The 144,179-nt window shown below is 39.1% G+C and overlaps 1 protein-coding gene across 6 annotated transcripts; it reads left to right on the forward strand.

The window, feature by feature from the left end:
- Nucleotides 1-50,103: 50,103 nt before the first annotated feature.
- Nucleotides 50,104-119,364, forward strand: LOC124545068 (DNA-binding protein Ets97D-like). 6 transcript variants are annotated; one of them, XM_047123866.1, is made up of 11 exons: nt 50,104-50,209; nt 50,390-50,514; nt 50,753-50,895; nt 56,598-56,697; nt 79,487-79,616; nt 82,051-82,204; nt 83,672-83,785; nt 86,793-87,005; nt 94,587-94,766; nt 94,924-95,147; nt 118,123-119,364. In XM_047123866.1, exons 2-11 carry the CDS (start codon nt 50,426-50,428, stop codon nt 118,264-118,266), a joined length of 1,491 nt encoding a protein of 496 aa, XP_046979822.1. In that variant the 5' UTR covers nt 50,104-50,209; nt 50,390-50,425; the 3' UTR covers nt 118,267-119,364. The 6 variants fall into 6 exon arrangements, with proteins under 6 accessions (XP_046979822.1, XP_046979823.1, XP_046979825.1 ...); XM_047123867.1 differs by having other exon boundaries at nt 83,675-83,785; XM_047123869.1 differs by having other exon boundaries at nt 56,607-56,697.
- Nucleotides 119,365-144,179: the final 24,815 nt, after the last annotated feature.

The raw sequence follows: 144,179 nt of genomic DNA on the forward strand, positions 1-144,179 counted from the left end.
CAGTGTGGCGCAACTGCGTTACGATAGAAAAATGACTCGCAGAGAAGGGGATTTCGTGGTCTGTTGGACGGATGGTAGGTTGTTATACCTATGGTCTGGGTTCGATTCCCACTTCTGTCAATGATTTTAGATAGGGAGAGACAGATTCCATTCTCTCCTGGCTACACCAAGTGAAGGAGATATAATGGCTGCGTGGTCTGAAAATTCACATTAAAGATGATATTCCTTCTTTACCAAGTAGACGGTAGGTTGAACCACAATAAAGTCTGGAGTGGCGACATGTAGAAACTCTATCACCAGTAACCTTTCTTATACTAGTTATTTATTTCAAGTGACGACACAAACGCTATGTATGGTCACAGGACACTTATTCCATCTTTTATTTGAGCTTCTGTATGTCGATAAAATTGGTTCTGAACTGGGAATGCAACTCAGACCGCCCTTAACGCGGAATTTGATCCCTTCGTGGCAATACAGCTCGGCTACAATTTGTTGTTTGTCCAAAACTGCAGATTCTTCAACACCTTCACATATTACGCGTGAATGGGATCGAATCCTGGCCGGCACTAAAGATTTAATTATGTATTATCAAGCTCTATCATGAGAACACCTATCTGCTGGTGGATAATAATTTTGATTTTTAATGTATTTTCATTCGCTGTCAACACTAACGATATCTGACGTTTTTAACTCCCAGTGAGACACAGAACTATTTGCGAGATGACTGTAAGTTCAAGATGCTATTCTGAGCAGCTGGTGGAGAACAATTGGGTAGCTGACTTATCTTTGTGTGTAGTCAACAACGATATGTGTGGGGCTCTATTCCCAGTGAGCGCTGAACTCTTCGTCATATTATTTCAGTTCAAACATGCTCACATGTCACTGTTGGTGCAACAAACCCATATTTAACGTTCGTTTTCTCTAAAATATAACAGCGATAGGTGCCGGGTTGGAGTCCTGGGAAGGAAAAAATTAATGTTTCGTCTCGTCATTTCAGTTAAAACGTCTAGCTACTGCCGCAAAATTCCGATATGTCACATTTGACTGTGCTTCGATAGCAATCCGAGTCCAACACACAGCTTTACCTCACGGCATTTCAAGTAAGTTACTTGTGAAGAAGCAATATTTAACATCTCTCGTCGTTCGTTAACAGGGAAAATAGATGCTGGGTAGGAATTCGTGTCTGTTAAAAATGTTTGCGTTATGCAATTTAAAGTTGATATTTGCTAAGGAAACGTATGAAGACGCAGACTTCCTCGTTATCAATATGTGCGGCATGTCTTTCGTGTTAACGAAAGTAAATTCCCGCTTTACCTCTTCTTACGTGTCAAATGAAATGTATGCCATGAGGAATAGAATATTTGTTGACTGCGTCCTTTCTTGCTTCCATCCTTACCAACATATTTCTTCATTCTCGTGGTAATCATGACATTCTATGTGTATGCTGCAAAAGATTGCAAGTGGACAAATTCGACATCGAGGTGCAAAGCGTTTGGTATCTTACATTATATTCAATTCGAATAAGCTTCCGGTGTATTTTTACTTCGTTTGTATTTTTAGATGATTATGAACGTTACGGAAATTTATCTCACATGCTTTATGTTGAATGAGAAACATTGAATGATCCGTTTTGCTTTCCCTACGTTGAAATGATATAATGTCGGCGTCAACAGCCTTCTTCCACGCCGGAAGCTGAAACTTGTATCATTCTGGATTAATGATAATTGAGTGTCTCATATGTATCCATAGCCCACAAGGCGATGTCAGAAACCATCAGGCTAGAACGCCGCATAAAAACCAAACGTGCGCGCGCGTCTCCACTCTGAAGAACCTTATCGGAGAATCACGGCAAGCATTTCGCTGAAGAGCTGCCTCGTCAGAGAGCCGAGAAATGGCAGCATCGTAGCAAGTATTTGTCAACACTCTGATAGTGCATTTACTTCCGGGTGTAGGTCGGCGTTACCTCGCTAAATTCACTTGACATTCGTTTCCCACATCGAAGACTCGTACGATATAATCCACTGCAAGATGACACAATTAGAAAGTGTATTTAATTTCTGGACTCCAAGAACGGCGTTCTTCACATAAGTAACACCTGTTTGTGTGTGCATTCGGGAGGACGACGGTGCAATCCCGCACCCGGCCATCCTGATTTAGGTTTTCAATGATTTCCCTAAATCTCTTCAGGCAAATGCCGGGATGGTTCCTTAGGAAGGGCACGGCCGATTTCCTTCCCCATCCTTCCCTAATCCGAGCTTGTGCTCCGTCTCTAATGAAATCGTTGTCGACGGGACGTTAAAACAGTAATCTCCACCTCCTCTGTGTGTTTAAGGTTGCGTTTTGAGGCTCAGGCAACATCGCAGTGACTATAGTCCGCCTCTGGCCGCCAGTGTGTCGTTAGTTCAGAGGTTCCCTTGTGCTTTGCAGTGCTTGTACTATAAGACATAGCAGTTCGAATCACGGTAGAAGCCGCTGACTACAACCTTTTACTTTCCATTTTAATTAATGGAGTTGCAAACTGCTAGTAAAAATTTCTTATGCGAAATCTGAAGAATGCCTTTAAACATGAACCTTCGTCCGATTTTGACTTAGTAAATTAAGTTAATATCATGGACTTCTGCTTTGCAAATTCCAAGGTGCTTCACTGTAAAAAAGGTCCTGAAAAGATTCAAACCGACTTTCAACGATATAAATTTGAGCTTTGTTCGTCATATAGGTCTAACATGTCAGAAGGTTGTTTATGAAGTGCACATGTTCATTAATATAGTTCCCTTCTTCTAAATTTTTGCAATAGCATTTAACTGTAGACGTTTTCTAACACCGGCGTTAGCAATTCCTTTCCGTTCTCTGAAACCTTCAAAACGACAAATTTTTCTGGTTTAAATCTGATGACCTTAACTATCACTTCCGATCAACAATAAATACTTCATGAACCCATACATGGAACTCCAAATGTGCAGTGTTCCTGCACTGCTACAGAGCATGCATTGCAAGGTATTCACACAGTTTATCGCACAGACTTACCATAAGAAATGAAACAAGAACTGTAATACACTTTACACCACAGACGCTCACTCTGGCTTGACGAAAACATCCAAACATTGACCAAAAGTTGCACAAATAATTGAGTTTGAAAGGAAAAGAAACTAGGTATGAAGCATTTATAAATTCATCGAATGTAGTGAGGTGGTTTAATTTCGTCCCAGTCTATAAAATTAATTTCGGGCCATACTCAGCTCTTGCCGATTAATGTAATATAATACCCGCCTACTAATCAGGGCGTCTGTCTCCGTTGCTTTTGAGCGTGAATGGAAATCGTAGAAATTTTCTGTGGAGCAACATTTAATAATAAAGCGTTTTAAATCATCAAAAGCGATGAGCGGTAGCAGGCGCTTTCGATAAAGAACGGGGGAGTGCAGCGCCGCTGCTGTCGCCACGGCCGCTGCCAATAGCCAGCAAATGGATACCGGAGCTTTGCCGATTACGGCGTCCAGAGGAGGACAGTCTGCAGGAAATCTGCCGCAAAATGGTTACTGGACAAAATTTTGATATCGGTGTGTCAGAAAGCGAAATAGATTGAATCTGCGCTACTATTACATTCACGTGTTCAGTATTCAGGCAGAAGAGGCTATAAAAATATTTTATGCCAGCTGCTCTCGATCCACTGACATTATGAACAGAAACAACGCACGCTACCGCTAGACCACAGGTGCAATCAGCCTATAGTTTCTCCATCATGGGACAAGTTTTCCTCCAGGAAGTGCCGCAGTCTGCAGTGTTGCCAGATTGTGCAGATGACCGGACTTAGAGAATTAGCGAGTTGGCCAGTTTTATTGTCCCATGTCGCGATCGGCGCGGACTTAGCCTCTGAAGCGGCCGGCCGCCGGTCAAGTTTTATGTCAAAGAGTGTACATGTTTTGCCCATGTGCATATTAATGTTGTGGAATTGTTCCTCTATCAAAACCTTTTCACAATGATGAAATGTTTTACCAATGGCCAGATGTGGTGCCAATTAATAATATTACCACATAAACGTTAGTCTCTACCTTTGTGTCAGCGTGGTTAGTGATGTTTGGGTGCCTTGAGCGTATCACTACCAACTGTGTACACCAGTTTCGAGTCAGACCTGTTCGCACAGCTTGCCATGTTTGCGGGTACGTCCACCACAAGACCACCAGTTACCATCCCATTAGCAACAGCATGGTTGAATGCTGGCATTGTTCCTTGAAAGCAGCACTCATGTGCCATAAAAATGCATGGACATCAGCTCTTCCTGTGGTTCTACTTGGTCTACGAACAACTTATAAATCCAACACAGATTCTTTGGCTATTGAGTTGTTCTGCGGAGACACATTGCAACCGCCAGGCAAATTCATCAACCAGCCAAATTTCTTACACTGCCTGCAGAACCCACTAGCACTTAGATCCATCCTCCAAAGGCTTCATGTCATGGCGCACCACTTTGTTACTCCATCAGGGCCTGGATCACTGCTCACATGTCATGCTCCACACCAATGGTGTAAAACCATCTTTAGAACCTCCATACACTGGCCTGTATTGCATGTTAAGGAAAAGTACAGAGACGATGGACATACTGGTAAACAGGAAGCCAGCAACCATTTCTCTGAACAGAGTAAAGCCTACATACATTTTTGAAGAGGCAATACCATCTGTTACCCAATGGATACATCGGAACCTGCTTGAACAATATGCCCTGCTGCTAGCACCACCACAACTGCAGCTGCCTGCAGAACATCCACCGATGCGGACGACCCACTCTGGACGCCTCATCTCCTTCCCTGCCTGATTCCGATTCCTCAATACCGACATTCCACTTCCACTGAGGGAGCTGACATGGCATCTGTTATGCGCTAGTGCAGAGAAGTGAAGTGTTAACATAGTGTGTGTATATACAGTGTCACGTGGTGTAACAGCTGAATTGCGGCTGTCAAGATAGTTCCATGGCTGTAAGTCAGAATTGGAGTTTTCAAGATACCAGTCTGATGACTTTTGAACAGTAGAAGAAGAGATACCTGATACTGTTGTGTCCATAGTATAAAGTCCAAGTCTTTGGGCACAGTGAGAGAAGCCACTGACCAGATGCACAATAAAGTTGTAAGCACACAGTGGTCCATGACATTACTGGACTGTGTATCGTTGATAGACATTGGGTCAAGTGCACTCAGCACACACAATGATAGAATAATAGTGAAGACAGCATTTCTGGTTAGACAGAGAAGTGTGAGGCAAGAGGGAGAAAGACAGAGGGTTCTTCGTGGGCACAATGTTACATCATGGGAAGCCAATGAAGGACTTAAGGTGCAATATTTGCCCATATTAAAAGGGCACCTCCACCCAGCCTCTGAAGAACTACTGAAGAATAATGCATAAACAGAGCCAAAAAGTGGCAAGAGACCTTTGACATTGTCATGGCAAGCACTGGTGGGGCCAAACAGAAAAGGTAAAGAAACTCGGGCATAGGATGCTCAGCAGGATAATCAGAGCAGAAAAGGACAGAGAAGTTAGGCAGTCACCAGTAGAAAAAGTTACAGGCAGATTAGCCGTCTTAGTGTGAAGCTGCAGGCTGGCAGTGGGAAGAGTGACTCAGAGGGTTGCAGCAGGACTGTAGCCACAGGATCATACAGGACCTTAGGTTGCTAAACAGGGGACTCTTTGTGTTTATTGTGTGGCTGTTGTTACTGACAAGTTAACTTAGAGCATATGGAATGGTGATAGTCACTGTTTCTGTATTAAGACTTAGCCACTTTGTGGGTAAACCTCAGCCTGGTCAGTTAGCCTAAGATTGTAATACTTCAGAAATAAACTTAGAAGTTGTTAAATACTTCTAACAGGTATAATTTCAAGCCACATCTCAATCCTTTACCTTCATACAAGGGATTTTTAACATCTTAGTCAGATTAGGTCTCCCTCTCTCAATGGTCTACAGCTAAATCCCTTTTATGAACTGTGTCACAATACCCATGTTTGGGATTCAACATAAATTTGGTGTCAGATGTGGGGTTCAGAAAGGCATTTAGTCATTAGGGAGTTAGGATTCACAGAAGTAAAGTCAGTAGAACTGCTACAGCGATTGTGACACGTTGCAGAAAAATGTAGTTGTCTTGCAGATAGCACTGACAGATTGCAGCCACACAGGCAGCTCTTGCACCAAGTGACACAACCAGCACAACTTGTCTTGTCACTATGCACCACAAGAAAGCAGTATGTATAAAACCTTGTAGTAACTAATTGTATGTTTAAATTGTTAAATTTGGTAAAATGCTTCAGGTAGTGAAACATCTTCATCCAATGACACTGCCAGACTTACGATTAAAGAAGCGTTGTGTATAGTTTCTAAGCCGTTTCATGGCAACAAGCAAGACCTTAGGGGCTTTATAGAGAATGTAGATGCCATATGTGGTTTAGTGAAGCCTCAGGAACATGAAATTTTACTGAAGTTTATTAAAGCTAAAATAACTGCTGAAGTGAGAGCCAGGTTGCAAGTATGCGAGATAATGCTTACATGGGAAGAACTAGAGAAGGTTCTTCAAGAGAACTAAGTGAGCAAAAAGGTGACAGATTATTATGCTAGTAAAATATTTCGGGCGCGACGAGGCCAAGGGCAATCCATTTTGTTGCGGTTGAGTAAAATAGGTGCATTGCAGAGAGATTTTTGGGAAGCTGTGAACAGGGTTACAAGTTGAGAGAACCAGAGGGGTATTATAGAACTGTAGACTCTTTGGGAATAGCACGTTTTATGCCAGGACTAAGCAACGATAGGATTCAGACAATAGTGAGAAGCCGAGGACACAAAATTCATTTAGCTACAGGAGTCAATTTAGGATTACAGGAAGGAAGTGCATTATCAAGAAGAGAGTAAGGATTGATACCTAGAAAAAAATTTAATCATGGAAGAAATACTGTGAATGGAACCCAGAGAAAATAAACATTTAAAGTCCAGAATGAGATTTTCACTCTACAGCAGAGTATGTGCTGATATGAAACTTCCTGGCAGATTAAAACTGTGTGCCGGACTGAGACTCGAACTCGGGACCTTTGCCTTTTGCGGGCAAGTGCTTTACCAAGGTCCTGAGTTCGAGTCTTGCTCCAGCACACAGTTTTAATCTGCCAGGAAGTTTCAAACATTTAAAGTGTTTCGCGTGTGAGTTGAGAGGACACACAGCAAGTAATTGTAGAAACAAAGCAGAATGATGGGTGCGCGTTATGATGGCAAAATTACAAATCTCTGTTACAGATGTGGCAAGCAGGGTCACACCAGTGCAGAGAAAGATCAATGAAGTTCATTAAAGGGAACTGTAGGGAGGTTGACAGGTTATTAAAATGGAGATGCCATGAGCGTAATTTGCCAGGTGAATGGTGTATGATGTACAAAAATGGAAAAGTGACTTGTTTTAAATTCAGGTAAAGAGGATACTATGCAAAGGACTGTCATGAAGATCTGTGCCACACACAAAGAAAGTGCAGAGTGCCAATGCCAAGTAAAACTGTGAAAGTTCAACGGAGACTATGGGGTGAGAAAACTGCACAGTCAGGTATTGTCATGTTAAATAGCTCATAGTTAGGATATTAGTATAACAGAAATGGTGTGTTGGTGTTATACTGCGTAGAATTAAGAAAAAACTCGAAGGTATTGATAGGCACAGCAGCACAGTTGTGTCTGTTAAAGAAAATGAGTATTCCTGCTAATTGTACTATTAGAATAAATGAAGCAGAAAGGTTTCGGCTGAAAGGTGCCACGAGTGAAATGGTAAGTACAATGGATGCAGTGGAATTACACCTGACTGTGGAAGGTGCCAGAAAAGTCGGTCACAAGTTTCATGTGTATGGTCAGTGTTAGACATTCCATACATAAGGTTTAGTTAGAGTATCCAGAAAAAGTGCTAACAACACAAGGGCAAGACATACACATAACCACAGAGGAGCAACCAAAGTGTTGTGATTTTGAAGTGGAGTATGAATCTGACAGGGAGATTGGACCAAGAGAAGAGTGGGTGGTAAAGTACTACAAGGCAGTGAAAGGAAGATGTTGTTCCGAAACAGCAGATTGTACGTGGGGTGTACATGACAGAATCATCAGTGAGAGTTCATAATAAGTGCAATGAATTGATCAGAGGGCAAAGTACAGTTGAAGAATGTCAGGTTAGTTATGGAAGACTTAGAGCGAATAGTGAAAGTACACAAATTAGAAGGCAGCAATGAAGCCATAAATAAGATAGAAAGCTTTATGGAAACAAGTGAGAGTTGATTACTTAAATGCAGAAGAGAAGAGTGCATTAGTGGAGGTTTGCATGGAGTATAGAGACATACAGTATTCCGTATATCACGTGACAAAATTTTATATACATCCACAGTAAAGTAGCAAATACTGATAGCACCAGAACATGCAGGAAAGGTAGTGAATTTCAGATTGTACTGGATTCCAGAAGCACAGAAATAAGTTTCAAAGGGACAAATTGAGAAAATGCTTAAAGATGATATTATCATTGAAAGCATGAGCGCCTGGAGTGCAGCATTATTCTTGGGTATGAGAAAGATGGATGCCAGTGGCAAACAGAGGTGGAGAGTCGTAGTGGACTACAGACAATTAAATCATATTGCTGTAGGCAATGCATTTTCGCTGTCAAATATCTTTTACCAACTATGGCAGGCAAAGTATTTCTCGATGCTTAACGTTGCAGGAGGATATCATCAAGTATTGATGGACGAAGAGGATAGAGAAAAAACTGCATTCAGTTCAAATTATCAGCATTACAAGTGTAAGAGAATACCAGTGGTGCTGAAAGGAGACCCAGGATGTTTTCAGCCACTGATTAAAGCAATTTTGGCGGGTCTGCAAGGGATAAAGTATTTTGTTTATCTAGAGTCTATAGTGTGCAAAGGAAGAAACCTGCAAGAGCACAGTAAGAAGCTCAATGAAATTTTTGATAGGTTGTGAGAGCATAAATTAAAGCTGCAACCAGAAAGGTGTTAGTTTCTAAGGAAAGAAGTGAGCTGCTTTGGCCGTTGTATTGTGGGCAAAGGAATCTTACTGGACATGGCAAAGGTGGAGAAGGTAAAGATCTTCCCTCAGCCAAGAATAACAAACAAACTGGAAGGGTTTCTATGTTTAATTGGGTACTGCCGGCAGTGTATTGCAAACTTAAGCAAAATTGCGAAACTACTTCATGAATTGTTAAAGAAAGAAGTGGAATATGAATGAGGTGAAAGACAAAAAAGAATACTTTTGAGAAATTGAAGGAGAAATTGGATAATCCACCATTACCTCAGCAACCAGACTTTGAGAAGTCATCCATAGTGACAACAGACGTGAGCAGTTAAGCACTAGTTGCAGTTTTGTCACAAGGCAAGATGATCAGTGAAGACTTGCCCATTGCATATGCATCCAGGGCATTGAACAATGCGGCATTAAACTACAGTACGACCAAAACAGAATTCTTGGCTGTACTTTATGCACTGAAGCAGTTCCAACCATAAGTATATGTATGAAGTATCATTGTGGTAACAAGTCACAAGCTGTTAACATGGACTTTAGGTGTAAAGGATCTGAGATTGAGACTTCTGAAATTTGAAGAGAGTGACTACGAGAAAATCGACAAATCAGGAAGGTTAAACAGTAATGCAGATGCTCTGAGCAGAATAAGGCCCAGAGAACAGGAACAAATAGACAAGAAAAGATACTAACATAAGAGACAGATAAGAGCTCTTAAGCAAAAGCAGGTGGGAGAAATAATCCTGTGCGTGTGGAACAAGTGCAGCTAACCTAGGCATAAAAAGATAGGGAAACAGACAGTGAAGAGGAAATTGGTCCCCAAGAGAAGGAGAATACATTGGGAGATGTACAATAATCCACTGTGAGGACATCAAGGAATGTAAAGGACTTTCAAGAGAATTAAGTCATACAAGCAGTGGCACAGAATGAAACTTGACATTGAGGACTACACTCCTGGAAATTGAAATAAGAACACCGTGAATTCATTGTCCCAGGAAGGGGAAACTTTATTGACACATTCCTGGGGTCAGATACATCACATGATCACACTGACAGAACCACAGGCACATAGACACAGGCAACAGAGCATGCACAATGTCGGCACTAGTACAGTGTATATCCACCTTTCGCAGCAATGCAGGCTGCTATTCTCCCATGGAGACGATCGTAGAGATGCTGGATGTAGTCCTGTGGAACGGCTTGCCATGCCATTTCCACCTGGCGCCTCAGTTGGACCAGCGTTCGTGCTGGACGTGCAGACCGCGTGAGACGACGCTTCATCCAGTCCCAAACATGCTCAATGGGGGACAGATCTGGAGATCTTGCTGGCCAGGGTAGTTGACTTACACCTTCTAGAGCACGTTGGGTGGCACGGGATACATGCGGACGTGCATTGTCCTGTTGGAACAGCAAGTTCCCTTGCCGGTCTAGGAATGGTAGAACGATGGGTTCGATGACGGTTTGGATGTACCGTGCACTATTCAGTGTCCCCTCGACGATCACCAGTGGTGTACGGCCAGTGTAGGAGATCGCTCCCCACACCATGATGCCGGGTGTTGGCCCTGTGTGCCTCGGTCGTATGCAGTCCTGATTGTGGCGCTCACCTGCACGGCGCCAAACACGCATACGACCATCATTGGCACCAAGGCAGAAGCGACTCTCATCGCTGAAGACGACACGTCTCCATTCGTCCCTCCATTCACACCTGTCGCGACACCACTGGAGGCGGGCTGCACGATGTTGGGGCGTGAGCGGAAGACGGCCTAACGGCGTGCGGGACCGTAGCCCAGCTTCATGGAGACGGTTGCGAATGGTCCTCGCCGATACCCCAGGAGCAACAGTGTCCCTAATTTGCTGGGAAGTGGCGGTGCGGTCCCCTACGGCACTGCGTAGGATCCTACGGTCTTGACGTGCATCCGTGCATCGCTGCGGTCCGGTCCCAGGTCGACGGGCACGTGCACCTTCCGCCGACCACTGGCGACAACATCGATGTACTGTGGAGACCTCACGCCCCACGTGTTGAGCAATTCGGCGGTACGTCCACCCGGCCTCCCGCATGCCCACTATACGCCCTCGCTCAAAGTCCGTCAACTGCACATACGGTTCACGTCCACGCTGTCGCGGCATGCTACCAGTGTTAAAGACTGCGATGGAGCTCCGTATGCCACGGCAAACTGGCTGACACTGACGGCGGCGGTGCACAAATGCTGCGCAGCTAGCGCCATTCGACGGCCAACACCGCGGTTCCTGGTGTGTCCGCTGTGCCGTGCGTGTGATCATTGCTTGTACAGCCCTCTCGCAGTGTCCGGAGCAAGTATGGTGGGTCTGACACACCGGTGTCAATGTGTTCTTTTTTCCATTTCCAGGAGTGTATATAAGGAAGTGTTCATGCTTTCAAAAGAATAAATACCCACAAGCGAAAACTTGAATGCCTTTAGGAATTACTGACACAACTGAGACAGTGTTCAATGGACATCGTCAGTATTGTAAACAAATCCAGTTAGGTGAGACCTATATGGTACTATTTCAGGATGACTTGAGTAAATTTACATTAGTAGTGCCTGCAGAACAACAAGACACAAAACAGTAACTGATGTGTTTGTCGAACATATAATATTAATGTATAACATACACTCAGTTATTTTAACAGACTTAAGGTTCAAATTTCCTGGGTGAAATTTTCAGAAAAGTGTGTAAATTGTTAAGAATTAAGCATATACAGACTACATCTCAACACCAAGAATCTGGGATTGTACACTTGTCTAATATCTAAGGCATTTTGTAATGAAGAATCAAAGTTCTTGAAACAAGAGGATTTCTCTATGCAATTTTTATGTTTAAACACCACACAGCAGTGCAGGGTACACACCATCGAACTCCTGAAGGGAGAAAAGCGAATATACTAGAAATACTGCAATAAGAGTCAACTCAGGAAAGTTACAATTATTAATTGTATATGAACAGATTCCCCCATGAACCATGGGCCTTGTCATTGGTGGGGAGGCTTGCATGCCTCAGCAATACAGATAGCCGTACTGTAGGTGCAACCACAATGGAGGAGTATCTGTTGAGAGGCCAGACAAATGTGTGGTTTCTGAAGAGAGGCAGAAGCCTTTTCAGTAGTTGGAGGGGCAAAGGTCTGGATGATTGACTGATCTAACCTTGTAACATTGACCAAAATGGCTTTATGTGCTGGTACTGTGAAGGAAGGGGGAACTACAGCCATAATTTTTCCCGAGGGCATGTAGCTTTACTATATGGTTAAATGCTGATGGCGGCCTCTTGGGTAAAATATTCCAGAGGTAAAATAGTCCCCCATTCGGATCTCCGGGCGGGGACTGCTCAAGAGGATGTCATTATCAGGAGAAACAAATCTATCATTCTACGGATCGGAGCATGGAATGTCAGATCTGTTAATTGGGCAGGTAGGCTAGAAAATTTAAAAAGGGAAATTGATAGATTAAAGTTAGATACATTGGGAATTAGTGAAATTTGGTGGCAGGAGGTACAAAACTTTGGGTCAGGTGAATACAGGGTTATAAATATAAAATCAAATAGGGGTAATACAGGAATAGGTTTACTAATGAATAAAGAAAAAATAAAAAATAGGTGCTTGAGTAAGCTACTACAAACAGTATATGAAAACTTTATTGTAGCCAAGATTGACACGAAGCCCACGCCTACCACAGTAGTACAAGTTTATATGCCAGTTAGCTGCGCAGATGGTGAAGAGATTGAAGAAATGTGTGATGAAATAAAATACACTATTCAGATAGTGAAGGGAGGTGAAAATTTACTAGTCACGGGGAACTGGAATTCAGTAGTAGGAAAAGGAAGAGAAGCAAAAGTAGTAGGTGAATATAGAATGGGGGTAAGGAATGAAAGAGGAAGCCGCCTGGTAGAATTTTGCGTAGAGCATAACTTAATCATGGCTAACACTTGGTTTAAGAATCATGAAAGAAGGTTGTATATGTGGCAGAACCCTGGAGACACTGGAAGATTTCAGATAGATTATGTAATGATAGCCAGAGATTTTGGATCTGGATTAACTGAAAGAACCAGAGATTGTAGTGAGTTTCAGAGAGAGCATTAGGGAACGATTGACAAGAAAGGGGGAAAGTAGTACAGTAGAAGAAGTAGTACGGGTAGCTTTGAAAGATGAAATAGTGAGGGCAGCAGAGTATCAAGTGGGTAGAAAGATGATGGCTAATAGAATCTTTGGGTAACAGAAAATATATTAAATTTAATTGATGAAAGGAGAAAATATAAAAATGCAGTAAACGAAGCAGGCGCAAAGGAATAGAAATAGCTCAAAAATGAGATTGACAGGAAGTGCAAAATGGCTAAGCAGGGATGGCTAGTGTATAGATGTAAGGATGTAGAGGCATATATCACTAGGGATAAGATAGATACTGCCTACAGGAAGGTTAAAGAGGCCTTTGGAGAAAAGAGAACTACCTGTGTGAATACCAAGAGCTCAGATGCAAAACCAGCTCTAAGCAAAGAAGGGAAAGCATAAAGGTGTAAGGAGTATATAGAGTACCTACACAAGGGCGATGTGCTTGTGAGCAATATTATGGAAATGGAAGAGAACATAGATGAAGATGAAATGGGAGTGAATTTGACAGAGCACCAAAATATCTAAGTCGAAACAAGGCCCCGGGAGTAGACAACATTCCATTATAATTATTGATAGCTTTGGGAGAGCCAACCCTGGCAAAAGTCTACCCTCTGGTGAGCAAGATGTATCAGACAGGCGAAATACCCTCAGGATTCAAGAAGAATATAATAATTCCAATCCTAAAGAAATGAGATGTTGACAGGTGTGAAAATTACCTAACTATCAGTTCAATAAATCACGGCTGCGAAATACTAACACAAATTCTGTAAAGACGAATGGAAAAACTGGTAGAAGTCAACCACGGGGAAGATCAGTTTGGATCTGTAGAAATGTTGGAACACGCAAGGCGATACTGACCCCACGACTTATCTTAGAAGATAGGTTAAGGAAAGGCAAACCTACTTCTCTACAATTTGTAGACTTATAGAAAACTGTTGACAATGTTGAGTGGAATATTCTCTTTCAAATTCTGAAGGTGATAGGGGTCAAATACAGGTAGTGGAAGGCTATTTACAATTTGTACAGAAACCAGATGGCAGTTATAAGAGTAGAGGGGCATGAAAGGGAAGTAGTGGTTGGGATCAGAGTGAGACAGGGTTGTAGCCTATCCCCAATGTTATTCAATCTGTATATTGAGCGAGCAGTAAAGGAAACAAAACAAAAATTTGGAGTAGGGATTAAAATCCATGGAGAATAAATAAAAACTTTGAGGTTTGCCGATGACATTGTAATTCTGTCAGAGACAGGGAAGATATAAGATAAACATCAACAAAAACAAAATGAGGATAATGGAATGTTGTAGCATTACATCAGGTGATTCTGAGGAAATTAGAGTAGCAAACAACACACTCAAAGTAGTAGATGACTTCTGCTATGTGGGGAGCAAAATAACTGATAATGGTCGAAGTAGAGACACTATAAAATGTAAACTGGTAATGGCAAAGAAAGCATTTCTGAAGAGGAGAAATTTGTTAACGCCGAGTATAGATTTAAGTGTCCAGAAGTCATTTCTGAAAATATTTGTGTGGAGTGTAGCCATGTATGGAAGTGAAACATGGACAATATAAATAGTTTAGATAAGAAGATAATAGAAGTTTTCAAAATGGGGTGCTACAGAAGAATGTTGAAGATTAGATGGGTCAATCATGTAACTAATGAGGAAGCACTGAATAGAATTGGGGAGAAGGGGAATTTGTGGCAAAACTTGACTAGAAGAAGGGATTGGTTGGTAGGATGTGTACTTATGCATCAAGGATCACCAGTTTAGTATTGGAGGGCAGCGTGGAGGATAAAAATCATAGAGGGAGACCAAGAGATGAATACACTGATCCATACTGTACTCAAAGTCCAAGAACTTGGTAATTACTGGTGACTTTACTGTTGATTTCCTAAATGAGAGCAATAGTAAAGCTGATTTAGTACATTTAATGGAGTCTTATAATCTGATGGCAATAGTAGATTTCCCAACTAGGGTTACTGTTAACAGTAAAAGTCTGATAGATAATATATTTATAGATAAGTCTAAATGCAATGAGATCACTGTACATCCAATCCTTGGCCTTTCTGATCGTGGTGGTCAATTGCTTAGGCTCAATTACATCAGTGTGTGCAACAGTTCCGAGCATTCTTGGAAATCTTTTAGGATAATAAATGAACAGGGCCTTAAAAAATTCAACGACAGCCTAAAAGAGAAAGATTGGAGCCCAGTTTATAGGGAAACAGATGTAAACAAAAAGTACAATTCATTTTTAAATGAATTCATGTCTGTATTTGAGTCCATCTTTCCCAAAAATAGTAGTTAGAAATAGTCATATAGGCAATGCCAAGAAGTCTTGGATCACTGCAGGGATAATAACATCTTGTAGAACAAAGAGGATGTTATACAGTTCTCTCAGGACTTGTAATGATCCAAAGAAACGCCAACACTACAAACTTTACTGTAGCATTCTCAAGAAGGTTATAAATAAATCTAAAAGTATGTGCATAAAATCAGAAATTGAAAACTCAGAAAATAAAATTAAAACTATATGGAATGTAATAAAGAGGGAAACTGGCAGGACAACAGGGAACATGTCTCAGGTAGAGATTAAAACAGGGGACAGTATCGTAAAGAAACCTGAGTTGGTTGCAAAAATATTTAATAACCGTTTTTTGAGAGCAGCAGAGAAGACAGGCTGTAATGGTTCTATGTAAGAATCATTGTCCCTCCTACAGAAAGCTATTAGCAACAGATCCCACAGTTATCTTTACCTCCAGTTACTGTAAGCGAAGTCATAAGAGTAATTAGATCATTAAAAAATAAAAATTCTACATCTACATCTACATTTATACTCCGCAAGCCACCCAACGGTGTGTGGCGGAGGGCACTTTACGTGCCACTGTCATTACCTCCCTTTCCTGTTCCAGTCGCGTATGGTTCGCGGGAAGAACGACTGTCTGAAAGCCTCCGTGCGCGCTCTAATCTCTCTAATTTTACATTCGTGATCTCCTTGGGAGGTATAAATAGGGGGAAGCAATATATTCGATACCTCATCCAGAAACGCACCCTCTCGAAACCTGGCGAGCAATCTACACCGCGATGCAGAGCGCCTCTCTTGCTGAGTCTGCCACTTGAGTTTATTAAACATCTCTGTAACGCTATCAGGTTACCAAATAACCCTGTGACGAAACGCGCCACTCTTCTTTGGATCTTCTCTATCTGCTCCGTCAAACCGATCTGGTACGGATCCCACACTGATGAGCAATACTCAAGTATAGGTCGAACGAGTGTTTTGTAAGCCACCTCCTTTGTTGATGGACCACATTTTCCAAGCACTCTCCCAATGAACCTCAACCTGGTACCTGCCTTACCAACAATTAATTTTATATGATTTTATATGGTGTGGACAATATTTCTAGTAAAATACTGAAACACTGTTATAAATTTGTTAGTCCCGTCTTATGCAACATATACAATACATTCCTACAAGAAGGGATTGTCCCTGACAGACTGAAGTTGGCTGTAGTGATTCCTCTCTTTAAGAAAGGTGATAAAAGCATTGTTACAAACTATCGCCCAATATCCCTATTAACTACCTTTTCGAAAATTCTAGAAAAACTCATGCACAAGAGGATTGTAGACCATCTCAACTTCCACAGTATCTTAAGCAAAAATCAGTTGGTTTCCGTGCCAGTCTTTGTACTGAACAGGCAATATTCTCTTTCAGCAACCAAGTTTTGGAAGCCATTAACAAAAAAATGTCTCCAGTGGGTATTTTTTGTAATCTTACGAAAGCCTTTGACTGTGTAAACCACCACATTCTTTTGAAAAAGGCAGAATACTATGGTTTAGGTGGTCCTGTTGGCTTGTAGCTACAATCATATCTACAGGATCGGAAGCAGACTGTAATGCTAAATGGCTCTTCTGGAGAACCTGCCTCATCTGAATGGGGCACGATAACGTGTTGTGTGCCTTAAGGCTCCGTTTTGGGCCCACTGTTTTTCCTCGTCTGTATTAATGATCTTCCTCTTTGTTCTGAGACAAACAGCAAATTTACCCTGTTTGCTGATCATACCACAATTCTAATTGACAATTTGATTGATCATGATCTTGAACGAACTACAAATACTGTTTTTAATGACATCTTAAATTGGTTCTCCTCAAATGGTCTCACACTCAATGCAGATAAAACTCGTTATATGAGGTTCCATACATCACAAAGTAATCTAGATGAAATTAACATAAAATGTAGAGATCAACCAATACAGAAAGTTGAAGATACAAAATTCCTGGGTGCTTACATAGACAGTAAATGTAATTGGTCAGTTCACATTCTTCATCTATGTAAAAAACTTAGCTCGGCAACATTTGCATTACGGGTAATTTCTTCAGTGGCTCAAGTTGACACCATTAAGGTTGCGTACTTTGGCTACTTCCTCTCATTGATGTCATATGCTATCATATTCTGGGGGAACCAACCACTTGCAAAAAAAGTTTTCACCATCCAAAAAAAAAGCAATCAGAATAATGTGTGGGGTCCATCAAAGACACTCTTGCAGGCACTTGTTTCGGAAGATAGGTATCCTAACAACTGCCTCACAGTATATTTTTTCCTTGCTGACCTTTGTGTGCAAAAATTATTCTATCTACCAAGACAACAGTAAATTCCATGGCTATAACACCAGAAACAAAAACAATCTACATTTCAAAATGAAACGTCTCACTCTGGTACAAAAAGGAGTTTACTACTCCAGCATTGAGCTGTTCAATGCTCTACCACTACATATCAAATTTTTTCATACATAACTGCCAAAATTTAAACAAGTTCTCAAAGATTACCTGACAGAGAAATCTTTTTATACTGTGGATGATTATCTGAAAGAAAATGTATACCATCACTAAACTTATTGTGTCTAGAAGTACTTCAATTGATTTTATTGTGCATTTGAGCATTAGCACACTTTTTGTAACAACAAATTGGCTGTACCTGTATTTACTCTTGTAGGCCTAATATCTGCTTTAACTTTGTGCTCTTATCTTTAACCTTTATTTGAAACTCCTTTTTCTGTTAAGTGGTTGTTATGTTATCTAGCTGACATTGTATCTGTTACTGTATTTATAGTATGTCTTACTTAAACTATGTACAATTTAGCATTGAATTGTTGTTGTATTTATTGTAAGTTTAAATTGAAACCTGTACAATTTGACACTTTCCATATCCTTGTGATTGACTCACTAACTGGATCTACGGAACAAGATGGATGGATATGTGTGTGTGTGCGAGTGTATACCCGTCCTTTTTTCCCCCTAAGGTAAGTCTTTCCGCTCCCGGGATTGGAATGACTCCTTACCCTCTCCCTTAAAACCCACTTCCTTTCGTCTTTCCCTCTCCTTACCTCTTTCCTGATGAGGCAACAGTTTGTTGCGAAAGCTTGAATTTTGTGTGTATGTGTGTGTCTGTTTGTGTTTCTATCGACCTGCCAGCGCTTTCGTATGGTAAGTCACATCATCTTTGTTTTTAAATATAATAAAAATAAATAGATTCAGAAGGATGTAGGTTGCAGTAGGACTCACAGATGATGAAGCTTGAACAGGATAGTCACTGTTTGTGTATTAAGACTTGGCCATTTCATGGACACATCAAGTAGGACAGTCAGCTGGAGATTGTAACATTGCAGAAATAAACTTTAAAAAAGTTAAACACTTGTAACAAGTTTGGAGAACTGCATCAAACCTATCTCTGGACTGAAGACCACAACAACAACATGAGCATATTAAGGGCAGGAATCACATAGATTAGTGAGAGAGTTACCAGAAAAAAAAAGAAAAACAGTAAGAAACAATACATTAAGAAACACAACCCAAAAGGGTTTAGAGTAGATAATAATGTGTTGCTTTATGACAGGTCAGTATGGCAGATCTAGAAAGTTAGATTCACAGTGGAGAAGTCCACCTAAAGTATTAAAAGTTGAAAAACATAATGTATTAATTACAATTTAAAAGAAACAAAAGTACACGACAATAGGTTGAAACAGTTCTTTTTAAGTTCATGCATGACACTCAAATAGAGAATATTCCAGCTCATCTGATGGTAGCAAAATACACACATTCAGCTACAGCATATTCACAGAATAATTTTGAAGTTACAAAGTTCCCTGTCTTCATGATTGTATTGTGACAATATAGAGCAAGTAGAAATTTACAGTACTATATGGAGAATTGTTACTTACGTAAATGTGAATGCCATAACATAGCGGTTTCCTAAAGCAGAAGGATATGGCATGGCAGTGGTGCAGTGATGTAGACGCACACTGGATAAACAAAATGTAGGGATAATAGAGTGTTGTCTGTTAGGCCACCAAGTAACATACCACACAGAAAAAATTACAGGTCCTGAATAACTTGTACAGCAGCTGACAAAGCACAAGACCCAAAGGTGGGGGGTCTTCAGGTTTGTAGGATAATTGAGTGAAATACATTTTGGCACATTAGAGGAAGATATATTACACAGAGCACGTAGATAAAATGAAAAGAAATTCAGAAGGGTTACTGAGGTTAACTAAGAAACATGCGGCAGTGGTGAGGGCCACACTGTCAGGAGTAAACCAGACTGTCTACACCCTGGAATTGAATGAGAGGTTCTTAAATCAAGGTTGGAAGGACAAGCATTTCATGAAAACATGTTAAAGAAATGGGCATGGAATTTAGATGATTAACTTCATATGTGACTTCAGCAAGCATATATTGCAACGATTAGCAGTATTTCAGCACACTGAGGAGGAATATGAAGCAAAACCCATTATTACTGGTAAGAGAAATTCCAGAAGATTTTGTAAAAAGAACTGTCACATTGAATCAAAGCATTTGGATGAATCTAAACAGTGGTGAGTAGTTATATGTAATCCCAAAGAGAAAAAGGTTTAGCTGTTTTACATGGGAAGGAAACACCTAAAAACTTAACAATGAAAGATTCTGGTAAAATAAATTTCTATAATAAATGTAAAGATTATGGAACAAGTGTGTACAGACAGAGTGACTCTCAGTAATACCAGGGAGAAAGATGAGACACCACAAATAAGTTTAGAATTTGGCTGCTGCATAGTAGATGATGAAAAGAGAAATATTTATAGTTTAAGATCAGACTTATAACATTCCATATTCTAACGCATTATTCCATTACTACATACATGACCATAACATTGATTGATATATTAACATGTAGGCAATGTAAATTTTGCAGTTGTGTGTTTTATAGAAGTATGTAGAAGTACTGTGATGGCAGCTCTTGTTTGGGAAAAATGTAAGAACTACTATTGTAAGCCAATATCCAGAAGCCTCTGAATCTAGAAGATCCCTTCAGGATACTGAAGAGACAGTAATTTCTGAGAGAAGCACAAAAGATCAGGATGCCTCAGAATTACTTAGAAATAGATGCTAAGATAAGCTGTATAGTGCAGCAGTATAATCTGTCTTTCCTTCCAGAAAAAATTTTATGACAAAAATGTACATATCTATAAAAGAAAAAATGCGAATGTATAAAACATGTTCAATATCTATAAAAAGATTATTTTATGCAAAGAACCACACAAACTCTAATTAAACAGTTTCACTCATGAGTAAAATGTCAAATGTTGATGCTACTTTAGAGTAATACCAATTTACTTGGTGGAAGAAGTGTTGTGTCAGCAGGAAAAAGCCAAGTTTCATGTTAGAATTAATACACTGAGAATGAAGTCAAATCTTAGGGTGTGGCAAGTGAAGCCACAGGGCAGCGAGCTGACCAGCCAGGTGCCAAGCTGATAGGTAGGTTTGCATGATAAAGTTAGTAGCCTATTGATAGGCATTAAGTCAAGCACTTTCAGCACATATAATAATATAGATGTCAGCATTTCTGGTTAGACAGAGAAGAGTGGGGTGAGAGGCAGAAAGAGAGAAGGCCTTCGATGGGGACATTACTGTTTCATGAGAAGCCAATGAAGGGCTTAGGACAAGTGTACACCCTTATTAAGAGAGGCATCCCCACCATTCCACCCAGCCTCTGAAGAACAGTGCATAACAGAGGCCAACAAGGTGGCAAGAGCCCTTCAGTATTACATCATGGCAATGCTGGCAGGGTCAAAGGGGAAAGCCAAACAAAACTCAAGTGCAGGATGATCCGAGCAGAGTTGGACAGAGAAGTTGAAGGCAGGTTAGCTGCTTTAGTGTGAAGTGGCAGCAAGGCAGTGCGAAGAGTTAGTCAGTGGTTGCTACAGGAAGAATCTGACAGGATCTTAGATTGCTAGCCATGGGACTCTGTGTGTTTGTCATATGGATATTGTTACTGACAGGTTCCCTTAGAGCAGACAGAATGGTGATAGTCACCATTTGTGTATTAAGACTTGGCCATTTCGTGGACACATCAACTAGAACAATTAGCTTGAGATTGTAACATTTCCAAAATAAACTTAAAAGAAGTTAAACACTTCTAACAAGTTTAATTTTGAGCCATCTCCCAGGGCTTTACCTTCACACCAGGGATTTTTAACATCTTAGCCATATCAGGTCTCCCTCTCACAACAGTCAACCCTCTAAATCCCTGTTACAAATCGCGTACCCACGTCGCATCGAGTACCCATGTTTGAGCCGCAACAATATTGCTTGGTGCAATTTATATGCTATATGTAATGCATCGGGCATTTAAAAGTATCTTTCACTAAGCAAATTTATTCTGCTTGTTCCTCACAGTAATGCTGGCAGCGAGAAAATTTTTATTATTGTTAGAAAAAACAATAGTGAATATCGATTTAGTGTGGTTACAGCAATGTTGAGTGCTTTGATGATCAATAGAATGAACCATTTGTCATCAGGAAGAGCATGCTACCAAAGTAATGTCACAAAGGATCAGATTTGGAGTGCAAAGAGTGGAAAAAGATTTTTACTGAAGAGAAAATGATATTCAATCACCAGATTCTGTATTGTATAAGTATAGGTAGGTCCAAAAAGAAGAGCAGGCAGTGAATGAGGAAGGGCTGGGAATATTTTTGTACAAAATGCTGAAGATAGGCCTCTCATTTAACAATGTAAGTGGATTTTGTTTCCATGTATTCATTAATTATTTATGATATCAATATAATGGAAGGAAACATTCCACATGGGAAAAATTATATATAAAAACAAAGATGAGGTGACTTACCGAACAAAAGCGCTGGCAGGTCGATAGACACACAAACAAACACAAACATACACACAAAATTCAAGCTTTCGCAACAAACTGTTGCCTCATCAGGAAAGAGGGAAGGAGAGGGGAAGACGAAAGGAAGTGGGTTTTAAAGGAGAGGGTAAGGAGTCATTCCAATCCCGGGAGCGGAAAGACTTACCTTAGGGGGAAAGAAGGACAGGTATACACTCGCACACACACACATATCCATCCACACATACAGACACAAGCAGACATTTATGGTGGAAAGCATACCTAACAACCATTCCAAAGCCGGGAAAACACAACAGGCATCCTTATAACTATAGATGTCTGCTTGTGTCTGTATGTGTGGATGGATATGTGTGTGTGTGCGAGTGTATACCTGTCCTTCTTTCCCCCTAAGGTAAGTCTTTCCGCTCCCGGGATTGGAATGACTCCTTACCCTCTCCTTTAAAACCCACTTCCTTTCGTCTTCCCCTCTCCTTCCCTCTTTCCTGATGAGGCAACAGTTTGTTGCGAAAGCTTGAATTTTGTGTGTATGTTTGTGTTTGTTTGTGTGTCTATCGACCTGCCAGCGCTTTTGTTCGGTAAGTCACCTCATCTTTGTTTTTATATTTAATTATTTATGAGATGTATGTATATTGATTTTGGAGTATTTGAAATTTACAGAAATGTTTCTAAAGCATCTATGGTGCTTACCAAACTAATTTTTAGGCTTTTCCACTCAACATGATTTTTTCTTCATTTACAACTGTTTTTAGTTCTGGAAGATCTTTTTAGGGTTGGAAACTGTCTGAAATACAGTGTTTAAAGGCCTATATCAGGCCTCTAATTTATAAAATTTTACTGGGTAGAGCCCCCTCCATATTTGTGATGTGGTTACTGAGAGCTTCTCCTCAAGGTTGGCAGCTATGCTATTATACAGAGCATCAAGCCAGTTCTTGAAGAATATGATTAGTTCATGAATACTATTAAGAAGAGTTCTTGTAAATCTATTTCTTGTTGATATCACATCATTTACAATGAAGATCTGAAACCATGAGTAATATCACATCTAGAATAGTAAGGTTCAAACAGAACCCAATGGGTGAAGAAATCGTCACAAGTAGCATGCACCTTAACTACTCTGACAACCTCTTCATAAACAGAAAGCTGGGAAAACTAATGGGAGAATTGTGTAATCATCTGAACAAAGATCAAATATAACTAACACTCACTCAAATGTAATAGCTAATCAGATTGCTCACCAGATTCTGATGAATGGTGAAACGAAACACAAATATAAACCTAAGCTACCTACATGAAGGCTGTCTCCATAAAGGAATGAAGAAACAGAACATATGCAAGATTTTAGCATCAGTGAACTGGAAAATTCTAATAAACCAGTGTATATCAGAGAAAGCAGAAATTTGGATGATATTAGAGCATAATAACTAAAGAACTTTGGTATGGTCACTAAGGAATGGCCGACAACTATTTAATAGCTGCTTACAGATGTCCAACATTCCAAAATTATGGTGGAAAGCATACCTAACAACCATTCCAAAGCCGGGAAAACACAACAGGCATCCTTATAACTATAGACTGGTATCTCTCCTGTCAGTTATACAAGATATTTTGCAGAATGCAACTCAACCAACTCATTGAAGGTTTAACCTTCAGTGACCTTAACGCTGCATACAATACTGTTAACCAAGTATCACACTATGTACAAAAAGTATCTGCTATCATCAAGGCTACAAAAACTAATCAGGCTGATATCAATACTGTTGCAGAATTGAAAGTTTTGTATTGATTTTCAAGGACAACAATGTAGAGTATCCAGAAAAATGATCTGGCTCAAGGAAGCTTGCTGGCTCCATTGCTGTTTAATATTTATACAAATCACCAGCCACTTCCTTACAACACAAGAAGTTTTATCTACCCTGATGATCCTCCCTGGCTTCCCAATGTGAAAATTTAAAGAGAGAAAACTCATTCTTGATGGTGCTCTGAAAGAATATGACAAAAGAATATGAAAAATTCTGTGCTCTCCATCTCAGGAACAGGGAGGTCTCAAGAAAATTCAAAGTGTCTTGGAGCACCATCCTCTTGGAACACTAGAGTGAAGCAAAGAACCTATGAATAACACTGGACCACTCCCTTGCCTTCTCACGGCGCTGTTCTAATGTTAAATAAAAAACCACTACTCCGAATAACATCTTGAGAAAGTTAACCGGCACAAACTGGGGACTTAAGACACAATTTTTAGAAGCACTGCTTTTGGCCCTGTGATATTCTGCAGCATGATTTACGAGACATTCGTAAACAATGCAGGAATAGAACTAAAGTACAGGTTCGATGGAGGATTATTCAACCAGTCCAGACTCCATTCAAAAAGGTTCACCAGTACCACTCGTGTGACAGAGCTGCAGTATGCTGATGACAATGATTCTCCAGCTCATTCACCTGCAGAGTTGCAGCTATCAGTTGATTCCTTCAATAGGGCATACGAACGATTTGGTCTCTCCATCAATATTCCAAAGACAAAGGTGATGGCGCAGCCAACTCCTGTCTCCTCCATTCCTGATTTCAGCATATCCATTTATGATACACACTTGGAACAAGTGGACCATTTCCTCTACCTAAGAAGCAATATTGCTGTGATATGAAGAAACTAGAATGCTTCAACCAACAGAAGCTAAGATATATCATGAACCTGAAATGGGATGACTTCATCTCCAACACGGCTGTTCTTGAGAAAGCAAAAATGTATAGAATGGAAGCTCTTATCATTGGGCATCAACTCAGATGGGTTGGACATGTCCAGCAGATGAAAAATGACAGACTTCCACGCCAAATGGGGTACAGCGAAGTGAGCACAGGTAAAAGGCCACGAGGTGCCCCTCTCAAACGTTATAAGGATCAGTACAAGAAAAATCTGAAAAACTTGAACATCTATCCGAGTAACTGGTCCACAATAGCAGAATATCGAAGTTTCTGGCGCTCAGTTACCTCAAATGCTCTTCAAAACTTTGAGCTGGAACGTCGAAGAATGGAGAATGACAAACGCCGGAGACGTAAACTCCTCCAGGCTCAGCCACGCCCTCCACCTTCCATCAGCTGTAATGTCTGTGGCTGCCTGTTCCACACTAGGATTGGATTGCTAAGCCATCAATGACACTTCCACACCTGAACCGTGACAAAGGAAATCTCAGGAGAGAAATGAAAACTCGGATACGAGTATCAGCCGACGATGATTCTGCAGCAGAGTAAGCTTCCTCTACTTGGTATAAATCATCTCATGCCAAAACTGTGGATTCTGCACTGAGTGAGGCTCGGAGGCTGAGTACAAGGTGTCTAAACCCTATCCCCATTGAAAAGATTTAATGTTTTTCTGGTATCACATCTTCAAATATTCATCTTGAAGATGCTGCCAATCAGGAATGACTGAAGGCTGAGAATGTTGAAGCTGATCTATTGTTTGGCTATGAAGTACATCAGTTTAGACAAAAACTAAGATAAAAGTTTCCTTTGAAAAGTTGAGCCTTTGATGAAATTCCCTCCAGATAAGGCAGCTCTCTTTCGATGGAAATCCATACAAGATAGGATGGAACTGTGAGAACATCTTCCAGCTCGCCACAATGAGAGGTGACACGTTTGGAGGTTCCTTAACTGCTTAAGAACTGGTGTTGGTAGCGCAAAGGATAACCATCAAGTTTCACATCAAAGAATAAGTGCGAATGTGGAGAAAAGAAAACTATGGAACACCTGTGCCAATGCCCTCTTTGTCCATTTATCTGTTCACCACAGGACCTTGAGTTTGCAAATGATAGTGCCCTAGTTGTGGTTCAATTTTTGCAAATTTGGTCAGTGATACTTTTGAATGTAGTTTTTTTTTCTATGTATTACTTGTCACAGTGTATTGGTAATCTCCTTATGGTGATAGTGCCATTATGTTTACATCAAAGAAACAGGGAGGGGGAAGTAATAGTGGCACACACTCCTGCTGTATTCTTACAAGCGGAGCACTGTAACCCACACTGCCCCCCCCCCTCCCCTCCCCTCCCCAATCAGTTAGTTATCAGTTAGGATGAATGGGCATAGGCATAGAACTGGCAACAGACAATATCGTTGTTGTGGAGTATGTTCTAAAACATGACAGTTGTGACTTTGGTACCTGTTTCACTACACTGCCCCCCCCCCCCCAACTGGATTCTTCCTGCAGACACCAGTTTCTCAAAACTCCACAGGTGGGAACTGGTGCTACAACATGCCCTTGATCAGCTTTTTGCTCTTATTAACTCGTGCACGATGTTTTAGCAGTAATCTCTGTTGTGGGTAATACCCGTCTTCCATGGGTTCTCAGCTTTTCAAATATCATCCAATGCAGTCCCCAACAATGTCTTTCCTTCTCATCCCATCTGGTAAGTCTCCCCCAATCTGGGGTTCTCGGCAACTTTTCCAAACTCTACACCTTTCTCTAAACCTCACCAGTCCTTATCCTTCACCCCTCTTCCTTGCCATTCAGCCCTTCTGCCGGAAGGAGACAGTGGCTTTGAAAGCTTGCAAACTTTAATACCTTTTATATGTGTTTTCTCCTGTTGCTGCTTGGTGAGTAGATATTTAACTATCCAATTACATTATATTTTCAACAGTTATTTCGTTGATATTTGCTGACCATTTTGCTTTAACTGAGCTGTATTTAAACATATTTTGGATGTTTTATATTTACTTGTGTTAGAAGCCTACCTTTACAGTACTCAATGTTGCACATATTTATTACCTGGCAAGACAAAGTGGTGATGCAGCAGTAGCAGGAACTAACTTGGTCACGTGACTCAGATTAGCATGCATTGTTATGTCACAGTACAAGCATGGAAGATGAGCACAGAAAATGCCATCACGGGAAGGTCAGACTGCTTGCGCTTAACACGATTAAATTTGTTGTTGATGGGAAAGAATAGCAGTTTATCGCTCCAGCAGAGAAAGTGATGGAATGTGCAGAGAAAGTGTTAAAGTGGAACAACAAGATGGTTTGCAAATTAGGAGGAAGATGAAGGCGAGCAGAGATGGAATTCAAGTTCCTGTGCAAAAGGAGGAGAAGCAAGGTGCTCACAATAAGTATGCCATTGATGATAAGGATAAATATATTTATCAGGCAGCAATTTCTATGGTATTATGAACAATATAAAGAAATATTACACTGTGGGCCCTGAAGAAACAGTGAAAATCGCGTACATAATACCAAAGTGAATCGCAATGAATGTTCTCGAAGAAATGGAAATACATAAGCACACATTTACGCAACCACAGAACATCCTAAATGAACAAACAGATTTTAAACATAAAAACTATATAGAAAATTTTATTGAGATATTAAATTAGCATTACGGACAAACATATATACCGAGTGAGATGGTGAAATGGTCAGCACACTGGAGTCGCATTCGGGAGGAAGATGGTCCAAATCGCTTCCAGCCATCCTGATTTAAGTTTTCCGGATTTCCCCAAATCACTTCAGGCAAATGCCACGATGGTTCCTTTGAAAGGGCACAGACTATTTCCTTCTGTATCCTTCCCTCTTCTGAGGAGACTGATGACCTCACTGTTTGGTCCCCTCCCCCAAATCAACCAACAAACATATACATAATGAAAACATTTCATATTAAAGATCAAATAAGCAGCAAAGACTACACGATTTATCAACTAACTTCATAAACTATGTAAAGCAACTTTGTAATCATATAGCATCATTGGTGCAGCTATTAAACATGCTGTTAGAAATTCATTAACATATAAAAATAAACTAAAATACCTGCAAATTTCTCACAGATGTAACTAGTTACCTACATAAATTTTTAATTAAAACACCTTGGATAGCATACACTGATGTGAAGAAAGTGCAACTTGCTGTCAAAAATTTCCTATAAATCACAAAATCATAACAAGCATTTAATAAGTGACAGTACCCACTGATGTGATATGTAAGTTGGGAATAACTAGGCATAAGTATCAAAATAAACACACCATACAGCCAATCATCTAAAAAGGGCAAATAATGCTAAAATCCTATTTATTGTTTACAGATAACTTGACAATGGCAATTGCAGCCAAAATAGAAATTCAATTGAAGCAGAGGGCTTGATTTGTAAAATGAAAGTCTGGGTACTGTAACCTTACAGAGGGGCTATTTTTAGAAATTCAGACTTCTTTAACTGTTGAAACTTCCTGGCAGATTAAAACTGTGTGCCGGACCGAGACACAAACTTGGGGCCTTTGTCTTTCACGGGCAAGTGCGCTTTGTTATTTTAACACTTTTCCAAGCATTTAAAAAGGGTGAATACATTTATATTGCTGAAAAATAAAGTCCTCTCGTACCACATCTCAAAATCTGTGTTCTGATTTTTTTTCCATCAGAAGTACCAATGAGTACAGTAACAAATCAAGCACTTGCATCACACAGCTTTTCTCACACCGAACTGAACTTCACGGCTAGCAAGGAAGCTCTTAGAAAAATTGTTCTGTCTGTGGAATTTACTTTTAAAGGGACCAAAATAAAGGTTTTATGTGCAAATGAAAGGACATACTTGCAAGAAAGGCATAATAATTAGATTTTTACAGAACAGCAAGGCATCAGAATCAAAGAGCCATGGATTTACTTAGATGAAACATAGATTCACACATATTACAGCACAAATAAATGTTGGCAAAGTGACAGTGTGCAAGGAGTATCATCAACATTTAATGTTTGTGTACGCAGGAGGTGACATGGGTTTCATTCTGGGTGCACTTTTCATATGTGACTCAAAAAACCAAAACATCGGACTATCATTCAGAAATGGACAGTAAAAAAGGATTTGTTCCCCTTTGACTCCTTACATACCATCCAGACCTATATCACATTGATTCGGTGCAAAGACATTTCAAGGTAACAAGATGGGCGGAGGACAGGTGCCCTTAAGATGTTGCAAGGCACGATGATGGATGGTGGTTGCAATGGCCTCATACCACCGCAGAACTGTCCGGCAGTGATTGGGACCTGTCGAGTGTGGAACAGCAATGCTGGCCACATGAATTATCTTATCGGACAGATCAAGAGTGACTTCATCATAAAACCTGAAAAGTAGGTGTGAACATGACCTGGGAGGTGTATAGAGGCCAATCAGTGTAATGGAAAGCCCAGTGAGGTAACCTGGCCATCAGGAGTCGGGAAGGGAATGAGAGAATCAACAGGAAGTGGCCACTACTATCGCAGAGGTCGTTTTGTGGCGACCATATAAGGAAGGAAGAAGGGGTGGGGATCTGTGCAAAAGGTCAGTGGTAGAAAAAGTAGAAGAAGCACTATCCCACAAAGGGCGATGGGCATTAAAATCTCACAGGAGGAGGAAGAGAGGGGAGAGAGCCGGAGGAGGGCAGTTATGGCAGCGAGTGTAGGTGGCCTGTCAGGATGGAGATAAGGATTACAAACTGTGACCACACAGTCCAAATGGACCCAGACAGTAATGGCTTATAATGTGGAACAAAGGGGGATCCATGTACTAACAATTTCGGTAGGGACCAATGAGCAAACACTACTGGATCAGTCACAGGGTCGACCTGGTTCCGACAGAAAGCATGTAACCCACTGAGGGTCAGTGAGTGACCATCAGTAAAATGAGATTCCTGGAGAATGACACAAGCTGCCGAATAAAAGGAAATAAGGGATTGCTACTCCAGGAGCTGGCGGCAGTATCCATTACAGTTCCATTGAATAAACACGGAACGAAGATTCAAATGGGAGAACATATTGGAGCCAATCACGCCACTGGGTCACCATCCTTCACTAACGAGGATGGGGTGACATCCATAAATAAGAGGTCAGACGCGGGTTGCAATGGTGGTTATGTGTGTGTGTGTGTGTGTGTGTGTGTGTGTGTGTGTGTGTGTGTGTGTGTGGGAAGTGCTTGCTTGTGTGAATGAATGGTCTGTTTTTCTCTTCGTTTTCCTGCTGAAGGCTGTGGCCGAAAGCTTAGATGTAAGTGTCTTAATTGTGCCTGTCTGCAACTTGATGTGTCATCTTTAAGGTAAGTCCTCAAAGGATGAAATACCATCAACTGAGGCTACATTGAGGCTACTTTGGCCCATAGGGCAAAAAAAAAAAAAAAAAAGAAGAAGAAGAAGAAGAAGGTTATTGACATTCCGTGCATCAATGCTGCACATAGTGCATGCACGTGGTTTCGTGTGTGTGTGTGTTTGTGTGTGTGTGTGTGTGTGTGTGTGTGTGTGTGTGTGCGTGTGTGTGTAAAAATGATTTCTGTGTATAAAAGAAAGAATGGGGTGAGAAATTGCGTCAGTTATACAGAAGAAGATCTCAGAAAGTGTTTAGGAGAAATTAGGGCAGGTCAAAGAATTGCTTAAGATCTCTATGGGATTCCTAGAAGCAGCTTAAGGAATAAACTGAAAGTGAAATTTGTGAAACAGCATGGTCTTCCCACAATATCTAGCGCTGAAGAAGACAAAATCTTTGCAAAATCATCTCAGTAAAATGGATGAATTTGCCTTCCACTTTTTCAAAGAGCTCTTAAATTTTTCATCAGAGGTATTTAGACAAAAAATGTGTTATCGTGTGATTCAATGATAACTGCCCGGCTACTTATTTATTAAATAATTTATTAGAAGGCAAAATAAAAGACACAATTCTGTAGCAATACCCTATAACACCTAATCCAGAGAAGAACTGAGTAAGATGCCAGATGTGGAGAGGAGACACAGGAAATTAAATGTCCTGCCAGGGAAGAGGATATGTACAATAGAATTGAAAGATTCACCTGCATTTTCAAGAGGTGATAGGTCTGTTTCCAAATAAGAGTAGGAGACCCAGGAAAAGACAGATGAGGTTCTCTGAAGATGAACTCAGTAAGCAGCAAGAGCCTGCAGCTGTGTGACTACTTCAGAATCAGGATCTATCTGTGAACCTGAATGTAGGCATTTTGTATCTGTTATATACAATGAACAAGACTACCCTTGAGTAATCGTAGCAATGGATCCAGTGGAATGCCTTACAGTAGACCTTATGGAGAAATGAAGAAAGATGCTGAAAGTGGCCTCAGAAAGAAGATGTAATGACATACCCCTGGCTACATGTTCTAAGCAAAATATTTCCAGTGAAACTACTTGCCAGAAGGGGATATTTTCAAGTGCCAGAGTTAGACACTTTTGTGTAATGCAGAGACCAGAGTATTGATGTTCTTTTGTTTGAGTATTTTAATTAATCTGTGTGAATCGTATCTGTCTTATATGTAACAAACTTTGTCTGAATTTATAAGAATTTGTTCAGTTTACCTGAAAGTATTGTGACTTCGTATGCTTTCCTGATGTAACAATTCTTGTCAGCCTCCTTGGGTTTGCTGCCAGATCCTAAAACAAACAAGATTCAATATTTAGGTGCTCCATCTGTCTGCCATCATCAAAATGGCCTGGCCCAAAAGTGTTGCTATCTCACCATAATTCCTTATCACATGTATTTTTAGGCCAAGACAATTAAAATAGTCATTATTTGGAGAACAAATTTCCTGGGACAATGTAGCCCCACTCTGGTACATTTGCCCACATTTTGAAAAGGTAAGAATCATGTAACCAAAATCACAACAGCAGCCCTGAGTGTGGTGTAAACATTGAGTAAAGGTCTGTTCATTAGGAAACAGTATTTGTGAATTTATTAGAGCAGACTCAATCAAAAAAATTAAAAGTATATCTGCAAAACATTGGGTTAAAGTAGTCACAGTTGATGGTAAGTTAAAATTTATACCCTAAACCCCACTTTTTTATATAAAAGAAAGATGTAGAAACAAGACTAATTTTCACCTCTGATGATAACTGCTATTGGAAGAGTATAAGATGCTACTGTGAAATACTGTAGGGCACATTCTCATTTCAGATCCTATTGTGAAATACACTGGGTCAGTACAGTGGAAAAGATAATGGTGAAAAAGTGTATGGGTCAATGGAATATTCCATACAAAGTTGCTATTACCACTGTAAAGATGAACACTGTCCTGAGATCAAAGAAAAACCTGTATATTTTGATAAGTAACGCTGTATTTATATTGATGCCGATATTTTATTCAAACTGCCAAAATCAAATACTTGCCAAAAATGTGATGCAAATTAAATGGAAAAGATAGCTGCAAAAAATGACTTGAAAACATTAAGAAAAATAACTACACAGAAATACTCAATTATGCTGGAATACCCAAACAGAAGAGCTCTGCAGTAAGTTGGCAAGAGTTTTATATCTCCTTAAGAAGCTTAAGGATTGTGTTACTAAGGAGTGCATGCTTATGGCATACTATGCCTTTAGCCAGTTTGGAACCGCGCGACCACTACAGTTGCAGGTTTGAATCCTGCCTTGGGCATGGATGTGTGTGATAGGTTAGTTAGGTTTAAGTAGTTCTAAATTCTAGGTGACTGATGACCTCAGATGTTAAGTCCCATAGTGCTTACAGCCACTATGCCTTTTTCCATACACATTTGCATTATGGAATACTTCTTTGGGGAAACTCTGCTGGAGCAAAAGATGTCTTCCTCTGGCAGAAGAAAGCCATTAGATGCATTTGTGGTTTGAGCAAATTAACTTCTTGCAGACCGTGCTTTGTTGAGCACAGAATACTTCCAGTCATACATACTCAAAGCACTTATGCAAGCCAAACAGAATGCCCACATGTATGAAAGTAGGTCAGATGTGCACTCATATGCAGCCAGAAACAGGAACTTATTTGACATTCCTTGGATACGTTTGAGTAAAGTCTAAAATAATTTTGCACATGCTGGCAAAACATTTTTAACACAATTTCACATGGCACAAGGGAGCTGCATGAAAATAAATTTAAAATGGTGGTAGAGACATGGTTGAAAGAGAAAGCATTTTATAGTACAAGTGAAGTCAAACATAACAACAAAATTTGATGCTCTTTTATACAATGAAAAATATGATACTATTTTATACAATGAAAAATATGATGCTCTTTTATATAACAAAAAACGAATGTGATTGTGAACTAACAAAATTGTAACTACAACAAAATTTGTCTGTGCAACCAGTGTAACTAATATGGATGAGTAGAGGATTTGCAATATTTATGTAGTAGTATCTAAATATGTTAACCTTTTGTATAACCATTTGTATAACCATCTGCAGAATTATGTGTCTACCCTTTGTATAATTTGTGTAACCAACTGTATAATTATGTAACAAATGATGATGCCTTATACAACACAACAGCTGTCTACAGGTAAATAAATCCAATTCAATTAAGTTCAATTTAGTTACATCTCAGAACAGTCTAGATATAGGCAAGATAATATAAAAGTACAAAAAGAGCTGCATTTTTTTGTTCAAGAACACCATGTGATAACAGTCAGACAATGGAAAATACAACATGGAATGTAACAATATTATGAGAAGGAAAGTTGCCACTCACCATACAGAGGAGATGCTGAGTTGTGACTTTCAATCTACAACAGGCATTGCCTACTCCTAAACACTCTACAGGGACTATGTTCTATAAGAGGAAATTATGGACATATAACTTCACTATTAACCTCTGTAACTTGTCAGCAGGTCTTTTTCTGTTCCGGTGTTGTACGAAGGAGTAGCATCATAGTGTTCATAGGAAACAGGCAGCTGCTTACTGAAGTATTTTGAAGATACAATATATGAGAGAATAAGTTGATTGCAATTTCAGAAAACAAAAACTGGAACACTGCGTATATTTGGCTGCTGCTGCTTACTGCAAAAGGAAGATTTTCACCTTTGAGCACCATTTCCCTCTTTCTGGGCGTTACACGTTGCCAATTGATCAAGACTTCGGTGTCAGGGAGCAGTGAGTTTACTAACGTACTGTTTGTACATACCCTTAAAGACTAGCTCAACACCTTTAAGAAGTGTGGCCAAAACAGACCATTTTGTGTCCATGTTATGTCACCAGAATGTTTTGTATGCTCCAATGACAGATCTGTGGTCGGTCAGAAAAATACCTCAGGAAAGGCACCATATATTACTGTGAGGATGCTGTACGGCTCATGCTCACTGCAGATGAGCCAGTTATCTTGTTAGAATTAAATACATTTTACGGAGGAGATTGGCAGAAAATCGACTTAAACAAATACAGTTGTCCTCCAGTCTCACAAGATACTAGTCTGAAGTACACCAGTCTCTTTCAATTGACCCTAGAAGAATCAATACCTTAATTCTGCACTGATGTGAATGCCTCCTATTTATCACAAATTCTACAAAGTCATAAAAACTAAGAGGACGTCTACAACTGAGGAGGAGTATGTAGGTGCATTTGCAGATGAGATGTGAGAACTTTCAGCAGTGTTATGTTAGTTGCAGCAAACCAATGGTACATCACAAAATATGTTCACCAATGATGGGAAAATATAATCAATTGCACATTATTAATTCAAAGTTCATAATGTTTCTATTGATTTGTGGGCTTCACTCTTTCAGTAGTGATGACCATTTACATTGATAATAAAATTTCAATAACTTCTATGTGAAATACTTTTTCAGCCATATATCTCCATTCATAGCTAATGTGGGTTACCATTATATATCCCCATACCCATCAATTATGCTTGCTTATATTTCTATGTATTTTATACAGTACAGTAACATTCATGCATAGTTATTTTGCTGTGGTAAACTTCCTTGTGGGCTGAAAAAAAAGATTTGAAAACTTGTTTGCTTCATTTAGAAGCTTCCCACAATATTGTGGAAACAAAATACCAACCAGTGAAGTGCATTGTTTATTCCGTGGTGGAGTAAGTGATCTTGATGGTTTGATGTTTCTTCTTTGTTTTTAGTTTAGAGCTGTACTTCCGACTGTAATCCAAGTAAATAAATGTCTAAGTATATGTGGGTTTGATTTCTGACCTACAATATGTTATGCGGCAACATAAAAATTGACACAGAGCCATCTTTTCTCCATGTGTCTGGGGGTAATCTCTCCTGTTGGTAAATCCTATGACTAAGCTTCCTTGTGTGGTATCTTGTTCCAGCATTTTTGTGTGGTAAATTATGGAGACACTCAACTGAAAAGTGACAGTTTGTGCCTTCTCAGACTGTAACAACATAGATTTTCAGAAGAGACAGAAACTGAAGGCATAATATCAAATCTGTTTTCTAACAATTCTAGCCTAGACAATTAGTACTTACAAATTCTTTGCTTGGACCTTCAACATTCCTTCTTGGGTATGGTTTCATAATGTTCGTCTATAAGGGAAAAGTGTAGCCTGCCATGAAAGCAGATGGTAGGCCTTTTCCCTTCAGGTAAGCTTTCAGCATGTGACAAGTTCAGTTCTGTCTTATGAATTTGATTTTTAGTAAACCGCCATCTGAAATTCTTCCTTGGCAACCAATACATGTCTACAAAAAGTTGAAGCAGGTGTCAATGACAGCAGTCAGCACAAAGCTAAATGCCCTTCTACAATTTTAAAATCAACACCCACTTACAACAGGCCACTGCAAGAATATGCTTCTCATCAATTGTCCCCACACAATGGAGGAAATGAAGTGCCTGTGAGAAAGCACATGCAATTTCACCCTAGTCATTTTCAGTTGTTGGCATGTGAATGAAATTTTCTTTCAGGTTCAGAAAGATTTGCCGTAGTTAATCAATTTGTACCGCAACAGCCAAGCAAACAGCACATACCCAATGGAACAAAATGAGACGAGTTTCAAAAGCACAAGGAAAGATTGCTGACAGCTGTTGCTGTCCTTGGACAAATGATTCTCATGAAAATTAACAGTGATTCTACACATCCAATTTTTATTTGCTTATTGAAATTAGAATGGGATTATGATATGCCAGTTTCAGCAACAGTAAAGTCTCAGATGCATATTCTAGGGCTGGAGGATTGTTGTATATGTATGGACAATGCAGATCTCAGAGCCAATGAGCAGAAGCTTTTGCTTGAGAATCCAAAGGGAATGTCACAGACAGTGAGGACATTGACTGAGTAGGGCCGATTGTAGACGTGAACTCGAGTAAGCTGCTGGGATCAGGCAGCCACGCATAGGTGGTTTCAGTGACACGGCTGCAACATGGTATATAAGATGGAGACATTGGCATCATTGGCAGTTTGTCAGCATGGAACATTCATCCTAGTGGGACACTATGTAGGTCAGGCCTGGGGGCCTGGACTTAATAGAATTTGCTCTGGCTCTGCTGAGGGTTTAACACCTAACTTTGTCTACCTTCCTCGAGGGGAACTTTTGTAGATTATACAGATCAGACTAGCATAATTTCAAGTGTTTGCTCAGATGAACAGCGAAGTTATTGAGTGACTTACATAATACCACAAAATATTCACTTCGATATCACATGGTTAGATAACTAAATGAATGTCCCTCTGATATATAGCCATTCAGCATCTAAACCATTTAGCAAGGTACAAATGTTACTTTTTGTTTGTTATAATTTTGATTTGATATTGTGTTCGAAGGGGGGGGGGGGAGGGGGGGGAGGGAGGTGGAGTTGGGTTCGAGAAATGTTGGCATTTATGAATTTTGTGGTGGGAGAGGGTGGGTTGATTAGCCTAAATCTGTGTTTCAGTTATTTTGGTTTGTAAGTTTGTTTCATAGAGTTATTTTATATTTATTTTAATATGTATGGTATGTGTGTTTATATGTATTTTTTGTGTATCAAAATTTATGGCGAAAATTTCTGGTCTGTATTAGTGATTGTTAATTGCATTGTATTATGATTTGTAGGTATCACAGATATTGGTTTACCAATGTTGGTGAGGTTATGTTTTCAGTATTAGTTATGAGAACAAGTTTTTATTTTGTGGTACTGCAGAATTCGCTTTAACTACATGCCGCAAGCGAAGGGTTAGATATCGGATTTGACAATTTCAGTATGTGGGTTTGTGGTATGTAGGTCAAGTGACATTTCATTAGCTTGATTTGGAGTCGGAGTCATGTGTGGTTTATGGCATTGCAGGACCTCATTCGAGCTATATAGGTAAAGTAAAATTTCAGATGATAATTTGTGTATTTTGTTTTTGTTGACTGCTGAGAACTGTTTGCGTGACTATTGAGTTAGTATTTGTTTTGGTATGTTTTCATTATTTGGACTGTTACTGATTTAGTATGTCCTCTTTCAAAACCCCCAAATTCCCAAAGTTGTCCTATTGGTTTCATGTATCGGGAATTAAGTATTTCTAATATTATTTGTGTCTGTTCATGTGTGTAATGAGTGACATCATAATTGCCTCTTGTATAAGTTCAAAGTAGGGCTATCTACCATCCTGATGGTGTCATGGGCCGCAGCTGACAAGTGGACTGCAATCTTCAGTATTGCCCAGAAAACTATTTGCAGATAACACCAGCATTTTGATTATATAGTTAGACTGAAAAGACTATCAATCATCAGCAAGCACATCATTGTTGGTTTGGGGAGGGGGGGCCTGTAATTAACATTTAAAAAACTGCAGCCATCAAAAGCTTCAAAATGTCCACCCATTGAAAATAAATAGCAAAAGTTTAAAATTTGTTGATATAACATTACTAGGCACATATCTACAGAGCAATCTATACATATTCAAGTTGTTACAGCTAAACTATTGTCAACCTGTCATTTGCTACAGATACTAAACACAACCTGTGACTGAGAAACAGTAGTACAGCCATGTCATACACTTTTCCAGTCAGTAATCATATATGTAGTAATATTCTGGGGGTATGCACATTGTAGTCTATCATATTCAAATCCCAAAAATAAGCTATCACAACCATATGCAACATAAAAGTACACAATTCATGTCATCCTTTTTTCCTACACTAAAGATACTGAACCTTCCATGCCTGTATACATATTTATTTATTCATCCGTGGAACAATATATATTGTATGGATGTCGTCAGTTTATAATACATGAGCACACATTTACATTTACAATGAAACAGATTTCTCATATTTTGTGCAGTTTTTATAACTAGTCATACACACATTTATAATTACATCATATTTTGGTGATAATGTCATATGTTGCTCATAATCTACATCAATGTTCAATATTCTTTTGCAGTACAACAACTTTTACTTACTACGAAGGTTTTAAACTTTTGTCTGAAAGTAAGGGGCTCATTTATTTCTTTAATTTCCTGTGGTAATTTGTTATACAGTTTTATCCCATTATAAAATATATTTTTTGCGTCTTTGCCTTGTTGCTTCTACCTAGATGGATGTGGTGACAAGATATTGTTTCATGGTCATGTATTAGGCTGTTTGTGTTATACATGTTGAGATTTTTCTTAATGAACATTATGTTCTGAAAGATATACTCACAAGAAACAGTTAGAATGCCTAGCTTTCTAAATAATTCTAGACAGTGGACCCTGTTGTTGCTGTTTGTTATTATCCTTATGGCTCTTTTTTGTACTTTGAACAAAGTTTGTATGTTACTGGCACTTGTTCCCCGAAACATGATTCCATAGCTGAGGCCTGAGTGTAGATATCCATAATATTTTATTTTAAGACAGGTATTATTGCATACCAGTGCAAGGATTCTAAGAGCATAGCATGCTGTGGATAATTTCTTTGCTAAAATGTTGACATGGTTTGTCCATTTCAGTTGGCTGTCTACATTCAGCCCTAAGAATTTAGTACTTGTTACACATTCTAATTCATTATTATTAACTTTTATTCTAGTGCCATTGTGTTTTTTGTTCAATTGGAAGTTAATATAGTTACTTTTCTTTACATTTAGGGTTACTTTATTTTTTAAGGACCAGTTGTGGACATCATTGAGAGTCTCGTTTGCTCTTTCTGACAGTTGTGTTGGATTTTCACCTGTTATTACTGTGTTGCTGTCATCAGCAAAAAGTATTTTTTTCTCCATGTCTGATAGTTTGTGGGAAGTCGTTAATGTATATAAGAAACAATATTGGGCCTAATACACTTGTATTTGTATTTGTATTTTTATTGATACAGGCAATCATAGTATTGTACAGCTGTACATATGATATTGGACAGGTCAAGAGAGCTATTTACAAGTAATTTTTACAAAATGATTTTTACATTATTTTATAGCAAGGAAATTATCTATCTTAAAGAAAACAGTTAATGCAAATCATAGAATTGTAAGGTTGTACATACGATATTGGGACAGGTCAGGAGAACATATTTGCAAGTAATTTTTAATAAATTGATTTTACATTATTTTGTAATGAGGAAGTTAGCTATCTCTAACAAAACAGTAAATACAAATGATGTATGGTAAAATACAAACAGCCAATACAAATGTAATAGTAAAGTAGTCCAGTGTATTTCATAGACATGCACACTATATAATTTTCAGACGTAATTGAACATTTATTATAAAATTGTTTACAATTTTAACCCCTTCAAAAAACTGCATAAAAGCAATGGTCCAAGAGATATTTTTTTAACTTATGTATGAAGGCTCTTGGGTTCTTTGTTGCTGTGATTTCATTTGTTAAATTATTACATATTTGTATCCCAACATTTAAAACACTTTTTTGGTAGCAGGTAGTTCTGGACTGAATCATATGTAGGTCAGATTGCTGCCTTGTTGCATAGTTATGAATATCTCCATTGAATTTTAGTGTGCAGTCATTGTTTAACAGGTATGACTTGACAAATGAGACAATCTTATAAATGTAAGCAGAGGGCAGTGTCATAATGCCATTTGTTTTGAAATGTTGTCTGCATGATTCATTATGTCTTAGGTTACATATTATGCGTATTGCCTTTTTTTGCATTTTGAAAATATATCTACCTGCAGGTGAGTTGCCCCAAAATATGATTCCATACTGTAATGTAGAATGGAAGTAAGCATAATATACATGCATGAGACCAGATTTTGTGACTAATTTTTTGAGTATCCTTAAAATGTAACACACAGTTGATAGCTTTTTTGAGATATAATTTGTGTGAGTCTCCCACTTAAGATTTTCTTCAAGCCATATGCCAAGAAACTTGACAGAGTCCACACACGTAAGCTCTTGGTTATTTAGAATCACATGGGGCATTTCTTGTTTTTGGATGAGAGTCTGAAGTTGATGTATGTTGTTTTCTGTATATTTATAATCAGTTTGTTCTCGTTGAACCATTTGCTGAGTGACGATATAAGTGGTTTAATTTTTTGGTTGTGGTCCTCTGTATCAGTACCTGTTATTAGTATACTCGTGTCATTGGCAAATAGTGTGGCATGTCCTGTAGCAAGCTTCGTGCTTATATCATCAATGTGTAGCAGAAATAGTATGGGTCCCAGGATTGAGCCTTGTGGCACACCATATCTAATAGGCATTGTGTCAGAGTAGTGGACAGTAGATTGATGGGTGGTTGTATTCTTTTTTTCAAAATTAATTTCAACATTTTGAAATCTGTTTGACAGGTAAGATTCTAACCATTTGTTTGCAATTCCTCTTATACCTTTATTTGCTAACTTCTTAAGGAGTATGGTATGGTCAATTACATCAAAGGCTTTGGATAAATCTAAAAAGATACCAGTAGTGATTTCCTTATTATCCAGTGCTTTTAAGGTTTTGTTGAGATACTCATAAATAGCTATGGTAGTTGTCTTTTGCTTTCTAAAACCATGCTGGTGTTTTGTTAATAAGGATATTTTATTAGTAAAGTCTTCCAATCTGGAATAAAATAATTTTTTAAATATTTTTGAGAATGTGCTGAGTTGTGCTATGGGCCTGTAATTGGCGACATCATTTTTAGGGCCCTTTTTGTGAAGTGGGGTAATTTTAGAAGACTTTTGTAGGTCAGGGAAAATTCCATTTGTAAAGGATGCATTTATTATGTGGCAGTTGTTCTTTATCAGGTTTTCTGCTATTTTGCTAAAATAGTCATTAAAAGCATTTACTATTTTTTGGGGATCTGATGTGACTTCATCATTTAGGTTTAGTTTTAATGTTTTGTTTATAACATGCTGCTTACTGTTTGTTTTATTTTTTACAGCTGTCCACAAGCCTTTCATTTTATTGTTAGATTCCTTTATAAATTTATTATTGTATAGTTTTTTTGCTTGTTGGATTACTTTTCTGTAGATTGCAAAATAGGTCTTACAGTATGACCTAAACTGATCATCAACTTCATGGTGTTTCATCTGATTTTTTAAGTCACGCTTTTTTTGGCTGGAAATCCTTATCCCTTTTGTTACCCATGAGTTTGTGTGTTTGTTTCCGATTTTCCTGGATTTCAGTGGAAATGCAGTATTGAAATGGTGGAAAAATGTTTCATGGAAGGGATTAAATATGTAGTTTACATCATTTTCTTTATAGACCTCTGCCCAGTTTTCAGCCCTTAACAGATAGTTAAAAAGCCTTATATTATCATCATTAAATTGCCTTTGCATTTTAGTTGGCTCTGAGCTCTATGGGACTCAACTGCTGAGGTCATTAGTCCCCTAGAACTTAGAACTAGTTAAACCTAACTAACCTAAGGACATCACAAACATCCATGCCCGAGGCAGGATTCGAACCTGCGACCGTAGCGGTCTTGCGGTTCCAGACAGCAGCGCCTTTAACAGCACGGCCACTTCTGCCGGCTGCATTTTAGTTATTGTGGGATATTGTCCTATGTAATTTAAATTTGCCGTTAGTATTTGGGCTTCATGGTCACTGTAACCTGTGCTGATGACTTCGATTGAGTGGTATAGTTTGTCTGCATTTATGAAAATCTGATCTAGAGCTGTTTTTGAATGTTTTGTGATCCTGGTTGGTGTGTTTACAGTTGGGGATAGGTTGAATGAATTTGTAATATTCAACAATTCATCTTTGTTTTTTTCCATGTGTGAGGAAGTAAATATTAAAATCTCCACTTATTAATAGATTTTTGTTTAGTGAGTGAATTTTTGTGAGTAGTGCTTCGAGGGAGTGTTTGAAGGTTTGGTTGTTCCCATCAGGGGCCCTATATACATTCAGTATCAATAGGTTATAGTCTGTTAAGATAATTAAGGAGAATTCAAAGTCTGTTTCTATTTGCATATTATTCTACTTTGTGAGTCTTTTGTATCTTAAATTTTTTTGACATAGATTGCTGTACCACCTCCCTTACTTTTGTTCCGACAAGAATAACCAGCTAGAGTAAATTCGCCAACTGGCGTTTTTTTTAAATTTTGTCTTCTATTAACCAGTGTTCAGTAATACAGAGAACATCTAAGTGTGACTTTGTTTTTTGGAAGAGATCTATTTCTAGTAACTTATTAAACATTGACTGCACATTATGGTGTAATATTTTAAAGGATAATAGGGACTGTTTTCCAATGAAATGATTTTTGACACCACTCACCAGGTTTTCTTGTAGTTTTGGTCCATGAAGATTTTGCTCTGCATCTGTTTTGCTTTGGTTTGCTGCTAGCTGGGAGCTACTGGTGTTCTTGCCCATAGAGAATCCTGGCTGTAGGCTGGAGGTCTGCGTTTTCATGTTGAAAATCTTGTCACAGTTTCCAGTGGTACTGATTTGGAGTGTGGCTGCACATTTTTTGCTGTTTCCACTTGGATGTCGTGGGCTGACTGATTTGTGGCACTTGACGAGATATTTGCATAGGATGTTGGTGGTGACTTGGTCCTGACTGTGGATACCTTCTTCTTTTCTAAAACTGTTCCTGATGTTTTCCTTGATGACCCTGACTGCATATTTGCTTTCGTTGTAGTTATTGATGGCTCTTCAGCTCCTGGTGTTGTTGTTGGTTCAGCTGCAGTATTGCTCATTCTTCCCTGTGGGACACCTATATTCACATGTTCTGGGTCAGACAGGTGTTTTACAAGGGAATTGTTTGAAACTCGTGATATCTCAACTCATTGAACTCTGTTTTCCAAGTATGATTTGAACCACTTCTTTGTCACACCTCTTATTCCTATTTGCCCTAATTTATGAAGTAAGATTGTATCAAAGGCCTTTGACAAGTCTAAAATGATACCACTTACATTTTTACCTTTGTCCAGTGCTTCTAAAATTACTTTAGTGAACTGTGCTATCGGGCCTAAGACCAAATTTGTCATTGGAAAGAAGGTTATATTTATTCAGGTAATTTAGCAGTCTCTTTCTGACTAGTATTTCTATTATTTTTGAAATGCTGGACAGTATAGAAATCGGCCTGTAGTTCTCTACATTTTCCACATCTCCGTTTTTAAGGATAGGTACTCTGGAAAGTATCCAGATTCGAAAGATTCATTAATTATCTCTGTTAATGGGTCCTTTATGGAGTCTATACAATACTCTTTGTAATAGAATATCTGGGAACCTGCATATCACCAGAACAGCTCAGAATACAATCGTAGAATAGGAAACTGCTATAACATGCATATCTGTTATGCCATAACATACCAGTCTTATCAGTACAGTGTCCTTCACAGTTGAACGCAATTATGTAATCAACTTTCTAAAATCATCAGGTTGATATTTAAAAAAGTAAAACAGCTGAAATTTCTGATGGACCACTGTTTGTACTCTGGAAATGAGTTCCATGAATGTAGTGGAATTTTATAATGCAAAATTACTTAGCATATTATAGCAATCATATGCATGATGAACTCTATTAATTAATTACATGCATACTGCGTTGACACAGTCCTTTGTATTTATAGTGTAACTTGGCTACAGCAATCACTTGTTGAGAAGTCTTAGTGTTATCATATATATGTAATTTTCATCTCCTCCATATTTTCTACTAATTTACATTGGTACAAGATGTCACAGAACCGAAGCAAATGAAGAATGATGTGCCAACACCAAAAACTCCAAATCAGTATCTTAACGATCCTGGCCAAACCTACTCTTTTTCTTACTCGTCATTTACCCCCTCCCCCATAGATACATCCTTATTCCATAGATCATGAATACGAGATTTCGTATTGATGTGTAATGTGTCACTTGAACATAAGTTTTATTTGCAGTTGCACAATATAATTAATTTTTTTTACAGTTACTACTATATCTAAGAATTCATCTATTGAGTAGAAGGAGATGTCATTCATAAATTCTTTTAATTTGGTTTTAAATGTTGGTTGACTATCTGTCAGACTTTTAATACTATTTGGCAAACGACCAAAGATTTTTATGGCACATAATTCAACCCTTTCTGTGCCAAAGTGAGATTTAAACCAGAATAGTGAATATCAGCCTTTCTTCTAGTGCTGTAGCTATGCACTTCACTGCTATTTTTGAATTGGGATGTGTTATTAATGACAAATTTCGTAAGTGAATGTATGTATTGTGAAGGTGCTGTGAATACCCCAAGTTCCTTAACTAAATATCTGCAAGGTCGTCTTGGGTGGGCTCCAGCTATTATTCTGATTACACGCTTTTCTGCAACGAATACTTTCTCTCATAACGACGAATTGCCCTAAAATATGATGCCATATGAAAGCTGTGAATGAAAATAGGTGTAGTAGGCTGATTTACTGATATGTTTATCATGAAAATTTGCAATAACCCTAATAGCATAAGTAGCTGAACCTAATCGTTTCAGCAGATGATTGGTGTGTTTCTTCCAGTTCAATTTCTCAACTATGCACACACTCAGAAATTTTGAGTATTCTGCCTTAGCAACAGACTTCCGTTCTAGCCTGTATTTATCAATGGTTTTATGCCATTTACTGTACATAATTTTATGAACTGTGTTTTCTGAAAATTTAGTGAGAGTCAATTTGCAGAGAACCACTTAATAATTTTCTGAAAGACATTATTTGCAATTTCCTCAGCTGATTCTTGCATGTCGGATGTGATTACTATACTTGTATCATCAACAAAAAGACTACCTTTGCATCTACATGCATATAAAGTGGCAAGTCGTTAATATATATTAAGAACAATAAGGGACCCAAGACTGAACCCTGTGGGACACCATTCTTGATACCTCCCCAGTTAGAGGACTCTGCTGGTTTTTTGCATGCTATCTCCCAATCCAAACATTAAATACGATAAATTTTGGAAGATACATTTGCCCAGCACGCTTAAGGGAACATTTAAACAGGCTATATGTTTTGGGTAATCTGCACCTCTAAGAACATTCATCTAAATAGTTCTGTAATGTCTAAATGTGTCATTTCCCTGTCCCTACAACAGATTTTATGGCTAACCAATAGCCCCCTAGACTATTGGTACTAGCCCCAGTAACTGAAGTTGTGAATTCAATATTATGATCCACGGCAGGATGCTGGAAACCCCTACTCCCCAAATCCATCCTATGACCCACGACAGGATGCTGGAAACCCTATTCCCCAAATCCTTATACAAAGAAAACCCATCTGAAATAACTACAGAACCCTCAGGCACATGATCCTCAATATTACCAACACTTTCTTGTTCGATTGGGAACCTCTTTAAAACCTATATCACACTGTGGGCATGAAATTACAGCCCCCTCCCTCCACCCCTTAATCCCGCCAAAGGTTGCCCCCTTTTATTCTTGGTTTTGCCGAAAGGAGTCTCATCAATTTCTACAATGACTCCACTCCCCCAAGGGCCCCCTGTACCTTATATCTTCTCCTCAGACTTCACTACAAAAAGAACACCAGCCTAGAACGATATGCTAACTCCCACAACATCCGTGTATACATAACCACGCAGTATACCTCAAACCAACGGTATACAATTTTCATTAAGTCTCTAGCTTCGATTTCTCAAACCATGTTCTTCATCAAATTGAACGCCATACTTGATCTGTGGTACACCTCCATATGAATAAATCACGAGTACGAGGCGCTGACACACGTATCAGGCGCGTATGTTCGCCGCACTCATGACGTCGAACATAATCATGAAGAAGACCACATAATTGCAAAAAGCGAATGGTTGAATATCTACGCCCAAAGCCTGCTTCATGTCTTTTCATATTCATAGGAATAGATAAATCTATATATACAAACGAAAATCAAAAAGAAAAATTGTCCAAAATGAAACAATTCTCAAACTCATTAAGGATGAAAATAGGTATAAATATCATAGCACTGTCTTTTAAAAACACATTCATTTCTTTCATTTTACAATGACGCCGCCTCGCCGCACAAGATAACCGATTTATTATCTATGGCTCGAAAATAAAGACAGTATCTACGAGTTAACTATGATATCATTGGTCAAAGCCGACGTACTGTACCCCATTCTTCTGTTGGCCCTAATACTGCACCCGAATCACAGCGATCGTGGCGTCCGTCTGTTGACAGTTTATCAAACCATATATTTTTACTACATCCAACTTTGAACTTATGTTCCACTTGTAGTCGTAGCCTCTGCCACCTCCGCAGTGCATAATATTTACGCGTTTCTTTCTTTAGAGAATCATACGCCTGGTGTAGTTGTACTGTCTCGCTTTGCTAAGTTGTTTGTAAATTGAAACTGTGGCCTTTTTCTCAATGCTTATTCTGAAATTGAGGAAGATCTCGTAATTGTTAAACAACAAAATCCAAACTTTTAAATAATTTCAAGCTAGCTCTTAGTGTTACACTTAAAAGATTCTTAAAAGCTTACTGTTTCGCGCACTAACCTTATATTTGCATGAATCCACACCAGTTTTCGTTTCTTCTTCGCTCTTGAAGTCTTTAACACCCTCAAAGTATCCTTAAACGATAATTTCGGGACCTGTACGCGTATCAGGAGTAACGACTCCTGTAGATGACCTTTTTGGTATGTTATAGAGTACCGCGTGTTCACCACAGAACAAGCACCAAATCACATGTCGCCTGCACTGATACTAGGAAAGCTCTTCCAGTTAAATATATTCATCTCGATGTACAGAGAGTTTCACCATTGGTATGCACGGGCGGTCGAGCCCCCATACATGGAAACATATCTCGATTGTCACTTCACTGTTGCTGTTCCGAATTCGCCTTATGTTTCCAGGAAACATGTAGAATTCACGAAAATGTCAGTGACACAGTTATCTGGTGTATACCTATGTCTTCTTCTATACTAGTCGGAAAACTGGGTCTGCTATATAGCGCAAAATTGTTTTAATTTTCGATTGGTTTGAAAAGGCGCCCCCCCCCCCCCCATTTCTTTCATGATTCTCAGTAGCTGATTCGCCAGCCAAATATTATTTTCACTGTTGAAGCTGTGTACCTTCCTACAGTATACCTCCCGTTGTCTTTCAAGCACCAAAAGTTCTCACACTTTAAGTAAATACAACCGCCACAACTGATGCAAACGAGAAAGAGAAAATTCTCATGTGAGGTATGTACTCTGTCTCGTTCTCCGAAATTCTGAGTAATCTCCCTAACGATAAAGAAGAAGGTACAGAAGAACAACTCCTAATTAGGCAGGCATTTCAGGGAGAATATGTGAACAGCGCTCTGTTGTGTCCATTCTCCAAGGTAGAAGTAGCGGCATATATAAAATCATTAAAGATAAAGCTAGGCCCCACGACCAAACGGAATTGTAGCGGAAGTAGTGCAATACCTCGCTCCTCAACTGATAACACCTCTGACAAGATTATACAATGAGGCATTGCGCCTCAGGATGTTTCCCTCCATCTGGAAACAGGCCAATATAGTGATCATCAAGAAAGGCCAAGACAAAGACCCAAAAGAAGTAAAGTCCTACAGACCAGTCTGTCTGTTGGACCTGCTGGGCAAGTTGCTAGAGCAGTTGCTACCTGACAGACTGACAGCACACCGAGTGCTGTGTGGGGTGAGCGACAGGCAATTCAGCTTTCAGCTGGGGAGATCTGTGTCCGACACAATTGCCCTGATAGCTGAGGTCTGTGGGTCATCCCTACACAAGTACGTAGTTGGCATCATGGTTGACATCAGTGGCGCTTTTGACAGCCTGTGGTGGCCTTCACTCTTCTCCTGCTTGCAGATGAAAGAGTGTCCATGCCCGCTATATGGCTGTCTCAGGAGCTATTGTATGGAAAGGGAGGTCTGGCTATCGTCCCCTTAGATTATGAAGGAGTGTCCACAGGGCTCTATCCTGGGGCTGCTCTTTTGGGACATAAATTTGGAGCCTCTACTGGACAGCCTGGAGAGCAGTGCGTATATGCGAGATGCGATAGCCTATGCACACGGTCTCCTCCTACTGTTGGGCAGCTGAGAGCTGCGAAGATCTAGAACCTAAGATTGAAAAGGCAATAACCGTACTGACACAATGGCGCCAAACAACAAAAATGAAAATAGCACCCAACAAATCAACATAATTATTATTAAAGTGCCAATTGGCCAGAAATCCAACGGTGCAGATCAGGGGCTCACCAGTTATTCGACGTCACAAGGTACGATACTTGGGTGTCATTATAGCCGAAAGATGGAGCTTCGCCCAACACATTGAAGCAGTGACCCAAACGTCTCTAGAAACACTGAATATCCTCATTATGATTGGGAACAGGAGATTCCACCTATTCCCAGAACTGCGAAAATTATATCATAACACCAGTCTCACCTCCATTGTGGGTTACAGGTCTGGAGTCTGAGCACACAGGCTCACGAGGGTCGTGCTTGTCATGGCCATGAGGAGGGTGCAACACAACATGCTTCTGCGTTCGATTGGAGCTTACCGAACATCTCCTTGAGGGGCACTACTGATTCTCATGGGGCTGTGTCCCTTTGACACAAACATCAGGGAACAGGCAGCTTGGTATTGGGTCAAAGGAGCAGAAATTGAAAAGACTGAACATATTCTAGGGGTGCGGATAGGGGATAAATTTGCAATCAGAAGGAGGGGTGAAAAATTGTGGCAAGAACTTTGGGATGAAGAAAAGAGGGGAAGAAGAACTTACCAGTTGCTGCCTAATATCAAGGAACAGCTCAAACTTACACACTTCAAACCAAGTAAAGGATTGCTGCACTTCCTTATGGGGCATGGACCATACCTGGCATATCTTTGCCGGTTCGGGAACAGGGCTACCCCTTCGTGTGACTGTGGTGCTAAAATAAGCACTCTGGACCACATGATCTACGAGTGTCCTCTTTTCGATGACATAGCCACTGAATTAAGGCGTCAATTACCAAATAGACACACATATCACCGTTTTTATTTAGTAAGTCTATGCTATCACCTAATCAGAAATCCATCCACATTCAAAATCATTGACAGTCTCGCCAGAGGAGTACCAGCAAAAGTCTTGCAAGAATATCGTAGGGAGAATCAGTGACTCGTAGAATATAAAATCGCGTTCCTCGCATCTATCCCATTCCGCCAGGGCGTGGATTGGCCGATCGCCGTGACGGTCGGACTCCACCACGTGCGAAACAAACCTGGACGTGACTCATATCACAATAATGGTGACTAATAGCAGTTAGGTAGCTTTATGTAAAATGTAGTTTTTTGAACAGTCACTAATAGTACCTGCAGCGACTTCCAGTTAAGGCCAGCCCAGTGCCAGGGGCACGTCCACTGTGATTAGCTCGGTGGGCATGACCAAAAAGTAGTAGGTTTATAGATCTACTGGCACGCTTGTAACGCTACAGGAGTTAGCTTGCGAGGATAGGAAGAATAGCATTTCAGTAGACAATAACATTTGCCCATAGCGTAACTTAAATCCTCATATACTGTAGTAAGTAGGAAATCTGGAATATAGTGACAAATGCTGCTAAGAAAACAATTGTTTTGTAGATAACTAAGATCCACTAAAATGTAAGATGGTGGGTTATCCTGTATCAATATTATTTGTTGAATAAAGAATTTAAAAAAAATCCGAGTAATAAAGCATATAATATTTATACAGTTTATATTCAGTTGTGGATCATAATTCCCACACCGTCAATATTTAATTGGATGATAGGTGTTTGTATTTCCGAAGATTGTATACTCTCTCTACACTATGTGACGATTGGTAGTGCTTAATCATGCCATAGCCATCCTCTGCCGTGGTAATGTTGCTGCTCCTGGAGTTTGTTAGTATTTTGTTTCACTTTCGTGGTGTGAGTTTGTTGTGTTTATAGTTTTGTGTTGCTTCAAGAGGAAAGCGACGACTTGTCAATGTAAGTGTAAATTTAAAAAAAAAGAAAACTTATGACTCCAAGTTGAAATCCGATTTCCGTGCTTAGCCGTACTTACCCTAGAATTTTACTTATAGTATTTTCGTTTTTGTATGATATCGATACTGTATATAGATCTCACTTGACGGACTGTGACTGTATATAGTTAATTCACGCTTTCAGATACTTTTTGAGTTTAGTTACCTTTAATTAAGAAAGATGCAAGAGCAAGATCAAGCTGTGTACATTCTAAAATTGAATAAAGCTTCTACGAACACATATTCATTTGATTCACAAAACAGGAAGCGGTAAGAACTGAACATTGCATGTCCTGAATGGAATGTTAGTCTATGAAGTTTATGTATATATATTTTTTTATTGTAGCATGATTGTATATTGACATAATTTAACGTGTTGTTCAGTAGTAGTGCCTAATCTGCGGCATGGCTTCATCATAAAACTTAGACCTCAAGGCCCCATGTTAGTTTACTAAACAATGATCATTACTGTAATTTCTGTGAAGTGATATTATTTGTTAATGATTAGGTTGCAAGAAAACTGTGAGCCACAGGTAACACACATGCTGTGCAAACGTATCAAGTTGGAACAGGAAGAGGGAGAATCCTCAAATTATGAAGATAATGAACCAATGGAGTGTTTGGTTGCGGAACTACCTGATGTTTGTACAGGTAAGACTTAATCCTGTAATATGTTTATCGTGTAATAGTTTTTGAGTAACATCTTCCTCACTTTCTCTGTGCCTCTTTTGCTATCCTTTTATTGAAGATATGTATCATAATAGGCTTCACTCTGTTAACTAAATTCTTTTGATGGAATAAGAATTAATGAGAAACGGCCTCATTGGTAAGAATATTAACTTTTTTTAGGTTGAAGGCCTTGATCACCTAAGAGAATTTATGATTACTATTCACAGATTCAGACTTATCCAAGAGAGAAGCATTGAGAATTTAGGAATACCGAACTTATTGGTACAACCTATACACACTACCCATGATGTCATCCAAAGTTGGATATAAATGACTTGTTGAAATCCAATTTGAGTAAATTACACGCACATTCACACACCATATAAAGAATTGTGGTTATTCTCATTATATTACATCCATTAACTACATAAACTCACTAACAAATTGTCACCTGCCTACCTTGTATAGATCTAAGACTACACTCCAGATCAGAGATCAAGAGATATAATCTACACTAGCCACTGACCTTGACCAGAGACATAATTTTAATGGTTGCTGTGACGTCACTTTTTAGTTCATATTTTCACAATTTTGTTGTTAGTTGGCATAGTAAATAAATATGAAAGCAAGACGCTTGGGTATGGTAACATACTGATCTGTAGTTTTGCCCAAAGTCTAGGTTAGGTTGAAAGGTGACAGTTTAGTTGTGTGTTGGTGAACTAAGAAATGTCAAAGCAAAGGAAAAAACCTGTCTGTGTTAACTCAATGATCTGTTTGAAAAAAATCTCTATTGGTAACATGTTACAGTTGCCATGTTGTTGACAATGTTTGTCACATGTTTGCTATGTTACTTGTCAAAGCCAGTGACTAGTATCGAATATTCCTCTTTATCCCAGATCAGCATGTTACAAGTAACATTTCAGATTAACATTTGGTGTCTTTGCCAACTCTCAACCAAACTGTCACCTGCCACTCTAACCTAGCCCGTTGGCTTTGATACAGATCAGTGTCTCCATTACAACCTATGTTCCCCAAACTAATAGAGAAGTAAACTTGATGTTATCAGTGTTCTGTATTATCTTTTTTTGTGTTTGTATGACATTTCATGGCTCAGATTGTTGTTGCAGGTCAAAGCCAACATCCAATTTCGGTATCTTACCTGACCTGAAGATTTTGAACTCATTAGGCACATAGTCCATCGAAGTTCTTCACAGAACTTGAATAGTGTTAATGGCCGTTTCTCCTACACACCTTCACTCATTCACAGAATGTGTCTTATCATAAGCTGAAAGTTCTAAATCTATTTATTTGACTTATGGTATTGGAACTTTTCTGTAAGTTTTCAGCCACAGACTTGTTTTTTCTTTGATAAATGCTCCTCCTGTACACACACACATTGATCAGTAACATTGCTGACTGAAATTGAAAACATATTCAGCTTATACTATACCATATGGAATCTATATAACACACACGAGATCTTAGTTTTTTGCAGCGACATTCTTAGATGAATGTTTATTCAGATAGCATATATGGAAGCAGATTCTCTGGAGACTATGTTGTAGTGATAGTTATATAGTTTTATTGCTCTGAGGATCACTTTTAGAAGAATGAGGGGCATGTCATGATATTACAGATTTAGAACAAGAAACATAATTGATATATGCATACTTACAAGTCTAGTTCTGACAAGGATGGGACAGATGGGCTGTTGTCTTGTTGTAGGAACTATCCCAAGTATTTGCCTGGAGTGAACCACAGAGCAACCTAAGTAATGATGAGCAGATGAGGATTAGATTCTCATGAGTACAAAGCCAGTCTGTTAACAACAGCACTATCCCATGTGGTTTCTCCACAATGTTGTTTTGTTTATAAATTCTTGCAAAGAATTTGTTTCATAATGTAAAATGGTAGCACTACAGTATTCATTCATTTTTCAAAATTAACTAAGGCTACACACTGTTATCTGACATTCGTAATGTTGGACGTCATGTTTCAGAGTCACAGCCAGGCTGTCATTTGTCAACTGAATATAGACTGCAGATTACACTACTGTCACCACATCTGAGTTTTCCCATTTACATTTGTTGGTTTCTCCAACTCACAACCAAACAGTTACCTTTCAGCCTAGCCTAGAACTTTCACTATGCTAATTCCTGTCCCCAGAAATTACATTCCCAAAACTAATACTGATGTAAAAGAAGTATTGTTGATGTTCTGCTCCCTTACTGTTAGATCATGTCAGATATACGGAAGCGTCCGATCCTGCCCGTCTGCTTTGACCCATGACGTCACAGATATGGCGGAAATGACCATAAACCACGATTCCAATATGGCGCATATAAAGTCGTTACATACACATTATGAGGATGAAAATACATCGGAGGGGGAGGGGGGGGGGGGAAGCCGACACTCTTTCCACAAAAAGCCTAATATGACACTAACAGGACAAGCGCAGGAAATAGGGATTTTTTTGGTGGGGTCAAACTAAATATAAACAAATTTAGACACCCACCCCCATACAAAATCATGCAAGACGACGAAAAAAACCGACATCACAAAACTCCCCAGATATCACTAAACACAATATCATCTGGAATCAGACACTTTTCGTGACCTATATAGCTCAACAGCAGCTCCTGATCCCATAAATTAGGACCTAACACTTCCCTTGACCTATATAGCTCAAAAACATCTCCCGATACTAATACCAACATTCACAGCCGCACATTGGGACTGAACGCTGCCTTTGACCTGTTATCCTTACGGCATCTCCACATACAAGCGTCCCTAGTCCGAGACTCCGGAACTTTAAGTAAGCCTCATTTCTTCACATCATACTGAACACTTCACGACTTCATCCAAAAATCCGAATAGTTGAAGAAATTTTATTAGAGACAACGCACTGTCCCCCATCATAGTCGACAACCGAAAACTGTTGACCCTGTCAGTCATATCCGTACCTACCAAAGACATAAAAAAAGCAATTTACCAAAATTCACACACGACGCCACACTCGCAAACTAAACCAAAAACATCACCTAACACACCACCAGAGAGCACCACTGATCGCATCAAAATGACACCAACAAACACGCCACTCTCACAAACTAAATTGCGCGCTGTCGTGACGTCACACACCACAACAGCCTTACGTCACGGGTCAAAGCCAACGGGTGGGATCGGACGCTTCGGTCGACCCTTCATGTCTGATCTCACACACTACATCGTCATTACGTTACGGGAAAAAGCCGACATCTGGTATCGCAATAATATTGTAGTGAGTTCTCTTAAATGGTGACCTTGGTCATAAAAATCAAGCCCTTTGTGCACTGACCTGTACTTATCAACTTTAAATGCAGTTTTCATTTCTTTAAACAACCTAATACTGTAGTCTCCTTATGGCAAAAAATTTATATTATCACAAATGTTAAGTTTGCCAAGTAAGCTTGGTGTCTGACTTAAAATGATGGCTGGAAGACGACCCCTTACCACAGAAAGTAGTTGCCGTATGTTAGGTGGCTTGCTAAAGATGCAGTAACTAATTAAGCTCATCATGGGGCAAACTAGGTATGCACAGAAATTTAATGCAACATTGATTAAGATGCACTTAACAATAATTTATTAAAATATTAACTTTTTATATGATGATGAAACGCGGCAGGTTTCTTAAACAGTTCTACCACAGATGTGAATTTGAACGCTGGTCTGGTTTCTGATTCGAGTGAATGATGACGAAACTAGAAGTATGCACCATACGGTTCTGCTGACTGCGACAATAGATAAGTCCTGGCACTGTCTGCTTATATACACGCACAGTGCAGCACTAGGTGGATACTGTGGCACTGTAAGGCTGGAGACAGTGATACAAGAGTAAAGCTGTATGTCTGCCGAAATCCACAGATAGCAGATAAATGTTCATTTACAAACTGTTTGCTTGACATTAGGCAGCAGCATGATAAAGTCCCATGTTTTGAATGTTCTCTATTCCTTCAGACCACAACTATAGCAGATGCTTAGCAGTGAGTGATGTATGGCATAAGCATAACGTATTTTGTTATGTGCACAGTTTGAGGCACTAGATCATAACTGTGGTGCCATTCTGGTGACTGGCCTCGCTGTGTCGCATTCTGTGTGTACCGCATCTGCCGGTGGACACAGCAATAACAGTCATACTTTTTTTGTCATATATTTATTCATCAACATTAATATATAATTTATAATTTCAAGACTCAAAAAAAAATCAGCCATTTATGCCTTCACTTAAAATATTACTGGCACTTTTGTGTTTTATACATCTAAAAAATGCAATACACACACACAAAAAATGACCAACCTTCAAGGGTTATTTTTCATATCTGTTTTAGTTCTTTGGTATATTACAGATTTTACAATAATGATGGCAATAAGTATAATTAGCCTTGCCAAAAAAGAGGTACGAGATGGGTTTCACCCTTAATTGCCTTTTGTATGTAAAAGTCTGAAGTATTCTGGCATGCAGAGAGGTATGTTGCATTTGGAGTAGTATCATTGTGTTTCTTTCCTGCTTGTTTTGCCATTGAATTATCTTGTATTCTTCAAACAAATCTTGAAAATGTGCTGTGATTCTGCTTCATAATGAGGTTTGTATGGGAATAAAAGAGAGAGAGAGAGAGAGAGAGAGAGAGAGAGAGAGAGAGAGAGAAGAAGAAGACGGCAAATAAAACAGAACCAAATTGTAATCACAGCAGTAGTATTTGTAGCAACAATATTAGTGACAAAAAACTGTAGCCGGCTGCAGCTTACCAGAGACACTCATGCCAATCCAGGATCATGGAGCTTTCAAAATTTCTTACTCATCAAACGTTACATGCTTGTAGCAGAATTACAGCATACTGCAAAGTCTAAGAAGTATACGTACGAAACTCCTGACAACGGGAATATACACTGTGTCAATCGGTTGGGTCAACAGCTCTTGTGTTCATTGTTGTTTATCTGAAAGTAATTCCAGAAATTGACAGCAGAAGGCAGAAGCACCTGTCAAGGGGCAGGTATAGAAATGTCCGTACGTTGTTCTCATATGAAGCGAGTTCAATTTTCAAGTGATAGGTAGCTCATGCATTGAGAAAATGTGTGTTAGGTCCCTGGTTATACTCAAGCTTGGTCGCCAGAATGTAAAGTGATCATGTTTTAGTTTCCCTGTGATGCACATAATTAAAATGTGTAATGAAATGCACTGATGTAGTCTTTCATTGCCTGAGGAAAGCAAGTTCATAATGGGTAGTTGCAAGTATTTAACACTTCCAAGCACTAAACCAGACCAAGCGAGGTGGCGCAGTGGCTAGCACACTTGACTCGCATTCGGGAGGCCGACGGTTCAATCCCATGCCCGGCCATTCTGATTTAGGTTTTCTGTGATTTCCCTAAATCACTTCAGGCAAATGCTGGGATGGTTCCTTTGAGAAGGCACGGCCGACTTCCTTCCTCGTCCTTCGCTAATCCGATGACCTCGCTGTCTGGTCTCCTTCCCTAAACAACCCAACCCCACTAAACCAGATGACAGAATGAGTGTAATGTTAAAAATTTTCTCCTTCTGCAGAAATGCAAATAATAAGCCACATTAAGATTTGGAGAAATGTAGTAATTGAGTAATATTACACACAGTTTGACAATGTTCTCCAGTGTTACACAGCCCTTTGTTTCAGAAACTGCAGCTGAGGAATTAGTTGGAGTGGAGGAAGAAGTAGTTCTAGAACAAGAAGAGATTGTTCCTGAAGTTGGAATCTCTGAAGGGCAGATTGATATGTGAGTTTCAGTTTCACTAGTGTAAATTTGATTAAAGCATGTATAGATGTGTTTTTTTTAACTGTGATTAAAGAAACACACACACACACACACACACACACACACACACACACACACACACGCTGTTGCCTCCTGACACAAAAGTTACAAGCCTTTCTATGTGTTTGTGTGTCTGTCTGCTCAGCACCTCTTCTATTTAATAAGTAGCTTCTGTTTTCATTGTTCATATTGGTACTTTCAGGATACAATCTATTTCAAGTGTTATAGTTGCAAACAAAAATGTTAAGAGAGTAAAAGCGTTTAATGCTCTCTGCACTGTTACATTAGTTTGGTGAATCTCTTAGTAATAACTGTTTATTAGGATGTCATAGACTAAATAAAGTATAAAGAGACAAAAAATGATTGAACAAAATTAAATGGTTTTGTGCAGGCGGTGAGGTTTAAACTGGAAACTACTTACTTCTGCGCTGATTATGTGACAATTGCAATATACATTATCATCTTGCGACGTGAAAGTATTTAGATAGCCAAATAGAGTCTCTATAACTTGTTATGAGTGATTGTACCTATCTCTTGTGTCGAAAGGGGGTCAAGGTGGGGGGTGACCCTCCTATAATTATTTTTTAAACAAAATTTACATATGATAACTAAAAATTACCTTTGAAAAGTATAATACAAATTTTGCCTTGTGATGTATCTAGGGTTTATTCCGCCATATGAACAAAATCTTGACACTTTGTAACACTTCATTCTTAACTAGGCATTGTTGCAACCTCCTTTTCTTCCTCCTCTCCCCCCCCCCCCCCTTCCTCCTCCTCCTCCTCCTCCTCCTCCTCCTCCTTTTCCTTTTCCCTTCCTTCTTTTTCTTCATTCTCTTGTTCTTACTTATAGTGTTGTGATAATGGTGTTTAGCCAGTAGCCAAATAATTGCACGTAGTACTTATAGAATCTTATTGTTTAATGTTCAAATGCATGTATGTGCAACAATAGTGCCGACCGGGGTACCCGAGCGGTTCTAGGCGCTACAGTCTGGAACCGCGCGACCGCTACGGTCGTAGGTTCGAATCCTGCATCGGGCATGGATGTGTGTGATGTCCTTAGGTTAGTTAGATTTAAGTAGTTCTAAGTTCTAGGGGACTGATGACCCCAGAACTTAAGTCCCATAGCGCTCAGAGCCATTTGAACCATTTTTGCAACAATAGTTGAAACAGCTGATTGATTGTGAATTATGTAAGTAGCTGTGTGTCCAGTCATCCAAGTTGTTACATAATTTTTGGCTTGTAGGTTATCACAGATTTTGTGGCCTCGTTATTTCCATTCTGTCAGTGTAGGTTGGGTTTGTACATCTGTGATTGCCAGTTTCTTTCTGATATAAGACCAGATCTCAGATGGGATACCACAGATGAACTTGTGAGTTAATGTATCAACAAGACCAAATGTTTCACATATGAAAGTAGTTCCGATGTGAATGTTGTATAATTTTTCGTTAGTTGCTGTTTTCTTGTTGATGATCATAAATCACATGACTTTAATATTGGATGATAGAACACTGCTGTGCAAATTCCTCCTGATAATATTCCCGTTTATCTGAATGTAGTTTTTCTGTAGCAGATTTTTCTTGCTGTTCTTCATAAAAAATCCTAGAGTTGTTTCTTTGTTAAGAAATGCTGCAGATTACAGTTCTAGAGCATGTCATTGAACATGAAAAAATATGACTTAACATGTGTTAGCAATATTATGAAAAGGAAAGTTGCTACTTGCCATATAGCAGAAATGCTATTATAGATCTCGCTGTATGGTGAATAGCAAGTTTCCTTTTCATAATATTGTTACATTCCATTTTGGATTTTCCATTGTTTATCATTTGTTAATGTTCTTGGTACCATTGTTATGTCGACCAGTGACTCCATGTTTACTGGCTCACATCTGTTAATTAAGATCTTTGTAATACCATGGTTCCCATTGCCTGTACTTTTGTGCATGTGGCTGCTCAGGAAAGACGTGCATTTTTATCTTGCATTTGTCAAGTTTAGAGCACCCCTCATGATTTGCGGTGCTAAAGTGTCACTACGCACTTCAAAAACATTTCCCATCACAGTAAACCACCATATCACTCGTTGGATGTTACCTGCTATGGTAACAGGTGCTGGAAGTATCTGTGGCAAGTAATGTTACTTATTGTTGTGATTTTTACTGTTTGCATTTTTTTAACTGTTCAGCTGCCTGCCACAGTACAGTTTGATATGAAATTTAATTTTGTTTCTGCCCAATTCCTTGCTGACATCTTGTAAGGTATGCTTCCAACTGTCTATTGAGGGTTTTGCGACAACTGCTTCGTTGACACCAGTAATAAAGACCTGTGTCACTGATGCCACTACAGATTAGTAGTAGGGAAGTCTCGAGCCATGGAGTCTGACAGACTTGCCCTTCCATTTTAACCTCCTCCAACATTTCTCTCTTTCTTCCTGGAGAAAGGCTTTAATAGTTCAAAAAGCTAGGATAGTTTCTTGTCTTTTACATGTGCCAGTTGGCAATACTAAAAATTTTACCTCACAAAGGCGTGTACTGACCAGCCATTCTGTCTCATAATTTTGTAAAACAGTTAATATATTTATTACATAAAAAGCTCTTGAATATTTTTCTCCGTAGTCAGTATTTTTCAAATTTGAAATTATAGACAAATAGGAGAAGATTTGTTGAATCAGGAAACATTTTGTACTTAAATTACTCTAGTTTTATTATTAAAATATGTGGTTTATCTTTTGAAAAAAGAGATCCTTTTTTTTTTAAATGAATAATTGTATTTTATCATCACTCACATGGTGGTTTTCGTATCCAAAGTGATGTGCTATTGTTATATTATTGCTGCTTAATTATTAAATAAAAATTACACTATGAGAAGTGCCAAGAATTGTGGCACAACATGTTGAACTGAAATATCTGCTTCTGTGCCCATTGGGATGACCCCATTTTCCACTGTTTTTTGTTTCTGAAGAATGACAAATACCTCTAAGGAAATATTGAGAAACATTATTATGTAAAAAAATACTCGGAACACAACTGTGAAATTACAGCCACTCTTGGTCAGTGTTGTAAATTGAGCATTCTGTGCAAGTATCTTATGTGAGAACAGTCTTATAAAATAGTTTGTCCCTTTAGGGGAGATGCTAGTGGATCATGACACCCACCCATCATCATCCTTCCTCTTTCTGTTGACTGATAGACAACTATTACAGTTGAGTGGGTGATATGGAGCACCCTCTCCGTTTATGTGTTCTTCAAAATGTAGAATATTTGCCATATGCTTATTTTCGCACACCTGACTCAGCTACCCAATTTTTTACATTATAGAGGACAGAGTACCATTATTACAGGCTGAATCTGGATTCTGTTTGTGACTATATAGGACGTGTTACATCTAGAAGTGAAAAACAATCATAATGCCATTTCTGTGGTAGGAATCTTTTGTGCCAAAATTTTGTTGTTAATGCTGCATAAACTGAGTGACAATTGACCTGGAATTCTCTGGGAAATTGATTTTTTATGAAGAAAAGCTACTAAAATCTCAGGAGATTATGGATAGCTGTGCAGACATGTCTGTTGATTGATTGGTGTAGAATGTAAAATCATTTTTAACAAACCACTCTGTGAATATCTGTTGAGGGGAAAGAATTGCTTGTGGAATCATGCATAAAGGAAAATGTAAGCAGTGCATTGAGTTTTCGTTATATTTGTTTCCCAGTCGTGGTCTTGTGATTCTCCGTTATTGTCCATTGGTTCCCTGGCTGTCAGATTAGGTTTTGAATGGTTGATTTCAAATTCAAAGGCTGTGTCAAAATTTGATACACAAATGTGATCCTCCTTCACACAAAAGCAAAGGTGGTTTTTTTAAATTAATTTCTTTGTGAATATGGACAGATTTAAACATACATGTATTTTTGCTTATTATTGAATTATTCTCTCTGTTTGTTGTTTTTACTTATTTGTTTTACTAATTTCAATACAAAATGATACTGCTTTTAAGAATGTTTATCAAGATTGTTGGTTGTGTTACAATGTTTTAAATATTTCATTAACTCTCATTTCTGGAAGGGAGAGCTATTGTGACAGTATACAACAGCTGACAGATACTGATTGTTTTGTTTAGGTAATCTATGTAATATACTCTTAAGACAAAAAAAAGATGTACCATGTAGGAATTATCTGAGTGAGATGGAAATCGGTAGATATGATGTGATGTGCATGTGCAGACAAACAAATGATTACAGTTTCAGAAAAATAGGATGATTTATTCAAGAAAAAGAACTTCACAGATTGACCAAGTCAATAATGTGTTGGTCCACCTCTAGCCCTTATGCAAGCCGTTATTCGGCTTGGCATTGATTGACAGAGCTGAGGGATATTGCACCAAATTATGTCCAATTGACTCATTAGGTTCTGAAAAACGTGAGGTTGTTGGAGGGCCCTGCGCGTAATGCTCCAAACATTCTCAATTGGGGAGAGAGCCAGTAACCTTGCTGTCTTTGTGCCTGCCAATCTTACCTTGACCAGCAATGTCACCAAATCTCTTCCTAATTGAGAACATTTGGAGGACAATGGCCAGGGCCCTCCAACCAGATCAGGATTTTAGTGATCTAACATGCCAATTGGGCAGAATTTGGTATGATATCCCACAAGAGGACGTCCAACAACTCCATCAATCAATGCCAAGCAGAATAAGGACCAGAGGTTGACCAACATGTTATTGACTTGCTCAATTAGTGCAGCTCTTTCTCTTAATAAATCATCAAAATTTTTTGACATTGTAATCCATTGTTGGTCTGTGCATGTACACCATATCTACTGATTTCTGTCCCATTCAGGTAATTGCAGCATAGTGCACAGTTTTTTGTGTCTCTTAGGGTGTACAAATGATTTATCAGGTTTTGGATGAATGTATTTCACAAAGTATTACATAAAAATAGTGATTGATAACTTGTATGAAAAAGCACATTTTCAAGTTTCTTTCACATCATTACAAATGTTCTATGTGCTCTCCTTGTGTTATACAACACAAATCTATGCAGTAGTTAAGCTCAGCCCATACATGTTTGAGCATGTCCCTGTCAGTGTTCGCCAGTGCATCAGTGATATGATTCTGGAATTCAGCCAGTGTTATTGGAAAAGATGGTATGTACACATTGTTTTTCGCATATGCCCAAAGAAAAAAATCACGAACAGGATGTGGCGTCGCAACTAGTGCGCGATCGCCCATTTGTCTATTAAAAGCTTTACTTCAGAATGTATGTGGGCTGCAATGTAAGCCGGTAGAGTATTATACGGTCAGTAACGGACGAGTTGTGTCCTGTAGACTGACGTCACGACCATCTGTTGCAGCTGCGCGTGTGAAAGCAGTGGAGTAGCGCTGGCAGGCCACTTACATTATACGAAACTAAAAATATTAATAACTAATAAAGGAATAACCTGAGGAACGTTATATTTGATGTACATCCTTCTGTTGTTAAAACAACTAATACGTCAAAGTCTGAGATCAAAAATAGTTGTATTTTGGAAGTTAGTAAAATAATAAAAAAAAACTTAATTTTCCGACAGTCAAGAATTTAAATAAATACAGTGATGTAATAGTTCACCTTCAGTGACTATGTATGATGATCTGATAATACTTTCAGTGTTCATATATAAATTTGGAAAGTTTTTAGTTTCAGAAAACCTCTGTGACTTTTCTGTAATAATAATTTCAAGAATTGTAAGTAAATATGTGTATTGTGTGTTAGGGTGTGTGTGAATGAGACTGCGTGCATGAGAGTATGTGGGACATTCAGCATTATTAAAAATTGTTCGTGTAATTCTCTACAGGAATTGGCAAGTGTTCCAACTCTGTAACGTGGGAACGAATCCACTAGTGGTTCCCTTACTAGTGAATGTTGGATGTCCAAGTATGTATGCTTATGTATTAGACAGCCAAAACATTCATCATCTACATCTACATTTATTCTCCGCAAGCCACCCAACGGTGTGTGGCAGAGGGCACTTTACGTGCCACTGTCATTACCTCCCTTTCCTGTTCCAGTCGCGTATGGTTCGCGGGAAGAACGACTGTCTGAAAGCCTCCGTGCACGCTCTAATCTCTCTAATTTTACATTCGTGATCTCCTCGGGAGGTATAAGTAGGGGGAAGCAATATATTCGATACCTCATCCAGAAACGCACCCTCTCGAAACCTGGCGAGCAAGCTACACCGCGATGCAGAGCGCCTCTCTTGCAGAGTCTGCCAATTGAGTTTGTTAAACATCTCCGTAACGCTATCACGGTTACCAAATAACCCTGTGATGAAACGCGCTGCTCTTCTTTGGATCTTCTCTATCTCCTCCGTCAACCCGATCTGGTACGGATCCCACACTGATGAGCAATACTCTAGTATAGGTCAAACGAGTGTTTTGTAAGCCACCTCCTTTGTTGATGGACTACATTTTCTAAGGACTCTCCCAATGAATCTCAGCCTGGTACCCGCCTTACCAACAATTAATTTTATATGATCATTCTACTTCAAATCATTCCGCATGCATACTCCCAAATATTTTACAGAAGTTACTGCTACCAGTGTTTGTTCCGCTATCATATACTCATACAATAAAGGATCCTTCTTTCTATGTATTCGCAATACATTACATTTGTCTATGTTAAGGGTCAGTTGCGACTCCCTGCACCAAGTGCCTATCCGCTGCAGATCTTCCTGCATTTCGCTACAATTTTCTAATGCTGCAACTTCTCTGTATACTACAGCATCATCCGCAAAAGCCGCATGGGACTTCCAACACTATCTACTAGGTGACTACATAATAAATTTCCAGATATAGAGTAAAGCTTATAGTTCATTTTGTTTTGTTTATTTAATTAGAGAGTTTTGTGTTACTTAATTTGATGACGTCAATTAGCCTAGAGAAGTGGTTGGTGCTTGCTAGATTTTGGCACGAGCCGCGCCGTAGAAGTGAGTTCTCATTGGTCGTAAGTGCTGACAGCCAATGGGAAGCGAGACGGTTGGCCACCTAACGAGGAGATAGAGTTTTGAGTGTGGGAGAGTGAGAAGGGGGAGTCGCGAGCTAGCTTTGATTGGAGGCGGTTAAGCTCGATGTGACTTTTCGCATTATGTGTAAGATGAAGTCTTGGGATGACTTCCGCGTTATGGTCCAGTGTTAATGGTATCTGGTAGTGACCAGAAACTGTTTATGCAAACTATAGAGTGTTGTGATAATTTGTTCTGACGAAAATCGCGAGTGAACTTTGAATTATATAGCGTGGCGGTACTGAGTATATTCTTACTGAGTTTTTTATGGTGAGCATAAACTTTTACTAAAGACAACCACTGAATATCGTGTGCAGAAGTAATTGGCCGATCATTGACTGTGGTCAAGTAATTGGTTTGGAATTTGGGAAGGTAAAAGTTCTGGCTGTTTTAGGTATGGTGATAACTGTGAGCAGAAACTTTAGTAATTTTCGTAAATGTGGGCTGATGATATTACTTAATGGCAATAAAGATCTATTGAAGGTTTAAATTTGAACTTCATATTTAAAGTACGAGTGACATCCCCTTTCCAAATCATCTCTTTGAAGTACATAGACAATTTTCAGCAAATTTTACTTACAGCGGCCTCTGGCGTGTAGCTATGAGGTTACAGTTCCCTCAACACTGCTTTTCTGTGATCTCGTAAGTAGCTGCAGTCAGGAGTTTACAGCGGTAGATCTTCGCACGTAAAGAGGTAGGTGGACAAAAAATTATAAAAGAAATGCATTGCAGCAGCAACATATAATCCGTCGCAATTGGTGCATCGCATGCACACACATAAAAAATCTGTCGCAATTGGTGCATTGCACACACGCACGTAAAAAATCCGTCACAAGGAGACCTTGGTGGCCATATCAAGAGTACCAAATCACCCTGAGCACACTGCGCAACCCATATGTTTGATGTTCCTTTGTTCAGGTGGAGATGCATTCCTCTACACCAATGAGGTGGAACTCCATATTGTTGGAATATGAAGTGTGGGTTATCGGCTACTAGTCTTGGTAACAACCAGTCCTGTAACATGTTTACATACATCATACCTGTCACAGTTTCCCAGGAAAAAAGTGGGACCCATAAACATTGCTATGTGACACAGCACAGAAGACATTGACCTTTGGAGACTCTTTCGGTTTGCACTGTAACACTGGGGTTTTCTGTGCTCCATATGCAAACACTGTGATGGAGTTCAGCCAATGTTGTTAGAAAAAATGGTATGTACACATTGTCTTTTGTGTATCCCCAAAGACAAAAGTCACCAACGGGAGATCTTTGGGGCCACCTGAAGTGTGCCAAATCATCCTGAGCACATCGACCAACCCAGTTCACCGTTTAGGTGCAATGTCGCCTCATCACTGAACACGAGTCGGTCATAAATTGTTCATCTTCCATTGCTTTTGGAAACATTCACAAAATTTTTGTCTGATGGTGCGGCAGTTCGGCTACAAATGTTACAACAACTGTATGGTGTACAATTTCTGACGTAATCGCGTCGCTGGAATCTTCCACACAGTTGGCTGAGGAATGCCCAGTTCGTGACTTACACGACTTGTGGATTTCTTTGAACTATAAAAAACACATCTCGAATGCTCCCCACTGTATCATCAGCGACAGTTGGTCGCTCAAAGCTTTTTCCTTCACAGAGGCAGCCTATGTACTTGAACTGTCGATACCATCACAGAATGCTTTGATAGGTTAGTGGCTGTATGTTGTACTGACTTTGCAGTGCATTGTGGACGGTAGTGATGGATTCTGTCTTCTAATACTGCAACACACAAAATGCTTTCTATTGATTAGTCACCATTTTGCAAACTATCATCACCCTGCCTGTTGATGAGTCAAAATGAAACCTGCAATGACATAAACAAAACTTTAAAGTATGCTCTTTTGATTGGTTATTAGTGCACATGGGTGAACAATATATATTTGAAGCTATAAGACATCAAAACATGATGAACTCTTTTGTAATCACCCTGTATATCACATCACCCCCAGCTGCGGCATAACTCTTTCTGTTTAGCCTTATTGTTTTAGTTACCATTCTTATAGTATATTTTCACATAAACTATTCCGTATTATTGATTAAGCACTCACTTGACAAAATAGAGAGCACATTGCACTGGCAATATAAACAGTATACCGTATTTACTCGAATTTAAGCCGCACTCGAATCTAAGCCGCACCTGAACAATGAGACTCGCAATCGAGGAAAAAAAAAATTTCCCGAATCTAAGCCGCACCTGAAATCTGAGACTCGAAATTCAAGGGGAGAGAAAAGTTTTAGGCCGCACCTCCAAATCGAAACAAAGTTGGTCCATTGTAATATGAGACACAATTTAGGTCAAATGAATGACGATACAGCTATAGTAGTTTGGTTCGAGTCGTAAGCTTAGCAGTTAAGGTTTACCAGGTAGCCGTTGCTAAGCGTCAGGCGCTCCGTCCGTATTTATACGGATACCCTTCCTTTTTCACGTGCTTCGTCTGGTTTGAATTGATTGATTATTTTTCTTTGATCTGATAAGTGCCGTTCTCTTTGTTATAGGTGTTTACGTCACTCAAAGCTGAAAATGCATTACTGTACTGTGTCATGCATTGTTTGTCGCATTCAGATAATGAGTGTTTACGACCTGTCGCCGCTCGCGGCATTGCTTGCTTTTGTGCGCGCTACCACCGCTTACAATTTTTTTAAAAAAAGAGAGGAATCATCTCATTAGGCGAAACAATTGCAAGAGACTGCTATTTGTTGTTACTTACACTGCTGCTTTCTTTGATAATAATCAACAAGAACCAAATAATAGACTGCGCACGATAGAAGATGTTCTGAACGAGAGTTTAGCGAAAATTTTTCTCCGTTTGAAAGTCTTTGCAGGCGCCTCTTTAGTACATTACATTCTGCACATAAATTAGAGTTATCTTAGATTAAAAAATCTAGTCAATTGCCGTGCTTCAATTCTGACTGTATCACTATTCGGCATAAGAATAATACGAATATAAACATGACATGATATGTATTTTCGTCCGCGTTTGCTGTTGTCTCACTCTAGTTTTGTAGTTTATTAGGCAGACAGGATTTAAATGAGATAGCAGCAAACACGGAAGAATACATGGGAAAATGTTTATATTCGTATTATTATTATGGTGAAGAGAATACTGCATGTGATTCACAATTCATAAAAGTTCCTATTAGCAACCATCTCTTCTCACAGGTAGGAAAAAATTCAGAACGCAGAGTAGGCCATATTGACAAACATCCCAATCAGTCTTGCCAGTCGGATTTTCGTAGTGCATTGAAATGCTGCTACATTCGAAGTTGAACAATACGGAATTTTTTTTTTTACTTCGTTGGATAATGTATGAAAATGCAGTGGTCGAAACTCAGGGCGGAGGAAAAAGGCTCGTCTTCGACCTTTTTTCTTTAAAATTTATTTACTGACGCAGAAGTTTTGGTGCCAATGTTTATCTTTGTGCCTGCGAAACGCTACATATATTCGACGACAGAAGTTAGTTGTGGCGGCACCTACCAACATTTTTCAGAACTTCCGCCTTGCTCTCGATTCTAAGCCGCAGGCGGTATTTTGGATTACAGAAACCGGAAAAAAGTGCGGCTTAATTTCGAGTAAATACGGTACATTGAAGTGAAATGTTGTCAAGCAAGTGTGATTTGTGGAAACTATAACCCGTCACCCTCTTAGGTCGATGGTAATGTATAATAATAAAATGTTTTGCCATCACCTATTTTCTCCCCTTGCATTGGTTGGGTGCTAAGAGTGAGTGTGGATTTTCTTCTGAACTACTGAAATAACGTGGAAGAATTCCATGTTCAACTCCTGTATTAACTCTTCTTAATGCAATAAGTCATTACTTCCATTCTCAATAATGTTCAGTCTTCAAAATACGTTACTATGACAGACAGATCCTTATATCATCTTAATTCAGACAAGAATCAACTGACTATTTATTAGATTTTTGCTTGCCACATTATTTACACCATTGTCATGATAACCCTTTTCTCTGTTGCTGCAAAACACCTCAAAGCCTGGGCATGAAGAAACAAGTGGTCCCACAGCAAGTGGAGACACTAACTTGCTGTCCTGCTGTGTAAATGTGATGTGCCCACATCTTTCATCACACCTGCACATATTGCAAACCATTCCTCTCTCAGTGTGATGTTCAAAACTTAACTACTGACAAAATAACCTTTCTTCAGATTTCATGAGCATCTTTCATCGTTATGAAGGTTCAGGAGATGTGATATATCCTTTTATCAAAATTGACATGTCACATATCCCTCCACTGAGATACAAGGTGTTGCAAAAGGTTTCCTGCTTAACTTAGTAAAACCACTTGCAATTCATTAAATAAAAATTAACATAACACCATGTAATTCTCTCTTATGTCATACATATAACTTTTATTCGTGTCCACAAACTTATACAAGAGCATGGATCTCCTGATTATTAACAATATTAGAACATTCTTTCGCCACTTTTTATGTCTAGATGCCTTCTCTACAAGTATCTTTTTTAATTATTTTAATGTGTTTTACAATGCATCTCACAAACGCTTCCTTTCAATTAAATCTGTGAATTCTTCATTTTCTCATGAAGATACAGACTTCCTTTAGCTTGGATATGCTGTAATGCACACCCACTACTCTTTTTTTAAAAAAAGGCATAATTATTTTAACAATTTGTATCTTTTATTATCTTGTTCCTGTTCTATATATGTTTAATTAGATTGATATCTTTTATAGATAGTCTATGTTACTTTTAAACTCTCATTTTCTTGACTTTGTTTTATTTTATACAATACTTAATGTGTAATGTTACTGCGAAATCTGTGAAGAGCCTCCACTTAGCTTACTTTATATTTGTTCTATTCTTAAACAGTTATGAGTATAGTTTCCTCTTTTATCAAGCTATAGGTTACTTTACTATTGTTGTGATACCCTTGACAGAGATTTGAAGAGCAGTTAACAAGTCCATTTTACTTTCCTACTTAATAGTTACCATGTATGTGTAGTCTCTTTTTTTTTTTTTCTAAATGCTATAACCCACACATAGGTTACTTATATTCCTTTTACAAATACTTGGGTCTGTCAACTCAAGGGCTACATGGTGCAAGTAATGATAACCTGTTATTGCTAACTGCAAATCACAGGTATCAGTTACGTCAAGCATACATGGAAATGCCTCTGTCATAAATCAGCACTATCCAGGTAAGTCTCTTTATACTCTGCCAATGTGGAGAATTAATTGCAAATGAGAACTACCATTACATTACAGTTTCTTATCTCTGTAAGAACTGCTTATACCTTCCTCTGTGGGAAGATAATTCTCAGTTACCTATCATCCTTATGATGCTAGTGTCCTTCTTCGAATCCTACTCTCCTAAAGCAGTTTAGGTCATCCCTTCCATTGGTTCACCTAAACAAGGTGTAGGCCAACGTTTTATGGTTTCACCAACCTTTTCCTCTCCAGCACATCAGCTGTATGAGGTACGATGCATTCCAGAATCCATCCCTTTGAAACCAAAAAATCCCTCCCACATAGCCTGGCCACCCGGGGACAGCATATCAGCAGTGACAAAAACTTCCTTGCCCAGTATGCTGAGGACCTCACTGAGGCCTTCACAGACAGGCACTATCCCCCAGATCTCCTCTACAAACAGATCTCCCGTGCTATTTCCCCTCACACTTCCAATCCTTCCATCATCCTCAATAACCAGCAGCAAAGGAGTGTCCCTTCCATCACCCAGTATCACCCTGGACCGGAACAGCTGAACCACATCCTTTGCTAGGGCTTTGATTACCTATCATCATGCCCTGAAGTGAACATTCTACCCAAGGTACTTCCCACCTCCTAAAATGGTGTTCTGTCAGCTACCCAACATCCACAACATCCTAGTCCATCCCTATGCCACACCCAGCCCCAATCTTTTGCCTCTGTGGAAGACCAAGGTGCAAAACCTGCCCAATCCATCCACCCAGCACTTCCTATTCCAGTCCTGTCAGAGATTTATCCTACCCCGTCAGGGGCCAGGCTACCTGTGAAAGCAGCAAAGTCATTTACTAGCTCTGCTGCAATTACTGCACAGCTTTTTATGTATGTATGACTACCAACCAGCTGTCCACTAAGATGAACAGCCATTGCCAGAATGTGGCCAAGAGCAAAGTAGACCACCTTGTGACACAACATGCAACTGAACACAACACACTTTATTTCAATGGCTGCTTCATTACCCGAGCCATCTGGATCCTTCCTTCCACCAACAGCTTTTCTGAACAGATGGGAGTTATGCTTACCACACATTCTCTGCTCCCATAATTACCCCGACCTCAGCCACTGGTAACACACTGTCCCTACACCACCCACCCAACAGTTTTCACCCCATTTGTCCCATCATGCCCTCCTCATTCTGATCTCCCACCTTTTTTATTTGCAGCTCTCTGCCAACACATCCACCCATCTTTCCCCACTCATCTCCTTTTCTACTCCTTCCCCCGCCCCCCCCCCCCCCCCCTCCCCACCTCCCTGCCCCACTACTTCCTGATAGTGCGCCTGTTGGCAGTCTAATCCCTGCACAACCCCACCTAAACACTACTATTATTTCCTCCTCCCTGTCTCCTCTGGATTGCTGCTTGCATCTCACGTGATATTGCATTCCGAACTGATACGGTGGAGTTGGTGGTCGTGTGTGCATGTGGTATGCTTGCTTGCGCGCGCGCGCGCGCACGCGCGCGTGTGTGTGTGCGTGTGTGTGTGTGTGTGTGTGTGTGTGTGTGTGTGTGGGCGCGCGCACGCGCGCCTCTTTTAGTAATGAAGTTTTTGGCTGAAAGCTGTATGAGAGTATCTTTCAGTTGTGCCTGTCTGCAACTTGATGTGTCTTCTTTACGGTAAATAGCAGTCTGTTTTTTCCTACATTGCCAATAATAATGGAATTATCTTACCTTTTCCCATATGCATTTACGTGAAGAAATGTCTCCTTGGAGTTTTACCTCCCCTAAAGCCGATAAACTGACATTTCCAAGCTCTATACTTCCTTTTGTGTTTTTATAAACTTATAACCATCCCACTAACATACCTGTTGTCTCCTTCTCACAGTACAGTGCAGTAAATCTCTAAGCCCTTTCATTTCTATTCTGTCTCTACAGTTTACTCATTACTTTTCTAGCTTCAGATTAATAGTTATTATACTGATCTTGAATGCTTCCAAGCCAAATGCTGTTGTGTTCATGTTTTATATTTTGTATCTTCCTAAATCATAGATATTGATCTCCTTCAATCCATTAAGGAGTCTACGAATATGAAGTAATTGCTGTGTTTAATCTCTAGTACCTATGGATTAACCATCTGCAATATGTAATTTACCATGTTCAGAAAAACCTTAGAGAATAAATTTATATGATGTGTCTTCTCCTCATTAAGCATTCCCATAATGCCTATGTACAACCACCATAAATGTGATACCTCAGCTTCCCTTACTTGGTTAAAGACTCACATATTCGCACTAATTGCATTTTAAAATAGGTGACTATTCCATCATTCATGGGTGCGCTTTCACTAAGGGCAACTATAGTCTTAGCATTATTTTATCGCTACGGCAGCAAAACAATTGACTCACCAAATGACTGCTTTTTTGCTTATATGTTAGCACGTCATACTACACTTAGAGAATGGTTTACTTTCCCTTCCTCTTCCCTCTGGTCATAGACCTTAAGATTTGTAATTGTGGTGAATACACTTCATTTTATTTTTAAAAAAATGCTGTCAGTATGTAATAAATACACAGGGTGTGCACAAAGTTGGGGAACACTTTCAATTATTTACTGTACAAGAACCAAACATTGTATAGATATCATACATATGTCATGTTGAAGGGAAAGCCTGAAAGTTTCGTTTTCATGCGTACCACCACAGCGTAGTTTGGTAATTTGCTGATACTCAGGACTAGTCGCAAACATAGCAAGTTCATGTGTGGAGTGAGTTTTCTGTGTGTTGGAATTTGACAAAAACTAGTTTGCTACAGCTGTTCAACGGATGTTTAGAACCAAGTACGGTAAGAAGCCACCAGCAAGGAAGGCCATTTACCACTGGCACAACAAATTCGTTCCATGTAAGTAGAACAGCTATGTAAGTAGAACCTCCACTCGTCCAGTACATTTCGGTAGTGTTAGAACTCGATGTCACTTTGTACGGTAATAGCCAATCAGTATCCAATAACATTTTTAAATTTATATTTGACACTACCATTGAAGGTGTTCTCATTGAGGGTGTTCTCATTTCTTCTTTTATTGATTTTCCTTTATTGCCGGTTAGTCCTACAATATATGGGTTCTTATTTCTAATTGTTTCGCCACTTTGCTCCTGGAGTTTATATAGATACTGTGTTATTAACCCATGTTTGTCCTAGTGTTATATGTTTAGTTTGGTCTTCCCTTAATATTTTGTCTTCTTTTACTAGCCACACGTATTTGCATGCATGCATAAAAGCAATTAATTTTTCTGTCTGTGGACCTACTACGGCATTGTAATGTCCTGGATTCTGGCTCCTGCTGCACAATATTTCATGTTTCCTGCTACAATTTTTAGATAAGCTCCCTTTGAGGTTCCTTGATTTTGGAAAGTTATTGTGAATAGAAGTAATGAGGTATTGTACAAAGAGTTAAAACAGGACTTCAACATGGAATTCTTCTTAGTTATTTTTATGGTTTGGAAGAAAATTCACACTCAACTGGGTTTTCTTTATTCATTGTTTGTTTAGACAGAGTCCACTAGTTCTGTGTAGTGCTGTCAAAATGCATTGATGTTATTTAAGTGGTATTGTGTGTGTGTGTGTGTGTGTGTGTGTGTGTGTGTGTGTGTGTGTGTGTGTTTTGCCTGTACTGATTACCAGTAACTACACACAGTATGGAAGACTGTTTACTAGAAACATTTAAAAAAATTAGATAAGTTATCTAGCAGTATTAAAGCCACCAAAGAAGAGCTGACAGATACCTAGTATTAAAGACAGCGTTATCTAATTGTTTTAAAATCCAAGGGGAAGATGTATCTAATAGCATTAAAACCCAAGGGGAAGATTTGTCTAATGGCATTGAAATTCAATTTCAAGGGAAATGTTTACAAAGAGCTGTATCATCTCTACCCAAGGAGTTACAATCTGGGATAATTAAAGAATGTGACCTAGCTGGGAATGAAGTTCAGCAGCAGTTTAAAGATGTAACCAACGAAATGAGACAAATAAAAGATTTTGACAAACATGAATTTGCAAGAGTCAATGAGAAAATCTTAGATGCGAAAGAACAAATAGAGGCATTAGCGCATAGTAATGAGTCTAATGGAGTATAAAGTACATTGAATGTATTGACTAGATCAGAGGAGTGGTTACAAGAATTAGTGAAAAAGAAAGTACAAGAAAGGGTTGATGATGTTAATACTATACTTAATTCTGTAAGGAACACTATAGAAAATCAAAGGAGTTTCAGAAGCTATGGGATGAATCAGAAAGGCACTAAAACAGAACTTTGCAAAGGGCAGTCTGCTGGTAATACTAGTATTTTGGGAGATTTGTTAAAGGAACTCTAATTAGGAAACGGACTGGATTTCCCTAAACAGTTTCCAAAATTTAAACCGGATGGGGAATTGCATCCAACTTACGATAATGGTTTTTATATGCGTTTAGAACCACATTTAGTGCTAGAATAGGATTGTCACTTGGATTCTGGTTAGGTCCAAGTTATACACGCATTGCAGGATAAAATACTACTTACTTTCCTTTTGAAAATGTCTCCATTCAACATCTTAAGATCATTTGATAGCAACTTACGAAAAATAGCTCCTTTGACATCAGAGCTTTTTGCTGTTAACATTAACTTTTAGCAACATGATAATCTGTTTTATACCTTGTAACCTGGTTGTGAATTTATAAATTCCTTTCCATTTTTGGACTCGTAATGTTCTAGCAATTTATCTATTTTGGATACATTTAAATACAGATAATTTCACATTTTCACACTGACTGACCACAAGCATATAACAGTGCCATATGAAGAAAGAAACTCGCTCACTGTCCCAACCAACTGAAAGTCTTTGAGAGAGAGGTTTCACTGATAGTGGTATCAATACTGAAATTTTATCACGTACGAAAACTCTTATGACACATGCAACTGTGTGCTAAAAGAAAAGTTGTGCAAGTTTTTGTAAGAATATTCTCAGATTAGTAGTATTGTCAATGATATTAAATATAAAAGGGACAAACTCAAATTCATGATTTTGTGTGGAATTGCATTGCGTTGTTTTTAACATGTTCCAGAAGAGCTAACGAACTCATTTCGCTATGAGATTGGTAATCCTGTAAATAAAGTAATTACCAAAAGATGGAAAGCGTCATAGAAATGCTTCAGTGACAAATGTGCAAGAGAGGTTTCCTACATCACAGTATAGTTTACTGCTAGAATTCTGTAAACACAAATTGCTAGAAGAATCAACCAATGTATTGCTTCCATGAATATAAAATTCGATATCGGGCTTATCAACAATATTTTTCCTGCAAACCATTTGCGACTGGAACAAGGAAGGGGGAACTGGTAGTGGTACACAAAGTACCCTGTGCCACACACTATAAGGTAATTAGTGGAGTACAGATGTGGATGTAAAAATGAGTGATTTGTACCGGTGAGCACATTTTATTAAGCTTCTCATTTCTGAATTTGTGAGCGTTTTATCACTTTAATTGTTTTAACAGTATAACATCTGGTCTAAAGTGTGAGAAGATATTTATGGATGGTCCCAGTTTGAATTCAGCTTTCTTGAAAGTTTCAAATATGGTTGTCAATGAAGCGATTTTGGATCCATGTGGAATGTGTGCTAGAGTCCCTTGGTGTGGGCCATGTACGGGATCACTTCCACAATTTTAACCGACTGCCACCCTGGTTACTGCAGAGGCCTAGAATAATTTTAGATGTAGTGCAGTGCAGGACAGAATGCGCTCCTGCTTTTGTTTTTAATGCAGTATTTTTCAACAGCACACAACTATGTAGCTGTCTTCACAGACAGGTCTAAACGGGGGTACTCTGTTGGTTGCTCTGTTGATTTACCGGATTGTGTCCTGAAGATTCAGTTGCCTCCAGAGTTCACTGTTTTTGATGCCAAAATATCCACTACCTCGAGGACACTGGAGCAGATGAGATATACCATTTCTGCTAAATTCTCATCAATTCTGATTGCCTGAGTGCCCATAAGTCTCTGCAACACCTGCATCCAGCTGATAAAGTTGTTCAGAATATCCAGGATGCCCACCACTGGCAACAATGGCTGGGGAAGGAGGTGTCTTTCTGCTGGGCGCTAGGGCACATGGGTATTGCGAGGAACGAAAGAGAGGATGTAGCAGCCAAGAAGGCATGTCTTGATCCTAGGTTAGTTTAGTGTGCCATCCACCTGCATGCTATCTCCTTGCTGTTGAGGTACAGAATCATGTGTCGATGAGAAGAAGAGTGGCTGGAATTGACTGATAATAAGCTGTGTGTAGTGAAGCTCAGCCTCAGTACTCTAGCACATGGGTTCTTGCTCTGGCAATAGGATCCTCCAATGTGTGGTGCTTGTGGCATACAGATAACAGTGTGCCACATTTTACTAGACTGTGTTTTATTTTCAGGCCATAGGGCTGCAGCAGATTTGGTGGCAGATATATCCTCTATCCTGTGTTTTAAGTGACAACACTTTAATTTGATTCTCCTGATGTCATAAGTTGTGACTTAGACTATCTCAGTGGTGTATTGAAGGACACTGCTACTCAGTGGTATACTTTCTCATACTTGAGAGCCTTGGAAACTCCATTACAAACTACGTCAGCTTCATATTATAAATGCAGACTCAGATATTCTTCATCTTATTTTTAGTTTATCTGGTGGTGGCAGACTTCAACGGTAGAGCAAAGATTATTACAATAACTCTACACCTCAAGGAAGTCATTGAATTCATGAAGAAAATAAAACATTTCTTCTTCAATTTTTGAGTGCAGGGTTAGTAACTGCTTTAAAAAGAGAGCTAAGTCACAAAACACTAAATTTGAATGTTTTGTGTTATTGTGATGTAAAATCACAAATACCATTATTCTTTTTTAGGAATTTCATATCTTGATGATAATACTACTAATCACTCGATCAATAACATAATACATTCCTCAACACAACTGATTAAAATCCAAAAATTATATTTCTTCAAACATTTAATCTTGCTACACATAAAAGAATTATTTTGAGGTATCAAAAAACAGTGGCTGCACAATGTTTTGAAGTTCATCCTTGTAGGATCTCCATCCAGTGTGGTATGTACTATGCCAACAATATGTGGACCATTGCTGCATGGTAACACTTGAAGATGTTCAAAATCACATTAGTTTACTCGCCGCAAAAATTGTTTATTTGGTGTTTGATACTTGTAAGGAACTCAAGATGGCTAAAAATGTTATTGGGTTCTTCAGTCCAAAAATGGTTTTATGCAGCTCCGTGTGCTAGTCCAGCCTGTGCAAGCCTCAGTATCTCTACATAACTGCTGTAATATGCATCCATTTTAACTTGGTTACTGTAGTTGAGCCTTGGTCTCCCTCTACAATTTTTACCCCCCACAGTTCCCTCCCTTACAAAATTGATGATGCTTGATCCCCCAGGATGTGTCCTATCAACTAGCCCTTATTTTAGTCAGTTTGTGCCATAAATTTTGTTTCTCCCCAATGCGTTGCAGTCCATCTTCATTGGTTGTCAATTTGCTCGCATAATCCTTGGCATCCTTCAGTAGCACCACATTTCAAAATATTCTATTCTCGTCTCATCTAAACTTTTTATCATTCACATTTTACTTCTGTGCAAGCCTACACTCCAGACAAATACTTTTTGATTTCCTAATACGAAAATGTATATTCTACAATCTGTGTCACTCTCTTCTCAACTATTACTTCGGTTTCATATCCTTTGATGCTTATAACTGCAGTCTGGTTTTTGTACAAGTTGTTGTCAATCTTTCTCTCCATATGTTTTATCCCTGTAACCTCCAGAGTTTCAACACGTGTTTTACAGTCAGCATTGTCAAAATCCTGTAAATCTACAAATGCCATAAACTTAGGTTCACCTTTCTTCAGTCTGTCTTTTAATATCTTTGCCACCCCCTCCCCCCTCCCGCCCGACTTTGTACTTCACTCTGTGTTACCAAACTCATGACTCCCTGAGGTGTCAGAATGTGTCCCATCAACAAAGTAATTTGCTCCCAGCAGTATTTGTTTATTTTGGGTTTGATACTTGTAAACAACTCAAGATGGTTAAAAAAATTTATTGTGTTCTTCAGTTTGAAGACTGTTTGGTGCCGCTCCATATGCTAGTCTATCCTATACACACCTCTCTCTCTCTGCATAACTTCTTTTAGTCACTTTGTGCCTCACGCATTCCTACATTTCTCTAGAATCCAGACTGATTTTCATGGAAGTCAGCTTTTACCAGTCTTACCATTCTTCTGTAAATAATTGTTGTCATTATTTTACAGCCATGTAATATGCAGACTTGTCTTTTTATAATTATATCTATTGAATTCTTTTTGCAGTCTGAGGATATTTTGCTTTTATCATATATCTTGCATTCCTGATAGAATAGTTCTTTCATATAATGTTCTGCCATACATCTTAATTTTTCTGAGGATGTGTTCTACTTCAAATTAGTTTACTTTTTGTAGCCTTTCTATGTATTCCTTCTGTTTTTCAGCCTCTCCTCGTTTGCGTAATACTTTTTTTGCCATGAGAGCTCTTGACTTTTCTGCAGCTGTTCCTCTTTCCTCCAAAGGTTTCTTTAATGTTGGTATAAGCATTATCCCTATCTTTCTCATAGTAATACATGATTTACAGCTTTGCTTTCCTTTTCTAGTTATTCCTGTTGTGTCATTTTGCATTGCTCATCACTCTAATTTTTTAATTGTTTGTATTCCCTTTTGGCTTCTTTATTTGCTGCATTTTTATATTTTTCCCCTTTGTCAATTGACTTGAATATCATGGGTGTTATCTACTTGGCCTAGTATTTTTTTCTATTTGATCCTCTGCTGCCTTCACTATTTCATCTTTCGAACCTACCCATTTGTCTTTAACATACCTGTTCTCTGTTTCAGTCAATCATTGCCTGAAGCTGCCTTTGAAACTCTCATCAACTCCTCTCACCAATTGTTGGTTCTTTCAATTTATAGTGGTCCTGTCTCTTTAATTTTGCTACTTCAATTTTAATCTGCAGTTTATAACTAGTAAATTATGGTCAACATTAAGACAGTGTCAGTGCTTCAGTTATAGGAAGAGTGTCACGCATTCCTTCAAAAATTCATCTCCAAAAGATTCCTCTGATATTTGTAGACCTGTCTGTTCATAAAAGTTACAGCAAGTCTTGAGCCCAATCTTATTAGAATTGTTCATTACGTAACTTGAATATGTTTAGATACATGTTCCATACATGCTGAAATGAATCAGTATTAGGTTTCTGTAGAACTGATACCTTAAAGCATGAGTTCCATGCACTTTTAACAAGCCCAAAAATAATAGATCCATTGTGAACTTACAGCTTCCTCAGAAAAAAAATGGTCAGTTCATTTGGAAGAAGGAATTGATTTTTGTTTTCCTCATAGTAGTATCAATGTAGAATGGGGTTTTCTCTGTAAACAAAGAGTCTCCGAGGATATGAAAGAGGAATCAAGTTTCACATGCCAGCAGGTCTATGGTGTAATTATGTAGCATGCTGGGACAGAAATTCACCCTAGCTAAAGCACATTCTTTATTCATTCAAAATGCAGAGCATCACCATGAAAAACAGGCTACTGCAAGCTGAAAGTCATCCAAGATGAAAAATGATACTACACAAAGTTAAATAGTTGGACACAGAATGGATGGAAGTTTTGATAAATACCCAAAACGAGGTAGAAGCAAGTCAATAAAATAAACGGTTGGGAACAGCAGAAATTTTTTTTTCTCTAGAATAAATCTACAAGTAATACGCCAGAAAGAGTGTGTATAATAAACTTCAGAATTTGTTGTAGATTTCTACATAATCATTCTGAAAAGGTAACACTGCGGCAGCAAGCAATGTAACTTAGAAGAGCAGTAAATCAGAAAGCAGTTGCATAAGAAAGCATTGGTATTTCAAAGATGATGACTTAATAGTAGCAATTTGCAGTGCTATTATAGTTACGGTACTGGTATGTTATGTTTTTATTACATCCATAAATTTTGTTCTTATAATTCTTGTAGCTCAAAATGACCCGGTTACGCAGTTACATTGTTATTATTCGTGACTGTAGAGTTATCTGATGCCTCTTCTTCTGTATAACCTTTACCCAAAACTTTGGATTTGATGGGATTCTATCAACAAGATAAAGCAGAGTGCTTATCTAGTTTGGGTGTAGGCCTATCCAGTGTAAGAAATATTTATAATGAAACAATTCAAATTCCCCATAATAATTCTACTAAAACTATAATATTATAATAATTGTGTTATTATTGTATATGTTCCTAGAAATTGTAAAAAAAAAAAGTCTTCAGTCTTTTAAATAACAGTTTTCAGTCCCAATCACACTACTAAGTGACATGGCAACTAACATATTTCATTTTCAGCCATGTGCACTGTATTCATAAAGCTCAGTTTCTTAATTTTAGTGTGCATTTAGATTCAGGTGTTTTGTAATTCTCCTAATTGGTTGTTTTCTGACTGCAGAGATGATGATGACATCCTCGTGCAACATATGGATATACGGGAACCCTTGTCCAAGCTTCGTTCCCTACTGGAACAAAGGCTAAATACTTCACTCACAGAATATAGCTTCTGGCTGCAAGATGCCCAAACGGTATTGTAATTTTGCATTTAGTGAATTTTTGCTTTTGCAATTTATTTTCAACTCAGATTAAATTTATTTTTTATTTGGTGTTTCTCATTCTTAACTCACGTCTACTTCATGAACAAACAAAAATTACTGTGCATTATTTGGCTTCTCTTGTCTTGTCACCTGTTCCATTGGCAGGAAAACCTCTAAATCTGCCCATCCGAATCCCACATTAAGCCATGGTAATAGTCATTGGACTCACGAGAGGTAATTTTACAAAGTGGCTCTCTTTGATTTTCCTCATACTTATAGAATATGACTGTCAGTGCTCGTGCATGAATTTCCTAGACCAGTATGACATAATTCTCAAAGGAACTTTTTGAATAGTCAATGATTTCCAAGCACTGTTAATTAAAGGAAAATATTTATCATATTAAAATAATTCCTTGTAGTTGAATGCATAGCATGTAAGTCTTATGTTGGTGAGGTTTTTAATTTGTTTCTTGCTAGTAACAACATTTTTCTTATTTTTATTTACAAATTCCATTGTCTCATTAACATTTTGTCGAGCTATATTGACTTCCAAAGTTAATCAGTGCCTTCACCTCTTGGTTACATGTTCAGACACTTTAAATGTGCAACTGTTAATGGTTTCTTAATCATTTTTACATTTGCAGTTATTAATGCTCTTCATGTCATTGTTTACATTCACTGTCCTTTTGTTTTTCCTTCTTTTCCTTTTTTGCATCCAGGTGCGATGTGGCCAAACACGTTGGCACTTTTCATTATAACTGTCCATCTCGATTGTGATCAGCAGGGACAATTATATGACTATTGACAATGATTGCAAACTCATTTCATGATTTTATGTCATTTGTAGGCAAACTCATTGCAGTGAAGCATCTCTTTTCGTTTCTTCTTCTGGCTGCAGTCACGTGGCCTGTGGATGCTGGCACCAGTACTGAAACACTTTGTTTTGGCTCCTAAGCTGCACTTCTGGTGTCTGTGTTGATTGAATCTTTAGTATCTTTGTTATTGGAGTTATTGAAATTGCTATTGCTGTTATTTTTCCTTCCACACTTTCATATTTCCCCCTTAATAAAGTAGACGCGTTTTGTCTGAATCGTCTTCTATATCTACCACATACAGGAATAGAGAACTGTTGTCAGTGTCAGTATGGCTGGCAATCTTTAATTAGGAAAAAATGTTCTCGAAGAGACTTATAATTTTTTCTTTCATAGAGAGAGCAGTTTGTGGGTTCAAATTCTTCTTACAAAACTTTTTTCAGTGCAGCCACACTTTTCCCTCTGGATAAAAAGCTTAGCCACTCCTTCAAGCAATTTTCTTCTCCCGAAAACAGGCATTTTTAATTGGTTTCAACTCATTCAGATTCTTGAATTCCAAGTTTCAGTGTTTCACAGGATGTTCATTACTGCTGCTAAATGAGTTAAAAATAGCATCAGCATTATGAAATGATAGAGAAAATTCACTTTACTCATTTGGATGTGGTGAGAATTGTGCTTCGCGTTTATCATGTGTTTCTACATTGAAATATTTTTTTCTTCTTTTCATCAATAATCACAATCATTTACCATTACCCTTTTTGATTGCATCGTCACACAATGCTTGGCAAAGTATAGTGCTCCTTGGGGTCTCGCACAAGGGAAATAAAAGTTTACAATTGTTCAAGTTGACAGCTCTTCCCAGCATGTCATTGTAAAATGCTATTAGTTACTCCTAGGCACCCCAATTACATAGCAATTTTCTATTGTTTCCTGTAGTGAACTCCTCAGTATCAAGTTATGGTGCCAAACTCAATTTAATAATATCTCTAAAGAGATTAAAGTTATCCAAACCATTAAACAGTGAGAGAGTGATTCTCACTCAGAAAATTTCTGACTTTGATAGAAATAAAATATGCATTTGCAAGGCAAAGCCCAGAACTGAACATTACCGTTAGAGACAGTGCATGGCTGAACTGATCTGTACCATTTTATGAAACAAGTGTTTATAACCTCCACAGTCTGCTGGACCAAAGCTGTGATAACTGAAATCATTGCCCATAGCACCAGGTGAAGAGAAATATTGAGTATAAAAGAAACCATACAAATTAATTGTGTGCTATGTCATTGGTCTGTTCTGATATGACTGCTGTTCAGGAGGTCTTTATGTGATACTAAGTCGATCAAAGTAAGAGCAGAAATTATTCTGTTGCTGCCAGCTGTACAAAATTGTGGCAGTAAATTGTATTTTTATGGATTAAGAGGTTCTATCATTGAAAGCGAAGGCTCAGAGAGAGTACTCACAGAAGGCTGGAGGAATCCTTGTAAAGAAGTTAGTTACGTAATTAATAATTTATTTAATATTATTTGTAAGTGAAGTTTATTACTTCATCATAGGAAATGTAATTTTAAGATATCATTATTGTAAGAGTAATATAAATATTTGTTTTTTGCAGCTTGAGAGTCACAAGAACTTGGTTGATCAATGTGTTCAGGGTGAAGGACTAGTCCAAATTAATGTGCAAATAAAAATTGATGGAGACATTAGGAAAATAAACATTGTTGATGTGCTGAAACCAGCTGAGGATATCGAGCTGGGTGACGAAATTCGTGAGTTATCTTTAATACGTTTTTGCTTTGTTGGTGTAAGCATAACATTATCTGGCAGTATTAATCTAAACTCCTCTCTTGTATTATGACCTTTCAAAAATAAAAATACCTTCTGCTGGACCAAATTGTCTCCTGTTGCTTGTAAACAAGGTCAGTGGCACATCACTAGTATAATATGATTGACCCTAAGTCCTTTTCAGCCAAGTCAGATGCATTAAATGTTTTATGAACAAATAATGTCTCTTTCATTAAAACTGTGAATCCAGTCAAAGAAGCAGAAATATACCTCACGATAGTCAGGAAGAAACACTTTCAGCTGTACCCCAACATCATGGTACCTTCTCTAAAATACTTCCCTGACAATAACCAAAGGTAACAAAACAATTAGTAAACATATGAGGCAAAATACAAGTATGCTGCACCCAAATCAATAATTAACTGAGATGATCTTCTTGGTGCCTCACACGGAGACTGCCCCGGAGCTATCCAGATAGCTTCAACACTGGTAAGAAGAATCATAATCAACATTGTATGTGTGTAAATCGCCATTGTCCGTGTGTCAATCATTGTCTCTCATAATTGTCATTGCCCATGTGAGAATCATTGTTATTTGTATTGAGTATGTTTAATGTGTTTGCCTCATATATCAGAATAAACGAGTACAGCACAGGCGAGTGATTTGAACCACACACCACAGGGCCATAGCGTGAGCCACGCCACTTGACTGTAGCTCTGTGTTGCTACGCAATCGAGCCTGTGCATAGCAGCAGAGTATACTGATCAGACTTTATTAATAATAATGATACAAAGTGATTTGGATTGTGTTTCAGTGACAGGATAAGTTGTTGGAAGTTAGAAATAACAAGCTGCAGTCACTAAAACACACTACTTGTCCGTGATATAGCTGCATCCAGTAGTGTGCCGTGCCATTTACATGATAGATGTCATGGGAACATCAGTGTGACATATGTGGGAAGAATGACCCGATTTGATAATTAAAGAGGCAGTGTATCATTTTAGTGGAGACTTGCCATCTATACCGAATGATAATATTCAACGTGGAAACAACAGCTGTGCTTCGCTACCTTTCCACTCTTCCTTTCAGAGATGTCCCTCTAGATAATTATAAGAACCAGATCATACAGTTAATGCTTTAATTTTTTCTATTTTATTTTTTCCATTGTATTTTCATAAGTTTCATTTGTATGTAATTTATTTTCAATCTTTCCAAATCATTAGTGTGTGGGTACCAGTAACCATATTGTTGTGCAGCCTTAAGATGAACAACTGCTACTTCAATTTAAGAGAATAGATTGTGTTAGAGCTTTTTTGTCTTGATAACAAAGATTCCTAAAAAATGTGCACACGCAATTCAAGACTAAGCAAGCATTAGAAGGTGTTATTTAGTGTATAAGATTTAAACATAGCTGAATAGCATATTAACATAAATTTTAATTTTACTTAAAGCAGAGGAAGATGAAGAGGAAGAAGAACTGCAACAGCAGAAACCTCAAAACGTTATTCGATGGGTAGTTGATAGCAACTATAAACGGGAACAAGAAAAACTGAAAATACCCACAGGTAAGTTCAAAAGAGAGAGAGCTTCTTTTTTTCAAATGGCTTTGCGTAACACAACATATAATGTAATTCAGTGTTGATTTCTGGATATGTAGTATGTGGTTCATCTGATAAACAAGACTTTTCTGTTGGAAACATATGTGTTGCACTTTGCAGGTTTCATAATCCTTTCCCAAGGGAAAGGAGTTTACAGCACTTCTATTAATTATTAACTCTAAATGTCTCTTGGCATGTTGACTGATAGAATTAACTGTATCAGTAGAAGTTGAATGAACTGCATTGATATCAGTACCTTCCTCTGTGCCACCAACCTAGTCATTGTTATAGTGCGTTTAAAATTAGTTGCGACTTTTGACATTTGGCTCAGCGAAGGGCACATGATGCTGTTGCCCAGGTAACACCAATGGCGAGCTGGCTTTCCCTACCATGCCACCAGCAATTCGGTTGGTAAAGTGCCCCTGTTGCCACGCCATGGATAAATACTACCGTGTCGTGCTGCATATTAGATTCGCCCCTGTTTATTAGCTCTCGTTGTACAGTGATATTTTCTGGTGCTGAAGTGTTCTGCAGTAATCACGTATTGAGATAGTGTTTTTTGTTGCCGTCGCACTAATAAAAACAGTGCAGCACGTTTGAACATGAGATTCACAGTAAAAGTGGTCGTCCAAAATCAAATTCGCCGGGTGTGAGGATAATGTTGTTCTGCGTAATATTCCTCTGAATTCGACAATAATAATGGAGAATGCACCATACCACTCCGACGTGATGGATAAAATGTCAACACTGCATGGAGGAAAGCGAATAATTTGCTCTGGGTACAAAAAAAATGTTCCATTGGATAAATATGAAAATAACTTGTGTAAGGCGGAGTTAATGGAACTTTTGTACAAGCCAAAAACACCACGCTGCCAGGTCGATGAACTGGCTGACGCTAAATTGTATAGTTTAATCAGAAATGTGTTTTGTAAAGCACTGTGGTGTTTACACCAACTGTGTGATTGATGACAACTTTACTTTTACTTCCATCTTAGATGACTCAAGACAGATACTCCTATAATGCTTGTGTTTGTGACTGACTTCAGTCACAGGTAACTGATAATATAATCAGATAATATCAGATTTTTTTTTTTTTTTTTTTTTTTGTCTTTTTATCTGCGTTTGTTGGTATGGTCTTCAGTCCAAAAACTGCTTTGATGCAGCTCTCCATTCTGTCCTATCCTGTGCAGGGCTCTTGATCTCTGAATAACTTCACAACCTACATCCTTCTGAATCAAATTGGTGATCTGTTGATGTCTCAGAATCTGTCTTATCAACCAATCCCTTCTTTTAGTCAAGTAGTGGCACAAATTTATTTTGTCTCCAGTTCTTTTTAGTACCTCCTCATTGGTTATCCGATCTACCCATCCAGTCTTCAGCATTCTTCTGTAGCACCAAATTTCAGAAGCTTCTAGCCTCTCCACGTCTAAGTGGTTTATTGCCCATGTTTCACTTCCAAACAAACATCCCCAGAAAAGACATCCTAACACTTAAATCTATATTCATGTTAACAAATTTCTCTTCTGTAGAAATACTTTGTTGCCATTGCCAGTCTACATTTTATGTCAACTCTGCTTCAGCCATCATCCCTTATTTTGCTGCACAAATAACAAAACTTGCCGATTATTTTAAGCATGTCATTTCCTAATCCAATTCTTTCAGCATCATCTGATTCCATTATCCTTGTTTTACTTTTGTTGATATTTATCTTATATCCTCCTTTCAAGATGCTGTCTATTCCGTTCATGTGCTATTCTTAGTCCTTTGGTGACTCTGACAGATCACAAAGTCATCGCCAAACCTCACAGCTTCTTATTTCATCTTATTTGCATTACATTATATTTATGTTGAAACTCGGCTGTTAGTCATTACCAAGTGCTGATCATTTGTAAGTCTCCATAGATTCCATTGTGGTACACAATAATATCCTTGTGGTACAATACTTTTGCTTCTTGTGATATCTCCTCATTAGAAATGACACAGTGAGTTCCATGTGTTTGGAAATTCTCAGTTTAATTGCACACTTGTTGTGGTATTCTGTAAACAAATATTTTGTGTAGTATGCAATGGTGCAGAATTATATTGCTGGATTTCTCGGAGACAAGTAACACTGCATTGATACAGGTGCTGATGTCTACAGCCATTTAGAGCTCTTGAATGCACAGTGTAAGCTGATTTTCAACAACAGTTGCTTTTGGAATCCATGTTAATTTCTACGCATCTGTTCTGTCTCCAAGAAAGTCGTCACACGTGAAAACAAAATAAATTCTGTAATCCCACAACAAATTTAACTTACTGAGATAGGTCTTCAATATCTTAAAGACTAGATCAAACTGTGCCTTTTTCCTGCCTTGTGGCATGCTCTGTTGTTCCAGTAATCTACGATAAACTGTTGTTAGGACCTAATGGGTATCCCTTCGGTTTCAGTGACATTTCCTCTATTGTGCAACTTATGTTGTTCAGTCCTATGCTGACTTATTTGTACACATGTTATTTTTGCTGCTGTGAGATGATTGAAAATAAGTACTGTGTTTTATCTTTGGCGTAACAATTACTGAAGAAGGTGGAAGGAGATGACATAAATGAAGACAAAAGTAAAGTAGAAACGTTGTATGAGAAGGAAGCCTGACATACAAAACAGTATCCAAGTGTAAGTCATTATATGCTGAAACATAATTCATGTTGCCTCTTTGCTAGGCCTTCTGCAGCTGATGTTTGTGTTGATGAAAATGGTAGTGGTAATTTATTTTAGTTATGCAGACATGTGGAATATCATCTTCCTCTGCTTCAAAAATTGCCTGGTACTTATTGGTTTCTCAAGAGAGTAATCAAAAGAAAGTAACTCCATACAATTTAGGCCATTCAAAATTACATGAACAGCTTAAATTTCCTACTGACAAAATAACTTTTTTCCTGTTTATTATGTATGTAAGTGAAATTCTTTCCTGGACAATAAGTAGAATGTCTCTCTCAGATCCAGCAGAATGGTCAGTGACACATGTGCGACACTGGCTTACGTGGGCAGTGCGTACATTCAACCTGGCAGGCCTGCGGCTTATGGACTGGGCCATTACAGGAAAGCAGCTCCTGGCCCTCACACCCACTGAGTTCCACCGTAAAGTGCCCTCCGACCCAGGAGGTATATTTTGGACCCATCTTGAGCTTCTGCGAAAGACAAAAATGGTTGGTAAGTGGCTCTCGTATTTCTCTCATTCACAGTTATGGTTAATTGTGCAGGTAACAAATGTGGGAATATAAACATTGTACAACATTCTGATGATTGAAATAGTTGCATAGAATTTTTTTCTGTATGTTGATTCATAGTGCATTATGACTTGTATGTGTTGTTTGCACAGAAATGTTGGTAGTGTAGCCAAAGTAAATCATTTCATTGATTGAGGGTTTAATTATTCAGTAAGAGGATTTATTAGGGAACAACTCTTGTTTCTTGTGTTTTATTATTTTTGTGTGGGGTATTCTGCATGAGCGAGCTCCGTGACAACACAAGAACATTAAAATTGTTCTCTCTCTCTCTCTCTCTCTCTCTCTCTCTCTCTCTCTCTCTGTGCGTGTGTGTGTGTGTGTGTGTGTGTGTGTGTGTGTGTGTGTGTGTGCGTAAAACCTCTGTTCGTGTTTTGTAATCAAAGGTACAATAAAAGACTTCCTAGAAATCAGAGTCGATGAGTCCTGGTTTTGGTGGAAGCAGAGTTCTTATACAGACATAAGAAGAAATATCAATGAGCTGAGTATTGGCAGACTTCTCAGTCCTGAAGATCAAAAATGAGGAAATTTGTAAGTTAACTGAACCCTCACATGTGGTGACCCTTGTGTGAGATGAAATGGAACACGATTAAGTAATAATGCTACATCCATCTGAAAACTAAATAACTAGATTCAGTGTCAACAAGGAAGTTTTTGGCAGTACAGACATTACTATTCAGTGTCCAAGAGAAATGACTGATTGACACTGAAACATCAAGAAGCAGTAGTATAGCTAAAGACACAAAACGAAAAATACAATAAATTTGAATAATATATGCGTTTAAGCTGAGGAATTACAAGAATACGCCATACAACCAGGGTTCATTTATTAAAAGTGAAGACGGAATTCGAACTACTATGAGTAATGAATGGTTATATTGACAATTTCCCCTGAGATATCCAGTGACAATCAGGAATTTCATCTATATCTACTGACATACAGACAACCAAAGTACCCATCACGAACGGCGCTATATGTCATTCAGAGCATAGAAGGTTGGCAACTGTCCATGAGGCTGTAGTCCAACAAACACCTGCCAAGCAGCACACAGTACTGAGAGTAGCAGATGACGCCAAATGGCAAGCAGCTTTGCAGCTGTCCATGGGCAAAATGCCGTAACTCAGTAGGTTCAGATATTTTTTCTTCTTTTCAAAGTGCAATGTTGTGACCCCATGAATACAAAGATTAAATTGAAGTATTTTGTTATGACAACTTCTGTGAGTATAGTTGTTTACAATTAGGTTCTGAGGCATCAAGGGACCACCAATTTAGTATTGGAGGGTAAAAATCGTAGAGGGAGACCAAGAAATGACTACACCAAGCAGATTCAGAAGGATGTAGGTTGCAGTAGGTACTGGGAGATGAAGAAGCTTGCACAGGATAGAGTAGCATGGAGAGCTGCATCAAACCAGTCTCAGGACTGAAGACCACAACAACAACACAATTAGGTCTCTGTGACATTAATATGTTCCATTGTTATGACAAGTGCTGTTACATACAGTATGTTACAACTAATCCATGGCAGCAAATACAAATACACCCATTCCACTATTATGACAACTTATGTTGGAAATAGTTCACTACAGCTGTGCTATTGCTGTATATGGTTATAAATTTTCTTTAGTTTGGGAGTAATATGATGGCATACACAGACCACAGCATAACCATGCAAGAATTAATGCAGACAGTTTTCCAACGATTGGCTCACTTAAATAAAATAGTTATGCATATAGATGACAATGTCACCCAAGGTGAAAACAGATTGCTGCAAATTGACACCAGACATACAAATTTAAAAACACAGTTTAATGAATTTGCTACCTCACAGAACAGTAAATTAAATACATTGGAAACAAGACTGCATATGGGCTTCAATCGTGTTTCTGAAATAGATAGGCAGTTAGAGATAATGGAAACCAAATAAGATGATACTTAATGAGTACATGTTATTAAGGCACAAGATGACAAATTAGTGCAAAGAATTGAGATGTTAGAAAAAAACTGATGGGTACTAAAACAGTGTCACATACTTATATTAACAAAATATTGATGTTTTGTCAGTAATAATTAACAAATTGGAACCTAGATTACAAAAACTTGAATTAAGTAAGGACATAAATTGTAAAGGAGTACATACTAAAACTACAGAGTTTGTAGACAACAAATCTGCATGTACTGCAACTACATGTGTATTATCAGGAACACCAACAGGTCACAGCAGCAATAGTTTAGTGCAGACACAAATGCAATGATATCAAATAACACTTTGAGCTTAGAGGAGACGAAGAAAGAATGAAGAAAAGAGGTAGAAGACCTGTTGCTATTAAAGAATGGATAGTAACTAGTAACTATGATGACTTTACCACAACACTGAGCAAATGATTAAATCAGAAATTTCCCAAGTTTTCACCCAGATTTATTTCTAAAGCCATTTAAGAACATCTTACCCGATTCTTAATCAGATTTTAATAAGATATGATTTGTGATAAACCATTTGATGGGTGACACTGCACAGTGGTGTATGTCACAGCTAGAAGAGTTCACAACTTACATTAATTTTAACTGGCCACCATGATTGCCAGACCTTACACCATTACATTTTTGTTTATGGTGTTGGATGAAGTCTGAGGTGTTCAAACGAAAGGTAAATATGTGAGATGACCTGCTTGATCTCATCATCAGCTCTGCTGCCCTCATTAGGTGAACGTGCATGGACATTCGGACAAGCAACACAAAAATGTTTCTTAAGGGTGCACAAATGCATTGAGGTTGATGGTGGGGATATTCAAACATTTGTTTGAACTGTACAACAGATGTAATGTGATGTGTATGATACTGCTTAGAGGTGAAATGGTAATATTTTTCAGTTGGTATATTGTAAAATACATATTATAATGTTAACTAACTGATGTGCATATTGAGATATTATTGATGTCCTGTCAAATGAGACACCACTGAGATATGTCAGTGTGGGCCACTTTGCAGTCTTTTTATAGGGATATTAAGGATCAGTGGCTTAATGGGATATTCTGGTTGACCGTATCTTACGTAGCCCATTTGCAGTACTAAATGCCACTGCCTTCTTTCCAGAGATCGCACCTAACAACTCACATATAGCTGAAGATTAGTCATATTATTATTTAGACAGGTTCATTCCGATATAGCAGTTGAATTGTGTGCAGTGAATGGTATTCGTGCTTCAGATATTATCTTGCAAATGTAATTATGTGAGCTCAATCAAAGATTCTCTCTATCAGTGCATTTTGTTTACTGTGCTAACCAAGGATTACTGTTAACACCAAGACCAGCAAGTGCAGCTATGTCTGGCTGCCACATTGAAAAATTCTCAAGCCTAGCAAATGATTATTCATGCAATTTATGATCACTTTAGTTACTTCCTGAATAATAAAACTGATTACTTTTCATTGATAATGTCTATCAGGTCCTTAAGCTTTGAAAATATTCAAGATTTGACAGTGTGTTACAAATTTTCATGATTTCACGGAGTCAAGAGATTCTACACCACTTTCCCATGACAGTGTAATAGAATTTTAATTTCCATTAAGAAAAAAAGATCATTCTTATCCAGATCTTCAAACACTTATCAGTGAACATAAATTGGATTCTGTATTTTCTAAAATAATGAATTCCAGAAACACTTTTATCTTCTTTTCTGAGTAACATATGCCATAGCATCTAAGGGAAGCTTCCAGCATCTTCTTCAGGCTCTGTGAAGGCTACATGTGGTGACGTCACCATTTTGTGCAAGCCTTGAAGATCCCTTTGGATGCTGCCTAGCAGCAGTACCCCTCACAAAACATAAGAAACAAACAAATGCACACATCTGTAGGTTTCCAAAAATTAAAATAATATGCATAAACATTTTCTCTGTTTATATAATACTTAAAATTAACAAACGCGGATGGATACTTACCACATGTCATTGCTATTATAACTGATACAGTAAAAAGCCCTGTATCATCACACTATGTAAACCTGAAAATGTGTTGAATAATGTAGAAAGTGTGTTCTATCCTGGGAAACATGTGGACTTTGGCATATGTCCATATGAAGTTTCTTGCGTCAGATGATTGTGCCTGTCATATCCCTGAATAGTGACCATTCTTCCTGGGACACCCTGTATAATGAAGGATGGGAGACTGCATGTAATGGGTTGAGGGTGTTGATCTACGTAGGCATTTTTTAAGAAGGATTGAGAGGCAATGCTGGAAGTCAGAAATTCCTGGAAGGTTTGGGGAGGGTGATTTTGAGGAAGAGGAGGTGGGTTCCGCTGTGACGGAGAACGGAACTGTTCCAGGCAGGGTTCAATTTGGATAGTGTCTTGGGGAGTTGGATCACTAGGGGTAGGATTAGGATCATTTTTCTTTGTGGCAAAGTGATACTTCCAGCAGAGAGTACGAGTGTAGGGCAGTAAATCTTTGACGAGGGCTGTTTGGTTGAATCTGGGAGTGGGGCTGAAGGTAAGACACCAACCACTTTCTCGAACACCTGGAATCCTTACCCAATCCGTTACCCCCGGAAACCATCCTTGTAACCACTGATACCACTTCCTTATACACAAATATCCCGCACGTCCAGGGCCTCGCTGCGATGGAGCACTTCCTTTCACGCCGATCACCTGCCACCCTACCTAAAACCTCTTTTCTCATTACCTTAGCCAGCTTCGTCCTGACCCACAACTTCTTCACTTTCGAAGGCCAGACATACCAACAATTAAAGGGAACAGCCATGGGTACCAGGATGGCCCCCTCGTACGCCAACCTGTTCATGGGTCGCTTGGAGGAAGCCTTCTTGGTTACCCAGGCCTGCCAACCCAAAGTTTGGTACAGATTTATTGATGACATCTTCATGATCTGGACTCACAGTGAAGAAGAACTCCAGAATTTCCTCTCCAACCTCAACTCCTTTGGTTCCATCAGATTCACCTGGTCCTACTCCAAATCCCATGCCACTTTCCTCGACATTGACCTCCAACTGTCCAATGGCCAGCTTCACACATCCATCCACATCAAACCCACCAACAAGCAACAATACCTCCACTATGACAGCTGCCACCCATTCCATATCAAATGGTCCCTTCCCTACAGCTTAGGTCTTCGTGGCAAACGAATCTGCTTCAGTCCTGAATCCCTGAACCATTACATCAACAACCTGAAAACAGCTTTCGCATCCTGCAACTACCCTCCCAACCTGGTACAGAAGCAAATAACCAGAGCCACTACCTCATCCCCTCAAACTCAGAACCTCCCACAGAAGAACCCCAAAAGTGCCCCACTTGTGACAGGATACTTTCCAGGACTGGATCAGACTCTGAATGTGGCTCTCCAGCAGGGATACGACTTCCTCAAATCCTGCCCTGAAATGAGATCCATCCTTCATGAAATCCTCCCCACTCCACCAAGAGTGTCTTTCTGCCGTCCACCTAACCTTCGTAACCTCTTAGTTCATCCCTATGAAATCCCCAAACCATCTTCCCTACCCTCTGACTCCTACCCTTGTAACCGCCCCCGGTGTAAAACCTGTCCCATGCACCCTCCCACCACCACCTACTCCAGTCCTGTAACCCGGAAGGTCTACACGATCAAAGGCAGAACCAACGTGTGAAAGCACCCACGTGATCTACCAACTGACCTGCCTACACTGTGACGCATTCTATGTGGGAATGACCAGCAACAAACTGTCCATTCGCATGAATGGACACAGGCAGACAGTGTTTGTTGGTAATGAGGATCACCCTGTGGCTAAACATGCCTTGGTGCACGGCCAGCACATCTTGGCACAGTGTTACACCGTCCGGCTTATCTGGATACTTCCCACTAACACCAACCTATCCGAACTCCGGAGATGGGAACTTGCTCTTCAATATATCCTCTCTTCCCGTTATCCACCAGGCCTCAATCTCCGCTAATTTCAAGTTGCCGCCACTCATACCTCACCTGTCATTCAACAACATCTTTGCCTCTGCACTTCCGCCTCGACTGACATCTCTGCCCAAACTCTTTACCTCTGTATATGTCTGCTTGTGTCTGTATATGTGTGGATGGATATGTGTGTGTGTGTGTGTGCGCGCAAGTGTATACCCGTCCTTTTTCCCCCTAAGGTAAGTCTTTCCGCTCCCGGGATTGGAATGACTCCTTAACCTCTCCCTTAAAACCCAAATCCTTTCGTTTTTCCCTCTCCTTCCCTCTTTCCTGATGAGGCAACCGTTGGTTGCGAAAGCTAGAATTTTGTGTGTATGTTTGTGTTTGTTTGTGTGTCTATCGACCTGCCAGCGCTTTCGTTTGGTAAGTCACAACATCTTTGTTTTTAGATATACGTATATATATTTTTACATTGTGTTTCTCTTATATTTTTTCCTCATCTTCATCACTGGCAAACACTGTATATTGAACTGTCACTGTTTCACTGTTTACAAGCTGTAAAAACAAACATGGCTGTCTGAACATGGCTCTAGGACTGACTCAAACTTTCATTGCCACTGATGCTTCCATCTGTTATTTCTGAAAGCTATTGGCAGAGGTTCTCTCATGGCGTAAGTGGGAATAGCAGCAGTCACGGAACAGAATCTACTGCAAGGTATTAATATGAAATGAATTAGGTGTTTGGCAATAATAGGAGGGAACATCAGTGAGTATGAAAGTTTCAATCAGTCATGAAGATGTGCTCATATAGCCTAAAAGTTCAGGCAACTGCTCATCATAGATAAGCAAGGAATCTTGTTTTGAGTTGCTACATATTCATTACATTGAGGTTAAAGATATCTGAACAGTTTACACTGATATCTTTTCGTTTCAGTGCATTTGATTAATTCTGTATGATATATTCAGTGAAACTGGTATGTCTCATGTGAATTAGATAGGTTGAATTTTGGATTACAATGTTATTGCTTCCTGTATATAATGGTATTCCACTTCATATCCTCAGACCAGGCAGTGTCCAGACATGTGTGTTTTGATGATGACTTCACTTTGGCTGAACTTGAAATCCCGCTCTCTGATCACTGCCATGCTTGTTCTCAGGAAGAGCTTCAAACAGAACATCCACAATGAATTAGCTTAGATAAATACAAAATAACTGACCAGCTATTACTTACTGATTTATGCTAGTTGTAAGTCACCTATCTTACCACTCGAAATGAAACTGTTTTGGGCAAACTCCTGAATTAAACATTTCAAACACAGTCTAGTGTTCCAGTCTATCGTACTTCTTGCACTGACTGGGATGGCACAGTTAGTGATTGCTTCGTTATCCCCTTTAGTCTCAAGAGAAGCCTGACCCACATAGAAAACTATAAAGGTTATTCTGTCCTGCAAATGCAAATTTTTAGCGATTGCAAAAGAAAGATGTTGGCGAATGCAAAAGAAAGATATTGGTGACTGAATTCTAGAAATTTTTGTTGTGTTATTAAAGCCTTGAGAAGTGTTGCATTGGAATTTAGTATAAATATGTGTTGTTAATGCCTAGAAACATTTTGTTTTTCCCCAGTGGTGATGCAGAAATCTCAGTCAGATCCCTCATCGCCCTCTGTCACACCACCTCCAGTTATTGCCCGAGGCAGACCAACTCGCATTCAGCAGAGACTTGGAAAATTGCCACGTGTTGTCGGTCTCCCGCTTAGTGTTGTTGAAGCCAGTGGAACACTCATAGGATGTGGGAATCGTACAGGTAGGTTTCCATCAATTTCCTCACAAGTTTCAAGATAATTTACGAAAATGGGTTATATGTTGCCTGAAAATTTTATTGTATTTTTAATCTCATTGGCAATTAAGCATAATGTAACAAGTGTTTGCATTCCTGAAAATGTTGTTTGATATTTTTGTAGGCAATAATGGCCAGATACAACTCTGGCAATTCCTTCTGGAACTTCTGACTGACAAGGAGCATGTTGAAGTGATCCAGTGGGAAGGGACAGAGGGTGAATTTAAACTTACTAATCCAGAAATGGTTGCCCAGCTGTGGGGAGAGCGAAAGAACAAGCCAACAATGAACTACGAGAAACTTTCTCGTGCCCTCCGTTATTATTATGATGGTGATATGATTGCCAAAGTGAGTAGTTTGGATTATACTAATGCTCTCTGTAGCACACTTTTATTATAGCACTGGGAGACTTTGGTATGGGTTATTGTTTATGGTCTTCCTGAAGGTATCACAGTGACATACTCCTCGTAGAACAACTGACAAGGGAACTTTTCATGTTGAAACACACTTCAGTTATTTTTTCTTCACTGTTAACCATTTCTGAAAACATTGCTGAGATGAACTGGAAATTACTCACAACAATTTATGAAATGAGATTTTTTGCCTGGCCTCTTCTGTTAAAATTGCTTAGCGTGCAGTCCTAAAATCTCACAAGAGACATTGTAGTACTCACTTGTCACGGTTTCTGCTGGTTTGCACAGTGAGTGCTGAATTACTCATTGAAAGTAACTAAACATTTGCAGAGGATACGATTTATATTTTATTCATTAAGTGTTTTCCAAATTGTTTAGAAATATTTTACATTTTAAATGTTTGGATAATAAGTTGCTATCTCTTTAATCTAAGAATAGATGATCAATGCAGCTAGCTGCTATCTCTGTATAATGTCTTGTCTGTATAGATGTGTATCTGTTGTCTTTAAGATCCCTTCACCTTCACACATAAGTCTATAAAGTAAAGTAAGGCCCTCCCAGTTCTTGGCTGATCCGTATAAGACAGCTGAAAAATTAGACTAATGGAGGATTATTAGTATTATCTCTATTTTCATTCGCTCTTTCTCTTTCTCTCCTTTATCTATGTATAGTTTTTAATATAAGATTTCATTACGTGATAAAAAGAGTCACCCAAATAGAATCTTTGGTGGAGTCCTTCGTCTTGGGAATCAGCGGCTGGCTTGCTGTAAGAGATGTTGACATTTATTATTACTCTTAAACACTGCAATCAGTCTAGAGAATCAATAGTTTGGACAATTTGTTCCTTTTACGAAAGATTGCGAATTCCAGATGTGTACGAAGCCTTTTTGGACGATTTAATGCAGACTCAGTGATTGCTGGCTCTCTTCGACACAGCTGAAACTTCCCCACTAATTACAGGGCCAACGTGATCAACAAATGATTCAGAAAAAAAACTCATTCGTTCATTCACTCCAGAACAAAAAAGTCACAAACCTTATTTATGGAGAAAATCGCGTATTAAATCCATCTCCATTACATGTCCAGATCTCCGGTGATTCCACGCCTTAATTATTTTCCTTTTACAATCTCTTTCTCTTCAAAACAGACCGCCAACGACACAAATGTTAATTGGCTCACTTTAGCGAGAAGAAAAGCAGAATATGTGTCTCTCAGAAACACGTTAATCCCTCAACGGATACTCCAGAAGCTGTCCTAGTTACCACTCTAACAACCATGGAGAATGCATATATGCATCTGTTATTTCAAAGAATAAACGCACTAGAAAATACTTTGGCGTCGGCGAGCTGTCGCCGCATATTTTATGAGAAAATCAGATCAGATAACTTTTCCAAAGTGAATGAATGTGGATGGTTTGATTGAAAATGGATAATTGGTGTGTGGTAGAGGGTATTTGCTGTGGTGATATTTCAATGCCCCTCGCAGCGAGCGAAGTTTGTGAGCCTAATTTTGATTTACCTAACACACTTCGCGAGCTATCTATTAGTGTGGGTAACCCGAAAGTGATGAGTGTCAGTCCTCCGACTGAAAAAAAAAAATTATGTTTAAGACAGACGAAGAAAAGAAACATTGAAAACAGAAGAAAAGAGGAGACAGGTACCGCAGCTGTATTGCTTTTACGTGTATCAAGGTGTTATGTCTGCTGTGCACAACCAAGGAAGATGATCTTTCATGAAACTATTATCAGGGTCTACCCATTCGGGGACTTTCTTAAGCAGGGAAACCATGGAAAACCTCTTAAGCGTAGACCCCCAGCCTACGGTACATAGAAGATAGGAAAACCTACAGAAGAAAAAAAAATAATTTTGAAATTGATCTCTAAAGGAAAGATAGGGATAGATTTATATAACGATTTGGAGAAGAGTGATTTGTGCCTCTTGCTAAAAAAATTTTACAATCAATAACTAGAGTTTTTTTACAATCTTTTTCTCAGGACAATATCTTGCGGTGCTGAAACTCCCCCGGATCTTGCATGTCCCCGACATCCACATTTGTAGTCGGTCTTCTACGCGGCCCACAATGGGAAGAGTAGAAGGGACAGGGATACCAGATTTTACATGCAACATTCATTCCAAAAGAATTAGCAATGACTGAAAAGGAAACTCTTCCTGTAAAAGAACTGGTTAGGTTGCACCGTCCAAGATTCTCCTTTTTGAAAACAAAATCCCTATGGCTTCATGCATCCTTTTTCTTACAATGTACTGCAAGGAATTTAGCCATTGACTTAAGATTTCCATTTATCCATTGACTAATGCTGTTGCCGAAAACATCATAATATTTACTCTAGTTTGAATTTTCTTTTTGACTTCGCATCACCACTTGTGCTTGTAAATCCAAAAATTCTGACACATTTTCTGTCAGTGATTTATTCTTCGTAATTTAAAGGATTCATGCAACTTGCAGTAGATTTTGGATTCAAATCATCGAATAATGGAAAGTGTGGTTCATTTTATACAAAGACATAATCCATCATTTCCTTGAAAAGTCATATCATTTATCTATACTCATAAAAATTTTATCCTAAATACATATATTTCTCCGCTTGAGTGCTGTAATGTAAAAGTTATTAGTAGTGAGGAATGTGGATTCACTTCTTTCATTTATTCTCTGATTTATCCGGCATTCATACATGCACATAGATGGAAATGGATTTTCAAACAAACTTCCAAAGTGAACAAGACCCATTAAATAACTACTAATTCTATGAATATTAATTTCTTTTGACATTCAACAATAAATCAAGAACTCTTAACGTCTAATTATGACACTTTTTTTGAAGTTCAACATCAATCAGTTTCCCCTCGCATTTGATGCGAGTCTCTTACAAAGCATATCTGTGTCGTCTATATCGATTCTAACTCTCGCACCTACGTCAATTGTTTTGCGCAGGAAATTATCTTTGCGGCATTAACCGTCACTCATGATTCACTACTTAACCGCAAAACTTCACTTCACACGTTTACACATCTAAGCGTGCACTTGAAATTATATATGAACATTCACTGGGAACCTCTTTTGATTATGCAGCGTCATTTTCGGGAAATATTTCTTTCTTCTTGAAGGTCATTCAGATCCTTTATACTTCTTGATGACATTAGCAATGCTAAAGTTCTATGTTTACCCAAACACAGGTGAAGCCTATCTCCACTATCTTCTTTGCAGCACTCGATAGTTATAGTTAGTCACTATTTCTACAATCTGTGTCACTGATTAATTATTTCAGTTTAAAGTTTTCTAACACTAAACACACACAGTTTATTGTTATGTTTTTACGAGCGTTCATCTCTGTCACTCGCAACACCATTCATTCCTATCTTCTAATCTTCATTAAATTTTTTCAAGTCGTTATGGGAAAATAACCCTTTAATTTTGTTAGATCCCGGGTGTGCTAACAGATAAGCCCCAGGGTTCGGAATTTGTAGAATGATGTATGGGCCAGTATACTAACAACTCCCATTTCTTTATACTCTTCTTTATTAAGGATGATTTGGTATGTCTTTTGACTAGTACCTTCTCTCCGACATGGTACGCCTGTACTCTCTTGATTAATTTGTCATATTATTGTTTTCTCTGATCAGCCTTTTGCGTCATATTTATGATGGCTTGTCTTATTTTTTCTTCCCAAGGTATCTCAGTTTCCTGAGTTTTGGGCATATGTTCAGTCCAGAAGTTTTCTTCTTTTGCCTCAAACATCAATTCATGAGGTGTATAACCAGTGGAGGAGTGGGGCATGTTGTTGTATATCTGCTCAAATTCTTCCACATAATTTGCCCATGCAGTCTGCTTATTATGGCAATCGGTCCTCATAAAGCGATTGAACTCTCTAAAAGTTCTCTCAACCAAATTGCCTTGTGGGTGGTAAAATGATGTTAGTATGTGTTTCACACCGACTTGAGACAAAGCCTGTTTCCATCGGAGTCCCGTGAATATCTTAGCATTGTCTGTTATTATCGCCTTAGGTATACCAACATGTGGAAGATAATCTCTTGTCAGTCTTATTACAATTACTTTGGCTGTAGCCGCCTTTATCGGGTATAGCTTTACGTATTTCGTACGCACATAAAGAAATGCCAACACACATCTAACACCTCCTCTTGAAGTAGGTAACGGTCCACACAGATTGCACGAAATTAATTCTTTTGGTTCTCGGACTAATATAGAGCATAATGGGTGCTTACTCCCTTTTGAATCTGGCTTTGCTTTTTGACAGATTATGCATTTCTTCAAGACCTCATGCACTCTGCACTTTATGTTGGGAAAATAACAGTACACACTTATCTTGTCTGCACATTTTGTCGCACTGAAATGTCCCCAGGTTAAGTGGGTGAACCATACGAGTTTCTCTATTTGCGCATCAGGTATACAAACACACCAACGTACTTTGTTTGGCCTTCCACAGCGGAAAAATAATATGCCATTTACCAGCTTGTAATAATTTGCCATCTGATCCGAAGGTTGCTGTTGTAACCTTTGAATGACACTTCCCCATTGAGCATCTCTTGTCTGTAACTGTGCTATACGCACACACAAATTGACGTAGTACATCTTATATGGATTTTCGTGCAGCAGCAATACAGGGAATTCTGAGTTATTATTTACTTCAATTTCTTTAGTCAAACCCTGTGGTGACCTTGATAGAGTGTCAGCAATAATGTTTTGCTGTCCTGAGACATGCATGATCTTAAATTGGTATTGTTGCAGAGCGAGAGTCCATCTAGCCAGTCTGGGGTGTAACAGTTTACACATTTGTAAAAACGTTAATGATTGATGATCGCAATATACGACAGTCTTTGACCCATATAGATAATAATGAAATTTTTTAAATCCCCAGATGGCCGCAAGAGCCTCTAATTCTGTCATCGTGTAAGATCATTCAAAGTTGGACAAAACACGACTAGCAAACGCTATAGGACAGAACGTGAGTTATCCATTTATCTTGCGTACTTGGAAAAGGCACGCTCCAATACCCACATTCGAAGAATCTGTTGACAAGTAAAATTCTTCTTGCATGTCTGGATGGTACAAAAGCGGTGCATTTACTAATTGCTTCTTTATCGCTTCGAATGCTTCTTGACACTCTAATGTCCAGAGCCAGGGCACATCCTTCTTCAACCGACTATTTAGAGCTGCTGCATTCATCGCCTGATTTGTTATGAATCTTCTAAAAAATGAGGCAAGGCCCATAAACCCTTTTAATTGCCTGCTATTCATGGGTGTTGGAAACTTACTAATTGCAATTAGCTTCTCCTTGCTTGGTAAAATTCCCTTTGTGTCAATTATATGCCCCAGGAACTTGATTCTGTTTACTGCAAAATGGGATTTCTGTAGGTTAGCAGTTATTCCCGTGGTTTTGAACACGTCCCAACACTCGGTTCAGTAAGGTAATATGCTCCTCCCAAGTTTTTGATGCAATAAGCAAATCATCAACAAACACTGTTATACTGCTTCTGAGTTCTGGGCCTAGTGCATAATCTAGAGCTGCTATAAAGATTTCAGCGCTAATGTTAAGTCCGAAAGGAACTACGGTGAATTGGTAGCTTCTTCCGGAATAAATGAAAGCCGTATACTTCCTTGATGACTCATCCAGCTTGACTTGCCAATAAGAGCTCCACAAATCAATGCTCGTCAAATATTTGACATCCTGGAACCGTTGTATAAGTTCGTCTATGTTTTCCGGATGTGTTCTCACTGGAATTATAATTTTATTTATTTCTCTGGCGTTGAGTACCAGTCTAACAGTCCCATTTGCTTTTGGCACGACTAACAATGGGGAGCAGTATGGGCTTGTAGAGGGTTAGATCAAACCCCATTTCAACATGCGATCTATTTCCTTTTGAACTTGAGCCTTTAACCTCCAGGGAACAGGATAGAAAGTTCTACAATACGTTTCATGTGGCTTAACGTAGAGATGGCATATGTATCCCTTAATAACTCCTGGCCTTTCATCAAAAACGTTTTCATACATTAATAATAAGTCACTGAGCTGCTTCTTCTGATCTTCGATAATGCAGTCGTATTCATTTAACTTTTCAAACACTAATTGACCGAAATCTTCTTTGATGTGGAACTCATTAATTACGTGCTGTTTAGAATTTTGGGCCGTCCTGATTACTTGCACACTGATCCCACAATTATATTTCCTCGTAAGGCCTTTTTTTTCAACAACTCCAACTCAATTCCTTGTTTATTAACATTCAACCAAATTTTTCCTGTTTTGAAATCTATTCTGCATCCATATTGACGTAGGCTGTCGACTCCGATAATGCGATCTACCACCAAATTTTTCACAACAAGGAATGTGCTTAATATTGCTACCTTTCTGAATTCCACACCAAGTAGTGACTGCACCTTTACATTAGCTGATCGAGCCCCAACGGCGCCTATTGTTCTGCAATTTTGAACTGGAAAGACTGGTACTCGTCATATATTTCTGATCCTGTTGAATACTGCCTCCGAAATAACATTTGTGGTTGCAGCTGTGTCTAAAACCGCCACTATAGGTACGGTCTCCATAATGACTTGCACTTCAGCTACTGTCACCTGTTCCTTATCCTCATCTTGCGGTTCTAAGTCCTCGGTCAGTTCATCTGCCAGTAATCGTCCATCATTATACGTTAGCATGGGTACACATATCCTGTTGCCCCTCAACCAATTGTTGACCACTCCTCCGGGGCACGAGTGGGTCCTTACGAGTTTGTTGGATTTTGATTTGTCTGCTGGTTGACATCATCCGTCACTTCGGTAATTACCGGTTGCTTCGGAGATGTCCGTCCCCACTGATGTTGGCTATTAGAATTCATTCCTCCCGGTTGATTCCAATTTCTATTATTCTTATTATTCCAGGCTTGGGGTCTGAAATTTCTTTCGTTACCCCACACGGGGTTGTATCTTTTCCCGTTCCTGTTGTTCCTTGAATAGCCCCTCGCAAGACCATTGCCGAGATTACTATTGAGATTTTGAAAGGTTCCTCCATTATTTAACGATCTCTGTTCATTCCTTCTAAGTGTCGATTGATCGCCATTGGTATAACCCATACTTCCACCTTGCCTACTGTTTGGCAGAGGTTCTATCGCCCTATATTGGAATCTGTTATTACGGGCTTTCTGGTTGTTCTCTTCGATAATATCTATATGGTCTAACGTCGTGAGGAACGACTCCAAGTCTTTGTCGTTGCCGTAAATCAATTGATTCCGGATGCTAGTTGGTAGTCTTGCCTTAAGTATGTTTATTATGTCTGGCAAGGGCATAGGTCTGTCCCAGTATCTCGTTTTATTTATATATTTTTCGAAATACCTTCTAAGGCTTCCTTTTGAAAAGGAGAAAGGCTCTGGGTAGAGCACCTCCTGCCTTAGGCGTTCCTGTACCCCGTCTGACCAGAACTTTGATAAAAACGCCTTCTCAAAATCGTCATATGTTGGGCAAACAGAAGTCATGTCCGAGGCCCAGATCGCCCCCGAACCTGGTATATATCCTGTAACAAAACTGATCTTCTGCCACTCCGACCAATTTCTGGGTGGCACTCCTCTGAAACTTCGAATAAAAACAATTGGATGGACCCCCCCTTTTGTCAGGGTTAAAAATCTGGAATTGCCAATGCTTTATCATTTTTTCTTCGGCATGCCAAAGGCTTTCGTAATCTCCGGTAGATAAGAATTCACGCGAACAACCAGCTTGTGGCAATTTAATGTTTGAATTACTTGCACAAGTCGGTATTGTGTGCGAATGGGCAGTAACTGTCTCTATAGTCGTTGCCAACTTCTGCTGCTGCCCTGTATTCATTTGTTCTGAGCTTTGTTGTGAAGCGCGCATTGACTCTTCTATCGTTTGTTTCCAATGCTCAAAATCAGCAGCTAACTGCTGTCGCACCTCCTCAAGCCCTTTCGCAAACAAATTCTCTTCCTGTTTGCCAGATAAATTCTGGAATGCTGCCTTAACATTTTGGTCAACGTTTTCACACAGATGTTCAACGCTTTCCTTTAGGTTAGTCTGTGTACGTGCCAATTCAGGAAGTTGCACAATTGCACATGCCAAGGCGTCTTGCTTTTGTACTAATTGCGGAACCATTTCCACTTGTTCCCGTACATTTTCTATCTTAATAGCCACATACTCCTTCATTTCGACACGTACGCGCTGAGTAGATTCCTCACATTGTGCTTTCACCAATTCTATTTGTGCAGTTAATTTTTGTTCCATCTCTTCAGCCTGATCTTTGAGTTCCTTGGTCTTCGCCTCTATCCGCTGCTCTAATTTGGAAAAACTGTCTTGTAACTGCTGCTTAATCTCAGTCTGGACTAATTTCATCTCTTCTTGAGTTTGAGTGACTGTCACTAATTGTGCTTTAATATCGGTTTTCAGATTTTCCTGCCCTTCAGTAACTGAGGCTAATTTCGTATTCAAATCATTTTGCCCTTCAGTAACTGAGGCAAATTTCACATTAATGTTGGGTTTTCAAAGTATTCATGCTCTCGATTATCATCTGCATCTGTCTCATGATAATTACCAATGGATCTAATCCTTGCTGCATACTTGCTGTTACACCCGCAGCCGTGTCTACAGGGCGTTCTGTTGTGCTATCTGTAGCCATCGGTCCTACAACACTTCTTACTGATTCATTATTATCAGTGCTAACAGTTGAAGGCAGATGCGTGCTGCTTTGCTCTACTTGACTCATCCTAAATATTGCCCTAGTTAAAACCATATAAATGTTTTACTGTCACTATATGTAACTCCCTTCACACAAGAGTACTTCTGTGTCTAATTTCCTAATGTACATATACAGATAAATGCAACTGGGACAGATCAATCAAAACACTTCCTATATCTAACATGAACACAAATAATCAATATTCAAATATTAAATAACACCAAACAGAAAAGCGTATACTTCAACTGTACTAGCAAGCTTTAATAATAAAAATATAGATCTGGCCTTTTCTCTGCACCCAGCGTGCTGTCTTTCGGCTTTATTTGTGGATCCAATTATATCACCTGCGAGTCTTTCCTCTCTTTTCCAAGCATCAGTTAGGTTAGCTCGTCGTAGTTGACATGAAACAGAGAAGAAAATTATTTGAGCAACGTCCAAAAACGTGTCCTGTCATGGTCGCCATTTTAACATTTTAAATGTTCGGATAATAAGTTGCCGTCTCTTTAATCTAAGAATAGATGATCAATGCAGCTAGCTGCTATCTCTGTGTAATGTCTTGTCTGTATAGACGTGTATCTGTTGTCTTTAAGATCCCTTCACCTTCACACATAAGTCTATAAAGTAAAGTAAGGCCCTCCCAGTTCTTGGCTGATCCGTGATAAGACAGGTGAAAAATTAGACTAATGGAGGATTATTAGTATTATCTCTATTTTCATTCGCTCTTTCTCTTTCTCTCCTTTATCTATGTATAGTTTTTAATACAAGATTTCATTATGTGATAAAAAGAGTCAGCCAAATAGAATCTTTGGTGGAGTCCTTCATCTTGGGAATCAGCGGCTGGCTTGCTGTAAGAGATGTTGACATTTATTATTACTCTTAAACACTGCAATCAGTCGAGAGGATCAATCGTTTGGACAATTTGTTCCTTTTACGAAAGATTGCGAATTCCAGATGTGTACGAAGCCTTTTTGGACGATTTAACGCAGACTCAGTGATTGCAGGCTCTCTTCGACACAGCTGAAACTTCCCCACTAATTACAGGGCCAACGTGATCAACAAATGATTCAGAAAAAAACTCATTCGTTCATTCACTCCAGAACAAAAAAGTCACAAACCTTATTTATGGAGGAAATCGCGTATTAAATCCATCTCCATTACATGTCCAGATCTCCGGTGATTCCACGCCTTAATTATTTTCCTTTTACAATCTCTTTCTCTTCAAAACAGACCGCCAATGGCACAAATGTTAATTGGCTCGCTTTAGCGAGAAGAAAAGCAGAATATGTGTCTCTCAGAAACACGTTAATCCCTCAACAGATACTCCAGAAGCTGTCCTAGTTACCACTCTAACAACCATGGAGAATGCATACACGCATCTCTGTTATTTCAAAGAATAAACGCACTAGAAAATACTTTGGCGTCAGCGAGCTGTCGCCGCATATATTACGAGAAAATCAGATCAGATAACTTTTCCAAAGTGAATGAATGTGGATGGTTTGATTGAAAATGATTAATTGGTGCGTGGTAGAGGGTATTTGCTGTGAGGACATTACAAGTATACACAAATAAAACAAGATTCCCAAAAAATTGGTGACAATTTTTTCTTTGAAACTGTTGCCTTGCTAGAGAATACTGATGCAGTGCCTCAATCTTATTTTGTTCTTGATAAATGTTTCACTTAGGAAACTGTATTTGACAGCCCTATGAATCGCAGACAAACTTCGCAGTTTTCATGCATAATTGGACCAAATTTAGTAATGAACTCTGTGTGTGTGTGTGTGTGTGTGTGTGTGTGTGTGTGTGTGTGTGTGTGTGTGTGTCCTTCAGTCCGATGAATAGTTTGATGCAGCTGTCGATACCATTCTGTCCTGTGCAAGCCTCATCTTCTCTGCAGAACTACCACAAACTACTTCCATATGATCCTATTACTGTATTCAACTCTTTGGTCTTCCTCTACAGCTGCTCCCCCCCCCCCCCCTCCCCTCCCCCTCTCACCCTCTATTGCCAAATTGATAGTTACTTGATGCTGCAAAATGTGTCTTAAAAATCAATACCTTCTTTCAGCCAAGTTGTCTCAAATTTCTTCTTTCCTCAATCAGATTCAGTGTTCCCGTATTAATTATCTGATCTACTCATCTAATCTTCAATATTCTTCCGTAGCACAACAATCAAATGCTTTCATTCTCTCCTTGTCTAAGCTGTTTATCTTGTAAGTCTACAATCCAGACAAGTGCTTATAGATAGACTTCTTATGCAGTGTGTATATGCGAACAAGAAAAAAAAAAATTCCCGGATTTTTCCCAGTTAAAAATATGTTTTCTTCTCTGGCAAAAATACACTTTTTATGGTGAAAATACACTATACCCCAGGCAAAACTACAATTTTCTGTGTTAAGTGACAATATATTTTCTGTCGGAGCTGTAAAACTTCAATCATTTGAATTGTAAAGGTTTTGTACATGAGTCTGGAAAGTCCCACAACTTTAGAAAATGAAATCCAGCAAAAAGTAATGTATTTTGGAAAGATCTTTGCTGCATGGCAACATGTACACTGCGTAGTTTCATAGTACAAAGGTATAAGTATGAATTCCATCATATACAGCACAGTAACTTCTGAAGCACTGAAGTCAGGATTGTAGTGCACATTTGTTAGTCAGTCATAGTTCACGTCACATGATCTTACCAGCCAATGACAGCAGATATTCATAGCATAGGACACGGATGTAGTCAGCCAGAACACTTCAACTTTTCCATAGAAAAGCCAATTACTTGTGAAATTGCTCAAGAACTCATCTCACACTTTCTTTAATGATAATTATACTTTTTGCCATTGTTATTGTGTAACTTGAAATTTATGAAAGAACTAAAATAAATATGAAAAAAATAACCTTGAAGCTTGATCTTTTTTAGCATCTGTTACCACATGTATCAAACACAGATATGCTAGTTAATTTTAAATGATGCCATAAATGGCTGGTCTTTTGCATGTGAATATTTTTCAAGTGGCTAATCCTTAAAGTGTTAAGTTTTGAATGAGAGTCAAACACTCTGTGATTTAAGAAATTCGTCACGCATTTTCATGTGTAACATAAATTAATTTTGCATAAAAAGAAATTTTCTTTAAAAGTAACACTTCTCAAACTAACATTTGCAATATTTTCCTGTAACCTTTTATAAATGTAAATAGTTGTGATGCCATGCTCATGAAAAACAGTTTTCTTGTTATGAAGTATTGTAGAGTCTTCATCCTAAATCCTGTAACACATCTTACTGTTGGCAGACACTTCTGTATGTACTGTGTTTGATTGTCGTGAATGGCACATTTTCTATGCAACTAAACTTTTGTTTTGGTGTTATTCTCTTGTTTATGTTTTATTGCTGCAGTATTATTCTATAGTAGTGGGCTAAAGTAAAATTATTTGTTGGAGTATGTTCTTACTAGTTTAGTTTCTAAAACAATGAAAAGTTCCCGAAATTCTAAAAAAATTCTGTGTTTTCCCCAGATGAAAAAATTCTGCCATTTTTCCTAAATTCCCCAGATGTACCGGGGCATAACATTTAAATTTGTACATATTCAACTAAATCAAATTCCTCTTTTTCAAAATGCTTTTTGTTCTATTGTCAGTTTGAATTTTATATCCTCTCTACTTCTGTCATCGTCAGTTATTTTGCTATCTATGTAGCAAAACTTATCTACTACATTCAGTTTCTCATTTCCTAATCTAATCCCTTCAGCATTGCCTGATTTAATTCAGCCTAATATTGCTGTGTTATGAGCAGCGTCACATACACTTATAGTTTTTGGAAAAAAGGGGGGAGGAGAAATCTAGTAGCGTATCAGTGAGTGGAATACTAAAAAGGATGTTACCTGGCTGGAAGGTATGGTAACCTGTCCATAATAATAATAATAATAATAATAATAATAATAATGATAATAATAATAATCTCTGTTAATGTTCTGTAAACTTGATTCACTATTGGAATAATTCTCAGCAGAAGTACAGTCATTGTACCAGTATCTGTACTACTTTGTCAATGTACGTTTGAAATGCAACTGATAATTAACGATTATTCTATCCAAGAACTTTCATTGTTGTTATACACGATGGTTATAATTAAGCTTTTAGTACTTGAGCCATTGTAGCCAGGAAACTGTTTACCATGTGGATATCTAACGTAATAGAAATGATGCTCAGACTGCACTGCAGGATTATTTGTGTTTTTTGTAATGTTAGTGCTATGACTTGTTAGGCACTGGTAATGGTACAGTGACATAAGGTTGAAATGCAAACATCAGTGTGTATTACAGTCACAGTCCACATGGGCATGGACAAGGTGCTTTATTCATAAACCTGTTTTATCAAAACAATAGCAATAGTGTTGCTGCCCTTCATGAGTATCATTGTGTTAAAGGAATATGGAGAGGTCCTCTCTCCACAACTTGATTGAAGAACACGATTCAGAAGTTCAAATTAACTGGCGATTTGCTGAATTTCTCGTGGGAGAGGCCTGTGAACCTCTCTTGCGCACATGTAAGCTCTGTGTGGTGCATGTGCAGTTGAGCTGTGCAGAGCTACTGAGACTGTTCAAGGTCACACTATGACTGTCCCAGGGCAGCCCAGAGAGCTACGGCACCAAGAAGAATCACTTCTCTTCTGTTGCCAAGATCAATGTATATGTGTGTGTGTGTGTGTGTGTGTGTGTGTGTGTGTGTGTGTGTGTGTTTTCTTTAAAACTAATCTTTATTAATATTGATAATATAATGTTATGTCTCCAATTAATCTATATTCTTCTGTAGTGCCTTATCCCTTCATCCAGCAAGAAACACTCTCCTGCTATTACAAGAAAAGAGCACCAATTCAGCATCACTCTTATATGAAGACTCCCCAAAGTCCTTATTAGCGAACTCTGACTTGTGAAAGGTGGTGTATACAATCACATCTCTGTGGTGCAGCTGAGTGTGTTTCTTGTTGGATTAAGGGTCCTGGTACTACAGAAGAATTTGGATTAATTGGAGATGTAACAGTTTATTATCATTTTTAATAACGATTAGTTTCAGGTGAAAAAATACACACATTGATCTTGCCAGAAATTGAGATGTGGTTCTTCTTGGTGTTGTAGCTCCGTGGGCTGCCCTGGGACAGTCACAGTGTTACCTTGAACAACCTCAGTAAATCTGCACAGCTCGGTTGCACACGCGCAACACAGAGTTAAAGTCATGTGACTATGACATCACAGAAGTTTGCAAGAGGGAGGTTCGCCAGCCCTAGTTTTACTGGCCAGCAAAGGCAATTCTCTAGTGATGACAGAAGTGATTGCACAACACTGCAATCCAATGTGTGTATAAGGGGCCCCTTTTCTGGCGAGAGTTTGAGGCAGCTGCACAGGCAACTGCATTCAATGGAGCTACTGAGATGCCACGTAATGGGAGGTGTTGACATCAGCGTCATCACATGTGCTGTTGTAATGGCCCTTACTCCATGCAGGAACTTCCATTGTTGATAATGATTTACAATTTTTAATACCTGGTCAGGAATCCATATGAAGGAATTTTTTCCCACAGAATGGAAGAAGAGTGTGGCATATGAAAAATGTAATATTTTTCTTTCCCAGACTTTGATGAGTTTACCACCTGATTTCACACATAAATCCAAAGTTTTCATTCCATTTGTGGAGATAAACATTTAATAACGGTAACAATGAGCAAGTTAGGCTGATCACAGATTGTTGTGTATGGATGCACATTTTTCCTCAGTTAATTAAAGTGTCCATTTTATTGTCTGTTTCTATTTTTAAAATTTAACTTTTGATAAGCTTGTAAATTTATGATTAATTAAAACCAGTGCAAGCTTCAGAAAAAATTCAAAAAGACATGTTTAATGTCATCATTATTTCCTATTGATTGTTACAGATTTTTGCAACTCCATTTTTCCACCTGAATAATCACATACAGAATAGACAAAAAAAATCCTTTGGACATTACTGACATTCAAGTGTTTCATACGACTGTCATTCAATAGATACACCCCTGTTTTCCTTCATCTTACATGATAATTTTAATTTCCAACAGTTCTTTCATTGATAGTGCATAATTAAATGTAGCATTATGCACCATAGGTTCTCCACAAGTGTAATTATCTTTCATTTATTTTATTGTTGGTGGGTTAGCTGTCTTCAGCACTGAGTGTCCCTGTTGTTACTAGCCATGGGATTGCACTATTTAAATGTTCACTCAAAAGTTGACCCACCATTTTTCACATCACTCAATTTTCATACATTTTCTGTAGATGACTTTGGTTGATGTCTGTTTCAAAACACACTCACAGAGTCTCGCATCACTTATACGGATAGTTTGAACATAACATTTTTTTAACCTTGAACTATGGTTGATATGTTTCCAACATTTCTCAGAAGTTGAAAGGAAAAGTGTTAAAAATGAAGGATAGTATTCATTTTTCGTGAAAGCCCTGAAGTGAGAACTGCGCTGATAATCAGATGTTCTCACTTTCCCAGTTATGCTCGCTACACTCAATGAACTACAGCTGGTGCCATCAAAGAGTGTCCATGTCTTAGTTTCAAGTGTCAAACCAGGAAAAACATCTTTTCATGATTTTATTTAGGTAATTTTTCGAGTTTTTGCCAGCTAAAATTTGGCAAGTGGTTTTTCAGCGACAGTTAAGTAGGAGTGGCAAAAATATTATGGTCAGTTGCAGCATAACAATTTGAATCTTTTATTCTAAGAAGAAGAATATGTTCCAAGTGTTGCATTTCACCACCATTTAATGGAATGATGCCCCAACTGTGACCAAACATGGATGGGTGAAGACAAAAATGTAATTGTGTTAGATTAGATTAGATTTACTTTCATTCCAATTGATCCGTAGTGAGGAGGTCCTGCAGGATGTAAAACATGTCAGAAAAACAGGTCCCAAGTGGAATGATCATCTTTTTTTTAAATGAACACTGTATGACAGAATCATTTTACAAACAATCATTTACTAAGATCACGTTAATGCCCTGAATTAAAAAAAAAAAAAAGTGTTTTATTTGTAAAGTAATAAACATATAATAGAACTACTTATAAGAAAGAAACATTCCACATGGGAAAATATATATTAAAAAACAAAGATGCTGTGACTTACCAAACGAGAAAGTGCTGGTAGATAGACACAATAAAAACACACAAACACACACAGAAATTTCAAGCTTTCGCAACCCACGGTTGCTTCATCAGGAAAGAGGGAAGGAGAGGAAAAGATGAAAGGATGTGGGTTTTAAGGGAGAGGGTAAGGAGTGATTCCAATCCCGGGAGCGGAAAGACTTACCTTAGGGGGAAAAAGGGACAGGTACACACACACACACACACACACACATCCATCCGCACATATACAGACACCACACACACACACACACACACACACACACACATATATAGACACAGGCAGACATTGTAAAGGCAAAGAGTTTGGGCAGAGATGTCAGTCGAGGCGGAAGTACAGAGGCAAAGATGTTGTTGAGTGACAAGTGATGTATGAGGGGCGGCAACTTGAAATTAGCGGAGGTTGAGGCCTGGTGGGTAACAGGAAGAGAGGATATATTGAAGGGCAAGTTCCCATCTCCGGAGTTCTGATACGTTGGTGTCAATGGGAAGTATCCAGATAACCCGGACAGCGTAACACTGTGCCAAGATGTGCTCGCCGTGCACCAAGGCATGTTTAGCCACAGGGTGATCCTCATTACCAACAAACACTGTCTGCCTGTGTCCATTCATGCGAATGGACAGTTTGTCGCTGGTCATTACCACATAGAAGGCTTCACAGTGGAGGCAGGTCAGTTGGTAAATCACGTGGGTGCTTTCACACGTGGCTCTACCTTTGATCGTGTAGACCTTCCGGGTTACAGGACTGGAGTTGGTGCTGGTGGAGGGGTGCATGGGACAGGTTTTACACCAGGGGCGGTTACAAGGGTAGGAGTCAGAGGGTAGGGAAGATGGTTTGGGGATTTCATAGGGATGAACCAAGAAGCTAGGAACGTTAGGTGGACGGCGGAAAGACACTCTTGGTGGAGTGGGGAGGATTTCATGAAGGATGGATCTCATTTCAGGGCAGGATTTGAGGAAGTCATATCCCTGCTGGAGAGCCACATTCAGAGTCTGATCCAGTCCTGGAAAGTATCCTGTCACAAGTGGGGCACTTTTGGGGTTCTTCTGTGGGAGGTTCTGAGTTTGAGGGGATGAGGTAGTGGCTCTGGTTATTTGCTTCTGTACCAGGTCGGGAGGGTAGTAGTTGCGGGATGCGAAAGCTGTTTTCAGGTTGTTGGTGTAATGGTTCAGGGATTCAGGACTGAAGCAGATTCGTTTGCCACGAAGACCTAAGCTGTAGGGAAGGGACCATTTGATATGGAATGGGTGCCAGCTGTCATAGTGGAGGTATTGTTGCTTGTTGGTGGGTTTGATGTGGATGGATGTGTGAAGCTGGCCATTGGACAGATGGAGGTCAATGTCGAGGAAAGTGGCATGGGATTTGGAGTAGGACCAGGTGAATCTGATGGAACCAAAGGAGTTGAGGTTGGAGAGGAAATTCTGGAGTTCTTCTTAACTGTGAGTCCAGATCATGAAGATGTCAATAAATCTGTACCAAACTTTGGTTTGGGAGGCCTGGGTGACCAAGAAGGCTTCCTCTAAGCAACCCATAAATAGGACAGTGTACGAGGGGCCCATCCTGGTACCCATGGCTGTTCCCTTTAATTGTTGGTATGTCTGGCCCTCAAAAGTGAAGAAGTTGTGAGTTAGGATGAAGCTGGCCAAAGTAATGAGGAAAGAGGTTTTAGGTAGGGTGGCCTTCAATATATCCTCTCTTCCCGTTACCCACCAGGCCTCAACCTCCGCTAATTTCAAGTTGCCGCCCCTCGTACGTCACTTGTCACTCAACAACATCTTTGCCTCTGTACTTCCGCCTCGACTGATATCTCTGCCCAAACTCTTTGCCTTTACATATGTCTGCCTGTGTCTGTATATGTGTGGATGGATATGTGTGTGTGTGCGCGAGTGTATACCTGTCCCTTTTTCCCCCTAAGGTAAGTCTTTCTGCTCCCGGGATTGGAATGACTCCTTATCCTCTCCCTTAAATCCCACATCCTTTCGTCTTTCCCTCACCTTCCCTCTTTCCTGATGAAGCACCCATGGATTGTGAAAACTTGAAATTTCAAGAGGGAAACCAGATGGTGCTATGGTTGGGCCGCTAGATGGCGCTGCCATAGGTCAAACGGATATCAAATGGGTTTTATTAAATAGAAACCCCCATTTTTTATTACATATTCGTGTAGTACATAAAGAAATATGAATGTTTTAGTTGGACCACTTTTTTCGCTTCGTCATAGATGGGGTTGTAATAGTCACAAACATATGGCTCACAATTTTAGACGTACAGTTGGTAACAGGTAGGTTTTTTAAATTAAAATACAGAACGTAGGTACATTTGAACATTTTATTTCAGTTGTTCCAATGTGATATATGTACCTTTGTGAACTTATCATTTCTGAGAATACATGCTGTTACAGCGTGATTATCTGTAACTACCACATTAATGCAATAAATGCTCAAAATGATGTCCGTCAGCCTCAATGCATTTGGCAATATGTGTAACGACATTCCTCTCAACAGCGAGTAGTTAGACTTCTGTATTGTTCGCACATGCATTGACAATGCGCTGATGCATGTTGTCAGTGGATCACGGTAGCAAATATCCTTCAACTTTCCCCACAGAAAGAAATACGGGGATGTCAGATCCGGTGAACGTGCAGGCCATGGTATTGTGCTGGTTGGTTGGTTGGTTTGGGGAAGGAGACCAGACAGTGTGGTCATCGGTCTCATCAGATTAGGGAAGGATTGGGAAGGAAGTCGGCCATGCCCTTTCAGAGGAACCATCCCGGCATTTGCCTGGAGTGATTTAGGGAAATCACGGAAAACCTAAATCAGGATGGCCGGACGCGGGATTGAACCGTCGTCCTCCCGAATGCGAGTCCAGTGTCTAACCACTGCGCCACCCCGCTCGGTCATGGTATGGTGCTTTGACGACAATCCACCTGTCATGAAATATGCTATTCAATACCGCTTCAACCGCACACGAGCTATGTGCCGGACTCCCATCATGTGGGAAGTACACCACCATTCTGTCATGCAGTGAAACTTCTTGTAGTAACATCGGTTGGACATTACGTAGGAAATCAGCATACATTGCACCATTTAGATTGCCATCGATAAAATCGGGGCCAATTACCCTTCCTCTCATAATGCTGCACCATACATTAACCTGCCAAGGTCGCTGATGTTCCACTTGTTGCAGCCATCGCGGATTTTCCGTTACCCAATAGTGCATATTATGCCGGTGTATGTTACTGCTGTTGATGAATGATGCTTCGTCGCTAAATGGAATGCGTGCAAAAGATCTGTCATCATCCAGTAATTTCTCTTATGCCCAGTGGCAGAACTGTACACAACGTTCAAAGTCGTCGCCAAGCATAGAAATATGGTGCGAGTGCAATCAATGTTGATGTAGCATTCTCAACACCGACATGTTTGAGATTCCTGATTCTCGCGCAATTTGTCCGCTACTGATGTGCGGATTAGCTGCGACAGCAGCCAAAACACCTACTTCGGCATCATCATTTGTTGCAGGTCATGGTTGACATTTCGCATGCGGCTGAACACTTCCTGTTTCCTTAAATAACTTAACTATCTGGTGAACGGTCCGGACACTGGATGATTTCGTCCAGGATACCGAGCAGCATACATAGCACACGCCCGTTGTGCATTTTGATCACAATAGCCATACATCAATACGACATCGACCTTTTCCACAATTGGTAAATGGTCCATTTTAACACAGGTAATGTATCACGAAGCAAATACCGTCCGCACTGGCGGAATGTTACGTGATACCATGTACTTACACGTTTGTGTCTATTACAGCGCCATCAATCACAAAGCGAAAAAAGTGGTCCAACTAAAACATTCATATCTCTTTACATACTACACGAATATGTAATAAAAAATGGGGGTTCCTATTTAAAAAAACACAGTTGATATCTATTTGATCTATGGCAGCGCCATCTAGTGGGCCAACCATAGCGCCATCTGGTTTCCCCCTTTAAGCTAGACGAGTTTTGTTCTTTGTAGTTTTTTCGTTTGATGCTTATTTCGTGTGATATTTGGCCCCGTCACTATCAATGGACCACCCACACAAATCAGTTGGTTCTACTGAGGAATTCATCAATGGAGTAGAAGGAGTTGGCCCCCAATAAATCTTTTAGGCTTCTCTTAAACTGAATTTCATTGGTTGTTAAGCTTTTTATGGCTGCTGACAAGTAATTGAAAATGTGTGTTCCTGAATAATGCACACCTTTTTGTATAAGAGTAAGTCACTTTAAATCCCTGTGAAGATTATTCTTATTTCTAGTATAGATTCCATGAATTGAGCTGTTGGTTTGAAAAAGTGATATATTTTTAATGACAACTTTCATCAAGGAATAAATGTATTGGGAAGCAGTAGTTGGTATCCTTAGTTCCCTAAACAGGCTTCTGCAGGATGTTCTTGAGTTCATATAACATATAACTCTTATTGCACATTTTTGTTCTTGGAAAACTTGAGCTTGGCTTGATGAATTACCCCAAAAAACAATCCCACATGACATTATGGAATGAAAGTAAGCACAGTATGCCAGCTTTTTCATTTTTATATCCCCTATGGCTGACACAATTCACATTGCAAATAGATTTGTTAAGACGCTTCAGCAGTTCTGTGGTGTGCTCCTCCCAGTTGAATTTATTATCAAGCTGTAATCCCAAGAACTTAACACTGTCCACTTCTTCTATCTGCTTGTCATCGTATGTTAGGCATGTACTTGTGGGACACCCCTTACAAGTCATGAACTGCATGTAGTGTGTTTTTTCAAAATTTAGTGACAAAGAATTGGTTAGGAACCAGTGTTTAATGGCCACAAATATTTTATTAGCCGATATTTCTAAGACTGTACTTGATTTGCTATTTATTGCAATGTTTGTATCATCGGCAAACAAAACGAACTTGGCATCTGGTAATGTTACTGATGAAAGGTCATTGATATACACAAGTAAAAGTGAGGGCCCTAAAATGGAATCTTGTGGGACCCCACATGTAATTAGTTCCCAGTTGGATGATGCCTGATAGCGTAATACATGTCTCTTTCCTAATAACACCCTTTGTTTCCTGCCAGAGATGTAAGATTTGAACCATTTTGTAGCATTTCCTGTTACACTACAATATTCTAATTTACTTAAAAGGATATTGTGATTTACACACTCAAATGCCTTTGACAGATCACCAGATATATGAGTTGCCTGCAATTTTTTGTCTAATGAATTAAGTACATTTTCACTGTAAATGTAGATAGCCTTCTCAATATCAGAACGCTTTAGAAATCCGAACTGCGCCTTTGACGGTATGTTATTTGTGGTAAGATGGTTATAAAGCCGATTGTACATTACCTTTTCTAAAATTTTTGAGAATGCTGGCAAAAGTGAAATTGGACAGAAATTTGATGCTGTTTCTTTATCTCCCTTCTTAACTGGCCCACCCACTACAACCACGGTGTCTTGCTTAGTGAAATCTTTGCAAAGTGATCCTAAATCCTCTGTCACCTGCTCCAGACCAGCACTAGGTTAAAAAAAAATTGGTGACCTGTTATTCTTATCCTAGTTCATCCTGCAAAAGTTGGCCAACACCTCTTCCGTGGGAACTACCTAACAACAACACTTTCTTTCTGTTTACTTTTTTCCCTACATTCTTACTTTTCAATTTGTTGCTGAAAGTTTGTTGCGCCCAGTCTCCACCTGCAGTTGCTTGAGGCTCACTAGCTTCTAACTGAAGCAACAGGACAAATCTATTTTCTACGTTCACTATGAAGCTGTCAGACAAAGTTCTAGGCCTGTTCCTCCTGTTGCCTGTTGCCACTTCCCACCTCTCTTTACCCTTCTCTCTCCTTAACCTGTCAAGATCTCCCCAGCCTGAAGGACAGCAATTTTCCCCTCCTGTTCTAGTATCTTCCTATCTCTACTACATATCCTGCAAAACCACTGATGAGTCTCATTTACTTCCCCTATTCCCACGCCACTACAGGCACCCACTTGGAAAAAACTACAGCACCTGTCACACCAAAGCCCCGACCTAACAGTTCTAAGGCAAGTCAAGCACTTTTCACACATGATAAACATAATAGTTTATTAACAATAAGTCAGTTAAATTACAGATAAACACGAAAATATGATTCCACAAATTTGGCGTATACAGAATTGTATGTAAACTAAAACAACAGTGCAAAGTTTATGAAACAACAACTTAAACTTTACGCTACTTTCCAGAAATGTGAGTTAAATAATGAAGAGGTATGCTACAGTTAAATTGCTGGAGAGAGCAAAGAACAATTAAACAAAATTCTATAGATTTGCTGAAGCAAAACGTAAACAGAAAATACGACTGTAACCCGACTGTACGATCTTTTTGCGTTTTCTGCTATACTACGTAAAGAAAAATGAAACCTTTAATGGTAAGCTAAGAAAGCACACTAATACACCTATTTACCACATAATCAGTACTCAACTAAATGTTTTTATAATTTGAAATGACTTATCTTTACAAGAACACCAAAACTCGCGCTAGGTGCCTGGCTGCAGTGTTTTGCTAGGATAACTCTGGTAATCATATGTTACACAGATGTGGGCACAGAGAGGAATGGATATTACGCAAGTGGTGAAAATGTCCATGGGACACATTGCTCAATTCAGGAATGTAAATTTATGCTTCAGTATAATAAATTAATTTTTCATTATGGCCAATTAGTTTGAAATACTGCAACAATTCTATTACAGAATCATGCATTCTGACTTTTTTGTTGAGGGGTAGTGGTTAGGGGAGATTGTGAACATTCTGTGTTCATGGAAAATGGGTTATTCATTCTATCAACCTGCCCTCTAAAGATGACGCATTTGCTGCTACAATAGTACTCTTCAATTAGAAAACAAGTAATATGTCACATTAGCATATGATTTATTTATATAAATATGTTATGTTAGTATTTTGAAGGAAGCTGGTTGACATATAGAGGTTGATATTTGAGACACACAAAGCAGTACTACTCATAACTAAGTTGTATATTTCTTTTTATTCTTTCAGGTGCATGGGAAACGTTTTGTGTACAAGTTTGTATGTGACCTGAAGAAATTACTTGGTTATAGTGCCCGTGAACTGCATAAATTGGTCACAGAGTGTGCAAATGCTCATGCTCAGGCTCGTTTAGAGTCTAATTTTTCAAGCTGAGCTGTAAATAAAAATGCCATACTGTAAAAAGTATAAATATGCATAAAAATGTTAAATTTTTATGTTCCATGATATTGCTATTTGCCTGATTTTTGTCTGTGATTTCGATCTATTTGTGACCTAGATTGGTTGCTGGAGGAAGTGAATGCTTACACCAGGAGTAAGGAGAAACTCTCAGCAATTTACAGCAAATATAATTAAATTGTAATGAAGCAAACCTGACTGCATAGCTTTCCCCCCATAACTGTTCATTTTTTGGAAATTGATTAAGGTGCCAAGTCAGAACACTCGTGTACTATGAATGTGCTTTAAGGTATACAGAAAATTTGTCGTCACACTGGTAACATACTATTAACTCCTGTTCTGAAATGAGTGTGGTTTGTTTGGACTTGAGGGGGGGAAAATTAAGAATTTGCAGTGAGGAGGAAATGCTTGTTCAAGAAGCTACACATACATTCATTGTATTGGTGACTGGCCAAAAAACATTGCGTACTGTACTTAAATGGGGGAAGAAAATTTCAATTTACCAGAGGGCAGGAGCTGTAAAGATAAACAAAACAACCTTCTGATAAGTAAAAGTTTTTCTTATCTGTATTTTAAAACACTTTCCATTTGGAGTGGTTTTTTCCACTCTCCTGGTAATCATATTAAATATGAGTGATGTGTATGGATGTCTATGTTCTACATCTGTGTCAATAGACATGCATTTACCCACTGAATGTCATGAAAATTTTCCCTTTATCCCGATATTCTAGTTGTAATCAACTGAAAACTGAAAAAAAAAAAAAAAAAAAAAAAAAAAAAACTGATGATTTCAAACAAGGAACAGTCTTTTGTCTTCCCTGAGGTCATTCTCTGCAAGTTAGTAAAATCGTTTTTCCATGTCCCATTTACAATAAGAGCATCCCTAATCTACAGTAAGGTGACAATAGCTTTTATTTCTGCATATTCTAGTTACTCAGTTTCAGTAGCTTCAGTATTTGTTTAAAAATTGGAGTTTGAGCATTCACTTCCTCCTCTTTGTCCTTAACCATGTGTTAACAAATTGCTAAAGAAATATATTTTCTGTGAAAAATAAAACAATATATCTTATGTAAATAATTGTCAGTTTTTATTTTGATAGTTTCACAGCCAATATTTGAACTTGCAGTGAGGAGCTATGTTTAACATTAGCACCAATTAACACTGATGAGAAATTTGTGAATATGATTTATGTTACATTGTAGATTATACAGACAAGGCAAAGATAATCATAAGAAAGATTTTCCATTATGTTTAATAACTTATCCATAATTCTACAAAGATTTTATTTTTCCTTTTTCCATTCAGTTGTGACAAGCCAGGGCACATGCGACAAGATGATGTGAGTGCATAGTTTCTGACAGTTTAAAATTGTGCACCAGATGAGACTTGAACCTGGAACAATGCCTTCTGTAACCAATGCTCTAAATATCTCAGTAGATAAGAGCATTGCTTGCAAAAGGTAAGGCTCTTGGTCCGAGTCATTATCTGGTACACAGTTTTAATCTGCCAGGAAGTTTCAAAATGTGAAAGATTCTTTCTGATAGAGTTGTATGAACCAATCAATAAGCTATGCTGAGCAATCTGACTCAAATTTTTAATGCAGAGATTATTAAGTGAGTAGTCAACAGTCTGGCTGATAAAAACTGTCAGAAGCAGACCAGAGTTCAAAGCCAAATGTGCTTTTTATGGATAATACTGCTCAAGGTGGTGGTTTTATTCCGTGATTGTGAGAGCAAGTTTTGCTTACTGAGGGAGAGCACCTCTCCCCCCTCCCATTTATCAGTGAGTATTCAGAGTTCAACTAGAAAGTTAAAAAATTGATGATTTTTTTAAATTTGTTCAAAAAATAATACTCAGTCTTTGTAACACAATTATTGCAGAAAATTCAAAATGTTTCATTGTAAACCACTGAAACTAGTTATTCAGGCTATGTTAAACTTCACTCAAAGTTAGTTCAGAAGAATACCCACATAATCCCAGTCATCACACTGTAATTAATCATGTGTCTGAAAGCATATCACTAAATGCCATAAAACACTATAATAATTATTTAATTCTCATAGTAATCAGAACACACACACACCAAAGAACCATTCCAAAGTAAATAAAATTTCTAGTAGAAAAGCAAAGAGCAGACTGAAAAAATCTTGAAATAATTCATACTTAGAGATTGCACTTTTAGTGTTGTTGTTGTTGTTGTGGTCTTCAGTCCTGAGACTGGTTTGATGCAGCTCTCCATGCTACTCTATCCTGTGCATGCTTCATCATCTCCCAGTACCTACTGCAACCTACATCCCTCTAAATCTGCTTAGTGTTTTCATCTCTTGGTCTCCCTCTACAATTTTTACCCCCCACGCTGCCCTCCAGTGCTAAATTGGTGATCTCTTGATGCCTCAGAACATGTCCTACCAACCGATCCGTTCTTCTAGTCAAGTTGTGCCACAAACTCCTCTTCCCCCTGATTCTATTCAATACCTCCTCATTAGTTATGTGATCTACCCATCTAATCTTCAGCATTCTTCTGTAGCACCACATTTCGAAAGCTTCTATTCTCTTCCTGTCCAAACTATTTATCATCCATGTTTCACTTCCATACATGGCTACACTCCATACAAATACTTTCAGAAACGACTTCCTGGCACTTAAATCTATATTCGCTGTTAACAAATTTCTCTTCTTCAGAAATGCTTTCCTTGCCATTGCCAGTCTACATTTTATATCCTCTCTACTTTGACCATCATCAGTTATTTTGCTCCCCAAATAGCAAAACTCCTTTACTACCTTAAGTGTATCATTTCCTAACCTAATTCCCTCAGCATCACCCGACTTAATTTGACTACATTCCATTATCCTCGTTTTGCTGTTGTTGATGTTCATCTTATATCCTCCTTTCAAGACACTGTCCATTCCGTTCAACTGCTCTTGCAGGTCCTTTGCTGTCTCTGGCAGAATTACAATGTCATCAGCGAACCTCAAAGTTTTTATTTCTTCTCCATGGATTTTAATTCCTACTCCGAATTTTTCTTTTGTTTCCTTTATTGCTTGCTCAATATACAGATTGAATAACATCGGTGAGAGGCTACAACCCTGTCTCACTCCCTTCCCAACCACTGCTTCCCTTTCGTGCCCCTCGACTCGTAACTGCCATCTGTTTTCTGTACAAATTGTAAATAGCCTTTCGCTCCCTGTATTTTACCCCTGCCACCTTCAGAATTTGAAAGAGAGTATTCCAGTCAACATTGTCAAGTGCTTTCTCTAAGTCTACAAGTGCTAGAAACGTAGGTTTGCCTTTTCTTAATCTTTCTTCTAAGATAAGTCGTGAGGTTAGTATTGCCTCACGTGTTCCAATATTTCTACGGATTCCAAACTGATCTTCCCCGAGGTCGGCTTCTACCAGTTTTTCCATTCGTCTGTAAAGAATTTGCATTAGTATTTTGCAGCTGTGACTTATTAAACTGATAGTTCGGTGATTTTCACATGTGTCAACACCTGCTTTCTTTGAGATTGGAATTATTATATTGTTGTTAAAGTCTGAGGCTATTTCACCTGTCTCAAACATCTTGCTCACCAGATGGTAGAGTTTTGTCAGGACTGGCTCTCCCAAGGCTGTTAGTAGTTCTAATGGAATGTTGTCTACTCTCGGGGCGTTGTTTCGACTCCTGTGTTTCAGTGCTCTGTCAAACTCTTCACGCAGTACCATATCTCCCACTTCATCTTCATCTACATCCTCTTCCGTTTCCATAATATTGTCCTCAAGTACATCGCGTTTGTATACACCCTCTATATACTCCTTCCACCTTTCTGCTTTTCCTTCTTTGCTTAGAACTGGGTTTCCATCTGAGCTCTTGATATTCATGCAAGTGATTCTCTTTTCTCCAAAGGTCTCTTTAATTTTCCTGTAAGCAGTATCTATCTTACCCCTAGTGAGATAAGCCTCTACATCCTTAAATTTGTCCTCTAGCCATCCCTGCTTAGCCATTTTGCACTTCCTGTCGATCTCATTTTTGAGACGTTTGTAAGCCTTTTTGCCTGCTTCATTTACTGCATTTTTATATTTTCTCCTTTCATCAATTAAATTCAATATTTCTTCTGTTACCCAAGGATTTCTACTAGCCCTCGTCTTTTTACCTACTTGATCCTCTGCTACTTCATCCCTCAAAGCTACCCATTCTTCTTCTACTGTATTTCTTTCCCCCATTCCTGTCAATTGTTCACTTATGCTCTCCCTGAAACTCTGTACAACCTCTGGTTCAGTCAGTTTATCCAGGTCCCATCTCCTTAAATTCTCATCTCCTTGCAGTTTCTTCAGTTTTAATCTACAGTCCATAACCAGTAGATTGTGGTCAGAGTCCACATCTGCCCATGGAAATGTCTTACGATTTAAAACCTGGTTCATAAATCTCTGTCTTACCATTACATAATCTATCTGAAACCTTCTAGTATCTCCAGGATTCTTCACTTTTAGTGAAAAGTATGAAAGAAAACAATGTAATTGTATACAAAAGAAAAAGTGCTAAAGCCACAAAGACAGACAGGTCGGCCAGTATTATTTGGTGACAGTTATGACCTGAAATGAGAGCATTTCTTCTCATTCCCACTTATGTGTGTTTCTATTAGATGAGTGGATTTATCAGTTTTCCGAATTGAATTTTTTATACAATTTTACTGTTTAATTTAGTACTGTCACTAAAATTTCTGTTATTGTGTATGTATCTGATATCAGTCTTGACACTAAAAGTTTTATTTATTGTGGGAAGGAGAGGTTGTTTCATTGTATGTGAGATAAAATCAGTTTCCTTGAGTATTTTCACGTTTTCCGGTCATATTGCTACCCTGCTGTTCCAGTTTGAGCATAAACTAAGGCACATGGATTGGCTCAAAGCTTGCATCTGCTTCTATCTGTTGTTTCTCAGAAAGATGAATCATAGGTTGAGTCCTGTAAACAGTGTAACAGCTATTTCCTTCTCCATCCTGTGATAATGAAGATCTCTATAGTATGTTTAACTCCAATCTTCCTTTCAAACCCACTCCTGTGTTGCATAACAGAGCATTCACTTGTATAGAGACAGAACATTTTTATGCACTCATCTACTGATATTAGATTAGCCCAGTGCCGAATGTTTATTTTGAAAAGTATCATAGTTAGCACAGGTGAATCTTCCTTCTTTGGTTGTTGAATCGATAAGTAGCGGAGGACAGTCAAAAATTACCTGGGAGTCTATAATGTCTGATGTTGAATTTTATTGGCTTGCTTCGTTATTAATTTTAGCAAAATTCTTTTCAGCCTTTGTCATTCTGTTCCTCAGTCTGTGCTTAGGTTATATGATTGTTGTTTATGCAGAACACATCTTATGCAACTTTTCATAACTACTATCTGGATATTATTTATCAGTAGTTACCTCCTTGGAAAGCGTCTCATATCTGTAGAAATGTTCAGGATTTTGTGCTGAGACTCATGACATCAATCAGTTACTTGAAAAGTAATCATCTATTCTGATCTGGATAAAATCTGATTAATCTGTGCAACAAACTCCTAGTACTGAATTACAACTGGAAGTACTCAAAGCAAACAAGGTTCCAGGCCTTAAGCGAATACCTGTTACATGTTACACCGAATACATTCTGTAAATAGCTCCTTTTCTAGTCCACGTGTATTGAGACATACAGATTAGTATCCTTAATGGCATTCTGTTGAAGGATCCTAGGGCATATTTTGAGCTCAAACATCACGACATTGTTAGAGGGATAGAAGCTTAAGAACCAGAGCGGCTCCAGGAAAGACTACTCATGTGAACCCCTGTATGATTATGAAATGCACACGCGAACAAGTGGTTTCTATCTTTCTAATAAATGGTTGACACTGTAACCTGTTAAAGAATATAACAAAAATGTTATCAGCTACATGGAATTTTTGACTGATGGCATACTGGATGGTGAATGTTCAACAGAAGCTAAGGTAACATTAGATGTGTTACAAGGAAGTATAATACCATTTTAATATTCTTAGTATATGCAAACAATTTATCAGATAGGGTCGACAGCATCCTCTCATTGCTTACTGATAAAACTGTTATCTGCAAGAAACTGATATTTTCCATGATTAGAGGAAGATCCATAACACTGTGGACAATATTTCTGCATGGTGTATTCAACAGCAGCTCTTTTCAGTTTTTATTAAATGTGTACATTACTGCTCGTGGCATTGGATGTTATGTTGGGTTTCAGTTAGGGGAAAGTTGAGGTCAAGATGCAATGGACCACCACCCCAGGATGTGGGTTAATAGCGGCTCGGTGACTAGTGTAACTGCTTCTTCTATTGAAAATGTTAGTTTATAGTTCGTGCTCCGACCAGCTAGTGGTAGAATGTCTGATGAGGAACGTTACAAAAGAAGTCTGCCCTGCTGCACTATATTCACGCCGAGTGCATATTAATTCTACCAGCCAGCTCAAATAACCATATGCTCCCCGACGTGTACGAGCACAGCTACACGTAGATGCGTACAAACTGCTATTATTGCGCTAATCGTGGCTACAGTCTATATACATCAATAGTTTCTCCACTAAAGTTTTCAGTTTACATAAGCTAAATAGTCTGCATCAGTATGTAACTTTTTAAAGCGACATAGTGTGTGTGTGTGTGTGTGTGTGTGTGTGTGTGTGTACAGCACTCTGTTATTAATTCTGTATTGTTGCACTGATAAAATATTTCATAAGCACTAAATATTATTTGGTTTGAAATAAATGTCAAACATGGTAAATTCACGTTATGCTGGTTTATTATAGTCTAAGCACATCCTATCAGTGTCTTAAAGCAGTAACCTTTCCCTAAGCTGGGTGGAATTAGTTACATAAATTTCAGTCAAAGAGTTTGCAACAAGATCCAGATTTCACCAGTTGCTTTAATGAAATCTAAGTATTTTCACAGATTTCGATACTAATATTCATTTCCTTTTTCGTTAAATTACTAACAGTCTATCACTTTGGGACAAAGTTCAGTCTTCCATTGATAATAATCAATTTAAGACAGTTTTGGTTCTATTCCTATCTTGACTTTACGTAATGATATACTCAAAGCTGCTGATCTACCTATTCAAAGCTTAATGATTTTTAGCAGATCGCAAATCTCCAGAATGTAAAAACAATCTTGTATCACCTGTGTACAAGAGCACACATTAAGTTATGACACGATCAAGCAAAGTGTTAGAAGCACATTAACAATGTATAAGCTTATCTTCTGTATTTCATGGTGTCCTCAATGAGTACTCACAAGGAGTATTCTTTGAGGTCACTTGTTCTACTTTGCGATCTACTTTTACTTTAATTTGGTACAAAAGGAATTCTATTTTACTTTCTTTTGCAAAAATACTAAGTTACTTCATACTAGATTTCTTTTTACATTGTTTCTCTTCAGTATACTTGCTACTATTCAAGTGATGCTATTACAGTGGGACTTTGTTTTCTTTTTTTTTATAAAATTTGGCTCTTGGGTTTGGGGCTTGTATTGGGTTTTGGGTACTATTTTTATATTTTCATCTTCGCGTCATCATCCCCCTGGATGATTATCAGCGCAATCCTCTTTTTATTGTGGGGTGCGTTGATGATTGGACTTTGTGAGTTACCTCCGTATTACGATATAGATACATTGCTAAAAATACATTGGCATTTGTCAAGAGTTTTAGCCTATGGGCCTAACAGTATTGCCCGTTTAAAAATTTCAAATTTTCTAGGAGTAGTTACTTAGGTATTTCACAATTAATGTTATGAATGCCTAAGAATTTTGCCTGTTTAAAATCACATTCCTTAATTATCTCAATGCTAAAGTACTTTGGGCTTAAGGAAAGTGCCAACTAAGTAATTCAGGTCTTAAATAATTCCAACTATGATTAAGTAATTTTTTGAATGTCCTATGTTATTTGCCATGTCTAAAAATTTCATTATTAAATTAATTAGACTACACATAATAATGCTGTTACAACGTGTGTACAATAATCAGTTTCGTTGTCTTCTCTCTTGTGTGACACTCGAACAGTAAGCAGACAGTACATCCTGTATTACTGTCTGCAATCAGCGCTCAGCTCCCCATCGGTCCATTTTACTCGCATGAGAGATGGAGCAGACTGTGCAGGCTGGGATCACAGTCTGCTGCCTCTCAGATGACTAGGCAACAGGAACCCCATGCGACGTGCAATCTTCTCCTCTTGTTGAACAGGCTGGTAGCAGTATCAGGCTGATGTTGGTTCATCTGCCGCCTACTTGTTGCCGAGTGGCGAAGTATCTTGTTTGTTGCTGCTTGCTAACTGGTAGAACAGCAGACGTTGGTAAGTTTTCAACTTTCCCATCTTGAATAGTTGCCGACCAGACGTAGAAGGTATGAGCATTGTTGTTAACTGTTGCCCTAAGTTTTTCTATCTGGGGCTGCTTCAGATGTCGTGATTTTCTTATGTCATCTGCTTGTTTTCTTAGTCGACCAGCTGCATCTACTTCATCTTCTGTTGGTGGTTACATCAATGGTTTCTTCGATGTGGGGGAGTCGCGTCCTGGTTGCATCGTTCTTGATCTTGACGTAGGTCATGAAACTAGTGGTTATCTTTGTCAGATTATTGCATTATTTTGCTAATTATTCATCTGTTTCTGCAAGATGGATCATCTTCTTGAGGAACTTTCATCGTATTTATTGGTATTCTGTTCAGCTTCTTCTCCAATGACACATCTTTTTGGGGAATGTTAGTTGAGTATGAAGTTAAGCTACTCAACATCTTCCTTGATGGCGATGGCGTCTTCTTGAAGAATAGTATCTGCGGGTAATGACAGACAGCTCAAGGTCTTCCATAGCGATATCATCTTCTTGACGAACAGCAACTGCAGTTGTAGGTAGACAGGCTGCTTGAAGTCTCCGATCTGCTCATCCGCTGGTACTGCCACCATCAGGTAACAGCGATCTTCTTCTGTGGACGGGCCCCAATCGGTTTTGCCTTCTTCATAGCTTGTGGTTGGTGAGACGTGACGACATTTGTGGTCCACCAGAAAGCTGCTAACTTCACTGTCATGCAGTGATGTAAAATAAAAATATTATTAACATACCCAATTACAAAACAATACAAATACTCATTATTCCATTGTTGGCAGCATTTATGTGGTTTGCTCATGTAAGTGTATCGATGGATACTTTGGTTCAGCTTTTCAGGTTTGTAAGTTCGTACTAGAATTCTTGTAACAGTACATCATCTTGACTTGTCTTTTACCAAGTTCAAGAGAAAGTAATTATTCCTAGTGACTTGTATCTAGAAGTTTGCCTAACTCTATTTCATCACACAAAATCACACGAAACACTTTTCACTCAAGTTTAACACTGTTAAAGTTCAGTTACCTTTACATGAAACAACTCTTTTATTGCTTAAATAGTTTCATAGTATTCTGTGAGATACTTAAACTTGCATAATAGCCTTGAAGTTCTGAACCAGCACATCATGCTCATACGAAATTATTTTTTAACACTTAATTGAAAATGCAAAGTTAATGCCATTCTGGCTCAGAAAAAGGAAAGTACTTCACTTTACTTATTCTAAGTACAAAATATAACCTTTAAATACTTACCCTAATAGCAAATATTCAAATTGAAATCAATTTTAACTGTTGAAAATATTCTAGCCCTCATTCTTGTTGCAGAATGCAACTATGACTTAAATTCTTTCCCTTACACTAAGTAATCAAATCTGTAATTAAAGTACAGAAAATGAAAACAATTTAAGTATATCTTATTCCACAAATTGTGAAGTCTCTTTACAATCGAGCTCAAGTTTCTTGCTTCTCTTCTTTTCACAATGTTGTTAAGCACAGGAATTCTCTGTTATAGGTGCACAACAACAATGTATAATATTCTCAGGTTGTAGGTTCGTAGTCTATCATTAGATTCTCAATAGTATATTCAAAGGTTTTCAGAATAGGCTATATTATCCATCAGTATTACTGAAGATCTTCTTCACCGTAGTTTCTCTCCGACAGACAAGTCCCCAGGTAAAATTACTTACTTACACATCGTCAGTTCAGTTCACAGGACAAAATAATACATTAAAATTATAAATATTTCTTCTCCTTTTAAATAAAGCTTAAATCTACTGCCAAAATCGTTTTAAATCCTGGTGACTGTAGATTCTCGTTCTTTCCTTTGCAATTCGATAAAATGTAGCTTCCGGGATGCGGTATTCTAACTATTTTGCATGGACCTTCATATTTTAATTGCCATTTCTTATTTAACTTCTTTATGGTGGAGGATATGTTCTCCAACTTTGTAAGTAACAGGTCTAATTAGATGTTTATGGTAATAAGTTTTTCTCAAGTTTGGGTGATGCTGAAGCGCAGCACGAACTTGGTTAAATAGGACAGATTTATTTGCAGGTAATGGGTTAATGAAATTTTGGTAGGTTTTCATTCCATTTGTTCATTTGACTAATACCAGACAAGATACACACTCATGCTCATAAATTAAAGATAATGCTGATACATGGTGAAACAATGCTCTGATGGGTGGTTTGCTGGTTTAAGTCACCTCAGGGTATAACCATGCGGTGCATTTGACCTGCGGTCATCGTATGTTGGTGCTGGCAGCAGTCCACATATGCAGAGGTGTGTTGGTGCATGTCAGAGTACGGTGCAGCAAGTAAGTGTTCGGATGTTTTCATACGTGCTAATGGTGACTATGTGTTGAAAATGGCTCAAAGAACACATATTGATGACGTTATGAGGGGTAGAATACTAGGGCGACTGGAGGCTAGTCAAACACAGCAGGTTATTGCTTGGGCCCTCCGTGTGCCACAACGTGTGATCTCAAAGATTCCAAGAGACAGGCAACGTGTTTGGGCACTACAGTACGGGACGTCCACAGTGTACAACACCACAAGAAGACCGATATCTCACCGTCGGTGCCCGCAGACAGCTATGGAGTACTGCAGGTAGCCTTGCTTGGGACCGTACTGCAGCCACTGGAACAGTGTCTCCAGACACACAGTCTACAGACGACTGAACAGACATGGTTTATTCGTCTGGAGACCTGCAAGGTGCATTCCACTGACCCCTGATCACAGGAGAGCCCGTATAGCCTGGTGTCAAGAACACAGTACATGGTCATTGGAACAGTGGTCCCAGCCAGGTTATCTTCATGGACGAGTTCAGGTATAGTCTGAACAGTGATTCTCGCCGAGTTTCCATCCGGTGTGAACCAGGAACCAGATACCAACCCTTTAATGTCCTTGAACGGGCCTGTGTGGAGGTTGTGGTTTGATGGTGTGGGGTGGGATTATGATTGGTGCATGTACACCCCTGCATGTTTTTGACAGAGGAACTGTAAAAGGTCAGGTGTATTGGGACGTCATTTTGCACCAGTATGTCCACCTTTTCAGGGGTGCAGTGGGTCCCACCTTCCTCCTGATGAATGATAACCTATGGCCCCACCGAGCTGCTATTGTGGAGGAGTACCTTGAAACAGAAGATATTAGGCAAATGGAGTGGCCTACCTGTTTTCCAGACCTAAACCGCTTTGAGCACATCTGGGATGCTCTCGGTCGACATATCGCTGCACATCTTCAAACCCCTACGCCACTTCAGGAACTCTGACAGGCACTGATGCAAGAATGGGAGGGTATAACCCCATAGCTGCTCGACCACCTGATCCAGAGTATGCCAACCCGTTGTGCGGTCTGTGTATGTGTGCATGGTGATCATATCCCACATTGATGTCGGGGTACATGCGCAGGAAACAGTGGCGTTTTGTAGCATATGTGTTATGGGATGGTTTTCTCAACTTATCACCAATACTGTGGACTTACAGGTCTGTGTCATGTGTTCCCTATGTGTCTATGCTATTAGCACCAGTTTTGTGTAGTGGCACGTTGTGTGGGACCACATTCTGCAATTATCCTTAATATATGAGCGTGAGTGTAGTAAGGAGTAAAACCGGTAGATGAATGAGGCGATTGATTATACACTTCCTCAAATTTCTGCAGAAACTCTATCCAGCGATAGTGCTGACTGGACACGTACGTTCTCATGAATCGATTTAATTCTCTGAAAATGCGCACAATTGGACTACTTTTTGGGTTGAAATGAGAAATCTAGGTGTGACAAATGCCTCTTTCGTGCAGACACTTTTTCCAAGATCTATACGAAAAGTACGAAGCATTGTCTGTGAACAAGGCTCTCGTTTTCCCACTTGAACTACGTATTTCTCTGGAAGAATCTTCAACAATGGCTTTACCTTACTGATTTTAATGGATACACTTTTACATATTTCCTAAACAGATGGTAAAATGCAAGCACATATTTAAAATTACCCTTTAATGCTGGTGAAGGATCCATTATGTCATATGAAACTGGATCAAGAACTTCGTCGACTACAATAGGTTGCAATTCTGTTTTCGTCGAGTAATTGATCGGTTTAGCTTTTTGGAAAATTACACAAGTTTTTAAAATGCTTTGTGCAATGTTTCAAATTTGGATAATGTGCGTATGCCGTTATGAGTTTAACGCATGTATACCCACTTGCATGTCCCCAAGAGATATGTGTATGCCACAGAAATTTACAAATAATCTAAGGGAATGCGAAACTTCCACTGTCGGCAAAAGTGACTGTTTTTGTAGAGCAAAATATTGTCGTGCCGGCAATATTTCGTGTTATGACAGCTACTGTTGTTTCCTATTAGTGACTGTCTGATAATTTTCCATTTAGAATCTTTTTCCTGAAGTTTAGTAATGTTTTTGCACACAAATTCAGTGTCCTTTTCAAACAAAGAGTTCTGTATCAACATTACTCGAAAAGTGTAACTTTTATTTACTACGGCATTTGTTCCAACGATACCACGTGGTAACCTAGAGAGTGCATCAGCAGTAACATTATCCTTGCCACGAATAAGTCGTATTTCCAACAAATATTCCTGCAACAGTAATGCCTATCTGGTTGGCTGTGCATGCAACAATCTAAACGTCATAAAAAAAGTGACAGCTTGGTGGTTGCAATACACTGTTATTGGTTTTCCATATACAAAATACCTAAATTTCTTTAATGACCAAACCAAAGCCAATACTTCTGATTCCATAGTGATATAAACTCTATCACAGTTTGTGAGGGTGCGACTGGCAATTTTGATAGTACTCATGTCATCTGGAATATCCATTAGAAAAAGTGTTGCTCGCAGACCAGTGTCTGAAGCATCTGTGGCTACGTAAAATTGCTTATTTCTGGGTGGTGTAATATCTGTGCATTCAGCAAAGCGTTTCGTATTCTGTCAAATGCTTAGCGACATTCAGCTGTCCAATCCCATGAAATGTTCTTTCTCAACAGTTTAAGTAAACAATCCTGGTTTAGCATCTGATCAGGCAGGAATTTCCTGAAGAAAGACGCTAAACCGCGGAAGACTTCAGTTGTTTACGAGTACACGGGTACAGACAATCACTTATACCTTCCATCTTTTTAGGGTTAGGTGTAATACCCAAGGGAGAGATAATATGCCTGAGAAATTTAATTCTTTCTTTTCCAGATTTGGACTTAGAAATCGTTTTACAAGTCCAGGCCTAAAACCATGTCTAATGCGGAAATAAAAACTCCACCACTAATACTGAAACTGAACAGCATGACTTTGAAGTGAAAACTTCTTCCCATGAAAATGAAAGCCGTATATTTCTGAGACTCTTCATCCAACTTAACCTGCCAATCGGAGGGCAGAGGTCAATGGAGGTCAAATACTTTATGCCAAAGAACCACTGCAGTAGTTCGTGTAAAAGTTCTCTGGCCTCGTCCGAACAGGTATTAAAATTTTATTGATGTTTCTGCCATCAAGCACAAGTCTTATATCACCGTTAGCTTTCGCAACTGCTAGGAGTGGGCTGCTATACTCAGAGTTCAACGGTTCTGTTATGTCCCATTCCAACATTCTCTGTATTTCTAGTCTTAACGATTCTTGTTTAGACCAGGGTATCGAGTAAGTTGTTTTGCAATAGGTTTCATGAGACTGCACATGCATCTTATACTTAAACCCTTTGATGACACCAGGATTGTTGCCAAAAACTGGTCCATATTCAGTTAGTAAATTTGACAGTTCCTGTCTCTGTACATTTGACAAATATTCAGACTCAGTTATTTTGTCTTTGATAACTTACAAGAGATATGAATTGGAATTGACTACAGGCAAACTAATCATGTCGGTTGACATTACATTATTATAATTACATAACAACGGCAGATACTGACAGTATTTGTCGAGAATCCTTGTTTCCCTTAACAAAGACAATCCAACAATCCCATTGATTGTATTTAAAACACATACCCATTTCTGTAAGTCAATGACTGCCCGGTTTTCGACTAAATAGTCCCACCCCCAAATGCACGGTATGGATAAATTCTTGACTACCAGGTAGGTTCCCTTAAGTTTTTCCTCCTGTATGATTAATTCCACCAGCACTTGAGCTTTAATGGGCTGAATACCTGTGCCGAAAGCTCCGGAAACAGTACACCCTATTACAGGCAAAGTAAGTACTTTTTCTATTTTACTAATACATTTAAACAGGTCAAACGACATCACATTAGTGGTAGCTCCTGTGTCTATAACGATGTGTACAGGTATACCATTTATATCTCCAGCTATTACAGCTTGCACATATTCTTTGGATTCAGATTGGTGTGAAGTTGCCTCATTCAGTAATTCGTCTATAATTTCCACAACAGAATTGTACCTTAGTAAACACACAGATTGATTATGTTGACCTCCCTTAAGCCCACCAGCCACTCCCAGAAGTCGAGGACTGGCTGGTCCTAGTTTGTTGCATTATTTGGTTCATGACGTGGCTCCTCTACTATATCCGTGACATGGACATTGTGACTCTGTGGGTTATACATTGTATTCCGAACATCAGCTGCACCGTTTCCTAATGGAATCACTGCAGAAGTGTTTTGACGTGGAAAGTTCGTTATATTGGTTTGGTTCATCTGGTGGTTCCAATGAGAATTTGTTGGAAACCACTGATATGACTGATTTCGATTCTCTGGATTGTTTTGTTCCAGGTTAGAATATTGACTTGTGCCATTGAATTTTCTCTTTCGATTTTGAACATTAGCCTTGCCAAAATGTGTCTTATTTACATCCGGTGAAGCCGTTCCTGGTTGTATGCATTTCTGTTGTTTTGATTGTTGTAATTTAGGTTCTGTATACTTCGTGAATCTCTGTTATTCGATTGCTGATGATTGCTGCCGTTAGACGGAGAGTGGTTATTACTATTACGAGGGCAGTTCAATAAGTAATGCAACACATTTTTTTTCTGAAACAGGGGTTGTTTTATTCAGCATTGAAATACACCAGGTTATTCCCCAATCTTTTAGCTACACAACACTATTTTTCAACGTAATCTTCATTCAATGCTACGGCCTTACGCCACCTTGAAATGAGGGCCTGTATGCCTGCACGGTACCATTCCACTGGTCGATGTCGGAGCCAACGTCGTACTGCATCAATAACTTCTTCATCATCCGCGTAGAGCCTCCCACGGATTGCGTCCTTCATTGGGCCAAACATATGGAAATCCGACGGTGCGAGATCGGGGCTGTAGGGTGCATGAGGAAGGACAGTCCACTGAAGTTTTGTGAGCTCCTCTCGGGTGCGAAGACTTGTGTGAGGTCTTGCGTTGTTATGAAGAAGGAGAAGTTCGTTCAGATTTTTGTGCCTACAAACACGCTGAAGTCGTTTCTTCAATTTCTGAAGAGTAGCACAATACACTTCAGAGTTGATCGTTTGACCATGGGGAAGGACATCGAGCAGAATAACCCCTTCAGCGTCCCAGAAGACTGTAACCATGACTTTACCGGCTGAGGGTATAGCTTTAAACTTTTTCTTGGTAGGGTAGTGGGTGTGGCGCCACTCCATTGATTGCCGTTTTGTTTCAGGTTCGAAGTGATGAACCAATGTTTCATCGCCTGTAACAATCTTTGACAAGAAATTGTCACCCTCAGCCACATGACGAGCAAGCAATTCCGCACAGATGGTTCTCCTTTGCTCTTTATGGTGTTCAGTTAGACAACGAGGGACCCAGCGGGAACAAACCTTTGAATACCCCAACTGGTGAACAATTGTGACAGCACTACCAACAGAGATGTCAAGTTGAGCACTGAGTTGTTTGATGGTGATCCGTCTATCATCTCGAACGAGTGTGTTCGCACGCTCCGCCATTGCAGGAGTCACAGCTGTGCACGGCCGGCCCGCACGCGGGAGATCAGACAGTCTTGCTTGACCTTGTGGCGATGATGACACACGCTTTGCCCAGCGACTCACCATGCTTTTGTCCACTGCCAGATGACCGTAGACATTCTGCAAGCGCCTATGAATATCTGAGATGCCCTGGTTTTCCGCCAAAAGAAACTCGATCACTGCCCGTTGTTTGCAACGCACATCCGTTACAGACGCCATTTTAACAGCTCCGTACAGCGCTGCCACCTGTCGGAAGTCAATGAAACTATACGAGACGAAGCGGGAATGTTTGAAAATATTCCACAAGAAATTTCCGGTTTTTTCAACCAAAATTGGCCGAGAAAAAAAAATGTGTTGCATTACTTATTGAACTGCCCTCGTATTATGTCTGTTGCCGTTGTTGTAATGCACATTTCTGCCGTTTAACTGACGGAAATTCTCTTGAATGATATCTATCGAGTCAATCGTGTGCCGAAATTGCTCAGAATCATTGTTGGGGACATGAACAAGCATTTCACAAAGGTTAATCGGAAGCCTGGTTTTTTGGATCTGAATAACTTCGCGGTGGGATATAGGTTCGGTCTAATATCGAGTTTTATTAATGTACTTTTCAAAGTAAGACCATAAGGTTCTTTTCTTCATGTTATAAAACTCGGAATTGTACAGCTACTTTCGTAAATGCGCTTGTTTGCTCGTGGACCAGTACTTAGCAAAAAATAATTTCTAAAACTCATGACATGTCCTACATGTTTCACTAACTTCACTCGCCCAGAGCGATGCCTCGCTAACAATCTTTGAAACTATAAATTGAATTTTATCATACTCGGTCCATACCTTTGGAAATATTCATTTGAAACTGTTAATGAAAATTTTGGGGTGGGTTGTGTTCTTTTCGGATGAGAATACTGGAAACTGTCTACTTTTAAATATGCTGTTTTCAATTTCAATGGATGACAAAAAAGTTTTCCGAGTGAATGGTTCAGACTCGGATAAAGAGTGTTCATCACTATCAATTCCAACAGTTCTGTACTCATGATGTCTTTTCTTCTCTAGACTAGTGTCACGATGTTGATTTCTGACAGAAAATTCCCCTACATCTTGGTTATGATCCTTGATGCAATCATTCGGAATGCAGCTAAAACGACTTGAATTCTCCCTATCCTTAGGTATTTTGCTGTTTACTTTGTTTTTAATCATGCAAAATTCCTCTTTCAGTTGTTCAATATCTTCTGTATTGGCTATGTTTAATTTTGTCTCACTAGTTGAGTTTAATTTAAGTTCAACAGTGTCGTTTACCTGCTTCTTTATCTCCTTTGATTTTAAGCTATCCATACAGACATTTCCTTTTCCCATTGATTAGATTTATCAAGTAGAAACAAATCAAATTTTGTTTAGTGTTTAACTCCAGTTGATTCATTTTGTCAGACAATTCCGAAACCTGCTGAACTACAGCATTTTGAGTTGATTTTACTACAGCAAAATTTTCTTCTAGTGTTTGTACAGTGCCAGAGATGTCATTGATCTCAGTCTGTACTTTTTCAATTTTCTGACTATATCTAAGATCACAAGCCTTCTGTAATTCTAACATTTCCTGTTTAAATTTCCTATTTTCCTCTTCCCTCTTTCTAAAATATTCCTCTCTTTCTGACACTTTCTGTGCCAGACATTCTTCTCCTTCTTTATCGCATTTCACCATTTAAAGTCTAAATCCCGTATCTTATTCTGCTTGACGTGAATTACGTTCTTCCATATGGGACATAAAATTGAACAACACGCTCATATCAAAGTGTTGCATGGAAGAAACATTCGTCAACCCAGAGGTTTCTCTTTGAACATTAATTACTGTCACTTGAGCCTCCACGACATCCGGAATTTTTTCTATCTCATCTTCGGAAGTCGCGAACACTTTTGGATCAACCATTCTTTCTCCTGGCTCATTATCTGTGTCAAGAGAAAGAATGTTCTCTACAGTTTATTATTTCCTCTACTGATTCTTCTCTGATTTCAGATTCATCTTTTTCGTATTCTAATTTACCCTTTCTTGTCCTCTTTGACATTTTTAAGTGTTATACCAATTAACAATTTAATAAATCTCTCTGCACACACAGTATGAAGTTGTCTTTTTGGTTGTACACACAATGTTCTACATATACACAAATAATGGTAAAAGGATTTCGGTGTTCGACCACGATGAAGAAAATTTAAGTAGAACTCGCTAACCTGATTTGTTCAGTTTATTACTTACTAGTGTTTTGTTGAGTTGAGGCGGTGGATGCGCAGTCAGCTTTGGCAGCAACAGCGCCCCCCAGTCTTCACAGCATCAGAAGTCGTAACTCTCAGCAGTAGATGGCCTCCGTGTTGTCGAAGTCGGCGTGCCATTGTAGCTCTGTCAGCACTGCGTCCCCCGGCATCGACTCGAAGCTCTGGGTAGTTGTGTGTGTGTGTGTGTGTGTGTGTGTGTGTGTGTGTGTGTGTGTGGTGGCGCCTACTTGAATTCCTAATGAAATCTGGCCCTGCTTTAAGAGTACTAGTTTTGTAACTTTTGTCCTAAGCATGGTATCCTAGGTTTTCAATAGAATTGGCCCCCATGTTGGGCTGCTTTTCTTTGTAACTGCTCCTTCTATTGAAAATGTTCGTTGATGAAGTTTGTGCTCCGACCAGCTAGCAGTGGAATGTCTGTATACTGTCTGATGAGGAACGTTACAAAAGAAGTCTGCCCTGCTGCACTATATTCACGCCGAGTGCATATTAATTCTACCAGCCAGCTCAAATAACCATTTGCTCCCAGACGTGTACGAGCACAGCTACATGTAGATGCATACAAACTGCTATTATTGCTCTAATCATGGTTACAGTCTATATACAACAACAGTTCCTCCACTAAAATTTTCAGTTTACGTAAGCTAAATAGTCTGCGTCAGTACGATAACTTTTTTAAAGCGACAAAGAATATATATTTATATGGAGCGCTCTATTATTAATCTGTATCATTGCACTGGTAAAATGTTTCGTAAGCACTAAACATTATTTGGTTTGAAATAAATGTCAAGCACGGTAAATTCACATTATGCTGGTTTATTATAGTCTAAGCGCATCCTATCATTGTCTTAAAGCAGGAACCCTTCCCTAAGCTGGGTGAAATTAGTTACGTAAATTTCAGTCAACGAGTTTGCAAGAAGATCCAATTTTCACCAGTAGCCTTAACGAAATCTAAGTATTTTCCCATGATTCGATACTAATATTCAATTCCTTTTTCGTTAAATTACTAACAGTCTATCACTTTGGGACAAAGTTCAGTCTTCCATTGATAATAATCAATTTAAGACAATTTTGGTTCTTTTCCTATCTTGACTTTACCTAATGATATACTCAAAGTTGCTGATCTACCTATTTCAAGCTTAATGCTTTTTAACAGATTGCAAATCTCCAAAATGTAAAAATATTCTCGTATCGCCTACGTACAAGAGCACACGTTAAGTTACGACATGATCAACCAAGTGTTAGAAGCACATTAACAATTTATAACTTTATCTTCTGTATTTCGCAGTGTCCTCAGAGAGTACTCGCAAGGAGTATGTGAGTATTCTTTGAGGTCACTTGTCCTACTCCGTGATCTATAAGTACACTACTTTGCGATCTACTTTTACTTTAATTTGGTACAAAAGGGATTCTGTTTTACTTTCTTTTGCAAAAATACTAATTTTCTTTATACTGGATTTCTTTTCTATTTCTTTTTACATTGTGTCTCTTCAGCATGCTTGCTACTATTCAAGTGATGCTATCACAGTGGGACTTTGTTTTCTTTTTTTTTTTTTTTTTTTTTTATGAAATTTGGATCTTGGGTTTGGGGATTGTATTGGGTTTGGGGTACTATTTTTTTATTTTCATCTTTGTGTCCAAAGGAAGTGGCGTTACACTAGGTACGTGTCTTAACACCCATTAGGCACTAGTAAAATAGTATGAAAGAACCAAACATTTGTTGTTCAACAATACGTAGATGATGCACTTGCACACAGCAGCAAAGCAGGAGTAATGTGTGCCCTACCAGGAAAATGCTGATACCAGTGTGTGACTTGTCTGGATGCTGTTGTGATGGCAGGTTCAGCATAAGGCTGCTGAGGTAACAAGACTGATATGAATGTCAGCTATGCAACCACTAGGAGCTGTGCATGCAATGCAATGAGTGCTGAGTCACACTGCAGCCTCTCAATAGCAGAGTGGCCAGTTGCAGTGGAATCCACCCATAGGAGCAGGAGGTGGGCAGCCGAGACTTTGTGGCCCATGATGGGAATCAGAGACTCCCAGGGTGGACAGCGGCAGCATTTATATTGGGTACCCCAAGTGGCCTGCTGTTCACAGCTGCCTATATCCTTCCCATCAGACTCAGCATGGATGGAGGCACTGCAGCGAACAGCATCTGAATCCCCAGATTTGGCCATAGTGGTGTGCAGATAGCTAGAGAAACAGATTGTGGACCGACATAGGTCCCTCATTCAGGCTGGTCTTCTACAGACCTCCAAAAAATGAGCAGTATTTTTGAGACTCGCCTGTTCTTGTTATGCTACCATATTGGTTTCTTCACCCCAACTCATAACAATGGTGCAACTGGGAGATCGTGAAATCAGGCCATTGAAGTTGTAGCTGCTATGTTGTTTTGCTGTGTCCTTAGTTTGGCACTTTGGGCTACCCAGCTCGGTTGTGGCATGAGGTAATCGTCTTGTGGTGAACCTGTAATACTGTGATATCAGCAATCTCCCCTTGTTGAAATTCCACTCCGCTTTTATGGCTTGACACACTTCCCTATCCTTGCACTGCCAAGGAAGGTGCCTGAAGTTTTATTTGGCAGCACCAAATACATTATTTCATGGTTCAACACCTCCCTCTCCTACAAAAAATCTGCTTCAGATTTTGTTGGATGCATCTCTTGAAAAGTCTTGAGGCATGCACGCGCCCATACACCCCCCCCCCCCCCCCCCACACACACACACACATACACACACACACACACACACACACACACACACACACACACACACACAAATCAACAATTATACACAGAGCTCATCACTTCTTCCTATCTCTACTGCCACCTGACCCACATGGCTCATCAGTGATGCCCCTAACCTGAAAACATTTTTTTCTCCATTCAGACCACTGAATTCGCATTCTCAAGGAACATACAAGTATTTTCTCTAAGCAGGAAACATACCCCATTCAGGAAGCCATTGCTGAGAAAATACGTGATAAACAACCAGAAACACATCACTACAGGCTCTCTACTAAATAAACTTAATAAAGGAAATGCAACAATACAGACTATCTACTAAACTTTATAAAACATATCTAAAAACACAGATGATGTGACTTACCAAATGAAAGTGCTGGCAGGTCGACAGACACACAAACGAACACAAACATACACACAAAATTCAAGCTTTCGCAACAAACTGTTGCCTCATCAGGAAAGAGGGAAGGAGAGGGAAAGACGAAAGGATGTGGGTTTTAAGGGAGAGGGTAAAGAGTCATTCCAATCCCGGGAGTGGAAAGACTTACCTTAGGGGGGAAAAAGGACGGGTATACACTCGCACACACACACATATCCATCCACACATATACAGACACAAGCAGACATATTTAAAGACCTGTCTGCTTGTGTCTGTATATGTGTGGATGGATATGTGTGTGTGTGCGAGTGTATACCTGTCCTTTTTTCCCCCTAAGGTAAGTCTTTCCGCTCCCGGGATTGGAATGACTCCTTACCCTCTCCCTTAAAACCCACATCCTTTCGTCTTTCCCTCTCCTTCCCTCTTTCCTGATGAGGCAACAGTTTGTTGCGAAAGCTTGAATTTTGTGTGTATGTTTGTGTTCGTTTGTGTGTCTGTCGACCTGCCAGCACTTTCATTTGGTAAGTCACATCATCTTTGTTTTTAGATATATTTTTCCTACGTGGAATGTTTCCCTCTATTATAACCAAACTTAATAAAACAAATGATAAGATGTAAAACATTCCATTTGCACATGTAGCCATATTACAACATAGTATGTGCTCTCTCTCTCTCTCTCTCTCTCTCTCTCTCTCTCACACACACACACACACACACACACACACACACACACACACACAAGCAGAGAGAGAGAATGTGTGTTCAAGTCCCAGCGCTGTTAAGTGTGGGAACGAAATTTCAAATGGCAGTTATCGGAAGGAGAGTAGCTATAACAAAGGAACTAGAACACAACATGTAGGTCAACATCCACGAAAACTGTAAGTAGAACTTTAAATTATTACTAAATCATAGAAAAGCCAAAAGTGCCAGAACTTTTTATACCCTATACTTCTATATAACATTTAAATATAAACTAAATAGTATAAAAAGTGTGTACATTTTCCAGGCCCCTGAAGATGCCTTGCAAAGAATAAAGGTGAAACTCATATGGTACAAAAATTGTGTTTTATTCAGTTGTGATTATACAGTCACTAAGTGATAATTACGAGGGCTATCCACAAAGTACATTACGTTTTCGTTTGTGTCCGTTAGGGGCGGGGCTAGTGCGGCTAACTTGGTGTCATGGCATTCCAGCGCTCAGTCGGCATCCTGCCGTGCTAGTGAGAGGTTCGTGCTGTGCTCTGTTGAGTTACTGTGACAGTTTGAAATGTCAGCGTTAATTGAAAATGCCGTGAAGTGTGAAGTGCGTGCTGTAATAAGGTTTCTGACTGCAAAAAACTGTACACCGATAGAAATCTATCGGCAGCTTTGTGAAGTGAAGTGTATGGGGACAACATAATCACTGAAGGTGGAGTGTGGCAATGGGTCATAAAATTTAAAAATGGCCGAATTAACGTTCACGACGAAGAGCGAAGTGGAAGACCCAGCATAGTGAGCGCTGAACTTGTCGAAGAAGTCGATGCCCCAGTCCGTGAAAACCGTAATTTCACAATAACAGAATTCTCTATGAGTTTTCCACAAATTTCACGAAGTTTGTTGCACGAAATCATTACTGAAAAGTTTGGTTACCACAAGTTTTGTGCAAGATGGATACCAAAAATCTTGACAGAGATTCACAAAAATCAGCGAATGGCTGCAGCGTTAACGTTTTTGGACGCTTACGAGAAAGATGGCGACTCATTACTCGATCGCATCATTGCTGGTGACGAAACATGGGTTAAGCATGTGAAATGCGAGACAAAATTGCAGTCAATGCAGTGGGGGCACACAAATTCACCCCAAAAACCCAAGAAATGCATGCAGACAATGTCGGCAAGGAAGGTGATGGCGACTGTCTTTTGGGACAGAAAAGGTGTGATTTTTGTGGATTTCCTGGAAAGAGGCACTACAATAAACTCTCAAAGGTATTGCCAAACTCTGCACAACCTCAGAAGAGCAATAGAAAACAAGCACAGGGGAAAGTTGGGCTCAAAGATCTTGCTGATTCACGACAATGCCCGGGCCCACACGGCAAATGCCACTCGTGAAGTCCTCGAATCTTTTAAGTGGGAGTTGTTTCCTCATCCGCTGTACAGTCCCGACCTGGCACCGAGGGACTTCGACTTATTCCCAGCAATGAAGAAGTGGTTGGCTATGCAGAGTTTTGATGACGACGCACAGCTTCAAAAAGAGGTAACTACGTGGTTGAAGGCGCAGGCGGCCGAATTTTATGACGAAGGAATCTCCAAGCTCGTCCATCGCTACAATAAGTGCCTTAATTTAAATGGCAACTATGTAGAAAAGTAGTATTTAAGTGTGGCTTTCATCTGTATATAATAAAAAAAATTTCCAATACTTTATTTATTTTTAATTCCAAAACGTAATGTACTTTGTGGATAGCCCTCGTACCAACATACCGTAACAATGTGTGTTGTGTCAGATTTATGATACTTGTTCCTCTGACAGTAGCTGGGAGACGGAATGTTGTGCCTATTGTGCCACAGATTGTATCACTGATTAACGTTCTGCTATCCCACAACTCCAACCTCACTATGCCCTTCGGCTTTCTTCTTCTTCTTCTTATTTCTTATAGGCCAACTAAGGACCACGACATTCAACTATTGCATTTGGAGTGGTCTTTGATGTTTGCCCAGTAGTTATGCATCTTCTGGCTGTATTGTTCCTTCCTCTCCTGTCTCTTCTTTCTTGGTAGTCTGTCCTGGAACCTCTTTTGTGTAAGCTTCTTCCTGAGCATCGTCCGACCCGTCAAGTTTCCTGCTGCTATTCCCAGTTCATGAAGATTTTTCTCCACTTTCATCAACCATGGTGACTTGGTCTTCCTCTTTTGCCAGTGACAGAGAAGCTGGTTCATCAATCTGTCACGATGCATTCTGTAAACATGTCCATAAAATGCTAGACGTCATTTCTTAGCTACATCTGTGATTCTTTCACAGTACTTGTAGAGCTTTGGTTGGGTCGCCTTTTATAACTGTCACCCTTCCTTGACTGGCCCCAGTATCTTCCTCATTATCTTTCTCTTCTGGATTTCGAGCTTTTCAGTAAGTCCTTTCCTAATGAGTATTAAACATTCTGGAGCATGTAAGGCTTCAGGATGGATGACTGTCTGGTAGTGCTTCAGTTTAGTGTTATGGGGGAGAAATTTTTTTTGCAAGTATTCTTGGTCAGCTGGTTTGCCAGCTCTAGCTTGTTGACTCGAGTTGATAGTGCTGTTCCTTCAGATAGATTAGGTTCCAGCCAATCTCCCAAGTACTTAAACCTGTTGGTTTTCTTGATCTCTCCCTGGTCTAGATGCAGTGTACTAGGAGATTCACCTATGTTTGTGATGTACTGCATTTTCTCAAGCGATACATGAAGCTCAACTCTTTTGTGGATACATGTGTGGCGAGCATGGGACCCGAATTAGTGCGCCCCTCTTTCCTTTCTGGGCTGCATACCTTCCTTTTCCACATCCTCCCCCCCCCCCCCCCCCCCACCCTTTTCCACATCGGCCTTTATGTGATGGTCCCCTGTTGGTTTTGACCTCCATATCTCAAAATTCTTCCGAAGAGTGAGCCGATTGGGGAAGGGCGCCTTAATTGGTGCATTGTGTCCATCTTGCATTGAGACCTTTCGCCAACTTATTCGTCGTTGCATTGCAGTCCTGCCCGCTCTTCATTGCTTGGGCATAGATACGTTCCTGTGTGCATTTTCCACCAAGCAGTGTCCAATGCTGCTTTCTGCACTGACGACGAACATGGACTACTTGTCACCTAATATCCAGCATGGTAGCCAGTCGGTTGTGGTGGGGCCGCCATGTGCCATGTTGGTTGTAACCACCTGACAACACAGGGATCGCTCTGCTGATGCCTGCGCCGTCAACTCCCCATGTATGCCAAGGAGTAGATGCCTATCTCCTTGGGGCATCGGGACTCCCGGCAATGGCCATCCTGCCACAGGGCCCTTGCTGAGGCTGCGTGGCACCCGTGGGGAGGGCCCTTGGTCGGGGTGGGTGGTATCAGGGCGGATGACCCACAATGAAGCATGGTACATCATCTCTCGCTGGTGGCCAGCCGCCAGCGGTCTCTAAGCGTTCTCGGGCTCAATTTAACACTCAGAAATACGATCCCAAAATGTTCCCCCCCCTGGCCACACCGTGGGAGGAGTGTAAGTCTCAGGATGGCAGTGATAGTTATTCGCCCCGGGTCCTAGTTTGTACAAGAGCTGATGGGGAGTCATTCAT

This window comes from Schistocerca americana, chromosome 8, assembly GCF_021461395.2.
Source record: "Schistocerca americana isolate TAMUIC-IGC-003095 chromosome 8, iqSchAmer2.1, whole genome shotgun sequence".
Classification (NCBI taxonomy): domain Eukaryota; kingdom Metazoa; phylum Arthropoda; class Insecta; order Orthoptera; family Acrididae; genus Schistocerca; species Schistocerca americana.

What these genes read in the sequence shown, in the direction of transcription:
- LOC124545068 (XM_047123866.1), top strand. Translation starts at nt 50,426, where the DNA reads ATGCAAGAGCAAGATCAAGCTGTGTACATTCTAAAATTGAATAAAGCT. An exon ending in AGGATGTGGGAATCGTACAG is followed by an intron (nt 94,767 to 94,923) that starts GTAGGTTTCCAT and finishes ATATTTTTGTAG; the next exon opens with GCAATAATGGCCAGATACAA. An exon ending in ATGGTGATATGATTGCCAAA is followed by an intron (nt 95,148 to 118,122) that starts GTGAGTAGTTTG and finishes TTATTCTTTCAG; the next exon opens with GTGCATGGGAAACGTTTTGT.